The following is a 124,424-nucleotide window of genomic DNA, read 5'->3' on the forward strand; positions in this document are numbered from 1 at the left end:
TATTTAAATTCTTAAATGAGGTAATAAGAAACAGATATGTCTTCTTTTAAATAAGCTATAGTTCTTTTATAATAGATAAATTTTCACAGAAGAGTTGAAAATAAGATGACAGACAATGAAACATCAGGCCAATACTAACCAGTGAAAAGACAGACTGGGCCACCAAGAAAGGAGCTATTAGGATTCCCATCAAAAGAGAACTTACCATTCAGCTCCAAGAAGTGCAGTTAGCTGGTGGTTTTTAATTGCTAAGACCTTCAACCTTCATTTCAGCTTTCAAGCTGAGGCCATACTCTTCCTAACCATTGACTAAGCTTGAAGGCGTATCAGAGTTTGACCATCTCTGCTCATAAAAGACTCCTTTTAGAAGCAGTCCTTGCTCCAGCACTTCTTGTTGGAGTTTGGCCATTATTTTGCCAGTTCTTAGTTGTTATATGAGGCTCCCTGCCTTCCATCCTGCTTTCTCCCTTCTTTCTTCTCACATGTTTTGTTCAGATTAGCATTATAGTCTAAAAACTTGTCCTCCTCCATTTCCAAACCCTTTAAACTTTCAAAAGTATAACCTTTCACCCCTAATTAACTTTTATCTTGACTAATTACATCTTACTACTTCCTGGAAAATCTGACACATTAGGTCTAATTTCTAGGTTCTCTGATTCCACAGATCTAGAGAGGATTTGAGGAATCTATATATTTTTTATTTCCCCACATAATTCTTATTTTCAACTATGTTTAACATCCCTGTAGTAGATTTTAATACATTTATTTTCTATAAAGTGAAATTTGACATTATAAATTATATTGAAGTCTTTACTATGATGTCATTTGATATGACTGTTTTGACATTATTGAGTTAAGGTGTAAAATATTTAAACAGATATTCTTGAATCTAAGAGTGAACCTCATCCCAATAAGGGGATGGATGCAGAGTTAAGAAAATATTAAGGACAGGGTTATATTGTGCACACTTTTTGGTAATATTTATATGCAGAAACTTAACAGACTGTTTTCTTGACCAAGCCAAATTGGTTTGGTTAAAATATTATGTGTCAAGTGTCACATGATATGTATATTAGTTTAGATATGTGTATTAGTTTTACATCCAAAATAGACCAACAATCCTTTTAAGGACAAAGTTCAGAGTAACCAAAATGTCTTCAGGGAGACAAAATAGTAATAAAACTAAATAGCTGTCAAATGTTTCAAATGGCACAATTAAAGAATGAAGGGATATTGTTTAATTTCTACCATGTTAAAAAATTTTCATTTTCAGTATCATTTTTCCTGTGTGTGTGTGTTAGTCGCTCGGTCATGTCTGACTCTTTGCGACCACAGGGACTGTAGCCTGCCAGGCTCCTAAGTCCATGGGATTGTCCAGGCAAGAATACTGGAGTGGGTCACCATTTCCTTCTCCAGGGTCATTTTTCCTGCTATGAAGTAAATAGACTTATTTTTAACAATAAAATGCATTTTTTAATAATATTAAAAATTATTAATATATACACTCCCAATATTTTATTCCACAGAAAAATGGAAAAAAGGGTCATGTCATCCTATGGCTATTCCTTTAGCATATAGATCATACTTAAAAAATATCCCAAGTCCTCAATAATGCATATTTAGCTGATTATATAGTCAATAAACATTTGCTACTTGATAAATACCTCACAATAAAATGTATACCATAAAAATACACATTTCCAATTTATCATATATTATCAGGCATGAGAGAACAATACCTCTATAGAGATATACTAATTTCAGAAGAAGCTAACGTCCTCATATATGTGTCCTCCTCTCTCCTCTTCCCATATACACAAACACACACGAAAGAAAAATATAAATTCAGTTTTATTAAATAGTGAAATTATTATAATCTATATTTGTTAACAGAAGGTTTACATTTTATGGATATTAAAATAACAGAAAAGGCACATTCAAACAGGACTAGAGGGAATGTAAATTGATAAAATTTGACATATCAGTCAATAATAAAGATGCACAAACCCTTTGACCTGGCAATTTCACTCAAGGAAATTATCTTACAAATATGTTCAAACACATACAAAGAGATGAATCCACAAGAAACATTCTATGTAGTATTGTTTATAATAGCAAAACAAACAAAACAATCTAAATGTCCACCACTAGATTTGTGTTTAATCAAATTAAATTCTGTTACATACAATGGAATTGTAGTAATCATTAAGAAGAATGAGGTAGCTCTGCTTGTTTTGTTATGAAAGATCTCCAGGATATATTATATCATTAACTTTCTATAAGTAAAGAATAAAATTATGGTATGTTCCCATTTGTATCTTGACAAGGATATGTGTATGTATATGTAAGTGAACATATAAGTGTACATATATACCATGCACATACAGATAAGGCATATGCATCTAGAAATTTTCTATATTACATAAAAACTGTCAGTAACTGTTCCTTCTGTGTAGTTATTTGAAGTAACTCAGTTTTCATCATCTACTGTACTGAACAATTTGAATATTTAGTCATGAACATACGCTTTCTTTGTAATAATGACAATTCTTCAAAGAACTAGCTCATAACAGCTAAAATTCTAAAATTTCGATTGTATAAAGATATAAATGCATATCCTCTAGAATGTCTCTGTCTTCTAGGAATCTTTGAAAAGCTAATTTCAAAATAGACCTTCCATTCCAGAACTCTAAGAATATCAAAACAGTATCTGTACTGTATCTTGATTCACTTGTCCTGGTGTTACACTCCAGGAACATATATAGTACGGAGATTCATCCCATCAGCTTCACTTTGTAATACCTGAGACGTCTTCACCCTGTTTGTAATATCATAAAGTGGATTGTTCTTCTCTGTGTAGCTGGCATAGGGTTCCATTTCATCCTAAGAAATAACCCAAGGTTAAAATCAGTTCAAAAAAACAGAAATCACTAACTACCTATGGAGAAGAATGAAGTGATACAAGATGTATTTCAGAAGAGAGTTGAAGACTTAATAAACTTTTGGTTATAAGAGATTATAGAGATGGATAGGTTTTAAACTTGATTAAGAGGGAAATAATGATGCTATTGAAAAAAGGAAGTCAAGAATTAGAGATAGTTTAATGGGAGAGGAAATAACAACTCAATTTCTCAAAGGGTACAGTCCCAATGAGGCAAATATTATATCTGTGTAGGATGCAGTTCTTGAAATAAAAATAGGGATTTGGGCTTTGTATAAATAGTACTTGGTAGATAGTTAACAAAATAAGTATACCTGACAGAATTGTAAAATTAGAATTTTTATTTTTCAACTAAAATACTAATACTGGTACAAATTACAAATTATATGGCTAGATTTTTCAGACTACATAGCTTGAAAGTTTGCAAATAATCTTTTTAATCTCATCTTACCTCTTCAACAACTGGAGCATGTTCTGTTTTTTTAAATTTACATTTTCTGTAAAAATAAAAAACAAGCTGCAGTCAAAGTCAAAACATTATTATTCAGATTGAAAATGGAAAAACAAAACAATATACTATTGGCAACTGTTCATTTTGATAGAAGCTATAATAAATCATAAGTGAACTATCAGAAATGAGTGAAGACTACTGCTTGTAGTTAATTTACCTAAATAATTCTGACTTTTGGAAAGGGAAGTAAAATTACGCAAAGAACCTTGATGTAATAGAATATATGTGGCACCACATCTTTGGTACATGACATGAATTACTATAATTCACCTCCCGAATGGAAAATAGCATGCACTGTTTCACCCAAGATCTGGCCCTAAATGGCCTAATTCACTACACTTGCATGTCTTAGTAACCTAGAAAAATCCCCCTCATCATTCAGAGTAGTCCAAGTATATTATTTTCAGGACATGTTTCCTGATGATGGGAGAATTGATATTAACATCTTAATTTTACCCATCAGCCAGTTCAATATTTCTGACTTCTTTCTAACCCAATAAAGCCAACGGATAGAAAACACCCGTCAATACCTGTAGCAACTGCTTTTCAAAAGCCAAATGGATCCCACGATGACCAAGATAATAAAAATAGGGAGAATGATATATAAAATACTTGAAAGTGATAATATATTGGTATCTGTAAATATAGACACAAAAATGTATAACTTAATATTATTCAGCACTAAAAAAAACTGAGCTACCAAGACATGAAAAGATGGAGGAAACTTAAATACATATTACTAAGTGAAAGAAGCCAATCTGAAAAGGCTACATATTCTGTGATTACAACTATATGACATTCTGGTAGAAAGCAAAAGTATGATGTCTGTCTAAAAATTAGGGGCTGTTAGAGGTTAGAGTGGAAGGAGGGATGAATAGGTGGCATATAGAGGATTTTTACCCTTTATGGATCACAGCCTTGTTATGGCAAAGGGGCTTGCATAGCTCAATGAAGCTATGAGCCATGCTATGCAGGGCCACCCAAGATAGATGGGGAATAGTTAAAAGTTCTGACAAAACATGGTCTACTAGAGGAGGAAATGGCAAACCACTCCAGTGTTCTTGCTGCAAGAACCCCAAGAACAGTGCATGGACGCATGCATGCTAAGTCTCTTCAGTTTTGTCGGACTCTTTGCAACCCTAGGGACTGTGTAGACTGCCAGACTCCTCTGTTCATGGGATTCTCCAGGCAAGAATATTGAAGTGGGTTGCCATGCCCTCCTCCAGGAAATCTTCCCAACCCAGGGATCAAACCTGCATCTTTTATGTCTCCAGTGTTATGTCTCCTGTAGCAGGTGGGTTCTTTACCACTAGCACCACCAAGGAAGCCCCCCATGAATAGTATGAGAAGGCAAAAAGATATGACACCTGAAAATGAGCTCCTCAGGTCGTAGGTGTCCAATATGCCACTGGAGAAGAATGGAGGCTCCATAGAGAATGAAGCAACTGGGTCAAAGTGAAAATGACACTCAGTTGTGTATGTGTCCGGTTGTGAAAGTAAAGTCTGATGCTGTAAAGAACAATATTGCATAGGAACCTGGAATGTTAGGTCAATGTATCAAGGTAAATTGGATGTGGTCAAGTAGGATGTGGCAAAAGTGAACATCACATCTTGGAAATCAGTAAACTAAAATGTAAGGGGATGGAAGATTTTAATTCAAATGACCTTTATATCGACAACTGTGGGCAAGAATCTCTTAGAAGAAATGGAGTAGCCCTCACAGTCAACAAAAGAGTCTGAAATAAAATACTTGAGTGCAACATCAAAAACGACGGAATGATCTTGGTTCATTTCCAAGGCAAACCACTCAACATCACAGTAATGCAACCACTGATGCTGAACAAGCTGAAGTTGAATGGTTCTACAAAGATCTATGACACCTTTTAGAACTAACACTGAAAAAAGATGTCTTTTTTCATCATAGGCAATTGGAATACAAAAATAGGAAGTCAGGAGATACCCAGAATAACAGGCAAGTTTGGCCTTGAAATACAAAGTGAAGCAGGGCAAAATCTAACAGAGTTTTGTCAAGAGAACATGCTGGTCATAGCAAACACCCATTTCCAACAACACGAGAGATGACTCTCTATATAGACATCACCACAGATGGTCAATACCAAAATTAGATTGATTTTATTCTTTGTACCTGAAGATGGAGAAGATATATACAGTCAGCAAAAACAACCTGGAGCAGACTGTGGCTCAGATCATGAGCTCCTTATTGCAAAATCCAGGTGAAAATTAAAGAAAGTAGGGAAAACCACTAGGCCATTCAGGTATGACCTAAATCGAATCCCTTATGATTATACAGTGGAGGTTGCAAATAGATTCAAGGGATTAGATCTGGCAGACAGAGTACCTGAAGAACTATGGATGGAGGTTCATAACACTGTACAGGAGGTAGTGACCAAAACTGTCCCAAAGAAAAAGAAATGCAAGAAAGCAAAGTGGTTATCTGAGGAGGCCTTACAAATAGGTAAGGAAAGAAGAGAGATGAAAGTCAAGGGAGAAAGGAAAAGATATACCCAACTGAATGCAGAGTTCCAGAGTATAGCAAGGAGAGATTTAAAAGTCCTCCTTAAGTAAACAATGCACAGAAATAGAGGAAAAGAATAGAACAGAGAAGACTAGAGATCTCTTCAAGAAAATTGGAGATATCAAGGGAGCATTTCATGCAAGGATGGGCACAATAAAGGACAGAAATGGTAAGGACCTAACAAAAGCAGAAGATATTAAGAAAAGGTGGCAAGAATACACAAAACTATACTAAAAAAAAGTCTTAATGATGTGGATACCTACAGTTGTGTGGTCATTCACCTTGAGCCAGACATCCCGGAGTGTGAAGTCAAGTTGGTCTTAGGAAGCATCACTATAAAACAAAGCTATTGAAGGTAATGGAATTTCAGCTGAGCTATTTCAGATCCTAAAAGATGCAGTTAAAGTGCTGCTCTCAACAGGTCAGCCAATTTGGAAAACTCAGCACTGAAAAAGGTCAGTTTTCATTCCAATGCCAAAGAATGGTAGTACCAAAAAATGTTAAATCTACTGTACTATTGCACTTATTTCACATGCTAGCAAGGTTATGCTCCAAATCCTTCAAGCTAGGTATCAGCAGTATGCAAACCAAGAATTCCAGGTGTACAAACTGGATTTAGAAAAGGCAGAGGAACCAAAAATCAAATTGCCAACATTTGTTAGATCATAGAGAAAGTGAGAGAATTTCAGGAAAACATCTACTTCTGCCTCCTTGACTATGCTAAAGCCTTTGACTATGTGGATCACAACAAATTGTGGAATATTCTTAAAAAGATGGACGTAATGGACCACCTTTCTTGTCTCCTGAGAAACCTCTATGCAAGTCAAGAAGCAGCAATTACAAACAGACATGGAACAATAGCATGCTTCAAAATTGGGAAAGGAGTGTGACAAGGTTGTATATTGTCACAATGCTTATTTAACTTATATGCAGAATACATCATGTTGAAATGCTGGGCTGGATGAATCACAATCTGGAATCAAGATTGCCGGGAGAAATATCAATCATTTCAGATACCCAGATGATGTCACTCTAATGGCAGAAAGTGAAGAGGAATTAAAGAGCCTGCTGATGAGGGTGAAAGAGAACAGTGAAAAAACTGGCTTGAAAATCAACATGAAAAAAATTATCATGGCATCCAAGATAAAGACCAATACAGTATACTAATGCATATATATGGGATTTAGGAAGATGGTAACGATAAACCTATGTGCAAAACAGAAAAAGAGACACAGATGTATAGAACAGACTTTGGGACTCTGTGGGAGAAGGCGAGGGTGGGATGTTCTGAGAGAATAGCATTGAAACAAGTATACTATCAAGGGTGAAACAGATCACCATCCCAGGTTGGATGCATGAGACAAGTGCTCAGGGCTGGTGCACTGGGAAGACCCAGAGGGATCGGATGGGGAGGGAGGTGGGAGGGGGGATCGGGATTGGGAATACATGTAAATCCATGGCTGATTCATATCAATGTATGACAAAACCCACTGGAAAAAATAATAATAATAATAATAAATAAATAAATAAATAAAAATAAATAAAATAAAAAAAATTAAAAAAAATATTTTCAAAAAAATATTTTATTTTGAAAAATAAAGTCAGCCACTTGATGTATTACAGTGAAAGTGAAAGTCACTCAGTCATGTCCGACTCTTTGAGACCCCATAGACTGTACAGTCCATGGAATTGTAGCCTTTCCCTTCTTCAGGGGATCTTCCCAACCCAGAGACTGAACCCAGGTCTCTCACACTGCAGGCAGATTCTTTACTAACTGAGCCACAAGGGAAACCCAAGAATATTGGAGTGGGTACCCTGTCCCTTCTCCAGTGGATCTTCCTGACCCAGGAATCAAACCAGGATCTCCTGCATTACAGGCAGATTCTTTACCAACTGAGCTATCAGGGAAGCCCTAATGTGTTAAGATAGGGCCAATGATTATAACAAATGTACCACTGTGAGATGTGGGGAGTGTAGATAGACAGGAAGACCATGTATCTGTAGGGGCAAGGATTTGGGAACTCTCTGGACTTTCCACTCAGTATTGTTGTTATCCTAAAACTGTTCTAAAAAATAAAGTCCATTTTTAAAAAAAGTTTTATATATAAATATATAAAATCAAGTCACATATGTGTATATATATATATATTATATATATATATATAATATATACATATATATAAAATTGGACTTCCCTGTGGTAAAGAATCTGCCTGCCAATGCAGGAAACACAGGTTCAATCCCCAGGTAGAGGAGGAAATGGCAACCTTCTCCACTATTCTTGCCTGGAAAATCCCATGGACAGAGGAGCCTGGCAGGCTACAGTCTGTGGGGTCACAAAGAGTAGACACAACTTAGTGATTGAATACATACACATATATATAGTTAGTGTTACTGAACAATAGATACATGCATTATTAAGGAGATAAAAAAAGAAAAGCTGTTAAGCCCAAGAAGAACAAAAATTTATTCAGAGACAAATATATGAGTTTATTTATTGATTCAGTTCTTAACAAAGCATACACATTCAAAATAATGTAAACACTGTCTAATTTAATCCAAACTTGCTATTTTACTGTATATGAAGAATGAGGGAAGAGAAGAAAGTAAAATCTTTGTCTATCATGAGAAGTGGGTTCAGTATGTCCAAATTTGCTATATTAGGGAACAGCCATATAACCATGTGATTTATATTAATAAAATTTGAGTCAATTACTATAAGAAACACTCAAACATTTGAAATACTTCCCTTGGGAGATCATGTAAGAATGGAGAGGTGGAGGTGGAGAGAGAGGTCTAACGTTTTTTTATCATAAGCTTATAGAACAATGTGAACTTTAACCTATATGAGTTATGTTGATTAAAATAATAGTTTTAATAATAAGAAATAAGAGTAGGATAGGAGCAGAGAGTAGAGAAACTAAACAGCTATGAACTGAATCATAGATGCTAGTATATGACATTTAGGAAATTTTATTGGAGGAAACTGAAAGAGAAAATTCTACCAGACTGAGGATTCACAAAGGTAATTTATGAATAACTTTATTCTTCTAATAAAATTATAATTACTTGTTTAAAATTATACTTTATCTTTCTATTAAAGCCATAAGTATTTATTTTAAAGTATATGATGCAAGTAAATTTAGCAGTACAGAAAGGACCATTAAAAGTAAAATAAAATGCATTCTATATATGACTTTTTACAACAAATTTCTTTAATATTCTTCTAGGCAAATTTCTTTGTTTTGAGGAGAAGAGGAAGATAAAATGGAGATTGGAAAGGACATTCTAGAATGAAGTTTCTCTGCAGACTCCTTTTTCCTTCTTAAGGTAACTCCTCTAAAAGATAGGGAAAATCAAACACATAACTAGAAAAATTACCTACCTCTTTCCAGCTGTATGGACAGACTCTTGTTGCCAGTCAAGTGGGAGACAGAGCAGAACACAGCAGGCACATGGTGGCCCCCCCAGCGGCATGTACTCTGGACGGTCACTGTGCCATCACCCCAGTAAAGCTCTTGCTCAGTGACACAGTCACCCTCTGGGGTCCAGGAGATCTGTGCAGCTGGTTTCCCTGCAGCTGCTTTGCACACTGCAGTTCCATTCTCAGTTTGAATCAGGGTCACCTCAGGGGGCACTGCAGAAATGTAGGGGAAATGCTTCAGTCTTAACATATGAGACATGGAATTTAGAGTGAGATTTGTTTCAGCCCAAAATCTGGTTATGTGAAACACTGCAACATATGATGTTCCTTACCTAACACTTGGAAGTGATATCCATGTTGGAAATTCCCATCAAGTGTTACTATATGACACGTGTAATTCCCATCATGAGTGATGGCCACTGGATAAATCAGAAGAGCAAGATTCTCATCAGGTCTGGAGGCCCAGATTATTCTCTCATCTGTACAGTTTTCTGTTGTGGTCCGATTCATATCACGCCTAAAGGCTCTGAAGCAGGGTGGCTTGTGTCTGAGGACTATTTCCCATGTTGCTACCAGCACATTTGTCCGCAGCACAGGAGGGCAATAGAGCACAGACTTTGTACCCACTAGTACCGATAGTGAAGTGTTAGCTGGACACATACACACAGGCACAAATACAGAGAATAATAAGAGAAAAGCTTGATAAAGAACTTCATGTGTTAAAATTTATTCACTGCATATTACTTGAAATTGTACTTTACATTACTTTGCTGGTGTCTTACTCCAGAAATCTTAAACTTACATAAGAAACTAACATTGATGAAAAGCATATAAAGTATTAAATGCATCCAATGATCCCCTGGAGAAGGACATGACAACCCACTCCAGTATTCCTATCTAGAGAATCCCATGGACAGAAAGCCTGGCAGGCTACAGTCCATATGGTCGCAAACAGTTGGACACAACTGAAGTGACTTAGCACATAGCACAAAGATTAAACAACTTCCTTCTGTGTTATGTATCAATAAGAAAATAACATGAATTATACTTGTGACAAAACTGTTTAAAGTGTTACAAAATTAATTCAGGAGATTTGATACCTATAAGACAAATAGATGAGAATGCAGAATCTAAAATAAAGACAAAGACTGTTTTCTAAATCTAATCTTTTGACCACAGAAACTATTAGATTTATCATACAACTCATGCTCCTCAGGGGAGGAAAAATGGAAGCATTAGTAATACGGTTTTTTCCTCCTAAATTCTGATGAAAGTGAAAAATCAGTAACATCAGAACTAAACACCTATCCTTAAGGGTGGCACTGCAGATAAACATAAATCTGGAAGAATATGATACTTTCATTAAAAATAGCTAAGATGGCATTCAGGTTGAACAAGCTGGAATTTCTTTTGTTTAATTTTTATTTGGAGAATCACAAAATCAGTTAAGTCAACAGATTTTGAAATAATCTGCAATTTCCTTAGTTGGGCTACCTCACAAAAATGAAAAATGATGATGCCAAGTGGTAAGAGATTCTTAGAAGTATTTTTCTAGAAAAAAAAAAAGAGTAGTACTATATATAAATACAAATCAATGCAAAAACAAGGATTATTTTCTTCTGTAAATTTTCTATTAAAAGGATTTTATTGCAAATGTGTAATGGTATCAAATATGGCCTTTCAGTGAGTTCCCCTTCCTTCCTATTCACTCACATATATACTCTCTGACTGTTTGCTGTGAACCTTGCTCACAAATTTTGTTTCCATACATTCAATTATCAGTATAAATATAGCATTGACCTATTTTTCCATATTTTAAAGTAAAAAATTAAGACTGGCAAGCACCTCTCAATATAGAAGCTCACACTTTCCCATAAACTGACATGTGTCCCTGATTGAAAGGGATTTGCTGAGAGGTGATTCTGTTACAAGTCACCTGTAACTAAGGTGAGTGTCGGTGATTTCATCAGTTTAACATGAACAGAACCAACTGTGGCACGGCAAAATTTTTTATGTGGATGAAGCTTATTTGTTTAAAACTTTGCATTTAATAATTTTCTGCTCTTCTTTTGGTATCATCAGCCTCCTCTAAGATGTACTCAAGCCTTTGCATCTCATGGCCAATATAAGATTATATTACTGGATAAAGGAAGAGATGATTTTAAAGCAGATCTAAGAGGGCAGTTAAATCCATGCTCTTTCCATCACTCTAAGTGGCATCCCCTAGGCTTGGAGACAAACAAGAATATGGCTTGTTAGAGAGCTGCTAGAGGTTGGATGTGGGAAGCATCTTTGTGCATAAGGAAATGATGCTTAAGATAAAACCAGAAAAATAAGAGACCGGTGAGAGCAAGTTGTGAATATCCTGTAGTTCTTGGGATTTTGAACTTTAGCTTATAAGCAGCATAAGACTTTAATGTTTTGTCTAATACTTATCCTCAATATCTGACTCTATTTTTAAAAGGAAAGTTCTTGCTAATCAAAAAAACACACATTTGAACAGGGGCACAGTATCCAAAGAAGTAACTCCAATGGTAGGATTCCAAACATTGCAGATATTCTATGTTCTTTCACTTTCTACCGTTCTATAAACTTCAATCACCCTTCACCTTTTGCAGGGTGATGATAGTTCTTTTGTTATTGTTGATTTTAGGCCTTTCTTCAACCTCTTTTTTCCTTTTTCATATCTGTTGTGATAATTTACCAATGACCAGGACCTCCACAACACTCTGTGGGCTTAACACCTAACAAATATATTCTCCATATGCTTCCTGTGATCACCTAGGGTGATTTTACTTCTTGCTTCACTGAGAAGACTGTAGTCTCATCTTTGCTCCCAAAACAGCAACCACAAACCATTCTTCATCTATAAATATCTTCCAGTCTCATCCAGCCTTGTGTACATAGACAAATTCTTGGCTCTGGGCATTTCATTTCTTTTCTCACTACCCTATATTAGATTAAGTCCCCATCGCCATATACTTGGATTGATGCAAAAGCCTCCTAACTTCTGTCTCTGTCTCAAAACTCTTCTCCTCCAGTCCAGACATCCAGACATCATTACACTGCATCCAGACATCATTCTACAACATAGATAAGATTCCCTCAACTCTAAAACCCTCCAGAAATCACTCACTGCCTGAAAAATAAGTTTAAATGTCTTCACATTGGCTTTGAAAGCCCTCATTGTCACATTGACTCTCTTTACAATCTTATTTATCACACACTACATTGTCCGCGTGGTGCAGAAAAACACCAAGCACAATTCCACTTGCGTGTCATTTCTCACATTGTTTTTACAGTCTAGAATGCCCTATATACAAATGCTCTTTTTCTATTAAAATACACTTCCTTTAAGACTTGATCCACACGCTACATCCTCTGTGAGCCCTTTTCTAAGCCTTGGTGCTTAGCCACTCCCTCTCTACAGTCTTGGGACAGATGATGTGAGTGCTCACCTCCTGTGTGATAGCTGTGCTCCTACCCGGGTTCCCCCATGAGACTGAACTCCCCAGGGGCTCTCTGATAGTCTTGCTCATCTTTATGTTCCTCCCAAAGCCCAGCATGGGGCCTGATAGAGAAAACCCCATAACCTTCCAGTGGAATTGAACTGCTTTAAGGGAGGATGGGTGAGGTAATTCACGTCCCTTATCCCACAGCATTCAGATCACCATATTTTTCAACTGGGCCCAAGACCAGCACGGGGGCCAGACCACCATTGACTATGTTTCTGAGGAAGCTCAACATTCCATGCTTCAGTACTGGCCTAAAAAAAAAAAAAAAAAAGGAAAGAAGAAACATACTACCTTCTGTAGGAAGTGTTACAGTGCTCTGCTTTCTGTCCATAGATGAAGTAATTGTTGAATCTAGAAAATACTCAGAGAAAAGTAGATGAAATCAATCTTAGAAATTTAGAGTCAAAACCATTATTTCTTCACCAAAACTTGTATACAACATGATAGAAAATCAATGAACCATAACTAAAATTACACAAAAAACCTTGGAAAACTGAAATTAGAGGATGGCCCATCATTATATGGAAAAACATGTTAACATTTGAAAATTACATTTATGTTATTAGTCAATGATTCCCCATTTATGCAACACCTCATTTTATATTTCAAACTATTTTGCAAAAGATAACCCTGCCTCCACCTTTCCCTACCCATAATGTATTGTTTCATCATGGACACCTCACATGAGCTGGGCTGATTTATGGTCTTTTTTTACAGATGCCACTACCTGATTAAAATTGTTTAGACCAGTGGTGGACACCTCAAACAGTTGGGCAAATCAAGTACTTTCTCAAGAATTTAAGAACCAGGACCGATAAGAATAGTCCATCCCTCTTTCTTCCCCATTTTTCCTACTGTGATGGTTAATTTTATGTCAGCCTAGCTAGTCCATAGTACCCAAATGTTTGGTCAAACATTATTCTAGATGTTTCTGTGAAGGTATTTTTTATCAGTAGACTTTGAGTAAAGTAAATTTACCTCCATAATGTGAGTGGGCCTCATCCAGTCAGTTGAAGGATTTAATAGAAAAGACTGACCTCATGGGAAAGGGAATTCTGCCAGCACATTGCCTTCAGCCTCGAACAGCACCTCTTCCCAGGGTCTCCAGAGACCCTGCAGATTTTGGGCTTGCCAAGCCTCCACAATTACGTGAGTCAATTCCTTAAAGTAAATCAATCTCTCCTCCTCTTTCTCTCTCTCTCCCCGCCTCTTTCTCTTTCTCTCTCTCTACAGGATGTATGTCCAACACACACACACACACACACACACACATCTTTTCCTGTTTTTCTTTCAAACCCTGACTAATAAACCTACTATAGGAAGAATGAAGCAGAAGCGGAAAGAGAGATGGCAGACTTCACCTAGTTCAAGTTCCCAATTCCATAGTTCCTGAGACCTACATGCTTTCCTTCCCTTGAGTTCTGTAGAGTTTCTGACCATCAAAATAGTCCTAATCAACTTCAAATTTGCTTTCTGAAAAATCTATCATAATACTATTTTGTTTAAACAACAACAATGATTTTTTAAATGCTTCTTATGACGTAAGGACCTCAAATTTCTTCCCCTTAGTTTATAAGACCACCATAAGAATTTCAATAATTTATGAGCACTCCTGCTTATAAAAATGTATTTTTGCTCCCCATTCTAATTTTCTACCCAATTCTACCACATAATAAATAGAGAAATTCAATAATATCTTAAAAATGAGCAGTGAACAGACCTCTGAAATAATTTGGCTTTTCTCAGCAACTAAGTGTTATTGAATTGAGCTGGAAAGAAGACAAAGAATGAGATTCCAACTATTAAATTTAGTCATATTGGGGTCAAATATCTATTTCAGAAACAGATAAGAAATCAGAGCTGACCTCAGAGGGATTACTGAGATCAAGTTACATCTTAGGTGTTCTAGACTCTGAAGCTCCATCGTAGCACACAATATAGCTTTGCCAAAGGACTAAAGAGTAGACATCTGAGGCTTTGGGTTCCATATGGTCTCTGTTGCAAGTATTCAATTCTGCTGTTGCAGCAAGAAAGCAGCCATATATAATAAGGGAACAAATGCCCATGGTTTTGTTCAATAAAATTTTAATCTACAAAAATATACAGTTGGCTGGATTTGCCCATGGGCCATAGTTTGCTAACTCTTGACTTAAAGTACAGTATTTTGTTTGTTCTAATTTCTTACATTGACAACATTTATAAATAAAAACAATGAACATCTACTGAATATTCTATTTTCCTTTGTTTACTTTGCCTTTTAAAAATAAATCTCCAGTGATAATTCCAAATTCTCCCTCAAATTACATAAGTTTCATATTCTATTTTTAACATGTGACAATTCCTTCCTTTCTTCCTTCCTTTCTTGCTTCCTTCCTTCCTCCCTTCTTTCCTTGCTCTCCTTACCTTTAGTGAAGTGTGGCAAGTATTGAGGACACCCAATAGGATTCTGATAAGTAAAAAAACTACAATGAACCCTGCCCATTCCCAGCTAAAAGGGAGCTGTCTGGTGGTCAGAAGATGGCAGGCATAATAGATAAAGATTACTGGAACCTATCAAGGCCTTCTCTTGGGGGCATTTTGGCTTTTGCAGCCCTGAGACTTGCTGTTTCTGGAAGTATGTGTTTCACAACCATAATATTCTCTGGTTCTGGTTAAACAGAGTTCTTCTTCAGCATCAGTTCTTCACATGTCTGGCTGTCACCAATCATTCTCCCTATTTAAAAAAAAAATTTTTTTTTGGCCACAGTGCATGGCTATCAGAATCTTATTCCCCCTACCAGGGATCAAACCCATACCCCCTGTCCGTGGAAATGAGGAGTCTTAACCACTGGACTCCCAGGGAAGTTCCATGCTCCTTATTTTAAAGGTATAGGTTGTTTGTTATCAATGGAAAGTTCAAGGAATCCAGCTTTGATTGATATCTTCTAGGAGATATTTTAAGACTTTTCTTCTTATCCTTTGGATTTCACTTCCTATGCCCCATAAAAATTGTTACTTTTGGTAACAGAGCAAATGATTTTCATGCTCTGAACTAAGCTGTTGCCATTTCAGTGAATTCTCATTTTAACCATCTTGTTTGGGAATACTGTCAGTTTGACACGTTAGTTTTTATGAGATATAACTAAATCAGTATGGGTACCAGGGGATTCTGTTGGAAGAGCTTGGTCATATATTAAGTGGTGTCTTCATAATTGACTTTAATTAAATTTCCAACTCTTTGCGACCCCATGTCCGACTCTTTACGACACCCATGGACTGTAGCCTGCCAGGCTCCTCTATCCATGGGATTCTCCAGGCAAGAGTACTGGAGTGGGTAGCCATTCCCTTCTCCAGGGGATCTTCCTGACCCAGGGATCAAACCCAGGTCTCTTGCATTGCAGGCAGATTCTTTACCATCTGTGCTATCAGGAAGCCCATTTTCTGCCAACCTTATGGCAGAAAGAAAAGAAGAACTAAACAGGCTCTTGATGAAACTGAAAGAGGAGAGTGGAAAAGTTGGCTTAAAACTCAACATTCAGAAAACTTAAGATCATGGCACCTGGTCCCATCACTTCATGGCAAATAGATGGGGAAACAACGGAAACAGTGACAGACTTTATTTTGGGGGGCTCCAAAATCAATGCAGATGGTGACTGCAGCCATGAAATTAAAAGACTCTTGCTCCTTGGAAGAAAAGTTATGACCAACCTAGACAGCATATTAAAAAGCAGAGACATCACTTTGCCAACAAAGGTCCATCTAGTCAAAGCTATGGTTTTTCCAGTAGTGATATACGGATGTGAGATTTGGACTATAAAGAAAGCTGAGTGCCAAAGAATTGATGCCTTTGAACTGTGGTGGTGGAGAAGACTCTTGAGAGTCCCTTGGACTGCAAGGAGATCCAACCAGTCCATCCTAAAGGAAATCAGTCCTGAATATTCATTGGAAGGACTGATGCTGAAGCTGAAACTCCAATCCTTTGGCACCTGATGTGAAGAACTGACTCAATTGAAAAGACCCTGATGCTGGGAAAGATTGAAGGCGGGAGGAGAAGGGGACAACAGAAGATGAGATGGTTGAATGGCATCACCAACTCAATGGACATGAGTTTGAGTAAACTCCGGGAGTTTGATAACGGACAGGGAGGCCTGGAGTGCTGCAGTCCATGGGGTTGCAAAGAGTCAGACACAACTGAGTGACTGAACTGAACTAAAAGTCTTCAAGTTTTTGAGTTTCAGTGGACTAGAGTGTAAAAGTGACTTCATGCTTAATAAAGGTATTCCAGTGAGTGGAGGCTCATGGAGAATTCTGCCTCTCAAACCACATACAAAATTCTCCTACAACTGAGCAACATTCACTGTCTAAAGAAAAATACCTTGGGAAGAAAATCAGTAAATTATATCTGCAACTCCTCATACCAGAACTAAAACCCACAAGTTGTAGTGTACTCTTAACTGTGCTAAAATTACATTTTTCAGAAAAGAAAAATATTATGCTTATTTTCAGAAGTAGTCCTCTGATTATTTTTATAATACTAGAGATGTTTTTTAAACTTAGTTAATTGCTAATATGAGTCATCCAGTTTTATTTTCTCCATTTGGTATCTAGTTCCTATAGAATGCCAATTTCACATGAAGTATCATGTCTTCATTGATAAAAGAAGGCATCTTTCTTACTCAGTCTTTCTTGAAGCTTTGTATATACCAATCATTGTTGTATAAACAACAATCATTTAAAGCTTCTGAACAATGGTTCTATGATTTCTGTCTTCAATTTCTTCATATGAAACCAAATTTTCTTTTAAGTTTAGAAAGATTATAGTTTTACATTAACATAAGAAGTCTAATTTAAACTCTTTCAGTTATGTACATATACTGTCAGTGCCCACCTTGGGATGGTATGATTTAGAATTTCTTTTTTTACTCTACAATGGTGCAAAATCGATATGCATTCAGTAGAAACTGTACTTTGAATTTTTGGATTTTGATTGCTTTCCAGGATAGCAATAATGCAGTACAATATTCTCTTGTGATGCTGGGCAGCTGCAGTAAACCACTGCCCCCAGTCAGTTCCCAGTTGTAAGCTGATATACTTAGAACTATTCTGTATTCATACAAACATTTTTTTCACTTTCAAAAGGTAAGTATTCAATAAATTACATGAGATATCCAACGTGTTAGTATAAGATAGGTTTTGTGTTAGATGATTTTGTTCAACTGTTTAAAGAAGGCTCGGCTAAGTTTTGATGTTAGGTTGTTGTTCAGTCGCTAAGTTGTGTTCGACTCTGCAGTCCCATGGACTGCAGCACACAAAGCTTCCCTGTCCTTCACTATCTCCTGGAGTTTGCTCAAACTCATGTCCATTGAGTAAGTGATGCCATCCAACTACCTCATCCTCTGTCACCACCTTTTTCTCCTGTTAGGTAGGTTAGGTGTATTTTGACTTAAGATATTTTCAACTTAGGATGAGTTTATTGAGCCATTATGCCGTCATAAATCAAGGAAGATCTATATATAGACTGAATCATATGTGGACTGTGTTTTTAAAGATATGTTTACAGTAGAAAAGTAACTTAGTTACTCTTTATATTAGTTTCCTAGAGCTGATTTAATATGCATCCTCAAACTCAATGCCGTAAAACAGATATTTATTCTCACACATTTCTGGAAGCCAGAAGTCTGATATCAAAGTGTTAGCAGGACCATATTCTTTCCAAAGCCTCTAGTAAAGAATCCTTTTTTGTTTCTTCCAGGTTTGGGTGGCTGCCAGAAATCCTTGGTGTTCCTTAGCTTGTAGATGTATTACCATCTTCACATTGTATTTTCCCTTGTGTCTTCTTCTTCTAAGCACATTTGTTATTGGATTAGGGCCCATGCTAATCCAGGATGATCTCATCTGAAAGCTTTAACTTAATTACATTTTCAAAGAAGCTTTGTCTAAATATACCCAATTTGTAGTTTCCTGGTGGACATATCTTGATGTGGAGTCACCATTTAACCCCCTAAACTCAAGCACTATTTGCACCCCTCAAATTAATAGTTTACATAGTCATTTTACTTATTTGAGTCTGCAGTTGACCTGAAATCTAATTTTTCTAGATAGTGAATAATTAAATATAATTAGAAAACATATTTATTGAGTCCAAGAATACATTTTGAAATCACTAGAATTATTTTTCCATGAAGTGCTCAATGTAAAATATGTAACAAAAATAGTATTTTAAAATATAAAGAAAGAGTTAAATGATGAGGAATAAAAATTAGGGAGACAGTAGAGCTGGGCAAAGGCATACAGAAAGTAAATTAGTAACAGCTGCTAAGGCCAATTTTTTCAAGTTTTCTAGAGTAAAATTAGTAAACCTATGATTTAAAAATTGAATGAAAAAAATTGGGGTTGTGCTACTGGTTTACTTCATGATCACAGTCTTGAAATAGGTACTAAACAAGCACGGAAGATAATTTCAGAATGAAAAATTTACCAACATTTTAAAACATAAGCAGTATTTCATCTAGACAATTCTAGACAATTCAATCTATAAATGTACTTAAGACAGTTCAAGATCTCAAAGCATAAAAATTGTACAAGCCTCAAGCACTTTTCTACAAGTGCTCAGGGCTGGTGCACTGGGAAGACCCAGAGGGATGGGATGGGGAGGGAGGTGGGAAGGGGGATCGGGATGGGGAACACATGTAAATCCACGGCTGATTCATGTCAATGTATGGCAAAAACCACTACAATATTGTAAAGTAATTAGCCTCCAACTAATAAAAATAAATAAATAAAAGACTGAATAATATTCCACTGTGGAAAAAAAAAAAAGATGAGCATTACCTGAACTGTGATTGCCATTGTCCATCTGCTGCATTGAGTTGTTTGATGTTATACGACCTTTCATTCCTGCACTTAAGCATTCTGAAAAGACACATGGGGTGAAGAGAGAAATACACATAAGCTAACTTACTTATGTGTAAGTAAATACACTAACTAACTTACTCCTGGTGAAAATTACTTTTTTTTCACATTCCTTGGGCCATTTGGGGGTTGCAGTTGCCAATAAACACATGAATTATGACAAGAAGGCAAACATCTCAGAAAAATTTATCCTGGTATGAACTTTTGATTTGATCTTCCTACCTATATGGCATACCCCTATTTTAGGCCCACAGTGCCACTCACCACCCTCCTGTCTTATATTCAAGTCAAAGTATTTCTTCTTCTAGCATAAATGCATTTAATCTATCTCCAGTTGTGAAAAAGTGTTTTACTATCTGTTACAGACACTTCTGTCTATAACACAGAATGAGAGCACAATTGCACTCATCTCACACACTAGTAAAGTGATGCTCAAAATTCTCCAAGCCAGGCTTCAGCAATACATGAACCATGAACTTCCAGATGTTCAAGCCGATTTTAGAAAAGGCAGAGGAACCAGAGATCAAATTGCCAACATCTGCTGGATCATCGAAAAAGTAAGAGTTCCAGAAAAACGTCTTTTTCTGCTTATTGACTATGCCAAAACCTTTGACTGTGTGGATCACAATAAACTGTGGAAAATTCTGAAAGAGATGGGAATACCAGACCATCTGACCTGCCTCTTGAGAAACCTGTATGCAGGTCAGGAAGCAACAGTTAGAACTGGACATGGAACAACAGACTGGTTCCAAATAGGAAAAGGAGTACGTCAAGGCTGTATATTGTCACCCTGCTTATTTAACTTATATGCAGAGTACATCATGACAAACGCTGGGCTGGAAAAGCACAAGCTGGAATCAAGATTGCCGGGAGAAACATCCAATAACCTCAGATATGCAGATGACACCACCCTTATGGCAGAAAGTGAAGAGGAACTAAAAAGCCTTTTGATGAAAGTGAAGGAGGAGAGTGAAAAAGTTGGCTTAAAGCTCAACATTCAGAAAACTAAGATCATGGCATCTGGTCCCATCACTTCATGGGAAATAGATGGGGAAACAGTGGAAACAGTGTCAGACTTTATTTTTGGGGGCTCCAAAATCACTGGAGATTTTTTGGGCTCCAAAATCAGATGGTGATTGCAGCCATGAAATTAAAAGATGCTTACTCCTTGGAAGGAAAGTTATGACCAACCTAGACAGCATGTTATAAAGCAGAGACATTACTTTGCCAACAAAGGTCCATCTAGTCAAGGCTATGGTTTTTCCAGTGGTCATGTATGGATGTGAGAGTTGGACTATAAAGAAAGCTGAGCACTGAAGAATTGATACTTTTGAACTGTGGTGTTGGAGAAGACTCTTGAGAGTCCCTTGGACTGCAAGGAGATCCAACCAGTCCATCCTAAGGAAATAAGTCCTGGGTGTTCATTAGAAGGACTGATGTTGAAGCTGAAATTCCAATACTTTGGCCACCTCATGAGAAGAGTTGATTCATTGGAAAAGACCCTAATGCTGGGAAGGATTGGGGGCAGGAGAAGAAGGGGACGACAAAGGATGAGATGGCTGGATGGCATCACCGACTCGATGGACATGGGCTTGGGCAGACTCCAGGAGTTGGTGATGGACAGGGAGGCCTGGTGTGCTGTGATTCATGGGGTCGCAAAGAGTCAGACACGACTGAGCGACTGAAGTGAACTGAACAGACATTTCAGGCACCAGTGAGAAAGGAGAATTTTAGTACTGATATGTTGATTGGATGCTGATATAGAACAACAAAGGAGTTTCCGAAATACTGTTGAAATCACATCACATAGACAATTGTCTATTAAGTTCAAATTTTACAAGACAAGCTCCAAGTGAAAATTGTTAGTAAGCATTTTTTGAGTAGCAACTCCTGGCAAAGTACTCACTAGGCATAGAAACATCATAATGAGCAATACCCTTTTCTCTCCATAAGCCTGAGGTCCAGGCAAGAAATTAACTGTACAAACAATTATAAAGTTTCAGTGTGATGATAGATGTATACATAATGTCCAGAAGTTTAAAAGAAGAGGTTTTTAACTCTAGGAGAGTAAAACTCTTAGAATTTTTACTCTAAGAGAGTAAAAGATTAGGGAGGACTTCCTACAATAGTTGATATTTGAGGTGGATCTTAGAAGATGGGTTTTTCTAGGAAACTAAAAGGAAAAAGAATATTGCACACAAAGAATGGCATTTAAAAGAAGGCATGAAGCCATTTGAGGGTTTCAAAGAACTACACATGGTTGGGTATTGTCATTATATGAGAAAAACTGTATGTATGATTAGAATTGAGGCTGGATACTGGCAGGCTCTAATTGTGGAAGGCATAAAACTCAAAGTATTCACAAGGAAATGATATACTTCCAGTGCATCTACAGTATCTGACCAACAAAGAGCAACATTTTAGGGTAAAATTCAATGCACAGTGTTTTTTGGAGAACTTTTGAATACACCACTCCTTCCCTTTTAGTTACTATTCACTTTAATAAAATTAAAATAATTTTTGAACACTTACATTAGGAACAGATTTTTGGTAATTTGCATGTTATTCATTTGAGTCTCTGCATGTTGACAAGTGGTATCATCCTCATTTTACAGACAAAGAAATTTAGACTCACAGTGATGAAGCAGATTGGCCAAAGTAACTCAGTTTGGGCTTCCCTGGTGGCTCGGATGGTAAAGAATCTGCCTGCAATGCTGGAGACCTGGGTTCAATCCCTGGATTGGGAAGATCCCCGGGAGAAGGGGACAGCTACCCACTGTCCCCTTGCCTGGAGAATTTCATGGACAGAGGAGCCTGGCGGGCAATAGTCCATGGGGTCACAAAGAGTTGGACACAACTGAGAGGCTTTCACATTCACCCCAGCTTTTAAGCTGCTCCAGTTGCCAAATTATTCTTATGCAAATAGTTCTTACCACAATGAGTAGAAGCCAAGGGTTGGTTCCTAAGAAATACACTACCCATACATGTGTGCTAAGTCGCTTCAGTCATATCCAAATCTTTGCAGTGCTATGGACTGTAGCCTGCCAGGCTCTTCTGTCCATGGGGATTCTCCAGCCAAGAATACTGGAGTGGATTGCCATACCCTCCTCCAGGGGGTCTTCCCAACTGAGTGATCGAACCTGCATCTTTTATGTCTCCTGTATTGGCAGGAGGGTTCTTTACCACTAGTCCCACCTGGGAAGCCCAAAATTAACCCAAAATGAGAGAGTTGGAGAAGCAAATCCCAGCCACGTTTCTGTAGAAACACAGAGAGACAAAGGTCTGAAAGATCACATCAACAGGTAAGTCCATAGAATCAGGATTATTATAAAGGCACATGAACACAAGCATTATGAATTCTGGATCTGAATAGAATAGTTAACCTAAGGAGGAGGATTTGAGACATTTGCCAAAATTCATGGGCCAAAATCACCACTCCCTCACTAGACTGTAAGCTCCAGGCGGGGCAGGGATTTTCATCTAGGTTGCTCATTCTTCATCCTCAGAGCTTAAAAGAGTGGTTTGCACAGCATCCTGGCAGGCAGCTGGCTCAAGCTGGGTTAAAAATTAAGGTCAACACAACCCTATAGTAGTGGACAATTTGCAGAAAAAGAAGTATACATGTCTCCTAGTCATTTAGAAAGAAGGTCAACATCATTTATGATGAAAGAAATGCAAATTAAAACAATGCAGAAATGCTATATCTCACTTATAAGATCGTCAAAACCGAAAAGTTTAACAATATACTCTATTTGCAAAACTGTAGAGAGATAGGCATGACATATATTGCTGGTGGGAATGTAAAATGTTACCATTTCAGTAATGGAAAATTTGACAATAAGTAGCAGTTACATATGCATTTTCCTTTTGACCCAGCCATATCACTTCCCAGAATCTATCCCAAAGCTATATAGGCAACAGTATGAAATACATTAATATATATAACAGAAGGCAGGTCATTACTACATTGTATTAGCAAGACTTTTAGAAATAATCCAAATCATAGGAAAATAGTTGTCTAAATTATAGAACATCCACAAAATGAAGTACCATGAAACCCTTAAAAAGAATGAGGGATATCTTTATAAGCTATTACCAGAGTGATCTCTAGGACATAATGTTACATAAAAGAAGCAGGACAGATAAAAGTGTACATAGTATCAAATTTTGTGATATGCAGCTAGCCTAAAGCAATGCTTACAGAAAAAATAATAGCTTTAAAGACTAATAACAAAATAGGAATTACCTAAAATCCACCCGAAGAAGTTAAAAACAAAAGAGAAAGATGAAAACAATCAAAGGAAGAGCAGAAATCAACAAAACAGAAAACAATAATAAATAAATAAATAAACAAGTAATAATTAACAAAATCAAAAGCTGGTTCTTCAGGAGTTCTCTGGTGGTCCAATGGTTAGAACTCAGCACTTTGACTAGAGAAGTTCAGGTTCAATTCCCAGTCAGAGAACTAATATCCTATAAGCCACAGCACAGCTGAAAAAACAACAATATGTGAAAAACTTTTACAATTCAATAACTTTTTAAATAAATTTTAAAAAAAACAACAGGCAAATGACTTAAACAGACACTTGACCAAAAAAAGAAATTCAGATTACCAATAAATACACAAAAGAGATGTTCAACATTAGTACTCATAGAGGAAATACAGATTTAAACCACAATGAGACAATGATTATGCACCTATAACCATGGCTAAAGTTAAAAAGATTGATAATATATATTGGCGAAAATGTGAAACAACTGAAACTTTCACACATTATTAGGGAGAATATAAAAAAGTATAACTGCACTAGAAAATTTATGGTATTTTTTCCAAAAGTCAAATCCATGCCACATATAACCTTACCATTCCAATCCTAAGTATTTAGCCAAGAGAAATAAAGACATGTCTACACAAAGACTTGTGCATGAATGTTCATAGAAGCTTTATTCACAGTAACCAAAAGCTAGAAACAACCCAAATGCCAGTCGACAGATAGCTAAGTTATCTGTATAATGGAATACTATTCAGCAGTGAAAAGGAACACACACAACATTGATGAATCTCAAAAATCATTCTTTTGAGTGAAATAAGGTAGATACAAAAGAGTACATACTAGATATCACACAAAAGAGTATACTAATATAAAATGCTAACTAATCTATGGGGACAAATGGCAAATCATTCGTTGTCCACAGATCGGAATGAAGACAAGGAAGGACTACTAGTATACATGGAGGAATATTTTGGGATGGAAATGTTTTATATCTTGTTTGTGATGGTAATTACAGAAATATCTGACTTCAAAACCTCATCAAATTGTAACTTTTAAATGTACCCAGTTAATTGTATATAAATTATCCCTCAGTTTAATTAAAAACAATGTCAGAAACATCAGGTTTTAACACACGTAATATTAGAACATGCATCCACACAAACAAACATAAAAGGAAATATGAAAACCCCTTTGCACTGGAAATAATGTTTAAAAAATAAAACCTTTTCCATCTAAGTCAAAATCATCAGTAGAAGTGAGATTGTTTTATGATTTGACTATTAATGAAACCTCTTAGTCACTTTGAGCACTCGCTTTGAGTTTCCTTTCCCAAATCATCATTGTCATTTGCCTGAGCAAGTATATACCACCCACACAGTAGACACTGTATAGGCATGACTGTGCAAACCCACACTCCAAAGACTTCCTCCAGTGAGTGAAAAAGACTCAGAAATAGCACATGGTTTTCTTGTGTGATTTAACAGTTTTTAGCTATGTAAAATCCTGTGCTTTGCTGGGCTGTACTGACTAAAAAAGTTAGAAATAGGCATTTCTGATATTTCACAATTCCCAGTAAAATCCCAGATTCAGTAACTGTTTATTAACCAAGGTAGAACATATATTATGCCATAATTAGTTGATATAGTGGCTTAGATTATTATTTCTAATATATGCTGATGGGAAACAAAAAATTAAAGATTTTCTGCTCTTTCATTAATTTGCAAGGTTTTGGGAGCATACAAACAAGAAGTAAGGAGGCTGAACAGATGAATTTAAGCTGAAAGAATCCTAAAATTGAAGCAAAACTGTAGTCTAAAATATTTGGCTATGCTCTAATAAAATGACCATATAGCTATACAGGAGAATAATGTAGAAGAACTTTACTTTTACATTTCTTTTGATATTTCTTTCCAGAACTTGGGACGTCTATGCTAGTACTGACCTAATTAAAAGTCATTTTTATGGTTTATTGTGATATTTACATCTTTACTTGACATCTTTGTTGATATTTAACATTTAATGAACTTACTATCAATACTTTTTTTTAAAGGAACATAGAATACATTAAAATATATTCAATATATTTCAATGCACTTAAATCTGTGCAAATATTCTGATAATTTACACAAGGAGGACCAAACAATAGAATTATTGCATTTTCCAGTCGGTGTTTCAAGCTTCTGATTTCAAAACTCTGCAAATTATCATAGCAAATACAGAACTGGATCATTTTGAATAAAGCAATGGTGGGAAAATATGAGAGATATGAGTTTTATTTCACTCTGCTTCTTTCCCAAATTACTTAAAATAATTAAATTTATATACTCTAGTTCTCCCCTCTGCAAAATGCAGACTGTCACTCTTAATAAGTAAGGAATAACTAGTGAAAGGTGTCTGAAGAGCATTACAAACTGAGGTTTTAAAGCCAGTAAAAAGGAAACTACATTTCTCCTAAAGATTCAAGCTTCATTTTAAATAAATGCAACTCTGAGACTGAGATCTTAATCACACAGACCCGGAAATTAAAATCACACTGCCAGAACAACCTTATTTAGCTATACTGAGCACATAACTTTTTCTAATCATCAGTATGGTAAAGTCAATACAGTACAAAAAGCTTTATCATAACTCTCTGGCTTCAGAAAGCTTAAAATATCAACCTTAACATTTTAGTTAGTATGTTTGTACTGTGTTTTACAAAACTGCACATTGTGGATGTAGGTTAGACACACAAGTATTATTTCTCAACAGTTTTTAGAGTTATGAATGGATTCAAACAAGAAGAGACCTTGAATTGTCTCCCTTTTTTAGAGGTTCTGAAAATGAGATGAATTGTCAGCCAAATAGTCTACTTATATTTCTTCCTCTAATGCAATAATTTTCACATTGGAAACTAGTGGAAATCCATGATAGTGAGCCAGAAAATCCATAAACTTTGGGGGAAGTTTTACAATAATGTACAATTTTATTTCTGATATATAATTAAAAAGTACTACCACCCTGTAGGAATCATTGAAAGCATAGCCAATTTTCCCCCCGGATTTTGTTATTTGCTAAATAGCAAACAGTAACGGTCAGAATGGCTTCCCAAGTGGCTCAACGGTTAAGAGTCCGCCTGTAGTGCAGGAGACACAAGAGATGTGGGTTTCATCTCTGGGTTGGGAAGGTCTCTTGGAGTAGGAAATCGCAACCCACTCCAGTATTCTTGCCTGGAGAATTCCATAGACCCTGGGAGGCTACATGGAGTCACAAAAGAGTCAGACATGACTTAGAGACTAAACAAAAACAACTGTTGGAATAACAGACTCATGTGATTTTTTTTCTCTACTAAAGCTACCTGAAAAGTAATGCAGTAATTTTATGAGAAATATTGGAAGTAAAGGAAACGAGCTTTTTTTTTTCTGCCTCCTAAGATGATGATCAGTCTTTCACTAGTAGTTTTCACTGAGATGGTATCTGAGTGACCACCTATCACACACATTAGAACTTTCTAACTGGTGGAGGGAAGCTGGAAGCTGCATTAATAATATTATTTATTCAGTTACCATAACTAGGTCTTAATAAATACCTGTATCATGGAGCTCTCAATCTAATAGGAATAATACACAGTAACCAAATAATAAAACAATTATATGAAACTGTAATAGCAATAAGTGAAAAGTATATAAAATGTACCTTGAGCAACTTATCCTAGTACTGAAGTGATAGGCAGCCTCTAAGATGGTCCCTACTTTCCTGGTAATTGTGTCTTTATAAAATCCCCTCCTCTTGCATGTGGGCTGGATTTAGTAACTCACTTCTAACAAATACGATACAGCAGAAATGAATAGAATATCACAGCCAAGATTAAGTTATAGAAAGACTATGGCTTCTACCCTCATGATTTCTCTCTCACTCACTCTTGGGTCACTGTGAGAGAATAAATATTTGTCTGTGGGTAGTTTATTATGCAACAAGAGGTAATTGATACAAGACCCAATGAACAAGAAGCTGATATTAAGAAAAAGAATGAGAAACAGAACAGTCCAAATAGAAGTACTTTTATATGCAGAGAATGTGTATCTGGAGGGAATAGAATCTGAAAAAAGACTGGAGCTAAAAAAGAAAAAAAAAAATCAGCTTTTGCTATTAATCTAATCTTCCATAATGATTTCAGGATCTTTTTCCTGAGACAAGTGTATTTTCCTATGGAAGGAGAACAGAAAAGAAAACCAAATGCTTGCCATTTGGGGAATATAAAATGAAATGTCTTTTAAAATGAAAACTATCTCCTTTATGTGTCTCATAGCTTAATATTTCAATTATCACGATGCTTGCTTCCAAAAAGGAAAGAAACTGAAATGTAAAATAAGAGATTTGGGCTTCCCTTGTGGCTCAGCTGGTAAAGAATCTGCCTGCAATGTGGGAGACCTGGGTTCCATCTCTGGGTTGGGAAGATAGAATAACAATTGGAAAGATAATAACAATGTCAAAAACTGATCCTGGTAACACAATACATCTATTTTGTGTTCTTATACTTTAATTTATGAACATTATTTACATCTTAAAATGCATTAATTTAGTAGCAGACAACACCTAATCAACTGTTCAGGAAACAAAACACTGAGTAGAAACCCAAAGCTTTTGCAGAGACAAAAATAGAAAAAAACACCACAATTAGAGTAACAAAATCAACTAACCTTTTGGCTAATGTTAAAATAAATAAATTTCAATGTATTACCTCTGTAATATTGTGCAGATTACTCTCTGAAACTCAGTTGCTCTATCTACATTTGTGGGAATTTAATATCTGATAGGAATAGGCATTCAAATTCATAAGGGGAAGAATGATTATATCATTGGTAAATGATACTAGGAGAACTAACTAGCCTCTTGGGAAAAAATATGGACAGGAAACAGTGCTAATAAAAACCATATTGCTGGGACTAATTTTTGTGTATGTGACAATAGTCACAGAGTCTGCATCATTTTAGTAGGACACAGTATTAATAAAAGTCATATTGTCGGGCTAACTTTTTTTCAGGCAATTACCATCACATAGTCCAAAACTAGGTAATGAAAACAAATTTGTTCCCTAGCTCATGGTAGTTGTTGTACAAATGTGTATCAGTGATCACAAAGGTCAGTGTGTTTGGTGAACAGATAGTGAATATATACACATATCAGATATACCAAGATACAGGCATACCACATTTTACTGCCCTTCACTTTACTATGTTTTTTACAAATTGCAGGTTTATGGCAACCTTGTGTTGTGAGATGATGGTTAACATTTTTTAGTAATAAAATATTTTTAATTAAGGTGTGTACATTGTTTTTTTTATACATAATGCTATTATACACTTATACACTACAGTACAGTGTTGTTGGGCTCCTCTGTCCATGGGATTTCCCAGGCAAGAATGTTGGAGTAGGGTGCCATTCCCTTCTTTAGGAGATCTTTCTGACCCAGGGACCAAACCCACAATGCTTATGTCTCCTGCATTGCCAGTAGATTCTTTACTGAAGCGCCAGCAGGGAAGTCACAGTATAGTGTAGACATAACTTTTTTCTTTAGACAAAACTTTTACATGCACTGGGAAACCAAAAATTTGTGTGTCTCAGTTTATTGTGATATTCACTTTATTGTGGTGATCTGGAACCAAACACACAATATCTCCAAAATATGCCTTATATTTTAGGATATTAATGCTGGTATATTTTTTAATTCTAAGAAAAAAAATAGAAAAAAACAAAAAGTTGGTATGTAGGTGCCAATAAATAAGTTATGAAATAATATCTATGAAAGAGCTTTAGAAACTGTAAAATGATAATTATGATATAATTTTTTGAATGTTTGTCAAATTCAGACATAGTATTAAGTGCTTCATATATATATCATTTAACTCAATCCTCACAGCAACCCTAAACACCATCTCAGGGGGGTTGGGTAAAATCTCCCAATTTAAAAATATTGGCAGCTAATTCAAAATTTTAAAAATATTACATGAGCCAATCAAAAGTGTCCCTAAGCCAGATCCAGCCCATGGACTGCCACATCACTGTCTTTGATGTGGAACTTAAAGACAAGGCCAAAATGAGAGTCTTGAAACATTTACAATTAGGGATCTAGAGTGTTTGGAAACTAGGAATACGGGGAAAAGGCTTAAATACCAGTGTTTGCATGTGACATGCATTGTATGCTTTGATCTCTCGGGTAATTTTTTTCATCTTTAGATGAAAACTTGGAATCATTTCAGTAATTGGAGTTTTGCTTTTGAGAGGCCTTACAATGGAACTAGGACCCACTGTTCTGACGGAACTCTGGATATTACATCTGTTTGGTCCTTACACAATTTAAACTTGGACAAATTTATTCTAGTTAAGCCATAAGTGTCAACATGTAAACTTGTTTTGATTAAAGAATTTTTCTATCAAAAAAAAAAAATTAGGGATCTAATGAAGGAAGTAAAGTTAGCAGAAACAATGAAGAAAAGTAGAAGGTAAATGTGGGGTCTTGAAGCCAGGGAAAGAGAAGTTTTCAAGACACAAATAATCAAGGTCAAATCATGTATGAAAAATTTTAAAGTAAGGAGTAAGAGGCATTACGATTTGCTAACAAAATCCACAGAGATCATTAAGAGCTGTAAGAGAGTAGTGTTAGTACAGAGGGGCTAGCAGAACAATTGCAAGGGCCCAAGCAGAAGCAATTGTCAACAACTGCAGACTTGCTCTTTCAAGAATTTTGTTAACAATTGTCAAAGTTAGGTGAATGCAAATGTTCATTCTACTATTTGGCAACTATACATTTTATTGAAACTTTTTGAAATAAAAACTTAAGAAAATAAATAAAAGAATTTTGACCCTGAAAGTATCAGAGAATGAGACAGTAACTTTATCCTTTCATGTCAAATCTGAAAGAGAGAGATGGGGCAATGTCTGAAACTAGAAGGACTGAGTGGGTATTTGAGTCGTACCGCGTATTTGTAGACAGAGGGAGCACTAGCAGTTACAAGAACGAAGGAGGCTAACTGGCACGCAGGATCCTAGAGGTTGTGGGAGGGGATGAGACAAATGCAAAATGAAGGTTTGCTTTTGAAGAGACTGACACTTGGTTACTCAGAGAGAAGCATAAAGGGCAAGAGTGGTTACAGATACCAGAGACATTTTGAGGAAGTTTAGGTTGAAAAACATTTTCTGAGTATACCTGGGACTCCCGAGTGGTACAGTGGTAAAGAATCTACCTGCCAATGCAGGAGACACAAGAGATGCAGGTTTGATCCCTGGGTCAGGAAGATCCCCTGGAGGAGGAAATGGCAACCCACTCCAGTATTCTTGCCTGGGAAATCCCATGGACAGAGGAGCCTGGTGGGCTACAGTCCATGGCATAACAAAGAGTTGGACCCGACTGAGAAACTGTGCAGACACAAACACGCAGGTTGACAAACACTTTCTGAGTATACCTACTCAGTGTCAGGTAGCTGTGCAGAACTTTAGGAATCAGTTCAGTTCAGTTCAGTTGCTCAGTTGTGTCTGACTCTTTGCAACCCCGTGAATTGCAGCACGCCAGGCCTCCCTGTCCATCACCAACTCCCGGAGTTTACTCAAACTCATGTCCATCGAGTCAGTGATGCCATCCAGCCATCTCATCCTCTGTCATCCCCTTCTCCTCCTGCCCCCAATCCCTCCCAGCATCAGGGTCTTTTCTAATGAGTCAACTCTTCACATAGGGTGGCCAAAGTATTGGAGTTTCAGCTTCAGCAGCAGTCCTTCTAATGAACACCCAGGACTGATCTCCTTTAGGATGGACTGGTTGGATCTCCTTGCAGTCCAAGGGACTCTCAAGAGTCTTCTCCAACACCACAGTTCAAAAGCATCAATTCTTTGGCACTCAGCTTTCTTCACAGTCCAACTCTCACATCCATACATGACCACTGGAAAAACCATAGCCTTGACTAGAATAAATAAGGCAAGGTGTTGGCTCTCAGAAACTTTAATATTTGGGGAAGTTAAATTCCACATTGGGTGACAGGTCAATCTGAAGGTGAGCAGCCTGTAGAGCTGGGACAACGGGGATAGTTTAAATGATGAAGAAAGACCTGAAATGGTGTTCTTAATCATGGCTCCCATCAGAATCATCTGCAAAGATTTGTTAAAGTCCAGATGCCCTGAAAGTTGTGTTTAAGTAGGCTTGAAATAGCATCACTGCATCTTTAATATTTTAGGCCCTGTGGGTGACTCTCTCTGGAAACTAACTTCAAATTATTGGCTCAGAACAACCTCAGTAACATCTAAGAGACAGTCAGTAAAGGGCAGATACAATGATTTTTTCTGGAGAATGAAAACAACTAGATTTAATTATTTTGAATCTACAAATGTGAACATTTTTTTCCAAAAAAGTGTCAATATCACAAAAATAAATCATAAGACCAGATAGTCTCAAATTATGTAATAGCTCATGTGTGCTCAGTTGTGTTCCACTCTTTTTGACCCCATGGACTGTAGCCTATCAAGCTTCTCTGTCCATGGGATTTTCCAGACAAGAATACTGGAGTGGGTTGCCATTTCCTCCTCCAGGAGATCTTCCCAACCCAGGGATCGAAACTACATTCCCTGAAATGCAGGCAGATTCATAAACCATAGGGAAAGATGGCATAGTATTCCATGGTAAAGTAACAAAATGGCAAGGACAAAGAAAGGAAATCACTAAGCAACTTAAAACTTTATGTGAGAACACCCTTTAAACACACTTAGGCTCCCCTCTGTTGACAGAAAAAAAAATCAGATTCTGCTTTCTCCTTCTAGCTGTGATCCTATCTCCTTTCTTTGCTGCCAAACTTCTAGAAATAGTGGTCTGAACTCACAGCCTCCATTTCCTATCCACCCACACCCTTCTCAAGGTTAGCAATCTTGTGGCTCCTACGTCCTTCCATTCAGGCCACAATTTTGAACGTCACCAGGCCCTTTACAGTCAACCTTTAGGCCTTTCTTCAGTGCTTAAGCTCCTGGACTGCTTGGCATATTTTGATGCTATTAACCATTTTCCTCTCCTGCAGCCATGAAATTAAAAGATGTTTACTCTTTGGAAGAAAAGCTATGACAAATCTAGACAGCATAGTAAAAAGCAGAGACATCACTTTGCCAACAAAGGTATGTATAGTCAAAGCTATGGTTTCTCCAGTAGTCATGTATGGATGTGAGAGTTGGACCATAAAGAAGGCTTAGCACCAAACAATTGATGCTTTTGAACTGTGGTGTTGGAGAAGACTTTTGAGATTCCCTTGGATAGCAGAGATCAAACCAGTCAGTCATAAAGGAAATCAATCCTGAATATTCACCGGAAGGACTAATGCTGAAGCTCCAACACTTTGGCCACCTGATAGGAAGAGCTAACTCATTAGAAAAGACCCTGATGCTGGGAAAGATCAAAGGCAGGAGGAGAAGGGGACAACAGAGGATGAGATGGTTGGATGGCACCACCAACTTGATGGACATGAGTTTGATTAAACTCTGAGAGTTGGTGATAGACAGGGAAGCCTGGCGTGCTGCAGTCCATGGGGTCACAAAGAGCCAGACACAACTGAGTGACTGAACTGAACTGAACTGAATATTAAATTTCAACATCTAAGACAATACAGCCAACCAAATCAACATCAGTTCATAAAAACACAATGATATTTAAAGAATCACAATGATATTAAAAAGACAGACTAAGAAAGTTCCACTTGGTTTATGGCCCTGTAAGCTTCAACACAATAACAACTGGAAATTCTGGACAAAATATAAAAGCTATCTGAAGCCACTGGAAAGTAGAAAAAGCAAGATTTTTGAGGGGTATTAATCCTTGAGAGAAGGAAATGTTCCCATATTTACCACTTCTAGTCCCAGGAAATGCCGCAGCTGGCAGGACACTGGACAGCTAAAACTCTAAGAGGAAAAAAAAAAATTCACGGTTTTCTGAAGAACAAAAAGATAGATTTCAGGGCAACCTTGGTCTCTTGAAATTGAGAGAGGCAGAAAGCAAGAGTTCAAACTCCTTATATAAACTGCATGCACATCTCTGGCTAATCCCAAGCCCCACATGGCAGGACATACTTAAGCCAACCAACTAAAGGTAAAAGCACTGAGGTTTAAAATATTGTCCAAAAGAGAGTTTTTAGTTTGAGTTCCACCAAGTTAAATGTTTTCGGAAAATAAAAATCAACAAAGTAATATAACAAAATATAGTCTCTAAGATGTAATATTCACAATATAAATAAATTTACTCACTGTACAGAGAACCAGGAAATTGTGACCCATTTTTAGGAGGAAAAAAAAAAAAACATTAAAAGGAGATAAACCTCAAATTGACCCAGATATTGCAATTATCAGACAAGTACCATAAAGTAGAGATTAAACTATTCTCAGTGATATAAAAGAAAATAGGTTCACAATGAATGAAGAAACAGAAAAACCTCAACCGAAAGAAAAGAAACAAGTTACAAAATAAATGGAAACTATAAAATAGAAAAATACAAGATGGCCTTAACAGAAGAATAGAAATGAGAGAAGAAATTGTTATCAAACTTAAAAATCAATAGAAGTTATCCAATCTGAAGAGCAGAGAGAAAAAAAAAATAACTGAAAGAAAAAACAAAAACAAAAAACCTATAATAGCCACAAGAGCCTTCAATGAAGTAGCAGAACTTCTAACATAGAAAGCTGATAGATAAATATTTGGAGAAAGTAGTGATTAAAAATTTCCCTAAATTTACCAAGAAGCATAAATTTACAGATTCAACAATTTCAGTAATCCTCAAGTAGGATAAATATAAAAATAACCATACATAGACATATTAAAAGTGGTGAGAACTGACAATGAAAAAAATCTTGAAAGCGGCCAGAAAAAAACATGACACATTAATGTTCTGAGAGTCTGCCAACTTTTCATCAGAAATGGGGAAACAACATTTTTTAAATGGAGAAAGAAAAAAGTCAACCAGAATTCTATATCAAGCAAAAATATGCAAGAGTAAATATGCAAGAATGAAGCATATTCAGAAAAAAGGAAACTAAGAAAACTCCTCGCCAGCAGGACTACACTACTAGTGAGGATAATAGAAGTTATTTAGGTTGAAGGGAAATAGCACCAGACAGAAACTCAGAAATTCAGGAAGGAATGAAGAATATTTGAAACAGCAGCTATGGTGGAGATAGTACATGTACCCAGAATCCTATTTTAGGAATGACTTTTTGCTCCTGCTGTTAGGAGCACTGTCAGCAGACGGCCTTCAGTTCTCACACCTTCAGAAATCATCTGTTATCCCATGCAAAGTCAGACTTTTCCCAGAGCAGTCCATATCTGTTGACTAATTTGGAGGTATAAGGCCCATAAGACATTCTGATTCAATGCAGAGCCTCTCTGGAGCCACTCTAACTCTAGAAATCCACATGCAGTCAGATGAGGGTGTCATGGTTGGGATTGCTGGACTTCTCCCTCTGCTGCCTTGCCCTATTTTCCAGCTGCTGCTTCCAAGAATCCTCATCAATAAACTTTCTCTGCTTAAAACTCAACTTTTAAAGTTTATAACTATTAAAAATGTAATGGTTTGATTCTTAGGAGCAATTAGCATCACACAGACCCAAGTCATTTTGTAGCCACAGATCTGCTCCCTAATCCTATTTAGGAATTTCAAATCTGTGTTGATGACAACAAGGGGAAGAGGCAAAAGTATATCCATGGTTACTGCATCTTAATCACTGTACAGATTGATTTTTCAGAATCAGCAGAAAACCAAATGACAACCGAGTTATTTTATTAACTAGCACCATTAACTGGAGTACTCATGACTTTGTTGGAAGGGAATTTACCTCCTGTGGAATTCTCTGATTTGTTCCCATTTCCTTATTTCTATCCTCAACCTATTAGCATCTCCACATACAACTTCTCATCTTAGTCTGCAATTTCAGAAGAGCTTCTGTCCTCTTATTTAAAGTGAAGCATTCCATCTATACTACAGAGTGTCTCCTTCCCCAACTCTTCTCAGATCTTATTCTCTGTTATAAAGAAGAAGAAATAATTATCATTCCTAGAACCCAAATCCAAAAATCTCTAGAGCTTATTCTGTTATTTTTATCTCAATGTGTACTCTTTTTGTGGGATCCTCCACCATGAATAATTCATGAAGCCTGGAATGTGCTATACTTCCAAGTACCAATAGAGATTTTCATCCTGTGTGTTTGCCATCTCTAGATTGAATTTAACATCTTCCTCTGCAAAGAAAATTCCCTTCTTAGCCGCCAATGACTCTCAGTGATACCATGGGCCTTCCTAAAATGGAAATTCAAGGGTAAGAACCCTTGCTCCTGCTTCAAAATAAAGCTTTGCCAAGTGCCACTCCCACTCAGTGAGATACTGCTGCCACATTTTTTCCAAAATATTATTTTATTATATTATTTCCCCCAAAAGTTACAGTTTCCAAGTTCTTTTGTTTACTGATTAAGGATTCCTGAAATGTAGCCTTATTTCCTGAGATCATATAACAATCTCTGTTATATCAAGCTACAGTTCTTTCTCTCCCTGAACCACCTGCCTTTGATCATGTTGCACACCTGCTCCTCCCAATTCCTCTATTTCCCCATCTATACAAACCTATCATTCAAGACCCTTCTCCTCCAGAAAGCCTTCAATAACTCCAACACCATTTCAAGACTGACTGATTTAAAATGTTCTCCATTTGTTTCATTTTAGCTTGATCTCTCTAATGTAGATGGCAAATAATTTTTAGGCCCTATTCTCTTTCTCTGTCTGTCTCTCTCTCTCTCACACACACACACACACAATATATATGCAATCAATAACCTCTAACCAGACTGACAAAGAGAAGAAACAAATTATCAGTATGAGGGGCAAAATAAGAGATTATGCAGATGCCAAAATCTGCAGATGCCAAAAGGATTTGTTGTTGTTGTTCAGTTGCTCAGTCATTTCCAACTCTTTGCGACACTATGGACTGCAGCATGCCAGTCTTCCCTTCCTTCACTATATCCTGGAGTTTGCTCAAACTCACTCCCATTGAATCAACAATGCCAACCATCTCACCCTCTATCGGCCTCTTCTCCTTCTGCCTTCATTTTTCACAGCCTCAGGTTCTTTTCTAATGAGTCAGCTCTTTGCATCAGGTGGCCAAAGTATCCAGGTTTCTCAGGAGGCAGATAAGGTAGTCTGATATTCCCATCTCTTTAAGAATTTTCCACAGTTTGCTGTCATCCACACAGTCAAAGGCTTTAGCATAGTCAATGAAGCAGATGTTTTTCTGGAATTCCCTTGCTTTCTCTATGGTCCAACAAATATTGACAATTTGATATTTGTTTCCTCTGCCTTTTCTAAACCCAACTTGTCCATCTGGAAGTTCTCAGGTCACATACTACTGAAGCCTAGCTTGAAGGATTTTGAGCATAACCTTATTAAAATGAGAAATGAGCTCAACTGTATGGTAGTTTGAACATTCTTTGGCATTGCCTTACTTTGAGATTGGAATGAAAATTGACCTTTTCCAATCCTGTGGCCACTGCTGAGTTTTCCAAATTTGCTGACATATTGAGAGCAGCACTTTAACAGCATCATCTTTTAGGATTTGAAATAGTTCTACTGGAATTCCATCACCTCCACTATCTTTGTTCATAGTAATGCTTCCTAAGGTCACTTGACTTCTTCACATTCAGGATGTCTGGATCTAGGTAAGCGACCACACGATCGTGGTTATCTGGGTCATTAAGACCTTTTTTGTGCAGTTCTTTTTTGTGTGTATTCTTGCCACCTCTTTTTAATATCTTCTGCTTCTGTTAGGTCCTTACCATTTCTGTCCTTCATTGTGCCCATCACTGCATGAAGTATTCCCTTGATGTCCCCAATCTTCTTGAAGAAATCTCTAGTTTTTTCCATTCTATTGTTTTCCTCTATTTCTTTGCATTGTTCACATAAGAAGGTCTTCTTATCTCTCCCTGCTATTCTCTGGAACTCTGCATTCAGTTGGATATATCTTTCCCTTTCTCCCTTGCTTTTCATTTCTCTTCTTTTCTCAGCTATTTGTAAAGCCTCCTCAGACAACCACTTTGCCTTTTTTGCATTTCTTTTTTCTTTGGAATGCTTTCAGTCACTGACTCCCGTACAATGTTACGAACCTCTGTCCATAGTTCTTCAGGCACTGTCCACCAGACCTAATCCCTTGAATCTATTCATCACCTCCACTGTATAATCATAAGGGATTTGATTTAGGTCATACCTGAATGACCTAGTGGTTTTCCTTACTTTCTTCAATTTAAGCCTGAATTTTGCAATAAGAAGCTGATGTTCTGAGCCATAGTCAGCTCCAGGTCTTTTTTTTGCTGACTGTATAGAGCTTTTCCATCTTTGGCTACAAAGAATACAACCAATCTGATTTCAATATTGACCATTTATTAATTGCTTAAGCATGGATGTTTAGAGGATACCACACCTAAAAATTACTATAATGTGGAAATTCATAGCTATTAAAAATTAGAAAAGGAAGAGAAGACTGAAATCACTGAGGACAAACATCTTTTTCACATTGCTTTTAATCTCTTTTTCCTTCTTTTGCAAACCTGCTGAAGCTGCCACTCAGCCCTGCCTTGATTTTTATCTCCTCTTGTGACTACCTGCCCCCTATTGGAAGATAATAATAAATGGTTAAAATTAGCCCAAAGAAGAAAAAAAATGGAGGATTTCTTTCCAGTAACTCATAATCTCAATATTAGTGAATTTTATCAAAGAAAAGAGTTGTTTGATGGGGACATCAAAATATAATTTGAAAACAAGAAAAAAATCTAGAAGACAATAGTATAAAATAAGAAGAAAGATGTGGCCTGGGGTAAAGGGAGTTTGAGGGAAGGAGACTAGATACAGGGCTAGAGATCTTTTCTCTGCAATGAATGATTAGCATTCTTTTTATTTTTCCCTCTCAGGCACTTTCTTAATAAATCTTATCCATCAACTACCACATTACTTGAATTTACAAGCAAATAAGTAAACAAAAAAGTAAATAATTTTTTTTTTAATGGCATGTCTTACAGTGAAGTCATTAGCTCTCTTTCTCCTTTATGAGTTTGTCTTGTCTAATAAAGTGAGTTATTTCTCTTTGGCAGTATTAATAACAAAGCAGTATTAGTAATAAAGATATAAACTCATGCCCCAAGGGCTTTGCATATCATCATTCTGAATTATTTCATGGTGAACTTATCATGTCAAATCACTGCCCAAAATGTAATTTGCTTTTCCATATCTTTCTCTTAAATATTCTGATAACATTATAATTATAGAAGCACAGATTTCAGAGATTTGATATTGGTAATATTTCCTAGCTGTGGTTAGAAATAGTTTTAAAATCCAAACCTTTAAACTATCAAATTCAAAATTATTGATTATGTTTTAATCATGATTTTTTTTTCTTTTACCCCAAAGTCATATTGCAGCTTAACATAAATAACTCATTGTCTAGCTGACATTCCTTGCCAAGTTGGGTCTTGTACAGGTGTCTATAAAAACTTTCTTCAACAAGATCTCAACTACTGAAAGATTCAGATCATTCGATTTTTTTTAAATGAGTAAATACTCCACTCAGTTTATAACTAAGTATTGACTTAATGGTGCTTGTTAGTAAGAAGCATAAAGACTAAGTATTGAGGAAAACTGCCTACTCAGATGTTTACTGATGCTTACAAACATATATTAGTACTAGGAATGACTGTCATATACTAGTAGTATAAACTTGGACAAATTTCACCTCTCTATACCTCAGTTTCTACCTTTGTAAGGTGGAGAAATGTCTTCTATGCCTACTTCGCTGGGTTGCTGTGCAGATCAAAGGAGAAAAATTATGTGAAAGCACTCCATAGAAAAGTTCAGTAATACAGCATAGTTACTTTACATGTGCTCCCCTAAATGAGGAAAAGCAGATGTTTTGCTGGAAGACAGGCAGTTTTAAAATCATTTATATGAGAAAAAAATACCTTTTTTTCCTTTGAATTACTAAACTATAAAATTTAAAACCAAATGTTTCCCTGCAGCTGCTCCCATCAACTAAAAGTGAAACCTGAAAACTCCCTCCTACGTCAACTCCTACCAACCCTCTGTAGTGAAACCAGGACACCCCCACAACAGCCCCAATTTCTCCACAACTCTTGCAGGAACCTAGATGTTGAAGAGTGTGTCTTCTAATCCAGAAAGAGTCTCTGACAGCCCACACATATTAAAATAAATACGGACCTACATCACAGACACAACATCAAACTTCTGAATGTGTTATATTTTTAAAAGTGCCTGGTCATCGAAAGTGACAAGAAAGCAATAAACTTTCCTAATTTATACTGTTAACAATACAGACATAAATAGATTGGGATTATTAAATTGTTTAAGAAGAGGAGACGAAAATAGTTCCGCTTTCCTCAGGTGACTTGGATTGCTACTAGAAAGTAATTTATTCTGCCTCACCCTAAAAAGGGGTAGGGGGAATGAGGAAGTAGGCAGTGGGGTAAAGTATAGATATATGTAGTAGGATACAAAATAAAATAAGCAAGACAAAGGAGAAAATAAGAATAAAAAAGTGAAGTAAATCTAGGAGGAAACTCTCCCCTCCCCCATAACTCTGACTGTAACTGCTGTGCTCTGCCCCCATAAGAAAGGCAAAGGAAGCTCAGGAAAAGCTGTGACCACGTTTCTCACCTGTCGTTCTCCTGTTACCCTCCCAAAGAAAACTCAAACTCACCTGCAACTAAGAAGAGAGCCAAAATTAGTCGTAGCTGAAGATCAGAAGTTATCCAAGCACAGGGCATTTCTGTTTCCTTATTTTGTGCCCTTCACTCAGCACTGTTCCTCCACACAGGTGTAAAAGGAGCTGTGGACATGGTGAGGCTCTGTCTGATTGACTCTTCCGTACTGGATCTTCTTAGCCCATTAGCAGCACAGCGCTTCTTTCCTCCTAGCCCCTTCCTTCAACTCTATGTGTTTCAGCCAGATTAGTAACTTGGAACAGAAGAAACTTCTCTGGAACTTGACACAGCAATAGATTTCCTGTATGAAGCCTGAAGCAAAGACAGAGGAAGCGGATTGATTGAGTTATCTTTCAGCTCATTGGTCCTCCTCTCACTTCTGCTATACACAGATAAACTCTACAGTAAGGCACTGAATGTGCCCAAGACAAACTGATTTGTCTAAACTTGGTTTAAAGGGTAAAACAAGATATTTATCTATATTTGGCCCATCCCTGTAAATTTCATCGTAACTTTTAAAAGTTATCTCCAGGTTGAAGAGGTGTACAGTCTTAGTAACCAAGCTTGAAATAAAAGATTTTTGCTTGAAAATTCTTGTGTGATTTTGGGAGTCACACACAACTCTAGAAGCATCATAAATGTATTACTTTCCTATTATTACTGTAATAAGTTACCACAAACTGAGTGGCTTAAAACAACACAGATTAATCACTGTACAGTTCTAGAGGTCTGAAGTTCAAAATAGATCCTGTAGAGCTAATATCTAGGTATTGTCAAGGCTGCATTCTTTCTAGGCATCTGAGAGAATCTGTTCTTTGCCTAGGGGACACTTAGACTCTGAGTCTCATGGCTGCATAATTCCCACCACTGTTCTTTGTTACATCTTCTCTGATGGTAACTCTCCTGCCTCCCTCTTATAGAGACCTTTGTGATTATATTGGACCCTCCAAGTAATCCAGGATCACCTCCCCATCTCAAAATCCTTAACTTAACCACATCTGCAAAGTCCCATTTCCTGTGTAAGGCTACACATTTACAAGTTTCAGAGGTTAGGACATGGATATCTTGTAGTGGTGGTTTAGTATGGTGGTGGTTTAGTCGCTAAGTCGTGTCCAGCTCTTGCGACCCCATGGACTGTAGCCCGCCAGGCTCCTCTGTCCATGGGATTTTCCAGGCAAGAATACTGGAGTGGATTGCCATTTCCTTCTCCAGGGGATCTTCCTGACTCAGGAATCGAACCCAGGTCTCCTGCATTGCAGGTAGATTCTTTAGCAACTAAGCTATGAGGGATATCTTGTAGGGGAGCATTATTCTGTCTATCACAATTCGGTACTTATTTCCATTCACTTTCATGTTTGAAGAGCTAGAATGTGTCATATGAATCAAACTACAAATAAATATTCATGCTTAGTTGCCACACATCTGAAATTTAGATTTGCCAAAAAAATAAAAATGAAAACTGTCTTAATGTTACTATTCATATATATTTAGATTATGTTTAGGAGGGAAAAAACTCCTCTCTGTGTGAAGAGTTCCCTACCACAAGGCAAAACTCTCCAGGAAGGGGAAGAAACCATTGCAAACAGGAAAAAATTAAACAACATGCATTTTTTTTTAAGCTAGCAGTTCCATCTTGCCTCTTGCCAAACAGTAATATATGTATTTCCTCTCTTCCCCTTCTCAAGCTTTTCTTCCAGTGAGTCAGTTTGATTAAGGCAATGAAATCAGGTGTTCGCAAACTTGGAATACTAGAAGAGGCATTGGATTGAATCTCTCTGCTGGATGATATGGGGAAGGCAATGGCAACCCACTCCAGTACTCTTTGCCTGGAAAATCCCATGGACGGAGGAGCCTGGTAGGCTGCAGTCCATGGGGTCTCAAAGAGTCAGACAGCACTGAGCAACTTCACTTTCACTTTTCACTTGCATGCATTGGAGAAGGAAATGGTAACCCACTCCAGTGTTCTTGCCTGGAGAATCCCAGGGACGGGGGAGCCTGGTGGGCTGCCGTCTATGGGGTCGTACAGAGTCAGACACGACTGAAGCGACTTAGCAGCAGCAGCTGGATGATACTGGGCAAGTTTCTTAATCAAGTCTATTACCTTCCTTTTCCATTAATATTATATTGACATGACCATTTTCTCAGGTCAGCAAAAATTCTTGATGATCATTCATTTTAATGCCTTTTTGATGACACAGCCAAACCAGAACACAAAAGGATTACATGATCTGCCTGATGACACAGCGGGGAGTAAAACTCATATTTCATATTTGCCAGCCCTCCATTCTTTCCATTCTAACTCCTCTGGCTTGAAATTTCAGGCAACAACTTTAAAGACGCAGTCATCTCAGATCTGACCACAATGTACAATCAGCATTTTAAAAGTCAAGTGAGTGGTGTGAAAACCCATAGAATTCTCAGAATAGATTTGGAGGGAGGAGGCCCTCTCTCCCCACTCTTATATCCCTTCCATCCCAAAATCCCATTCCCCCAACCCCCCAGCTCCCACCTTGACCTCTTATGCAAAGCAATAAAGAGACCAAGAGCTTGTTAGCATAACCATGCACTAAAGATATGCCATGGAAGTCAATAGAATAAGAGAAATATGTGCTTGTCTAGTATATGCACATCTCTGAAAAATATAAAGCACTCAGATTCTCCTTAGGTGTGCCCCTGGGGTCCCCAAAAGCAGAGCAAATGATGGAAAGATCAAGAAAAACATACCTCTCAAGCCAGAAACTCAAACCTTTTGCTCCAGCAGTCTTCCAACTCCTCTTTAATACTATGAATCAGTGCACACAAGAGACAAACAGAACAATGTCATGCTGTTTAACATTGCAGTGGCCAAAACAAAAGGCCTAGTAAACTTTGGCAAGTTAGAGCTGCTTTAAGACATGAAGTGAAGTGAAGTGAAGTCGCTTAGTCGTGCCCGACTCTTTGCAACCCCATGGACTGTAGCCTACCAGGATCCTCAGTCCATGGGATTTTCCAGGCAAGAATACTGGAGTGGGTTGCCATTTCCTTCTCATAATGCCCCCAAATTTGTACTGTTGATTTATTAAAAAAATTTATTTATCTGCCTATAAATACTTTTGAAGTAAACTTCTTCTAGGAAGGTGTATATCTCTTTGTCTCCAATGTCAGAGTCATGCTTAGCCCACAACTGAAACCAGTTAAGATGTTGTCATCTTGCCCTTGGTACCCCTCTCCATTATATAATGGCTTTGCATGGATCTTGAATATTTACTGCACAGATTCTAATAGCCTTTTATTTCTGACACCTGTTCTCCGTTGCCTGCTCTTTTGCCTCTTGGATTTGAGTCTTGTCTGCCTAGAATTGAAGTCCCTGCCTGCCCTTCCTTCCTTAGCTGAATTCTCTGGATGTGCATCCTTGCAGAAATTGGCCAATACCTTCTTGCCTTGTCATTTTTACTCTCTGTGAACATTCTGACTTAGATAGGTGGGCTGATTTGCCCTTCCCTTTGCATGTGGATGGCATCACCTACTTGATGGACATGAGCTTGAGTAAACTCCAGGAGTTGGTGATGGACAGGGAGGCCTGGCGTGCTGCGATTCATGGGGTCACAGAGCCGGACATGACTGAGCAACTGAACTGAACTGAACTGAACTTGCATGTGAATATACACATGTACACACAAACTCACATGTGCTACTAAACACTTAGTCCCAAGTCCCTCAGTTTACCCTGTCCTACCACTACCCAAGTGCTAATATAACTATTTCATGGAGTATAAAGAACAATGCCCAATGTGAAGAATTTAAAATAATTCAAACTCTACAACACTCCACTCCTTATTTTATTTCCTCCCCGCCCTCATGGTTATGACAGAGGCACTATAATTCAATGTATGATTGCATAAAATGGCTGTTCTCCTAGCCACATCCTATTTCCCTATTCTCTAATTCGCTTCTCTGCAATCTTCCCTGATCCTGCTCTGAAGACCTATCTGAAGTCCTAGATCTTCTTCCATGCATAATCACTAAATCATTACTGATGAGTAACTTAAAAGAGCCTAACAAAATATGTATTTCTATTTTTTACATTTGACTATGTCATTGATATTTACCTTGAAAATTTCACTTCCACCATAAAGTTGATGTTATACCTCCATAATTCTCCTTTAAGTTAGACAAAACATAGATAAGAGGTAATTATTATTTTTCAAAATAAGTTTATAAATTGTACAAAAAAATTAAGAAATAATATTTGAAAATAAATTGTATGCAATATCAAACAAGTAAAACCAGAATAGAGAAATTAATAACCATATCTTATATTCTTATATTTTGTTAAAAATATCAATGCTAGACCTCACTGGTCATGTCCACAGTAAATAGTCCTGTTCTAAGCATTTTATAACATGGCCTCATTTAACTGTCTCAACAACCCTGTGAAGTAGAATCATTATTATCCCCATTTTACAGTTGGGGAAACTAGAGCCAGAGAGGTTAAGTAAAATGTCCAGTCACACAGCTAGTAAGTGATGGAAATAGGATTCAAGCCCAAGAAATCTCACTCCAAATCTGTCTTTTAATTATGTAGCAAATTACTTTGCTACCTATTTTTTGACTCTGTCTTAACTCTAATACATCTCCCATACTTGTCACACTTACTAAATCTGTTCATCTGTTCACTCACTCTTTCTTCCATTTGGGCACTCTTACAACATCACAGTTTGTCTGTTTTGGAGAGAGAGAGAAAAGTGAACTTATGGAGCGCGGGAGGGAGGGAGAGAGACAGAGGAGAGAGAAACTGCTGTCTCTAATCACTATTTGCAGTGAGATCACTCTCTGCTGCCCCCTGGTGGTAAAACTGAAACTAATGTTTTTATAAACTTAATAGCAAATTCAGGAATAGATACACTTTGAGGTTTTGATTATGGAGTATATTAACATGCTAACATGTTACTCCACTTCCCAAAGAGAAATTGGACATGGAGGAAGGGGAGAAGTGCTGGCCAGAGAAATATCCCTTTCCTGTGGCATTAGAAAGGGAAGGGACAGCTCAACCCATTTTCCTGTCCTTTTCAACTCCTGACCAGCCCCTTAACCAGTGTTTGCATCTCCTAACTCCCCTCATGCACCCTTTGATGAATCTTTGGTGATGATTTTGGCAACTTCGGTATACCTGACAATTCTCAGAGAAGCAAAAAACCTTTAGGGGAAGTTATATTATTTTCATCTAAAGTGAGTGACAACTGAAAAGGGGAAGTCCAGAAGAATACAGAAATGAACAGAAAAGAATGAAAAGTTGAGTCATACTTTGGCTAAAACCCGATATCCAGGGGCTTCTCTGCTGGCTTAGTGGTAAAGAATCCACCTACCAATGCAGGAGATATGGGTTCGATCCCTGATCAGGGAAGATCTCACATGCCATGGAGTAACTAAGCCTGTGTGCCACAACTATTGAGCTTGTGCTCTAGAGCTTGGGAGCCGCAACTACTGAGCTCATGAGCAGCACCTACTGAAGCCTGTGCATCCTAGATCCCATGCTCTGCAACAAGAGAAGCCACTACAATGAGAAGCCCATGCACCAAAACTAGAGAGTAGCCTCCACTTGCCAAAACTAAAGAAAAGCCCCCACAGCAACAAGCAGCCAAAAGTAAATATATAAATAAACCCAACATCCAGGCAAAGTATTTGAAAAAGAGACACATATTATCTGATCTCCAAAATGCCCTAATTACTAGAGTCAAAAAGGAACAGCAACTTTTTTTCATCCTCAACAATTAACTTCATTTTAACAAGGTTTTGTTTTGTCAAATTATTACCATTACTCAAATTTGCCCCCTTTGATCTAAGACATGCATTCTAACCCTCTTTCCCCTTCTCACAACACATCTGGAACTCTTTCAGAAGTACTGACTTCAAAGTTAGGGATCCTAAAAGAGAATTAGTCTCTTTATCTTATAGCTACCTCGTACAGCTTTGCCATTTACCCTAATTACCAGACTGGAGCATTTTTGAAAACTTAAAATTAACTGTCAGGTCAAGATTTGATCCCTGGAAACAGTCAAAAGTTTTGCTGCAGAAACACCACAGGGTTGGCATAATTAGTCTCTTACGCAGGTGTATTTTACCGGTCAGATCTGAGAGCCCCTGATGCCTGAAGCTGGACCTTTGGTTGGAGGTGGCAGCTGGTCAGACAGGACCAGGAAGACAGAGATTAAGGAGACAGATTTCCTCATCTAATTCTCTGGCTCCCACAGATCTGTTGGCCTCCACACTGGCGGGGCCTGAGGGGGAGTAAAAAAATAATGGACCCCATGGATGTGGTCTCTGGCAGGGCCAAAGGACCAAAAAATGAAGAGAGTGGATCTTCAGGGGGGAACACAATGTTTCTGGTGCAGAGCTATTTGAAATTCTAGGCAGAAGAATTTTAAATTGACTCCTAGAAAAGGAAAAGTGAAAGTGTTAGTCACTCAGTCTTGTCCGACTCTTTGTAATCCATGGACTGTAGCCCACCAGGCTCTTCTGTCCATAGAATTCTCCAGGCACGAATACTTGAGTGGGTAGCCATCCCCTTCTCCAGGGGATCTTCCCAACCCAGGGATCAAACACAGGTTTCCCATGTTGCAGGCAGATTCTTTACCATCTGAGCCATCAGGGAAGCCCCAGAAAAGAAAAATGAAGACAAATTAAAGACTTGGTCAGTTGTTGCTTGAAGCGGGCCTTTGAAATTATTATTTATTGGAAGATATTACAAATGTTATTGTCTCTGTTAATTTGTTGAATAAACAACATATACAGTGAAGTAGATCAAAGGGTCTACAAGTTCTGAGAAGAATCAGGAACTTTAAAAAATAACATCTCTAGACTGAGCCAAATGGGATCACCTTAAATGTTCTAGATAGTATTAAATTAATAAATCATTTCAGGGCAACTTTCTGGTAAAAGTGAAAGTGAAGTCACTCAGTCATATCCGACTCTTTGCGACCCCATGGACTATAGCCTACCAGCCTCCACAGTCCATGGAATTTTCCAGGCAAGAGTACTGGAGTGGGTTGCCACTTCCTTCTCCAGGGGATCTTCCCTACCCAGGGATTGAACCCGGTCTCCCGCATTGCAGGCAGATGCTTTACCATCTGAGCCACCAAGGAAGCTGAACAATATAAAATATAAAAGGTGTATCAATCATAGAAGCTGGTAACTGTCTACAATTTCATTCAATTTTCAATGAAACATTTCTAAGGAAATAACTAATGTTCTGTTGATCATAGTTTATTATATCAGTGGCTTAAAATTTGTATTCCGAAACCACATATTTGACCATATTGTTTTTTATAAGATGATATGTTTTCAATGATTAATCAGAAAGTAGTTTAAGTTAGTTAAACTTTCGTTAAATTTGTACATTTAAGAATGTTAACAACTTTTTCTCCTAATTTTGAGAGTAGTTGCTAAGATTCTTGTCCCTAAAATTGAATTTCCTGGGTTCAGACTTCAGTTCTGCTGCTTAGTTTTTGGTTACTGCCCTTTACTTCATGTTCTGAAATGTCTATTGGATTCTTTTTCTTCAAATCTGCTGTCATTTTTTAAAATTTCTAGTTTTCCACCAAACTTTTGATTTTGTCTTTTGTCTCTTTGAGCCTGAAAAGAATAAAGTATCTGAGAATGCCAATGTTAGAGTGGCTATATGAGTGTGTGCTCAGTCATGTCCACTCTTTGTGACTCTATGGACTCTAACTCAGCAGGCTCCTCTGTCCATGTTATTCTCCAGGCAAGAGTACAAGAGTGGGTTACCATTTCCTACTCCAGATTTTCCCAACCCAGGGAAGGACACTCTAACCCTCATCTCTTGCTTTTCCTTCATTGCAGGCAGATTCTTTAATCACTGAGCCACCTGGGAAGCCCCAGGGTGGCTATGAGTATATCTCTATTATCTATTGCTTCTATTATTTCTTTCTGTGATGTTGGGTTTCCTCATGTGCCAACCACTGAGTTTTGTTTCCCAAACTGTAGAAATAATTTGAGACCCTGTACAATTTTACCTTTCTCTAGAGTAGATTCTCATTTACTTCTCCCAAGAATCTGAACATTAGCAATCTGGCATCATCTTAACCCAATGTTAAGGACAGATTCTCTAGTCCACCAGGTGCCTGAAAGCTGGGTTGCAATCTATGTGAGGAATGGTTTTATTTTCTCCTGTCTCCCTACCTCTCCTTCCCCAAGAAAGCATCACAATACTACTTAACTTTTCAGCCAGCTCTTCAAGATCAACAAACATCACCAAGGTAAAAGTAGTTGGGAGTGTTAGCCTCAACAATCTGTATTTCTTTCTTTTTGGGATCTTGACCAGGTAATTCTTCATCACCTTGTGAGTTCTCTGATGCCTTCCAACAGATGTTATTACTTCTGGCTTTTCTACTTGTCTTCAGTGGCAAGGACAGTCTAAATTTCTGTCTGCCATTACCTGATACAGAAGTCCCAATCCTTTGATTATTAACTTTTCCTTATCTCTCACAATCCATCAGCAAGTCTTTTTGGTTCCTCCTTTAAAATATTTTCTAACTTGGCCATTCCACCAATCTCCACTGCATTGTATCAGAAAAAGAGAGAGAAAGGCTAAAGTTCTTAATTCAAAAATGTGGGTTTTTTGTGTTTTTTTTGCTTTAATTTAACTTGTGGGCAGCAGCAAAAATATAAACAGATACCTGAAGCTGAAGAACCCTTGCATGTGGAAATTACTTCATTTTATTACAACTTTCTGCAATCTGTTCTATTAAAATTTTTGTTTATTTTTGTCACTTGTAGAAATACATTAATGAAACATAAAAGCTCAGATATTCCATACATCAAATTTAAGAATTTTAAGTCATACGTCCTACATTATTTTTCCTTGAAATCATTTATGCTATATTAACATCTGTCTAAATCATGTTTCTGTGATTATTTTCCTACTAGTGACTTTTCTTTCATGTATGCTTTAATTCATCTTATTTAATATGCTGCCAATAATTTTGAAGTAGTTTAATATGATTTGAAAGTATGTCTAGGGGAATTTTCTAGAGATTTTATGATCATCTCACCTTTAGGGTGGAAAAAAGATTATGAGACTGTTTAGATGTTGAATACTCTGTATTCAAAAAAGGAAGTAGATAAGAACTTTTTGGTTTAGTGTTTCTACATTTTACTTAGCTGAATATGATAAAGCAATCAAACCTATAAGAAGTGGTGCCCTGGTTCTAACAAATTTGCCCTAAGCCAATTATGACTGAGTTCCTGCTGGTGATGCACCAGTCTTGAATGAATCAGGAATGAGCTAAACCCTGATTTTTCAAAACAAGAATCTCAGAAACAACGGCAGTAGGAACATAGCAGCCATGCTTCCATCTTCTGAAGTAAATGATCATCACAGTATCTATCCTAAGACACCTCCATTCAGAGGGAGGAAACCCTGACCATTAGAACATCGTGGAGGATATTGATACTCTTGAGAGAAGAGAGGTGGGCAGAGATGTGAAGGGTAGGCTGCTTTTACCTTTGTCCATATTAATCTGTCTTTTAATAATGTATTTTATGACTAATGAAATTTGTTTTGCTGATGTGAGAGGATCAAGAAAAAAAGAGAAGCTATTACTATCGCTGGGCTTCCCAGGTGGAGCTAGTGGTAAAGAACCCGCCTGCCAATACAGGACACATGAGAGACACAGGTTAGATCCCTGGGTGAGGAAGATCCCCTGGAGGAGGGCATGGCAACCCACTCCAGTGATCTTGCCTGGGGAATCCCACGGACAGAGGAGCCTGGCGGGTTGCAGTCCTTAGAGGAGCACAGTGTCAGACATGACTGAAGTGACTTAGCATGTATGTATTACTACTGATAAAAAAGTTAAGCTTTTCCAGAAAAATGTCACCGGGTAATTTGGTGACTGAACAACAACAGTTTACTTAAATTTTAACTTGGATGCATTTGGAAGCAAATATCAACTCCTTGACCCCTGGGATATCAGTGTTATTGAGAATAAGACTCAATACACAGATTGAAACTCATTTGAGGGAAGTGATATGTTGAAAGACATCTTTTAAAAAATCATATGTAGTCTCTTACTCCATTGTTATTATTCTTCCAAAAGATTGTCCCTTTATTCAAGTACAAATATTTAGGTAACTCCATTATGCTTTATGTATACCAGTTTGTATCTCTATTAAATGGGATTAAACACAATGATTTTAAGAGGTCTTTTGAAATAATGCTTCTACAAGTCAAAGAGATACATAATATAAAATATACTTTCTATAAAAAGTAACAAAAAACGGAAGAGGGAGCAAAACATATTTTTAATGGTTATCATTATAAAAGTAATAAGTGAAGTGAAAGTCACTTGGTCTTTGCCACCCCATGGACTTCTCAGTCCATGGAATTCTCCATACCAGAATACTGAAATCGGTAGCCTTTCCCTTCTCCAGAGGATCTTCCCAACCCAGGAATCGAACCCAGTCTCCTGCATTGTGGACAGATTCTTTACCAGCTGAGCCACAAAGGAAACCCAAGAGTGCTGGAGTGGGTAGCCTGTCCCTTCTCCAGCAGATCTTCCCAACCAAGGAATTGAACCAGGGGTCTCCTGCATTGCAGGTGGATTCTTTACCAACTGAGCTATCAGGGAAGCCCATAAGAGTGATATCTTCTTTACTATGCTGTAAAGAGCAATATTGCATAGGAACCTGGAATGTTAGGTCCATGAATCAAGGCAAATTGGAAGTGGTCAAATAGGAGATGGCAAGAGTGAACATCGACATTCTAGGAATCAGTGAACTAAGATGGACTGGCATGGGTGAATTTAACTCAGATGACCATTATATCTACTACTGTGGGCAGGAATCCCTTAGAAGAAATGGAGTAGCCATCATAGTCAACAAAAGAGTACAAAATGCAGTAATTGGATGCAATCTCAAAAATGACAGAATGATCTCTGTTTGTTTCCAAGGCAAACCATTCAATATCATGGTAATCCAAGTCTATACCCCGACCAGTAATGCTGAAAAAGCTGAAGTTTAATGGCTCTATGAAGACCTACAAGACCTGCTAGAACTAACTCCCAAAAAAGATGTCCTCTTCATTATAGGGGACTGGAATGCAAAAGTAGGAAGTCAAGACACACCTGGAGTAATAGGCAAATTTGGCCTTGGAGTACAGAATGAAACAGGGCAAAGGCAAACTGAGTTCTGCCAAGGGAACACACTGGTCATAGCAAACACCCTCTTCCAACAACACAGGAGAAGACTCTACGCATGGACATCACCAGATGGTCAACACCAAAATCAGATATAATCATATCCTTTGCAGCCAAAGATAGAGAAGCTCTATACAGTCAGCAAAAACAAGACCAGGATTGGACTGTGGCTCAGAGCATGAACTCCTTATTGCCAAATTCAGACTTAAATTGAAGAAAGTGGGGAAAACCACTAGACCATTCAGGTATGGCCTAAATCAAATCCCTTATGATACAGTGGAAGTGAGAAATAGATTTAAGGTACTAGATCTGATAGACAGAGCACCTGATGAACTATGGACGGAGGTTCATGACATTGTACAGGAGACAGGGAGCAAGATCATCCCCAAGAAAAAGAAATGCAAACAGCAAAATGGCTGTCTGAGGAGACCTTACAAATAGCTGTGAAAAGAAGAGAAGTGAAAAGCAAAGGAGAAAAGGCAATATATACCCATTTGAATGCAGAGTTCCAAAGAATAGCAAGGAGAGATGAGAAAGCCTTCCTCAGCAATCAATGAAAAGAAGTAGAGGAAAACAATAGAATGGGAAAGACTAGAGATCTCTTCAAGAAAATCAGAGATACCAAGGGAACATTTCATGCAAAGATGGGCTCAATAAAGGACAGAAATGGTAAGGACCTAACAGAAGCAGAAGATAATAAGAAGAGGTGGCAAGAATACACAGAAGAACTGTACAAAAAAGATCCTCACAAGCCAGATAATCACGAAGATATGATCACTCACACTCACCTAGAGCCAGACATCCTGGAATGTGAAGTCAGGTGGGCCTTAGGAAGCATCACTACGAACAAAGCTAGTGGAGGTGATGGAATTCCAGTTGAACTATTTCATATTCTAAAAGATGATGCTGTGAAAGTGCTGCACTCAATATGTCAGCAAATTTGGAAAACTCAGCAGTGGCCACAGGACTGGAAAAGGTCAGTTTTCATTCCAATCCCAAGGAAAGGCAATGCCGAAAAATGCTCAAACTACTGCACAATTGCACTCATCTCACACACTAGTAAAGTAATGCTCAAAATTCTTCAAGCCAGGCTTCAGCAATATGTGAACCGTGAACTTCCAGGTGTTCAATCTGGTTTTAGAAAAGGCAGAGGAACCAGAGATCAAATGGCCAACATCCGCTGGATCATTGAAAAAGCAAGAGCGTTCCAGAAAAATACCTATTTCTGCTTTATTAACTATGCCAAAGCCTTTCACTGTGTGGATCTCAATAAACTGTGGAAAATTCTGAAAGAGACAGGAATACCAGACCACCTGACCTCCTCTTGAGAAACCTGTATGCAGGTCAGGAAGCAACAGTTAGAACTGGATATGGAACAACAGACTGGCTCCAAATAGGAAAAGGAGTACGTCAAGGCTGTATTTTGTCACCCTGCTTATTTAACTTATATGCAGAGTACTTCATGAGAAACGCTGGGCTGGAGGAAGTATAAGCTGAAATCAAGATTTCCAGGAGAAATATCAATAACCTCAGATATGCAGATGACACCACCCTTATGGCAGAAAGTGAAGAAGAACTAAAGAGCCTCTTGATGAAAGTGAAAGAAGAGAGTGAAAAAGTTGGCTTAAAGCTCAACATTCAGAAAACTAAGATCATGGCATCCAGTCCCATCACTTCATGGCAAACAGATGGGGAAACAGTGGAAACAGTGGCTGACTTTTTTTTCTGGGCTCCAAAATCACTGCGGATGGTGATATAAGCCATGAAATTAAAAGATGCTTGCTCCTTGGAAGGAAAGTTATGACCAACCTAGACAGCATATTAAAAAGCAGAGATATTGCTTTGCCAACAAAGGTCCATCTAGTCAAGGCTATGGCTTTTCCAGTAGTCATGTATGGATGTGAGAGTTGGACTATAAAGAAAGCTGAACACAGAAGAATTGATGCTTTTGAACTGTGGTGTTGGAGAAGACTCTTGAGAGTCCCTTGGACTGCAAGGAGATCCAACCAGTCCATCCTAAAGGAGATTAGTCCTGGGTGTTCATTGAAGGGACTGATATTGAAGCTGAAACTCCAATACTTTGGCCACCTGATGCGGAGAGCTGACTCATTGGAAAAGACCCTGATGCTGGGAAAGATTGAAGGCAGGAGGAGAAGGGGACAACAGAGGACAAGATGGTTGGATGGCATCACCGACACAATGGACATAGGTTTGGGTGGACTCTGGGAGTTGGTGATGGACAGGGATTCCTGGCGTGCTGCAGTTCATGGGGTTGCAAAGAGTCAGACACGACTGAGCGACTGAACTGAACTGAACTGAACTTCTTTACTAAAGCAACTTAAACAGTAGTACAAAATTATATAAAGTAAAAAGTGAAACTATTCCTTCAAGTGCTTCAATTCCTACCTATCTTCCCATTTACACTCTTCATTTGTTATAGACAGAGAAATGCACACACACCCTCCCACCCCCCACGCCAACAGGTCCGTCCTAATCCTTAGGACATGTGAATAAGTTTCTTACAGCAAAAAGAACATGGCTAATGTGATTAAGTTAATGAGTTTAAAATGAAGAAATTATTTTGGATTATCTAGTTGGGTTCAATATAATCACAAGTATCCTCATAAGAGAAAGAAGGAGGGAAGCAAGTCAGTGTCAGAGAGATGAAAGATGTTACTCTGCTGGCTTTGAAAATGGAGAAAGGAGATAAAAGCCAAGGACTATAGGTTGCCTCTAGAAACTGGGCAAGACAAAGAGGCAGATTCTCCTCTGGATCTTCTAGAAGGAACACAGCCTTGCTGACACCTTGATTTCAGCCCAGTTGAAGCCATTTCAGATTTCTGACTTTGAGAATTGTAAGGCAATAAATCTGTAAGACAAAAATTGTTTTAAGCCATAAAGTGTGTGGCATTTTGTTACAGCAGGAGTAGAAAATTAATATACCATTTAACCACCACTATGCTTGTATAATCTTCCATAACAGATATTCTTCCTCCTTTATCATGCCCACTCCTAATATCTGTGGGGCTCCTATGACAGTACAGATGGAGGCCCACATAGTACATGTCTAAATATTTTGAAGTTATAAGTTAAGGCAACAAATTTTTAAATAAAGTATGTTTTATCCTCCTACCTTAACAAGTAGGACTTCAAAACAAAAAAAGTTTTTTGGACTTCCCTGGTGGTACAGGGCATGAGTCCACCTGCCAACACAGCGGACACAGGTTCCATCCCTGGTCTGGGAAGATCCTACATGCTGCGGAGTAACTAAGCCCACACACCTCACAACTGAGCCTGTGCTCTAAAGCCCTCATGCTGCAACTACTAAAGTCTGTGCACCTAGAGTCTGTGCTCTGCAACAAGAGAAGCCACTGCAGTAGAAGCCTGGGCACCGCATTGAAGAGTAACCCCGGCTAGCAGAAAGCCTGTGCACAGCAACAAAAAACCAGTGCAACAAAAAATAAATAAATAATAATTTTTAAAAAGTTTAACTCTAAATCTATGATTTGTATAAGGGCAAATGTTAGTAAGATATCAGAGATGGTCAAATTCAATTACTATTATGCAAGTCTGAATCTTCTCTTGCCAGTCTATGTATGTTTGGAAGAGTCAGAAAACCTATGTAACTCACAAGCCATTGTGTAATTATGTCATAAACCCCTTTTCTTATTTCCATACAGTTCAGTTTTCCCCCTCAGTAAGGTCTGTCTAGTCAAAGCTATGGTTTTGCCAGTAGTCATGTATGGATGTGAGAGTTTGACTATAAAGAAAGCTGAGCACCAAAGAATTGATGCTTTTGAAATGTGATGTTGGAGAAGACTCTCGAGAGTCCCTTGGACTGCAAGGAGCTCCAACCAGTCCATCCTAAAGGAAATCAGTTCTAAATATTCATTGGAAGGACTGATGCTGAAGCTGAAGCTCCAATTCTTTGGCCACCTGATGCGAAGAGTTGACTCATTGGAAAAGACCCTGATGTTGGGAAAGATTGAGGGCAGAAGGAGAAGGGGATGACCAAGGATGAGATGGTTGGATGGCATCACCGACTCAATGGACATGAGTTTGAGTAAACTCTGGGGGTTGGTGACGGACAGGGAGGCCTGGTGTGCTACAGTCCATGGGGTCACAAAGAGTCAGACACTACTGAATGACTGAACTGAAAACTGACAGTTTATATGCTTTGCCTCCTTTTCTCTTTCTACTTGAGTTAACTATATTCTTTGTTGATATACCTAAGTTCCTCATATTCAAGATATTAATCACCTTAGCTGCCTCCTGACTTGGCCCCACCCCATCTGTTGCTTCCAATAATTTAAAAGAAGTTAAAATGCTATGTATTTTATTTTAATCTTTGTCTCAAGGACAACATACAGAATTATCTAATAAATTTGAACTTTGCATTTTTATTGCATTTTGTTGTTGTTGTTTACCAATATGAGCATCCTTTATGAACTAGTTTAAACTATTTACATTTATTATGTTGCTGTGATATTAGATCTTATTTCAGCCATCTTATTACCAGTTATCTATTTACTATACCTTTAAATTTTATTTATCTTTTTCTAATACTTCCATTAGAAGAATTCAATTTTCTTAGTCTATTTTGAAAAATCTACATCCTATTTTTATTCCTATAATAGATAACCCAACTTAACAAGATTCATATTTATGTTTATTTTTTCTATAAAGTTTTAAAGTTTATCAACATCTGAAACTTCTCTCCACCACAAAGCCAAGACAAATATCCAAGCTCCTATTCATTTTCCAATGGTCTTGTGTACTTCCACCCCACACCCACCCCATAATATCATCTGCAAGCAGGCTACTCAAAATATGGTCCCTGAACTAGCACTAGTCAACAAACTGTTTGATACCAGTTTTGATATTTTTAAAAAGGAAATTTGTGCCAGAGTGTAAATCATCTGCATTACTAAGCATACAGTTTAGCACAGCTTCCTTTTCTTTTTTTGTCTAACAAGATTTTATTCAAAAAAAAAAGAAGAAGCAATGTATTCATTTACATTCCTGCACAACTTTTTGTCTCATCCAATGGATAACAAACTCTTCTTGGACCTGCACTTCAAGAAGTGATCTAAACTAGAGTTTTAGCTTTGAGTGGTTAAAATATGCTCTTGTGGGTCATTGCTTATTTAGTCAACAGTAAAGTATACTGAGCTTAATGTTAATTTTCTCCAATACTTTTAAAATGCTACTTTATTATTTTCTTAAGAATGCTGCTACTCAGGAAATTTAGTCCCACTCTTATGACTTGGTAGTTGACCTGCATTTATCCTCTGGAAATTTCTTAACATTTGTTTTTTGCACTTAGTGCTCTAAAATATAAACTTAATATGACTAGGTATAGCATTTCTTTCATCTATTCTGTTATTTGAACCCTTTCAAACAAAGGTTTTACATCTTTCATTCCGGAAATTTTTCAACAGTTATTTTTTTAAGTACTAACTTTCCTCCATTTATTTTACAGTCACTCCAATAAAATTGATACCAGCATTTCCCACCTTCTATCCCACCTTAGCTCTTAATTTTTTTATGTTTCATTTTATTTTCTTTTTCCAGTGCTTTGCTAGACTCTTCTTTAACTTGATCATCCAGTTCACCATTTTGGGCGGGAGGGAGAGGTTTATATTCATTCTGCTGTTCATTATCAAGTCTATCCATTGAGGTATTTACTTGAAAATAATAAATTCCTATCCAGTATCTCTTTCTACCTTTTCATACAGTTAATGGGGTTCTCAAAGCAAGAATATTGGAGTGGTTTGCCATTCCTCCTCCAGTGGACCATGTTTTGTCAGAACTCTCCACTATGACTTGTCCGTCTTGGGTGGCCCTACGTGGCATGGCTTATAGCTTCAATTGAGTTATGCAAGCCCCTTCCTGATCCATGAAGGGTGAGGAGCGATCCATGAAGGACAGGGAGGCCTGGCATGCTGCAGTCCATGGGGTTTGCAAAGAGTCAGACACAACTTGGTGACTAAACAGCAACAACATCCAATATCTCCAATTGGTTCTTCTTTGAAACTTCCTGTTTCATATTTTTCATGTTTTCCCTTATCTCTCTGTGAATATTCACTGGTTTTGTTTTAAATTCTTTGTCCACCAGATATGTTCACACTGATTATCTCAAGATAATTTGTTTTTTACTGTTATCTTTTTTTTTTTTTGGCTTGTGGGTTTGTAATGCAAGTTTGTAAGCTCATATTATCATGGTAAAATCAGTTAGTTACATTTGCAAATAACAGATACAGGGGGAGAACAGTAAACTAGGCCCTAGCTGGTAGTAGTTTGGGCAGTAAAGGGGTACCCCACAGTATAAAACCATCTTGCATTACATTCTAGGCTCAGCCATTCCTTCTATGCCCTCCATTCATGAGATCTACCTATCAGGTAACTGCCTCATACCTTTACCCCAAGCATCCTTCTAAAAGTAATCACAAAACTTTGTTTTTTTCAATTTATTGTCCAGCTTATGAAGGAGAGTAAGGAGGTTAGAGGGACTAGTCCAGAACCTAAGCGCACTCAACTGCAGCTAAATACCCCAGGATTCATTCAGTCACCCTAGGCTCTGATGTTCAATCACTAATTCAATTACTAATATTCATTGCACTGCTCTTAGGGTCCCCATACTTCATGACAAGTAGATGGCACAGCAATGTTGATTATAACCTCCTTCAGTATAAAGCTTTCTAGTTTCGCTATGTTTCACTAAATTGACTAGAGTACATTAATCCCACCTTTCTCAAAAATCTCCAGAAAAATAATTTGTATTTAGAGCAGAACCTGGAATATAGCTTTTCTATAAGCATACATTCTCATAAACACAGATAAGAAAATCCTCACTTAAAAAATTTTCTTACCTTTTCATTTATGTGCAGAAAAGAGTTAACATAGGAGGTTATGACTGCTGTCCTTAAAAAGGCTTTATGCTATGGTTGGCATCTGAGAAATTGATTAGGAAAATTTCCCTGAATGATAACAAGAGCTCTCTATACCTAAACTGATTGTAAAAACAATATGGTTTATGCTGAAGATCTGCTTTCCTTCTGTGAGTCTAGAATTTCAGTGACCGCAGTCACATGAGCACTATGTGCCAGTAGGACTGGCCCAGCATAAAACACTGGAGTCCTAGGCTCAGGTGAATGTTCCTGGTGGACATTTCACACATGTTTTATGGCTCACTGCTGGCAGAATTAATTGCATCCTGTGCAACTCCCCTGGGAGAGGACTTGTAGAAACTTATGACTGGTTTCCTCCAGATTTCACCTTGAGTGCCTTCCTCTTTGCCAATTTTGCTTTATATTCTTTCAGTAGGATAAATCATAGCCATGAGTACACCCATATGCTGAGTCCCATGAGCCTATCTAGTGAATAATCAAATTTGGGGAATGGTCTTAGGGACCACTGACACAATCCACCTGAGGGTGAATTAAACTATCTGAATCTCTCTCAACATCTCTGCCTCTTGAAAGTCGTCTTCAGGATGCCAGAGAAAACACCATTCTCTTCCAGTAAGACAAGGAAGATATAAATTAGAGGCATACTACAATGTAAACTTGCCCAACAAAATGATCTTGCCTAATAGGTAATAAGATTTAAAATATAGTCAGTAATCTGTGAGAACAGCAAAATGCTTTTTTCCAACAGGAAAAACTGAATAATATAAAAACACAAGCTGAGTAGAGGTCTAATATATTTTAAAAGCACTAGTATGGCAGAGAGATCAAACACGAAGTTGCAAGTGAGAACAACTGACTACCTAAAATAACTGTTTTTATTGAAAAAAACAACCTTGAAGGAAGTGAAGCTCTATACTCCTCCTCCTCCAAACCCAAGTCATTCTAAGAACTCACCTCCTACACGTGATCATGGTCTGATATTTAATCTACAAATCTCTCTAGAGAAATCTGTGAGTACAGTAGGCAGAACCTTAAAAAAAAAAAAAGCTCAAAAAGCTTCTCTGAAGGAAAAAAATATACCTCTGTTAGAGGCATTCTCTAGAGATATATTAATGAAATATAAACTGAAACTAAATGATTTGATGAGCTGCCAAAGAAAAGGACTATAGGAAGTATGTTTCTTGAATGATGGTCAAATAATAAATTTCAAGAATAACAATCTATAACCTAATTAGGAAATTAGGTTATGCTTTGAGGGATTCCCCAGTGGCTCAGATGGTAAAGCATCTGCCTGCAATGCAGGAGACTTGGGTTTGATCCCTGGGTCAGGAAGATCCCCTGGAGAAGGAAATGGCAGCCCACTCCAGTACTCTTGCCTGGAAAATCCATGGACGAAGGAGCCTGGTAGGCTACAGTCCATGGGGCTGCAAAGAGTCGGACATGACTGAGCAACTTCACTTTCCTTTCCTTTTAGGAAATTAGGTAGGCAAATCATACATCATGTTACATATGTGTGTCATAAATTTTTGTCAACATATTTAATGATATCTAATTTAATTTTTTAATCAGCTGTTACACAGAAATATTTTTTAAATAATTAAATGCATTTTTAACTTATAGCATTCACTCAGACAGTAGTTATTATAATTCAACCAACTTAAGTTACATGTGGAAAGTTCTTCTATGTTATTCTCATTTATATAATGAGAGTATAACATCATAAATTAACATCTTCCTAATACAAGAGTTTGAGATCCAAATTAGATTGTAAGCATGTTTTTCTATTTGATTCCTGCCACCTAGATCAATTCCTGGCAGTCAAACAATAAATGTTAATTACTGTTGTTTAAAACAAGGGGAGAAGTATGGTGGGGAAAGGTCTTGTGTAAATTGGACACTGCAACCTAATCCATTCTCTCTCTGTATGTTTAGAAGTTTTTCTAGAATCACTGCCCTTGCTTCTGCTAGAGCTTTCAAACCATTTCTAGCCTAGAATGAGAGTTAACCTATGTATATATTCTGTGCTTACTAATTCTCTGATGTCACAGATTCTGCCTACAGTGTTTGCCTTCTTCATATCTTAGATGGATTCCCTAAACTTAACACTTACAGGACTTGGACATAAATTGAGATCACTCTGGATCCAAGGAAAAATTGAGATCATCCTGTCTTAATGGTAAGATCCCACCACTGTTCTGCCCATGTTCTTTCCATTCTTATTAGATAAACATGACAGTACAACTATAGCATTTCAGTCAGATTGGTTTTAGTAATAAAGGTTGATGCTAAGGAGTGTGTGTTAAGTATGTAGTATCTTCCCAAGTCATACTAAATAGTAAAATCTTGTTAACTTTGTGGTGAACTACCTCCTAAACTGCCAAACAGAAGGTACTTTTTTCCAGGATGACCATAAACACATCCTGAACTCTGTTAATTTTTACAACATAACCAGATTACTGGCCTTTACCAAAGATCATAAGTAACCACTGGATGAGGAAATACCCTGAGTGGAAGGGAGATTCTTAAGACTCCTAAAGTTCAACTGTTACTTCAAGGGAGGGTAATAGTTTGGCCTGTAGTTTGGCCTGCTTAGGTGCATGGTCACCTCAGGGAGTTGGTGATGGACAGGGAAGCCTGGCGTGCTGCAGTCCTGGGGGTTGCAGAGTTGGACACGACTAAGCGACTGAACTGACTTAACCTGCAGGCAGGCACAGGCACTCTAAGCCCTGGAGCTTCATCATGACTCCTCTATAATAGATTTAAATTTACACAGAGCACCCAAACTATTCTGCATGGTAGTCTGATGGCTCTGGATTTACACAAGGAACCACGTATCATCTTAAAATACTCTGTTAAACAGGACTCATGGCTGCCATCAAATCCAAGTCAAATCAGTTTCAGTAAAAACAAGGAGAGGAACGTATTGACTTGTGTGATTGGAGAGCAGAGGGACAGAGAACATGATATTCAACATAGATCATTGGGAGTCATTCCACCTCCCATCTCCATCTCTCAGTACTGTTTTTCTTTCTGTATCAGCTTCATTCCCTTAAAGTACTATAGGTATCTTTCACATAGCAGTGAAGAGCACCCATCATGAGTATTGGCCTCAATTCCAGCATTATAACATGAGGCTCAATGGCAGAGCCAGCTGCCTGTCCAACTTTAACATAATGACTAGCTCAGGTGGGATTGCTTGCACATTACTCAAATAATCATTATTGTCATAACACACACGGTGTACGTATGGCCAAATCCCACCTCCTGTGATCAGAAGTGTGGAGTTCTGTTAGTGATAGCCCCATTAGAACCACACAGAGTGGATGTGGATGGTTCCTCTCTACACAAGGGATGCCAACCAGCTAAAATTTCTTATGCATACATTCACTTTAACTCTCTGTATCAAAGCCAAAGTTTGAAAGTAATAGCTAGAGTTACTGCCAGCATCATCTTTTCACTACATCCTGGCCACATTGGCCCCCTCGCTGTTCTAAACAAGTCATACACACTCCTGCCTCTGACCCTTCACACTTTCACTTGGCTTCCCCCAAGAAATCACATGGTTATTTCCTTACTTCCTTAACATCAGTGTTCAAATATCACCTTCTCAGTGACGATCACACTAAAATGGCAATATTCTTATGCCTCTACACACATACACCTCTAATCTTCCTACCCAGCTTTAGCTTTTTCCTAAGCATTTATCACTATCTAATATACCCTGTGGGCGTCCCTGATGGCTTAGAGTAAAGAATCCACCTGCAATGCAGAAGACAAGAGTTCAATCCCTGGGTTGGGAAGATGCCCCTGGAAAAGGAAATGGCAACCCACTCCAGTATTCTTCTCTGGGAAATCTCATGGACAGAGGAGCTTGGTGGAACAGTCCATGGGGTTGCAAAAGAGCTGGACATGACTTAGCCACCAAACAACAACAATATACCCTGTATTTACTTATCTTACTATCTCAAGATCATAGCATATGAGAACAGAAACTTTTCTGTTTCGTTACTCCATCATATATCTCTAGCACTTAGTACAGTGCCTAGCATGAATATTTGATGAATGAACAAATGATGGAATTGAGCAAGGGTGCCTTATCAGTCTCAGTATCAAATGATATACACTACAGTATCACACAGGAAAGAGTATAGAACAGTACAGTCCATGGATACAGGCCTCATTTATCAACTTCTCTGGGCTACCATGGACTTGCCTGGTGGCTCAGATGGTAAAGAATCCACACTCAGTGCAGGAGACCTGGGTTCAATCCCTGGGTCAGAAAGATCCCCTGGAGAAGGGAATCACTCCCTACCCCAGTATTCTTGCCTGGAGAACTCCATTGGACAGAGGAACCTGGTAGGCTACAGTCCATGGGATTGCAAAGAGTCAGACATGACTAAGGAACTAACACTTTGACTTCTCTTTTGCTGGGCTACCACAGTTTAGTGAGTATGTCTTGACCTCTGTGCTGTAGAACTAGATCAAGGGTGGGTTTTCCACAGTTCTCTGGGATGCCCCTAGGTCAATTCAAGCCCTTTCTCACATCCTAGTTATGTCTCTGCAATCTGCTGACTAAGTAGCTGCTTGGTTTCTTAATCCACACTCCTTTTCCCCACAAGGACTTAAATCCTCTTCTGAATCATATGACACCCTGCCTAGCCAGGAGGTTTGATTCTGACTCCCAATTCAAAACTGTTAGCCAGGGTACTACTTCAGCCAGACAGACCACCTGGCAAGGTGCTGCCCACAATCAGAGACAGAATATTGTCAGAAAACAGGGAATACTGTTGCAATATCCATCTGCCAGACTGGATCCCCAGCAATATTGATTTGGTCTGACATTCCTGGACTTTGAGAATTCTGTTGCAGGAAGGAGGACCCCTTCTAGAGCCTAAGGGTGGGTGCTTGTCAAATACTCGGAAATGAATTGTCTGAGGAGATATATGTGCTGACAAAGCGAGAGATTTTATTGGGAGAGATTTTATTAGGAAGGTGCACCCAGTGGAGAGCAGAAGCGTAAGTGAACCTAGGAGGACTGTTCTATCACGTGGCTCACAATCTCGGGTTTTGTGGTGATGAGATTAGTTTCTAGATTGTCTCTGGCCAATCATTCTGACTCAGGGTTCTTCCTGGGGGCCCATGCATCACCCAGCCAAGATGGATTTCACTGAGAAGGCTCCTGGAAGGATAGGATATATGGACTGGTGTCTCCTATTGACTTTTGACTTTACCCAAATTCTTCCAGCTGATGGTGGCTTGTTAGTTCCATGTTCCTTATCAGGCCCTCCTATCATAAAATAACTCATGCAAATAGTTACTCTGGTGCCTGGTCAGGCGGCGGTTTCAGTCAGTGTTTCCCCCAACAACTCCTCGTGCACCCTAAGATTCCCATTGCAGTGCCACAATGGGATTATCCCCTACGTCAATTCCTCCTGTTTCCAGCTTCCCCCTCTGACTGCAGGCCTCATAGCGATGAATGCCCCATGCAGGCTTCCCAGAGTTCCTCTCAAACCCTGTAAGAACTAGCAAAAGTCTTTCATGCTTGGGTTTATTTCCACACCTGGGATCCCAAGGTTAAAAAGTAAATGGCACATATGAAAGCACTTTCAAAGTTCAGTGTTGAAAGTGTTAGTTGCTCAGTCATGTACAACTCTTTGTGACCCCATCGACTGTAACCCACCAGGCTCCTCTGTCCATGGAATTCTCTATGCAAGAAGACTGTAATGTGAAGCCATTCCCTTCTCCAAGGGATCTTCCTAACCTAGGGATTGAACTCAGTTCTCCAGCATTGTAGGTGGAGACACCAGGGAAGCCACCAGGGAAGCCCTCAAAGTTCAGAGCTGTCTGCGAATGTACCCACATACATTCAGTGAAAAAAAGGTGGACTATTTCATAAGTATTGTTGAGACAACTGGCTAACCATTCGGAAAAAAATTAAGCTGAATTCCTAGCAGACTCTTTTTATTAAAACAAACTCCAACTGTATGAAACATTTAACTGTAAAAAAAAACTTAAACCACTAGAATGAGAGATAGGTTAATTTGTTTATAATCCTAGAAAAATTTTCTAAACATAACACAAAGCTTAGAATGCTTAAGAGACTATTCAGTTTGGCCACTTACAAATTAAAAATCTACAATCAAAATCCTATGAAAAAGTCCAAAGTAAAAAAGTTGGGGGAAATATTTTTAAAACATGACAGATAAAAGGTCAATGTTCTCAATAACTAAACAGTTATTATAAATCATTTTAAAGTGAATAATATAATATAAAACATGACTTTTACAAAGTATATTTATTCTCTTTAATAATCAGGAATATATGAACTAAAAAAATGTTTTTTTTAATTTGTTCAAATATGTATGGCATGATTACACAACATTATAATAGCCTACTTTTATAATGCCTATTTTGATGCTATAAGATTTTGTTATCAGGAAGTAGTCCAGAGAAGGAAATAGCATCCCACTCCTGTACTCTTGCCTGGAAAATCCCATGGACAGAGGAGCCTGGTAGGCTACAGTTCATGGGATCACAAAGAGTCAGACACGACTGAGCGACTTTACTTCACTTCCATTGCAATTTCTTTAAAAGATAATTTTTCTACAGAAATATGAAAAATAGAAATGCACACAACCTATGCTCCAATCAAGTCCTCTTCTAGGGATGTGTCCTACTTCCACAAGTGTGAAAAAATCTCTCTTTATGAGGGCTCATCGTAGCACTGTTGTAACAACAAAACCTCATTAGTGATCAATAAGACATGGGGGAAATAAATGGAATAATGTGCCTCCATTAAAAACAATCATTTATATCAAGTATGTATTGATACAGAGAGACTTTCAAATACATTGTTTAAAAAATGTTAAGGCTTTAGAACAGTATTTTGAGTTAAATTACAAATATGGTAACATATATCCAAAACGTCTGGATGTTTACAATAAAGTGTTTTCTTACGCCTGGTTGGAGGAAAGCCTTAAGGCCTATCGCAAAGATCAACAAAAAATTAGCCGGCCAACAATTTCAGGCTACTTTGTTGCCTGAAACAACAAAGTCAAAGTTGTTGATCTTGTTCACTAATTTTTGTGTGACATTAACTCAAGAACTGCCCTGAATAGTCAATGAACAACCTGAGGAATCGCTCAAGAGAGCATGAGCTAACGTTGCTATGCTGTTTGCTGCTAAGGTTTTAGAAGACCCATCGTCTTTTAGGTAGAAATATCTTTCAGATACTCATTTTATCACGGTCCCTCTACCTCCCATTCCGCACTGATGAGTTTGAATGGCTTTAAGAAACTTCTGAAATAAAATGTCATTATGTAACTTAAATGAAACAACTATTGAACACCTGTGTAAACTGTTTTTTTTCTTTTACTATGTAAGAAATCTCTAAATTTTAATGACATTTCCTGCAGCTCTAGAGAAGAAGAATGAAGTACGAACTGTCTGAACCCTGAAAACCAGGTGCTGTTTGAACGACATTTCTCACCCGCCCTTTTCATTTCTGCGCAAGTGTTTTTTCAACAACCAGAAAGTGTGAAGAGTAAACCGCCCTGAAATCCACCAGAGCTTCACAAGTCTTCTTCTTCACTTGAGCCTCAGGGCTCACACAGCCAGATATGTTTTTTCAGCTCTGAAAAACGGTTAAACAACCTCCCCAAAGCGACATGCAAGTCAAAGGCACAGTTGTCAGGGCCAGAATGTGAAAAGCACCCAGCCACTTTTTCCCCCGCTGCGGGCAACACCTGTCTCCAGCTCTAGGTATACAAAGAATCTCTGCGGGAACCAAAGAGGCCATTAGAAACTACAATTCCCAGCAGGCTTAGCGGGATCCGGGTCACGCACGCGCATTTCAGATCCTGGGAATGAGGGCCCGAGGTGGGACTTCTGAAAGAGAAAAATGGCAGCTCACCGGCTGCGGCCGGGCGTGAGCAAGCTGTTTGCTATGGGACCAGAGCTGGGGAGCGCAAGACGAGCTTACAGCGCGTTCCAGGCCTTCACGGAGGTTCTACGGCTGCCGAGCAAGCAGCTGACGAAGCTGGTCTTCCCGCTGCAAGAACTCCATGGGCATTTGGTCCCCGGCTCGAGGCCAGACCTTCACCTGAATATCTTCCACCCGAGCTTGGAGGACATCGCGCGGGCGGAGAGCTTCTTTACGGCCTCCGCCCGAAACCGCATCGAGTACCTCACCTCGGCGGTGCGTCTCGACCACGCCCCGGACCTTCGCCACCCGGAGGTGAACGCCGCAGCCGCCTGCGGGTACTGAGGGCTTGGGCTGTGATTTTGCTGTAACCTATTATCAACTAGCGATGTTAGTGGTAAAGAACCCGCCTGCCGATACAGGTAGACATAAAAGACACAGGTTCGATCGCTGGGTCGGGAAGATCCGCTGGCGGAGGGCATGGCAGCCCACTCCAGTATTCATGCCTGGAGAATCCCTTGAACAGAGAAGCCTGACAGGCTGATGTCCATAGGGTCACCCAGAGTCGGACAGGACTGAAGCAACTTAGCATGCCTGCCTGCATTATCAGCAGGCCAGAGATACTAGCTTTGTATGGACGTGGTATCATTATTGTAACAAAATAAGTAGATATGGGTTTAATTATTTTGGTGAGTGAGTGAGAGAAAGTCACTCAGTCGTGTCCGACTCTTTGCGGGACCATGGACTATACAGACCATGGAATTCTCCAGGCCAGAATACTGGAGTGGGTAGCCGGTTCCCTTCTACAGGGGATGTTCCCTTCTCCAGGGGATCTTCTCAACCTAGGGATCGAACCTAGGTCTCCCGCATTGCGGGCGGATTCTTTACCAGCTGAGCCACAAGGGAAGCCCAATTATTTTGGTAGTGAATATGAAAGACTTTAGAAGGCGATTAAAAATTAATCATTTATCTTTTTTGTTTTTAAGTAGGGAAAACATGCCGAGACAAACTGGAAAAAGTGAAGAATACAAAAAATAGAGTAGTTTTACAAATGAAGTGATCCTTATCAATACATAATTTTCACTCAATCTGAATTTCCTGTCATGTGCAAAAAAAATCATATATAGATGGCAATAATCTGTAAGATTTTCAAAACAGCTTCAGTGGAATTCAGTGAGTGTGCATTTTATGCATGTCCTGCAGTTTAATATTTTGTTCTGTCTGTTAAAAGAAGGCTCAGGCCTCCGTTATTTGTGATAACCGCACCATTGCACTGGAACTTTTCCACTCGAACTCTACAATAATTTAAGAAGAATATATAAATCACTTAATGATTTGGAGACAGCATTGCTTTTCCATTTTTAAATTACTGGACTTCTGTGTAATTTCTTTTTAATTTAGTTTTTTAATCTATATTATCTGATTTAATCTGGTAGGACATTTGAAATTTATACAGCATCCAAAGCAATTTATTTTGGAGGACTGACCACAGTTTTGCAAAATATATAGCACTGCTGGCTCCTGCTCACTAAATGCCACCCAATCATATTAATAACCCAAAATGCCCTCCTATTAATAATCAAATATGCCCTTACAAATTTTGAAAACACCCCCAGGGGGCGGTACCACCCTCATTTAGGAGCACTGATTGGTTGTACCCTCTTCAGTACTTTTAGAAAGCAAAGCCATGTGTATTAATGGTTAGTCTCAAAAATACTTTGTTGCTTTCTACACTCACACTGAAGGAGAAAAGCATAAATGGAACAAGAAAGGTCAAGAGAAAGAAATAATTATGATGTCGTAATGGTGTACTTGGAGAGTTTGTGGGAAAATGGGGTTTCAAACAGGAGTGACTTTAGAGCCAGTTTTGTTGAAATGCATGTAATTGTTAACTTCAAAAAGCTTTGAAAATATGATATTCTTAATAAATGTTGCAGATGTTCTTGAGTGGCATGTAATTAAAAGCACGGGTACAGATATAGATGTCTGGATTTCAGTTTCCAGCTTCTTCACTTTCTAACTGTATAATTTGGGGCTGGATATTGAATCTCTCTGCTTCTGGTTTTATCACCTGTAAAATGAGAATACTTTTACAGTTTATGGGACAGATAACTTATAATATTATCTGTCTCATAGGGATATTGTAAAGAGTAAATAAGAAAATAACAAGTGCTTTTAAAACAGTACCTGCCACATTGAAATCATTTAATATATAGTAGCTATATATTAGAATTTGAAGGTTGACTAACCATAAGCTACTTTTTTACGGTTAGTCAAGGCTAAATAGTATTTACAGATTTTTACAGGTAATATGGGTTGGCCAAAAAGTTCATTTGGGTTTTACTGTACCAGCTTACAGAAAAACCCAAATGAACTTTTTGGCCAACCCAATACACTAATACTCAATTATCTTCCTTTTGCCTGTATAAGGTGTGTTTTATAGGCAGAAGCAATGTTGGAAAATCCTCTCTAATAAAGGCTTTGTTTTCACTTGCCCCAGAGGTTGAAGTTAGAGTCTCCAAAAAACCGGTATGTCAAAATTTAAAACATATCTGAACTACCTCTGAATTGACTAAGATGACTAATAAATATGGGGGGGGGGGGGGTGGGCGGTTAGAAACCATAATTGCTAAGTTCCTAGAAAAGTGATTTCTTTCAAACAAGTGCTAATGTAAGACATTTCATTAATGCCTGCATATTTCTCTGAAGAAAATGGAAGTATATCTGGATTTATTTTAGTAACCTGGCCAGTATCTTGAGGAAATTTTCCTTGGTCGACTTTTCTCAAGAGTTGTTCCATTGTCATTCTTTATTTGCTTCTATGAGAATGCTCACCTAGTTCTACATTGATTTTTAAAGGAAACAGCTTTCAAGTGTATTTTTTTTTCCTCCTATAATCTTTAATACCTAGCTAACTCATATATATATACGAATCAGGCACTTCCCAGTTTACCCAGGGCCAAATTTATGTGCCTAATATCCCAGTCAGTCTGCTGTAGTAGCTTTTTGTCATTTTCTCATTTCCTCTGCTTCCTTTTCAATAATACAGACTCTACCAATATTTAAGGTACCCTCTCCTCACCCCAGGTCCCCTCACCTATCTATCCTTGGCAAAATGTTCCTACCAACCCAGTCCTCACTGCCCCCATTTCCTTACATTAGAACCCTTCCCTGAGGCTTCACTAGTCTTTTCTTGCTCCCAGTTTCTTCACATAGTTGATTCCCTGATACTACCTCTGATGACTGTAGTCATTTGTTAACCCTCCTATCCTTACTCCCTTGTGCCCTGCCTCATCAAATGCCATAGTTCAACTCTCACTTCTAGGTAGGGGTGTTCCCTTTCTGCTGTGAGAAGGCAATGGAAGAACTGTATTCTTGACATTTCTAATCTGTAATTCTAAAGTTATTTTCCTATAGACAGACACATAAGCTGCCTGGGAACCTAAGCATCATTTATAAAACCTCTCCTGAGTTCTGAACAGTTGACTTTTAAAGTTTTTTGTCATAATTTTTCTTTTTCTGATTAATAATTGTCCGTGGACAGAAAACCACGTGAATAAACTATTTTTATCATCTTTACATTAGTTGTAGTTGCACAAGTACTTTACAGTTGTACATGCTTTTTTAAAAATGGCTTAATGAAAGCACCAAACCCATCTAATAAAACATTCAAATTGATTTTAGGCAAGTAATAGTCTAGCTACACTATCAAACTTTGCATCTAGTTTTTATGAAAACTTGTATGACTGACAGTAAGCATTTAATTTATCCTGTCTGTGCATTAATTCATTTAAAGTGGAGATAATTCTTTAAAGTGGAAATATATTATCCATCAGAGAATATTGACTAATGCAGTCATACTATTTAGACCAGTATAACTTTTTCACTGGGAGAGAACTAATGAAATAGGAAGACTTGAAAATATTTTGCCTGCGTATTTCTAATATGGAATTTGAAGTTCTTAAATCATATAGATTCTCTTTAAAAAAATGAATTGGAAGGAGGAAGTAGTATCATCGAAGCTTATCTCCAGCCACTTCTCTTCTGTTTCTTTTTCCTGTATCGTCATCTGCATAGGGTTATATACAGAATACTTTTATGTGTTTAATAAGTAATTATTGATTGAACAGAAAATATTTTGAGTCATGAAATATATAAAGGACATATTTTAAGAAACTTATGTTTACATTTACTTTATCAGGGCCATACAAAGAAAATTAATTTTTACAAAGTTGGAAAATACTTTACATTGGTGGACATGCCAGGTTATGGCTATAGAGCACCTGAAGATTTTGTTGACATGGTAGAAACCTACCTAAAAGAACGAAAGAAGTAAGAAGCTTTTTTTCCTTATAATTGTTATATTTAACCCCTAAACATGTTTTTATGAATAGAACATTCTATACATGATGAACTCTTCAGTTTTATCAAATAACTTTTCTAGAAAGTTTACTTTATTCTCATAATATTCTGTACTGTTTCGGAGGAAGGTAAGTACTGTCTGCTTAGTTTTTTTCCTGTAAATTATTTTAAACTTAAATTCAATTGTTTTCCTTTATTGAGACTATAAGTAGTACATCAGCAGACTTTATTAATTTTTTATACCAAACTCTTAGCTGGCTATTTTTAAAAATGAAATTTGTTGGTTAATGGGGTGTTTACCAGATTTAAATAAACTTCAGTAAATTCTGGTTATTCTTAATATACTTCTGACATCACAGCCTCGATAAATACTACCTTTATTTGTCTCCATAGTTAGCCAGGTAGCAGGTCTATGCTTCAAGCATTGCACAATATATGGAAAAATTAATGTTAAACTTTTGAAGTATAAAAAAGTGTTTGTAAGTAATTTGCTTGTTGTATCTTAACATAGAAGCTAAGATAAAATACTTACACAAGAAAATACAAAATATAATGTGTTTGGTTTTGTTATTTGCTAGTCTTAAAGTAATATTTGAAGACTTAGACACTTTTATGATAACTTATAGTTAACTGGGTCCCTGTTTCATTCTCCCACTAGAGTTCAGTCACTTAGAGGAAGGGGCTCATTCATCTTTGTATCCAGTTCTAGGCAGAGTGTCATATGTTCAATATATGCTATTGAAATAATATTAATGAGTCTAGCTATTGAACGTAACCAACACTGAGACCTGTTGGAACTTGGATGGACTTCATGGTAAATTAAGAAGTCCTTTTGCCTAAAGAAATTTTAAAATTTTGATCTGATAATTTTTCAAAAGACAATTTCTTAGTATAGTGAAGGTCGGGGTGGGGAGTGGAAATGAATGAGTATATTTTTCTTTGCTGTTAATCTTCATTTCTGCATTCCTACAGTTTGATGAGAACATTTTTATTAGTGGATAGTGTTGTTGGAATTCAAAAAGCAGACAGTATTGCCATAGAAATGTGTGAAGAATTTGCATTACCTTATGTGGTAAGTGTTTCTTTTGACTCATGGTTTGCACTCAGAAATATGAGTTCCCTGTGTGTCTGTCTTTTTAATAAATGAGTAGGTCTCTCCTCCTCAAAAAATGAAGGAGTACCTTTTAAACTGTCTTTTCAATTATTAGCCATTAATATTAAAATAAGTTCTGTGGTACTTTTATTCCCTTTCCTTCTCCTAGCTTTTAAATTCTCAAAATTATAGTCAAAGTTTTCTAAACTGTTCATCTAGTGATTCTAAATGCTTTTCCTTGTTTTTTTGTTGTTGTTTGTTTTTTCTTTTTTAAATGTCTATAAACATTCGCTAAAACTCCTTAGTTAGTTAAGTCGCTCAGTCGTGTCCGACTCTTTGCGACCCCGTGGACTGTAGCCCACCAAACTCCTCCATCCATGGGATTCTCCAGGCAAGAATACTGGAGTGGGTTGCCAATTCCTTCTCCAGGGGATCTTCCTGACCCTGGGATCGAACCCAGCGCTCCCACATTGCAGGCAGACGCTTTAACCTCTGAGCCACCAGGGAAGCCCTAAAACTACTTACTAGCTCTTTAATAGCAGCTTGGCACTCAGCAGTGGCCACAGGACTGGAGAAGGTCAGTTTTCATTCCAATCCCAAAGAATGCTCAAACTATTGCACAATTGCACTCATCTCACACACTAGTAAAGTAATGTTTAAAAGTCTCCAAACCAGTCTTCAGCAATACGTGAACGGTGATGTTCAAGCTGGATGTAGAAAAGGCAGAGGAAACAGAGAGCAAATTGACAACAACCACTGGATCATCGAAAAAGGAAGAGAGTTCCAGAAAAACATCTATTTCTGCTTTATTGACTATGCCAAAGCCTTTGACTGTGTGGATCACAGTCAACTGTGGAAAATTCTGAAAGAGATAGGAATACCAGACACCTGACCTGCCTCTTAAGAAAACTGTATGCATGTCAGGAAGCAACAGTTAGAACTAGACATGGAACAACAGGCTGGTTACAAATAGGAAAAGGAGTACGTCAAGGCTGCATTCTGTCACCCTGCTTATTTAACTTACATGCAGAGTACATCATGAGAAACGCTGGGCTGGAGGAAGCACAAGCTGGAATCAAGATTGCCGGGAGAAATATCAGTAACCTCAGATATGCAAATGATACAACCCTTACGGCAGAAAGTGGAGAAGAACTAATGAGCCTCTTGATGAAAGTGAAAAAGTTGGCTTAAAACTCAACATTCAGAAAACTAAGATCATGGCATCTGGTCCCATCACTTCATGGGAAATAGATGGGGAAACAGTGGAAACAGTGGCTGACTTTATTTTTCTGGGCTGCAAAATCACTGCAGATGGTGATATCAGTCATGAAATTAAAAGACGCTTGCTCCTTGGAAGGAAAGTTATGACCAACCTAGACAGCATATTAAAAAAGCAGAGACATTACTTTGCCAACAAAGGTCCTTCTAGTTAAGGCTGTGGTTTTTCCAGTGGTCATGTATGGATCTGAGAGTTGGACTGTGAAGAAAGCTGAGCACCGAAGAATTGATGCTTTTGAACTGTGGTGTTGGAGAAGACTCTTGAGAGTCCCTTGGACTGCAAGGAAATCCAACCAGTCCATCCTAAAGAAGATCAGTCCTGGGTGTTCATTGGATGGACTGATGTTGAAGCTGAAGCTTCAATTCTTTGGCCACCTGATGCGAAGAGTTGATTCATTGGAAAAGACCCTGATGCTGGGAAAGATTGAGGCAGGAGGAGAAGGGGACGACAGAGGATGAGATGGTTGGATGGCATCACTGACTCGATGGACATGGGTTTGGGTGGACTCTGGGAGTTGGTGATGGACAGGGAGACCTGGCGTGCTGCTGTTCATGGGGTCATAAAGAGTCAGACACGACTGAGCGACTGAACTGAACTGAACTGGCAGATAGTACTTATCAGAATGTAAATGAAACTGCAACTGAAAAATTTGCTAATTTGGAATTTAAGAACATCACAAAAATTCAGTAGGCTCTGGCACACAAAGGTAGGATGTTTATATTCTTAAGGAAAAGAAAATTTCTTATGAGAATATCTTACCTGTTCTTCCTGTTATTTACCCTAGAATAGAATACAGATTGGTGGTTGGTGTCTGCAATTATTTTGTTTTGTATGTTTTTCAGATTAAATGGCAGTCTTATAACTTGTTTTCAAAAAATGTCAAAAAAACACTAAAATGTAGTGGGTTTGCAGTTTAATGCAAATCAAACCATGTTACCAGTCAAAAAGCTATTTGCATTTGTGGGGTTATGGAATTCTTGGAGTTTGCAAATGCCCTTTGAAACATTAGAGATAATTTATAGTTATGAGGAGCCAAAGGACTGATAAACATAGTCTACATAGTAAAACAAAAAAAAAAAAGAAAAGAAAAGCCCAAATATCCCCCAACCAGTCTTTTTTTTTTTTTTTCATTTATTTTTATTAGTTGGAAGCTAATTACTTACAACATTGTAGTGGGTTTTGTCATACATTGACATGAATCAGCCATGGAGTTACATGTATTCCCCATCCCGATCCCCCCTCCCACCTCCCTCTCCACCCGATTCCTCTGGGTCTTCCCAGTGCACCAGGCCCGAGCACTTGTCTCATGCATCCCACCTGGGCTGGTGATCTGTTTCACCATAGATAGTATGCTGTTCTTTCGAAACATCCCACCCTCGCCTTCTCCCACAGAGTTCAAAAAGTCTGTTCTGTACATCTGTGTCTCTTTTTCTGTTTTGCATATAGGGTTATCGTTACCATCTTTCTAAATTCCATATATATGTGTTAGTATGCTGTAATGTCTTTATCTTTCTGGCTTACTTCACTCTGTATAATGGGCTCCAGTTTCATCTATCTCATTAGAACTGATTCAAATGAATTCTTTTTAACGGCTGAGTAATATTCTATGGTGTATATGTACCACAGCTTCCTTATCCATTCATCTGCTGATGGGCATCTAGGTTGCTTCCATGTCCTGGCTATTATAAACAGTGCTGCGATGAACATTGGGGTGCACGTGTCTCTTTCAGATCTGGTTTCCTCAGTGTGTATGCCCAGAAGTGGATTGCTGGGTCATATGGCAGTTCTATTTCCAGTTTTTTAAGAAATCTCCACACTGTTCTCCATAGTGGCTGTACTAGTTTGCATTCCCACCAACAGTGTAAGAGGGTTCCCTTTTCTCCACACCCTCTCCAGCATTTATTGCTTGTAGACTTTTGGATAGCAGCCATCCTGACTGGCGTGTAATGGTACCTCATTGTGGTTTTGATTTGCATTTCTCTGATAATGAGTGATGTTGAGCATCTTTTCATGTGTTTGTTAGCCATCTGTATGTCTTCTTTGGAGAAATGTCTGTTTAGTTCTTTGGCCCATTTTTTGATTGGGTCATTTATTTTTCTGGAATTGAGCTGCAGAGTTGCTTGTATATTTTTGAGATTAATCCTTTGTCTGTTGCTTCATTTGCTATTATTTTCTCCCAATCTGAGGGCTGTCTTTTCACCTTACTTATAGTTTCCTTTGTTGTGCAAAAGCTTTTAAGTTTCATTAGGTCCCATTTGTTTATTTTTGCTTTTATTTCCAATATTCTGGGAGGTGGGTCATAGAGGATCTTGCTGTGATTTATGTCGGAGAGTGTTTTGCCTATGTTCTCCTCTAGGAGTTTTATAGTTTCTGGTCTTACATTTAGATCTTTAATCCATTTTGAGTTTATTTTTGTGTATGGTGTTAGAAAGTATTCTAGTTTCATTCTTTTACAAGTGGTTGACCAGTTTTCCCAGCACCACTTGTTAAAGAGGTTGTCTTTTTTCCATTGTATATCCTTGCCTCCTTTGTCAAAGATAAGGTGTCCATAGGTTCGTGGATTTATCTCTGGGCTTTCTATTCTGTTCCATTGATCTATATTTCTGTCTTTGTGCCAGTACCATACTGTCTTGATGACTGTGGCTTTGTAGTAGAGTCTGAAGTCAGGCAGGTTGATTCCTCCAGTTCCATTCTTCTTTCTCAAGATTACTTTGGCTATTCGAGGTTTTTTGTATTTCCATACAAATTGTGAAATTCTTTGGTCTAGTTCTGTGAAAAATACCGTTGGTAGCTTGATAGGGATTGCATTGAATCTATAGATTGCTTTGGGTAGAATAGCCATTTTGACAATATTGATTCTTCCAATCCATGAACACGGTATGTTTCTCCATCTGTTTGTGTCCTCTTTGATTTCTTTCATCAGTGTTTTACAGTTTTCTATGTATAGGTCTTTTGTTTCTTTAGGTAGATATACTCCTAAGTATTTTATTCTTTTTGTTGCAATGGTGAATGGTATTGTTTCCTTAATTTCTCTTTCTGTTTTCTCCTTGTTAGTGTATGGGAATGCAAGGGATTTCTGTGTGTTAATTTTATATCCTGCAACTTCACTATATTCATTGATTAGCTCTAGTAATTTTCTGGTAGAGTCTTTATGGTTTTCTATGTAGAGGATCATGTCATCTGCAAACAGAGAGAGTTTCACTTCTTCTTTTCCTATCTGGATTCCTTTTACTTCTTTTTCTGCTCTGATTGCTGTGGCCAAAACTTCCAAAACTGTGTTGAATAGTAGTGGTGAGAGTGGGCACCCTTGTCTTGTTCCTGATTTCAGGGGAAATGCTTTCAATTTTTCACCATTGAGGGTAATGCTTGCTGTGGGTTTGTCATATATAGCTTTTATTATGTTGAGGTATGTTCCTTCTACTCCTGCTTTCTGGAGAGTTTTAATCATAAATGGGTGTTGAATTTTGTCAAAGGCTTTCTCTGCATCTATTGAGATAATCATATGGTTTTTATCTTTCAATTTGTTAATGTGGTGTATTACATTGATTGATTTGTGGATATTAAAGAATCCTTGCATTCCTGGGATAAAGCCCACTTGGTCATGGTGTATGATTTTTTTAATATGTTGTTGGATTCTGTTTGCTAGAATTTTGTTAAGGATTTTTGCATCTATGTTCATCAGTGATATTGGCCTGTAGTTTTCTTTTTTTGTGGCATCTTTGTCTGGTTTTGGAATTAGGGTGATGGTGGCCTCATAGAATGAGTTTGGAAGTTTACCTTCTTCTGCAATTTTCTGGAAGAGTTTGAGTAAGATAGGTGTTAGCTCTTCTCTAAATTTTTGGTAGAATTCAGCTGTGAAGCCATCTGGTCCTGGGCTTTTGTTTGCTGGAAGATTTCTGATTACAGTTTCGATTTCCTTGCTTGTGATGGCTCTGTTAAGATCTTCTATTTCTTCCTGGTTCAATTTTAGAAAGTTATACTTTTCTAAGAACCTGTCCATTTCTTCCAAGTTGTCCATTTTATTGGCATAGAGCTGCTGGTAGTAGTCTCTTATGATCCTTTGTATTTCAGTGTTGTCTGTTGTGATCTCTCCATTTTCATTTCTAATTTTGTTGATTTGGTTCTTCTCCCTTTGTTTCTTAATGAGTGTTGCTAATGGTTTGTCAATTTTGTTTATTTTTTCAAAAAACCAGCTTTTAGCTTTGTTGATTTTTGCTATGGTCTCTTTAGTTTCTTTTGCATTTATTTCTGCCTTAACTTTTAAGATGTCTTTCCTTCTACTAACCCTGGGGTTCTTCATTTCTTCCTTCTCTAGTTGCTTTAGGTGTAGAGTTAGGTTATTTATTTGACTTTTTTCTTGTTTCTTGATGTAGGCCTGTAATGCTATGAATCTTCCCCTTACCACTGCTTTTACAGTGTCCCATAGGTTTTGGGTTGTTGTGTTTTCATTTTCATTCATTTCTATACATATTTTGATTTCTTTTTTTGATTTCTTCTATGATTTGTTGGTTATTCAGAAGCGTGTTATTTAGCCTCCATATGTTTGAATTTTTAATGGTTTTTTTCCTGTAATTGAGATCTAATCCTAATGCACTGTGGTCAGAAAAGATGACTGGAATGATTTCAGTTTTTTTGAATTTTCCAAGACCAGATTTATGGCCCAGGATGTGATCTATTCTGGAGAAGTTTCCGTGTGCACTTGAGAAAAAGGTGAAGTTGATTGTTGTGGGGTGAAACGTCCTATAGATGTCAGTAAGGTCTAGCTGGTCCATTGTGTCATTTAAAGTTTGTGTTTCCTTGTTAATTTTCTGTTTAGTTGATCTATCCATAGGTGTGAGTGGGGTATTAAAGTCTCCCACTATTATTGTATTACTGTTAATTTCCTCTTTCATACTCGTTAGTGTTTGCCATACATATTGCGGTGCTCCTATGTTGGGTGCATATATATTTATAATTGTTATATCTTCTTCTTGGATCATTTGATCATTATGTAGTGTCCTTCTTTGTCTCTTTTCACAGCCTTTATTTGAAAGTCTATTTTATCTGATATGAGTATTGCGACTCCTGCTTTCTTTTGGTCTCCGTTTGTGTGAAATATTTTTTTCCAGCCCTTCACTTTTAGTCTGTATGTGTCTCTTGTTTTGAGGTGGGTCTCCTGTAGACAGCATATATAGGGGTCTTGTTTTTGTATCCATTCAGCCAGTCTTTGTCTTTTGGTTGGGGCATTCAACCCATTTACATTTAAGGTAATTATTGATAGGTGTGGTCCCGTTACCATTTACTTTGTTGTTTTGGGTTCACGTTTATACAGCCTTTCTGTGTTTCCTGTCTAGAGAAGATCCTTTAGCATTTGTTGAAGAGCTGGTTTGGTGGTGCTGAATTCTCTCAGCTTTTGCTTGTCTGTAAAGCTTTTGAATTCTCCTTCATATCTGAATGAGATCCTTGCTGGGTACAGTAATCTAGGTTGTAGGTTATTCTCTTTCATTACTTTAAGTATGTCCTGCCATTCCCTTCTGGCCTGGAGGGTTTCTATTGATAGATCAGCTGTTATCCTTATGGGAATCCCTTTGTGTGTTATTTGTTGTTTCTCCCTTGCTGCTTTTAATATTTGTTCTTTGTGTTTGATCTTTGTTAATTTGATTAATATGTGTCTTGGGGTGTTTCGCCTTGGGTTTATCCTGTTTGGGACTCTCTGGGTTTCTTGGACTTGGGTGGCTATTTCCTTCCCCATTTTAGGGAAGTTTTCAGCTATTATCTCCTCGAGTATTTTCTCATGGCCTTTCTGTTTGTCTTCTTCTTCTGGGACTCCTATGATTCGAATGTTGGGGCGTTTCACATTGTCCCAGAGGTCCCTGAGGTTGTCCTCATTTCTTTTGATCCTTTTTTCTTTTTTCCTCTCTGCTTCATTTATTTCCACCATTTTATCTTCTACCTCACTTATCCTATCTTCTGTCTCCGTTATTCTACGCTTGGTTCCCTCCAGAGTGTTTTTTATCTCATTCATTGCATTATTCATTTTTAATTGACTCTTTTTTATTTCTTCTAGGTGTTTATTAAACATTTCTTGCATCTTTTCAATTTTTGTCTCCAGGGTATTTATCTGTAACTCCATTTTGTTTTCAAGATTTTGGATCATTTTTATTATCATTATTCTAAATTCTTTTTCAGGTAGATTCCCTATCTCCTCCTCTTTTGTTTGACTTGGTGGGCATTTTTCATGTTCCTTTACCTGTTGGGTATTTCTTTGCCTTTTCTTCTTGTTTAGATTGCTGTGTCTGGAGTGGGCTTTCTGTATTCTGGAGGTCTGTGGTTCCTTTTTATTGTGGAGGTTTTACCCAGTGGGTGGGGTTGGACGATTGGCTTGTCAAGGTTTCCTGGTTAGGGAAGCTTGCGTCAGTGTTCTGGTGCATGGAACTAGATTTCTTCTCTCTGGAGTGCAATGGAGTGCCCAGTAATGAGTTTTGAGATGGGTCTGTGTGTTAGGTGTGACCTTGGACAGCCTGTATGTTGACGTTCAGGGCTATGTTCCTGCGTTGCTGGAGAATTCACGTGGTATGTCTTGCTCTGAAACTACTGCCTCTTGGGTGGTGGTTGGTTTTAGTGTAGGTATGGAGGCTTTTGGACGGTCTCTTATTACTTAATGTTCCCTGTAGTCAGGAGTTTTCTGGTGTTCTCAGGTTTTGGACTTAAGTCTCCTGCCTCTGGATTTCAGTTTTATTCTTCCAGTGGTCTCGAGACTTCTCCAACTATACAGCACTGATAATAAAACTTCTAGGTTAACGGTGAAAAGATTCTCCACCGTGAGGGACACCCAGAGAGGTTCACAGAGTTACATGAAAAAGAGGAGAGGGAGGAGGGAGATAGAGATGAGCAGGAGGCGAAAAAGGGGGACTCAAGAGGAGAGAGACAGATCTACGCAGTTGTCTGTTTCCAGAGTGTTCTCCGTAGCCCAGACACCCACAGAGATTCACAGAATTGGATTGGGAAGAGAAGGGGAAAGGAGGAAATAGAGGTGTTCTGAGGTACAAAATGGAGAGTCAGAATTGGGAGAGAGTAATCAACACACTCCAGAATAGAAATGGGAACTGAATATTGGATTCTTAAATGTCCAAAATTTGTATCACATACTGAAAAACAAAGATTAAAAATCTAGCATAGAGGTTAGACTCTTTACAATACATATTAAAAACAAAAACACAAAAAATTTTAGCAATATATATGAAGTTTGGTTTAATAATAGGGCTTCTCTTTTTTTTTTTTTTTTTTGCAAGGTTATAGTGAAATGAAAATGAAAATTAAGGAGTAGTAGAGGAGTAATAGAGGACTTTAGAAGGAAATAAGAGAAAAAGAAAAAAAGAAAAAAGAAAAAAAATTAAAAAAACAAGAAAAAAAATTTTTCCTAATTGAAAAAAATCATAAAAATCTATGAAAATGAAAGTTAAGGAGTAATGGGGTGGTAATAGGGAATTTTAAAAGAAAATAAAAGAGAAAAAATAGAAAAGAAAAGAAAAAAAATTTTTTTATAATTAAAAAAAAAAAAGTAGAAATATATTTAGGAATTTCTCTGGAGCTGTTGCGGTCAGTGTGGGTTCGGTTCAGTTTTAGATAGCTCCTCGTTCCAGCTTACACTTCTCGATATCTACAGGCCCCTTCCGGTGTAGTCAGTGTTCTCTACAGGGGTTTTTAATCTGTTGCACTGGTCCCTTCTGAAGCAGTTCCCTTGGTTTTTTTGGCTTCTGTTTGCTGGTCTCTTCAGGGCCTAATTTCCGCCCTGACATACGCGGGCGGAAGTGGTCTGTTGTTCAGGTTGCTAGTTCCGTCGCGCTTCAGGGAGGGACTGGCGCTGCTTTCCCCGTCTACGCTGCTCAGGCTCCCGGCTGCTCTATATGGAGCGTGCCCTGCGCTGCGCGTGGTTCCAGCCCTCGGGTGTTCCACAAAAGCGTGGACTCAAAAAAAAAAAAAAAAAAGCGTGGACTCAGCTGTGCCTGCGTTTTGTGCCTTCCCCGGCCCAAGCAGCTTAGGCAGCCAGGAGTTTGACGGGCGCACTCTCCCTGGGTGTGGCGTGCCTTCTCCCCACCGTGGTCCCAGCCTCAGTTTCGGCCGACACCAGTTAGGTGCGTGCGCCTTCTCCCCCCCGCGTCCCCAGCTCCAGTCCCTGCCCGTGCTGGTCGGGTGCGTGCGCCCTGTGTCTAGCCGCGACCCTCCCGGATGTCGACCATCCAGAATCTCGGGAAGTCTTTGGTTAGAAACTGGAGGCCTGTTTGCAGTGTGGTAAGGGATGCAGTCCTTGGGGCCGAGCCTGCCCGTTTCCCCTACCCCCTGCCACCTGCGTCCGGCGGGGCTAGCTCCTCTGGACTTGCTCGGTCCCTTTGTTCTGTGAACGGCCAGCAGTGTGTTCAGGCCGGTTAATTTTCTCTCTCTCTTTTGATGTCCCACAGTTTAAGTTGGTAGCTCACAAAAGCTCCCTCCGATTGCCCTCGGGGCACTCAGGCCCAGTCCTTACCAGAAGCAATGCTGCCCGCTCCTCTCCCTTCCGCCCCCACTTGCTGGTGGCGGATGCGGGCGTCTGGGGTACCTTTCTGCTGGGAGTTGCTTTTAGGCACGTAATCTGTGGGTTTTATTTATTTTTCCCCTCACACTTAGGTTGCCCTCTGAGATTCAAAAACTTCCCCCAGACCCGCCAGTGCGAGGGTTTCCTGGTGTTCGGAAACTTCCTCTATTAAGACTCCCTTCCCGGGACGGGTCTCCATCCCTAGCTCTTTTGTCTGTCTTTTTATCTTTTATATTTTGTCCTACCTCCTTTCGAAGACAATGGGCTGCTTTTCTGGGCGCCTGATGACCTCAGCTAGCGATCAGAAGTTGTTTTGTGAAGTTTGCTCTGCATTCAATTGTTCTTTCAATGAATTTGTAGGGGAGAAAGTGGTCTGCCTGTCCCAAGATGGTCTCTGCCATCTTGGCTCCTCCCCCCCCCCAACCAGTTTTATTGATAATGTAATAATTTACTCCTAATTTGATGTCATAGATACATGTTGTGAAATCATATTTTTTCTTCAGTTTTAACTTTTAAGAAAATATAAGCCTTTTTCTTTGTAAAAGAAGTTGTGATAGAGGAATTAGGTATCAGCATATTTATCTTTATGAAGAAAGACTTCTACTTTCTGCTTCTCACTCCTTCTGCCATTAATATTTTTTATTTTGTATAGTTGATTTATGATCATTATATTTTATTTTAATCATTTATATGTTTTTATAACTGAAAAGCATAAATGGTTAGTCAAGAAATTTAATTTTATAGAGATTTCCTAGGAAAACTTCTGAAAAATACATCAAGGTTTTTACCTTTTAATTAATTTTGTAATCATCACACCTTGATATTTCTCTAGTATGTAATTGTCTTTGAGTAAGTAAATTATTTAAAGTATTATATTTGCTGTTAACCGTAGTAAATTCTAGGCTTACTTGGAGTATTATCTTTATTTAAGTTGGAATATAACTACAGTGGCTACAACCTACAAATAACCTGATTTCTAATTTTTCCTTTAAATTTAACATATAAGGTAGAACAATTCAATATTTCAAAAATGATTATAAATTGGTAGTTTTATGTGTATGAAGCTAATAATACTTCTCTGTCTTAGACCACAAAATAAATAGTGATCACATGAAACATTTGGTGTATAGCAATGGCAAATATGGCCCCAGGGTTCTATACACTGGTCTTGAATCCAAGATATTATGGCCCTGTGTGGGTAAAGCATTGGAAACAGCAAACACATAGTGTATGCTTTATATGTTGCATATATTAATTTATTTAATCTTTACAGCAGCTCCTTTAGAAGGTATTGCTTTTATTTTTATAGATGAGGAAACAAGTACAGAGAGATTAAGAAACTTGCATAGGTCACCTAGTTGTTATTGAAATTGTGTAACTAAAATGTATAAACTGTATATTAAGAAATAACAGTTGACCCTTGAACAGTATGGGAATTAGGGGCACCAACCCTCCTTTCAGTCGCAAATCCAAGTTTAACTTACAGTCAGCCCTTCCTATTCAAGGTTCTTCTGTATTGGTGGTTCCTCCATATTGGCAGCGCCATATCCATGGATTTAATCAACCACAGATCATGTAATATTGTGGTATTTACTGTTGAAATTATCTGCATATAAGTGCACCTTTGCATTTTAAGCCCATGTTGCTCAAGGGTCAACTGTACTTTATTTCTAATGCTTAAATATTTGTTTTCCTACAGATGGTATTAACAAAAATTGACAAATCTTCCAAGGGACATCTTTTAAAACAAGTGCTTCAGATCCAGAAATTTGTTGACACTAAAACACAAGGATGTTTTCCTCAGTTGTTCCCTGTAAGGTAAGAGTTGAATTGTCTTTATGTACTAACATATAACTTTATGTGCTAACAACCTTTAGCATTCAATCAGTGTTTCTGAAATTGAGGTATCCTTTTAAGACTAGAGGAGTTTAGAAGACTCTGCACTTAGCCATAACTTATTGGTACAACCCATCAACACTTATTTTTTTCCTTTCCTCTATTCTTTCTTCTGTCTGCAGATTCTTGCTGAATCTTCCCTGTAGTATCTTCATGATCTTTCTACTTCAGCCTGTTTCAACCCTAGACCACATCAAACTGTAAAGGATAAGAATTTTCCTTTTAAAGGACCATATGTAAGGAAGAAATGCTTCATATAAGCTAGAATTAAGCATTGGTAGCAGACAGGATGGTTATTTCCTGAGCCAGCAATTTTTGAGGTATTAGATGTGGTTTAGCAATGAAACATGAGTTTTTACTTTCAGTGTACACTTTGGATACAGTAAGTAATCTGTATTATAGCAGAAATACAGTGCCACTCCTGTGTGATTTTCCGACTCTGACTTCTTTGTGGAAGGCACTATGATAGTTTCTACAAGAAATTACATGAAACTCTCCTCTAAGCAGTTATTCTCGTCCCTACCGATCCAGATCACAATTGTCTGTATGAATATGCAGTTGAAGTCTGTCTTCATTCATTTCTACAAAATGCTTTTCCCCCTTGACTTACATTTAAGTATTTATCCTGTTCGTTTGTCTGTGTCTGATAGATACAGTGGAAACTCCTATGGGCAGGAATGAAATCCTGTTTCTTCTTAGAGCCCTGAGCATTGTCTAAGAAAAATAATTGCTTTCTTTTAAATGTTTAATAAGAAGGAAATGAGACTTCAGCTAAAAAGGTAAAATAAACACAAGATGGGCAATTATGGCCCAACAGCTGCATTTATTATCAGTTGACGGTAGGCTGAGTTAAATAATATAATGAGGCTGGGGAAAAACTGACAAAGTTGTCTTGAGCTATAGTGTTATAATTTTAGTGTTCAAAACAAGGGAGTGATCGAACAGTAATGTCACACTGCTTTAAGCTGTATACCATCAGTTCAGTCAAGTTCTATTGTGGCTTGACATTAAGAACAACTAGAGCTATCTGAAAACAGATGGTCTTGGGGAAGGTTATGTCACTAGATCATTCTAAACACTTAATTGATCCACAAAGTAAGCATCTCTGTTTCACAGATACATTACAGGTCAGAGAAGTGAAGGGAGTTTCAGAGAAGCATTTGCTGATACAGAAAGAGCATGGACCTCAAGGGTCAAGACAGCCATGGTTTTACATGGTTTTTCTACTTCTTGGCAGTAGCTTTTAAAGTAACTTATTTCATTTTTTGAGGAAAAATGTAATGGTTAGAAGGATTAAATAAAATATATTGTGACTGATGTACACATATTAACCACATAATAAAATTAGTTTCTTTCCTTCCCAGAAGTCAGTCAGTCAATGGCAAGGTCAGGCCAACAACCTGAACTAACAGATTCTCAGTACTTTTTAGAGGTGTTCCCTTCTTTAGATAGGCTGGCATTTTCTGCTGCATGACCTTTGAATCACTGTGCCACCATACTGACTAAGTGACTAAGGTACTGCAGAAGCCACACAGTACTCAAAGTCTTACGAATTGAGACATATACAGGAGGTGCTAGCTTTCAAGAACTTCAACGTTCAGGATACCACAGTGACCACATACAGGAAGTTGTCAGGCTGTACTCTGTAGTTTTCAAAACCCAATTCAGATAGTAGAGTTATTTATACTCTTTGCTTTTATTTGCTTGACCAAGCCCCAGTACATCCCTCCAAAAGGGAATTTGACCTAGTCAGAGAATAATTATTATAAAATAAGACAGGTTTTATTTTCTCCTCTTCCTGTATGGTCTTGGTAGGAGAAAGGTGGAAGTGTGCGTAGACATGTAGTCCAGCAAGGTTTGGCCTTTTAAGCCTGTTGGCAAAAGTTTAAGTGCTCACCTTCATCTCTGAACTCTGCCCCAACTGAGTTAGAGAAATAAAACTGACAAAAGGCCCCTAAAGTTTGATGCTGGGATCAAAAGTCTGTTTTTATAACTGGTATGGAAGAAATATATAAGTAGGCACAATATAATTGCTTCTGTGGTTTTCACACAAATGAGAACTGATTCTTAGGACAAAGAAAATCATGAATTGACAAAAATGTTGCAGATAATTTTATGGTGCCATAGTTAGTGTGTAGACTATCCAACTTGTATTTCTTCTTTAAACCATACATGTGTAACTTCAGGTATAATTGAGAATCAGTATGGAGGCAGCTTTATCAAAGAGAATTAGCAATATAGCAGAGAATATTTTACCTGTTTTATATACACATATACACCATACCTACATCCATAAAAGTTATAGTGTCTTCATAAAAGTCTGTGTATCCCAAGAAACCATGTGTTCACTTCCATGATGACAAATGGATGAAAGGATATGGATAGATACAGTAAGACAGATCAATAATAGACACAATAATGGTGACAGTGACTTTTTTTTTTTAATCATGAAAAGTCTGTATTATCATGGTAATTTAATCTTTCTCACAAAAAGAACAAATTAAAGAGATCAGAATTTCAGTCTGGGAAATAAAAAGCAAAATATAAGATATTCCAATGGCATTTTTCACAGAAATTGAATAGTCTGAAAAACTACATGGAACCACAGATGACCCTGGATAGCCAAAGCAATCTTAAGAAAGAACAAAGCTGGAGGTATCACATTTCCTGATTTCAAACTGTGTCACAAAAGCTGTAGTAATGAAACAATATGGTATTGGCATAAAAACAGACATACAGGTCAGTGGAACAGAATAGAAAGCCCAGAAATAATCCCCTGCATATATGAGCAGTTAATTTTCAAAGGAGTCAAGACTATATAATAGGGAAAGGACAGTCTCTTCAATAAATGGTGCTGGAAAAATTGGACAACCACATGCAAAAGAATGAAACTAGGCTACTGTCTTACACTATACATGAAAATTAACTCAAAATGGAAAAGTACTTGAATGTAAGACATGAGACCATAAAATTCCTAGAAGAAAATACGCTGTAAGCTCCTTGACATCACTCTTAAGTGGTGAGTTTTTGGATCTGACTCCAAAAGCAAAGATGAGTGAGTGGGACTATATTAAACTAAAAGTTTCTGCACAGCAAAGAAAATTATCAACAAAATGAAGTCAGCCTAATCAATGGAAGAAGATATTTGTAAGTCATATATCTGATGGGGTTAATATCCAAAATACATAAAGAACTCATACAACTCAATGGTAAAAAAAAAAAAAAAAACAAAAAAAAAAACAGTTTAAAAAATAGATACAGGATCTGAATAGACATTTTTCCAAAGACATACAGATAGCTAACAGGTACATGAAATGATCCTCAACATCACTGATCATCATGGAAGTCCAAATCAAAACCACAGTGAGATATCACCTCACACCTGTTAGAATTGCTGTTATCAAAAAGATAAGACATAAGTATTGGCATGGATATAGAAAAAAGGGAATCCTTGTGTACTGTTGGTAGGAATGTAAATTGGTGTAGTCACTAAAGAAAACAGTATTGATTCCTCAAAAGACTAAAACTAGAACTACAATATGATCCAAGAATTACACTCCTGGATATACATCTAAAGAAAATGAAAACATTAATTTGAAAAGATATGTGTACCCCCATGCTCATTACAGCATTATTTTTAATAGCCAAAATTTGGAAACAACTTAAGTGTCCCTCAGTGGATGAATGGACAGAGAAGATGTGGTACTGTACAGTTGACCCTTGAACAATGTGAGGGGTTAAGGGTTCTGACCCTTAGCCCAGTCAAAAATCCAAGTATAACTTAATAGTTGACCTGCCATAACCATATTTCCTCCTAATCCCTGGATTCAACCAACTGGATGTAACGCTGTGGTATTTACCATTGTAAAACATCCACATATAAGTGGATAAACACAGATTAAATCCATGGTTTTCAAGGGTCATTGTGTATACACAAATGGTATACTATTCAGCCACCAAAAAGGAGGAAATCCTGCCATTTGAGAAGACATGAATGGACCTTGAGAGCATTATGCTAAGTGAAATAAGTCAGAGAAAGACAAATAATGTGTGATTTCACTTACATGTGGAATTTTGAAAAACAAGCTCAGATGAGAAGAGATTCGTGGTTGCCAGAGGTAGAGGTTGGGGGTAAGAAAAATGGGTGAAGGTCAAAAGGTACAAACCCAGTTATAAAATAAACCATGAGGATGGTGTAATATACAATATGGTTACCACAGTTAGTAAAGCTGTATTGCATATTTGAAAGGCTAAGAGAGTAGATCGTAAAAGTCCTCACCACAAGGGAAAAAAAAAATTGTTTACTATAAATGGTGGCAGGTGTAACTAGACTTATTGTGGTGATCATTTTGCAATATATACAAATATCGAATCATTATATCCCTGAAACTAATGTTGTATGTCAGTTATACCACAATAATAATAACTTGGTCTGGAAAATAAAAAGCAAAATAGTAGATGTGAAGTGTTTAGAATCATGAAGGGAATAGATCAGATGATGTGGATCACCAGATTTGGAATATTACAAGAGATGCCGGGGAAGAGAGGAAAGGTAGGACAAATTAAGATACCCTGTTTCACACCCAGAATTCACAAGTGTTTGTAAACAGATTTTAAGCTAGGTGAATTCAGATCTGTTACTACCTCTGAAGTAAGGAAGAAAATGATCTTTTTTTTTTTTCCCCACAGTGCTGTGACCTATTCTGGAATCCATCTGCTGAGATGCTTTATAGCTGATGTAACAGGAAATGTTAAGACTAATGGCTTCCAATTTAGCTGAAGATTCAAAATTGTCTGTGCCAACTGCAGTTAAAGACAGAATTTCAATATTGTTTTAAATGTTGTGTATCTGTAACTTGCAGAAGGATCACTTCAGCATTAAAACCTGCATATTTCCAAAGGAAGAATGAATTTGTGCCTATAGGGGCAGAAAGGTTTATACATGATTGAGTTATGCTGTTCATTAGAAGAGGTACCAGCAGTTTTTAACAAACAAGACCACACAGAAGTCCATAAAATGAAAATTTGTTTCCTACCATGTAGATGATAGTGAGAGTGTTAGTTACTCAGTCGTGTCTGACTCTTTGCAACCCTATGGACTGTAGCCCGCCTGACTCCTCTGTCCATGGCATTCTCCAGGCAAGAATACTGGAGTGGGTAGCCATTCCCTTCTCCAGGGAATCCTGACACAGGGATTGAAGTTGCATCTCCCGCATTGCAGGCAGATTCTTTATTGTCTGAGCATCAGGGTAGCCCCTACTGTGTAGATGACAGTTTGCCATATTATTTATTGGGTTTTTGTCTTTTAAAGGAATATCCATTACTCTATTTTTTTAAATATTACAATGCACTAGGTAAAAATGGGCTACTTTTTTGTTAAGCAGTGATAGATGGGTTGAAGGTAAATTCTTACGTTGTTGTTCAGTCACCAAGTTGTGTCTTGACTGCCATCCCATGAACTGCAGCACACCAGGCTTCCCTCTCTTTCACTACCTCCCAGAATTTGCTCAAATTTATGTTTATTGAGTCATTGGTGCTATCTAACCATCTCATCCTCTGCCACCCTCTTCTTCTTTTACCTTCAATCTTTCCCAGCATCAGGGTCTTTATATGTATGACTATAACTTATCTTTTTTTGGAGACCTCATTTGAATATAACAAAAATTAGTCTTGATAAAATTTCAATCAGTCCATAATGGAAATACCACTTATTTCAGGCCGAGGTCAGTCACTTTCACAGGGTTCAGAATCAGAAGACCAGAATTCAAGTTCCAGTTCTAATATTTATTATAAGTTGGATGTTTCTGAACTTCTTTTGTAACTCTACCTCAGAAGCTATGAAGATTAAAATATGAAAAGAACATCTATTTATTCTACATATTTGTAAAGCAAAACCAATTCAAGTATATAGCAAAACTCATGGGTAGATTTATCATAGAATACATCCTGTCGTGGAGGAAGTAACATTTTATCTAGGTTAAGACCAAAGAAGAAAGTTTTAGGTATGAAAGTTGATTTGCACAGGGCAAGAGAAAAAAGTTGATAGTACAGTTTATAAATGGAATCTTCCCATTAGGATTCAGAATGGAAAGATAAAGCCTTACTTTGGACTAATGTTAGTGGAAAATATTTTTATGAAGGTGTTACTGACCTAGTCATACAAGTGGTTTAGCTTTTAAGAGTGAGGCTGAATATTAAAATGTTATAGCAATAGCATTGGCTAAAAAATTAATGCTATAAAACAACTTTTTGACTTTTAGAAAATTCAGTTCTGAATATGTTTTCAGTTTTACAGTTACTACTACTGGTTTAGTCTAACCAGCAGTGATTTAAACTTTAAGAAGAAAAAAAAAACTTGTAATATGGGCATTCACCAAGTAAAATATATATTGATAAAAACAAAATTATCTTAAAAGTCATCTTTCTGCCTGAGAGTGTTACTTTACAGCTTGTCTTAGCCTTGACTTTGGTTCTCCTAAAAGGAGGGTCCAAGACAAAAGCTTGTCCAATAGTTTATTGGGGATGTGATTCCAGGAAACAGGAATGAACGGAAAATGAAACAGATGGAAGGAAAGCCAATCAAGGATGCATTGAGTTGGAAACAACATAGCACTAGGGCTTGATCTTGATGGATCTGTGGAACCTTATGAAATGTGCCTCTGAATTGTCTTTGAAGGGGGATTAGAGGATAGCCCCCATACCTCTTCCAAGTTGTGTATGCCCAAACGCCAAGCAGTTCCTGTAGCTTGTCAGAGGCCAGGAGGCAAGGTGTAGTTGTCCAGTCCTGCTTGAGACTGGTTATCATAGTAGTGGCTGCAGCAAGAGGCCAAGAAGATTTGAAGTGACACATGAGAGGTCTACCACACTGCTCTTACAAATGGCCAGAGTGTGTTAATGCCACCAGAAGGGATTAAATTGGTATTTACTATGATGATGCTAACAGTTATTTTCTAATCTAATTTACTGGGTAAGTTATGGTTTTTCTATATTTAAGAATTCACTTTTAAAACTTAAAACATTTGAATTTGTTTGGAAAAAAAATATAGAATACTATGTTTCTTATTTTTACCAACTTATGGAGACATGAAACTCTTAACTGTTTTTCCCAGGATTTTAAGGGGCAGATGGGAAAAGGAGATAAACATACTCCAAAGGAACATTAATGAAATAGGAAAAAAATGCTAGGCTTATAGTCTAATCCAGTTTGACCTCCTTATAGACAATTCACTGAACCACTGTATTGTATACAATGAAGGGTGATCTCCAAAGTCTCTTCCAGCTGTACAGGTTTATGATTATTGGACAGTAATACCACTTCAGATGGAAGAACTGAGCCCAGAGAAACCTGCTATTTGTACATGATTAGTGTCACATGCACATAAAAGCAGAAGCAAGATTGGATCTTGAATCTTAGAAGCTGATGTCTATTTCTAGACTTGTCATGAAGGAGACTTCCTCGATATTGTCCATGTCTTAAAGTACTAAGTAGCTGTACCACTTGGTAGGAAACCAGGAGAAAGATGAACTAATAAAAAGTGACTAGAGATTGACTTAGCAAGGCTTCAGGAAAGAAGGGAGCTAAACCAGTGTTTATCTAACTGTATTTTGGGTTACTTGCATCAAAATCACCTGAGCCCCGTACTAAAAATGCAGATTTCTGATCCTGTCCCCTAGCCATGATTATCAGTCTCTGGAAGGGACTCAAAATCGGCATTTTAAACAACCTCACTAAGTGATTCTCAAGACATCCCTACAGTTTGAGAACCACTGGTATAGTAAGTAAGTGGAAAATATATGGAAAACAGACAAGGAAAGAACAAGGCCAGATAAAGAACAAAAAGGAAAACTTAAAAAACAGCAGGATGACTGAGGAAAAGAAGATGCAGTATATACTAGGGCACTGTATAAATTACTATATGTAAACATAAAACTTAAGCCTACAACCTGCTTGAAAAATAGCTTATTAACCTAATTCTAGAAAGTTAGAATATTTGAAAGAAACCTCAAACTTCGCATCATTATTTGAAAATATGTAGGATTTACCTTCTCAGAGCAATTGTATGAGCAACATACAAATATCAGATGATAGCATCAGCACCAAATTATAAATCTATTTTTAACTTTTCTAGGTTGATTGATTTTGTGTTTCCTTAGCTTTTTCATTTAACTTTCTCACCTAGTTCTAATTTGTGTATAACTGCAAGTCACTCTATATCCTTTCTGGAAAAAAATGTATTTGGAATCAATCACTAGCACCCAAATAAACAAGCTCCCCTACAAACTTTTGGACAATTCCAAAAGCATTTTAATATGCCCTCCTATAAGGTTAACAAATTAAGTGAAATAATGGTTGTAATCATTGCCTGCTAATACACTTAGTGGCAAAACTGATGATCAGTTCTAACATACAGAAGACAGACAGTACTGCTGTTAAAAGCTACAAACCTTGGTATTCAGAAGAGCACTTAGCTACAGTGGAGCCATTAAGGTCAAAGTGACCTTCTAGGTGATTCCTTGCTACACCCCACCCCTGCATCCCATTTACCTAAGGCACAATGTAAGTTTTACAAACCTAATTATTCAGGTCTTAAGTAAAAAATTGACTAACAGTCAAATATTTGTCGATTAAATGACACAAAGCTATGGTAAGCATTTATTGAACTAAAATGAACTGCTGTACAGTGTTGTACTAAAGCAGTTCCTCTGAGTCCAAGTGGTACTTCCAGATCTTTCCACATCTCAACCGTTCTACTTAAAGCAGCAGAACACTGGAGCAACTGGTTAAAAGTTTCACATATGAACCTCTAGACTCCCATTAAAGCAAAAATATCATCAATGTCGTCTTTCTCCTTAGTGGTTCCTGATGTGTTATGTTTATTTACTTGCATCATTGTCCAAGAATCCGTCTCATTTTCATTGCTTTCTGTAAGCTTTTCATGAGTTTGTTTCTCCTTAGTTTGTATGACAGGATTTGAAACTCTCCTATTCAACACTTGCTTATTGTTAGGATACAGATCAGTCCTACAATCAGTAGAATCTGAGAGTCTCCCTTTAATGACATCCGTAGCACTCTGAGTCCCTTGAGGGGGCTGCTGGATTTCCTTTAAATGAGTCGACTGCAACTTTCTCTGTTTCCTTCCTTTCAGTGAAAATTTATTCTGTGATCTTCTTTGTCTCAGGTGATGCTTTGAAGTTTTCAGACCTAAGCCATGAAGAAGGCAGTTGCAAATAGATGTTTTTATGCACTGTAGCTTCTTTGGCAAACTTTAATAAAAGACAGAAGAAATTAGATTGTTAAGATGCAGAAAGACATTCTCAAAAATTTTTGTCTCCTTTTTACCAACTTCCAATTAAAATATATGTCCTACGCCTCTGTACAATTTCCAGAATCATAAAGAAAAACATGGATATAGGAGCTTCATATCCAGTCTGTGTTTTCAGAGCACAAATTCCCTCTGATTTATTAAATTGTGGGCAAATGTGTCCCCATTACATTTCCACAGTAAAGTAGCTCCTACAACTAGCAAGGCAGCTAAACTGCCATATTTCAGTGCCAGAGCTACTTCCTGATAATTGCTAATCTATTCATAATGTAATATGATGTAATGTAATGGTGTAATGGAACTGGGGAAAAGATGAATTACAAATAGAAAAGTTATGCATTGTCCCATTTCTGGAGTAATGACTTCATATTCAACATAATAACAGGAAATGAACAAGGAAAAAGGAATAAAAGTGAAGAGGGAGTTTATGTAAAATGAGAAGACAGGGATGCCAGCATAGGCAAAATGACAGCATTCATATTATCTTCAAATCTGGGAATTCAGAACTCAAATGGCTGGTTGTTAGGTGTTTTGCTTCTGAATAGGATATACTGCCACAAGGTGCACTGGTACCCTGCTAACTGCCTCACTGTGATAGTCAGATTGCAAAAGATTAGCATGAGTCTGTACCTCCTACTGTACCCTCTTCCTTTTTAAACCAATATAGAACTTTGAGGAAGCCCATTTTAACACAGTAATCCATGATCTTTTGTTTCCAAGCCATTTTGTGGTAATTTTTAAGTGAGGAGAGGGTAGGTGGACTTCCCAACTGAAATGGAAATAGATGGAAATAACAGAAGAATCAGAGGATCTGCACTGAGTTCAAGATCTCCAGCTCTAATTCCCTGAGTAAAATCCTCTTATTAACTCATCTATAAAATGTGAATACCACCACGTGTCACAGAGTTATTGTGGACATTAAGTAACTTAAAATGTACTACAAATATAACATGTTACTAAAACATCAAAACAGGGCAGAATGAAAGAGCACTGTATTTTTGTGGGGTGCAGAATAACATCTTAATCAAATAGCCACCAGTTTGTTACCGTCTGGATTAACTTTTAATTAGCATCTCTGCCTCATCTACCCCTAAGTTTAAACAGAATCTTGAACAGAACAGCTCCATTTTAGGCTGAGCTTCCACTCTAGAGTGTAATGTAAAAACCCTTAACTTCTCCCACAGCTTTTAGTCAAAACTCGCTATAAAACCTTCAATATATATTTTTTTACTAAAAGAGGTATTGTTTTTCCATAAATTTTTAAAGAAAATTTAACAAGTGACCAAGTGACATCCATGGATACTATTATAAAGCCCTGAACAGATATATGTCCATAAATATAGTAAGAAATTATGGTGGACGCACAGAGTGTTTCTTGAAGGATACGTAAAAATTGGTCAGTGATTGCCCCTGTGAAGGGGCAATGAGGACCTTTATGGCTGTTTGTGTCTCAAACTGTTACCACAGGCATCTATTATTTGTTCAATAAAAACATAAAGCCCTAAAATATCTAACTTCATGTATTGTTTCAAGGAATGTTGGCTCACAAGATAACCACCCTTAGGCAGTGCTATGAATGTAAGACTCACAAAAGGATGAAACAATACATGAGAGTCTGGCTCCTGTGAATGGAAATTACTTGACACTGACTCGAGTCTGGTGTGTGGCCTTGTAGGAGGAAGCATCTTCTGCTCTCACACCCTCATCCCACTGGAGCTGCAGGCAGACTGGCCATCTCTCCTACCAGAGAGGCAGAATTCCATGAGGATTAAATCTGTCTTACACACGGTTGTATCTGCAGGTTAGCATACCATAGACACACCTGATACTGTTTGAATAAAAGGATGGAATGGTGAAGAGTAGAAATGAGTAAATCCAATTGACCAAATTTACTTCCTCCCGATGACATATATATTTAGCTCTGCCCAATAAAAGTAGCTAACAAAACTGCACTTTGAGTATATACCCCAATTTTAGTCCCCAGGATATGGGACGTTAAAAAGGCTGAATACATATACTTTTGCCTTAAAAGATAACAGAAGACGTAAAGGAATATAATTTTTATAATATACCTACCTAGAGCCTTGAGCTTCCACATGTTTAAGCCGGTTACTTTTAAGAAGTTTGTTACCCAGAAAGGTGGTCTGAGCCTTCAGTTTTTTGCTTCTACACCACAGAATTGCCATTTGGATTTCTTCAGAAAGTTGTGTGAAAGTCTCAGCCTCTCGGAATCTTTGCACAAGACTTTTTACACAGGGAGTTCCTATTGTTTTCTGAGAAGAATGTTTGGCTGCCTTTAGTTTGGATTGAGAACATTTAAACTCAGAGCTCTTCTCCTGAAATATGGAATGATGAGAAAAATATATTGGATCTATTATTGACATATAACAAGAGAGAGAAGTTGACACACGCTATCAACATTTGAAAATACATTTTTTTTTAAAGAAGGAAAAAAGTTTTTTCCAGTTCCCTATGCTTTCTGTTTGTCTTTTTAAATTTTTTTGACTGTGCCATCTGGCTTTGGGGATCTTAGTTCCTCAACCCTGGGATCAGACTGGTGCCCCTTTGCAGTGGAAATACAGAGTCCTAATAACTAGACTGCCAGGGAATTCCTTTCCTTTTGCTTAAAAAAATTTTTATTCACTGCTCCTAATACGATTTTTCCCCCTCTGTGCTACAATAGATCCCATCTATAGCGAAATTCAGTTGTACACAAGTAACAATATAAATATTTACATACGTATTTATTTAACCTGTGTTGTTGTTGTATTTAGTCTCTCAGTCATGTCTGATTATTTGTGACCCCATGGACTATAGCCCGCCGGGCTCCTCTGTCCATGGGATTTCCCAGGCAAGAATACCGGAGTGGATCCTTCTCCAGGGATCTTCCCCACCCACAAATCAATCCTGCCTCTCCTGCATTGGCAGGTGGATTCTCAACCACTGAGCCACCAGGGAAGCCCATTTAATCTATACATAAGAATAAAACTCCACATAATTAAGTATTGATCAAAGTCTATCTGGTGAGAGACAAAATCACTGAAAAGCCCTTTTCCTCTAATGCTGGACTACCACAGCTTGTTTTTCATCACCTCCTCAATGATGGGTCATAAATGTTACTGATAAATGTGAAAATGCAGATGACTGCTGAATGTATGTTAAAAATGCTTAACTGAGCAATATTTCCAATTCCAATTCAACCATCTTTTGATGTGGCACTTCTGTCTCTTCAACTTCATTTTTCTGTATGAAGTCAAGTTTGAATTTTATCAACTACTACTGTTTATTGAAATATGCTACCTACTAGGTCTGCTTCCATCTTCTGTTCAAAACTTACTTTCTTGCAAATTTCTCATTCTCAAGAAGAGCAAGTAATAGTAGTAGAAGGTAGAGACCTATCAATATTTGTGTTGGTGATCCATAAAAGCTTGACCTAAAAACACTCCAAGCATATTGGTGCTAAATGCTAAAAATAAAATAGTGATTGGTCATAAATAAGAGGGATGCTGGAACCAGCTCACATAGGAACAAGTGATGGACTGCAGAAAGTTTCAGGAGTCACAGAGAGCTATAGTTATTAAGGGAGAGCTATAGTTATTAAGAGACAGCTGATAAAACTATTTGGAGACTGGTGGGATGATCAACTGTGGGAGATAGTTAAGGACAGGGAAGCCTGGTGTGCTGCAGCCCATGGAGTCGCAGAGAGTCGGACACAACTTAGCAACTGAACAGCAACAAAGAATAATATTAAATGACAAAGACTGAAACCAAACTGCCTGGTTCAAATCCCAGTTCTGCCCCATATTTGCTGTCTGACCTGGACAAATTTCTTGTCCTTTCTTTGCCTTAATTTTCTCATCTGAAACATGGAAAGAACAGCACCTACCTCACAGGACTTTTGCAAGGATTATGAGTTTACACATATAAAGAGTTCTGAACAATGCCTGGCAAAGAGTAAATGCAGTATAAGTATTATGGTGATGATGATGTCTTCCTCCAGAACTTGTAAACTGGACAAAATATAAATGCAAGCTAGAATCCTTGTAAACCTTCAAGAAAGTACTGACTTGCTAGAAAAGAATTCTTGAATAGAATGAAAGAAATAGCCCATGAAGAAAACAACTTTGAAAAGAGAGTAAAAGAACTTCTTATCCGTGTCAGATCCAGAACAAACAAGAGTTTACAGACACTGGCTGAGGAGAGGTCAAATGCTGATGAGAAAAAGAAACAGAAGCCTCATGATAAAAGATGATGATGATGATAATGACGATGGAAGTACCTAACATCTAACATCAAGTAAGTGCTTACCACACTTTAGACTCTGTGCTGAATACTTTACATGTACTAAAACTGGCACAACCCTATGAAGTGCATACTGTTTCTAGAAAATGGAGGTATGGACAGTCAAGAAACTTACATAAGGTCACAAATTAGTACCAACCAAAGCCAGGACACAAACCATCTGTCTGACTTCAAAGCCTATATTCTTAAGCTGCAATATAATCCACTCCTATGATGGTTCCTAGGATCATTTTAAAATTCTAGCAAAACTCTTAGTAAAATGTTTCTGAAGGTATTCTATTAACTGAATTAACTAGATGCACTCAGATCCCTTGGAAATGCCTCTACTCATTCAGAAGCAGACTGAGAACTAAGATGGCACTATGCCTAGAGCTGGGGATAAAACCAGAAGTAAGATTCAGCCTCTGCCCTTGGTAAGTTGCATCTACACTACAAGTTAGCAGAAATCATAAGCTATATTAAAATAAGCCAGACAAACCTGTATAGCTTTGTGTTTCAGCTGTTTGCAGAAAGCTCTCACATCAAATTCTAATGACTTTTCTGTGGAGATAAATCACAGATAAAAAATTAGGCATACTATTTTCAAATCAACAAATTCTTAAGTACATGACAACAAAGGGAGATAAGCAAGCAAAGAACTATGAAGCTACAACAGAAAGAAAGAACTGAATCTGCTCAAGCTCAGAAAACACACATTATTAATACCATACTTCTCTAAAGATAATGTGAGTTAAAATTAAGATAGTTTAAGAGTATGTGCCACATCAAAGCAAATTACCTTTTAAAATTTTCTTACTCTTTACTGGTTGTCCAAGATCCATGTTATTCTGTATATTGATCTTCACTTGTTTAGCTTTTTCAGAAATTCTAAGTAAAGTTTCTTCACCTGACCTCTGTGATTGCTCTTTTGTTAAAAATAGTTTATTTAGCAGTTTAGTTACTCCTTTAGCTACAAAAGCTGTAGGCATTTTTTTCTTAAAGACTTCAAAATAGGGCTCTCCTAAAAATTCAACAATATCAGACGGAAAGGTAAAACCTTTGAAGTAAGGCAATGGTTGAATCCTGGAGACCTCTTGAAGTAATCCAAACAATGGTTCATATAAAGAAACCAGCCTTTTTAAAACATCTTTATACAGAACCCTAGGGAAAGAAGTAGGAGCTCATGAATTAGCCAGTAATTATAATTTGCAGATTACATAATAACTAACAGATTCAAAGCTGAAAATAACACCTATCAGTCTGCCACTATAGATTAAAAAAAAAAAAATGCTACAGTGGATACTTGCAAAGAGCTAGATTTAGTCCAGCTTATACTGAAAAATCCAAGTACAAAATGTTATATAAAGCCAAATGCAGTACTACATGGAGAGATATTTCAAAGGATGTGACCAAGATCTTAAATGTGGTTTTATCTAGATGATAAGATTTTAGGCAAATTTCAGGTTCTTTGAATTTTTTCTATTTTTAAAAGTTTCTTCAAGTAAGCATGTACTATTAAAATTAAAAAATAAAAGCTATTTTCATTGTAGGGAATAATAAGGTTTGACATTGATTAGTAATTCTAACATTACTAACATGATAACCATACTAACATATGATAAGTAATTCTAACATTGTTAGCTCTAAAAACAAGCAGAATAAAAAACAAGATGATTGAAAATAGTACTTGAGATATCCAGGTTAAGATAGAAAATTAGGATTAGAGAGAATTTTTCCTTTTTTTTTCTTTTTTCTTTTTTTATTTCCATTCAAATTATAGCTAATCACAAATGGGCAGATTTTGAATCTGATTATCCATCAGATAAGCTCCATAATATATATTGTAAGATGCAAGGGAAATTCTCTTTGGTTTGCAACTAGTATTACCAGTGTTCTTTACATCAATTAGTTATGGTTCAAAAAGCAATGGTGGTTCATGTGGAAGAAAGGAATTTAGAAAACATAAGGAAGGTCATTGCCATTAAGTATTAGAAATCTAGTGGCAGAAACAAATGATACAGACTGCCTAGGAACACCTTCATTCTAAATGGCTCAGCTGAATGATTAGAGGAAACTTTTTTTTTTTTTTAAATTCCAGGATTCTAGGAATTCATTTGCTTAGTTTAATGTGGAAGTGATCTCATGGATTCATATTCAAAGCCTAGTCTTTTGACATAACTATCAACACTTAGCTTCCCAATCCATCCCAAATAAACTCTGATCAAATGAAGAAACAATTTCTGCACCTTCAACATCCCATGGGAAAGCAAATATGAAGACTACTAATAAGAAACCTAGTCTGAGTTAGAGAAATGAAAAAGAAATGAAGGATTTCAAAGGTATGTACATACATACCATAACCTGCTCACGAGCCCAACCATCACAAGGTTTAAAATAATGAATTCTTGCAAACCTAGATGTTTCACAGTCAAGCTGAAGAATCAAGTTAAAGTTGGAAAACAGAATCAAAGGAATTTAGATTTTGTTGAGTTACATTTATGGGAAAAAAAAATTCCACACAGAATGCAGAATTTTCTTGAAGGAGTTAAAGCCTTAAAACATGTTCTATTAAATCACTGAAGCTTAAAAAAAAAAAGTAATATATGCTAGAGGCTTCATTAATAAATTTGGTTTCTAAGGGTTAGCTTTTAAGATTAAGAATTTCTAACTGTCAATGCCTTTAGGATAATACATATTAAATAGAGGTAGAAATCCCTGGCAATGGCTATTTCAGGCACTTCCCAGGAAGAGGAGACCAAAGAGCAAAATTTTAAGAATTCACATAAATTATAACTCCTACTTTGAAAGTATGAAAAACTACATACTCCCTAGCTTTCAGACAAATACTATTACATTCATCCCTGCATGCGTGCTCAATCATGTCTGACTCTGCAACCCCATGGACTGTAACCCAACAGGCTCCTTTGTCCATGGGATTTCCCAGGCTAGAATACTGGAGTGGGTTGCCACTTCCTCCTCCAGGGGATCTTCCTGACCCAGGGATCAAACTCGCATCTTCTGTAGCTTCTTCATTAGCAGATGGATTCATTACCACTGAGCCACCTGAGAAGCCCATTAAATACATCCAAACAACTGAAGTTCAGAAAAAAGTTTTTTAGATGATTCAAGGATACAGAAATGTCTTGCAGCAACAGTCCAACAGGCGAAGCAGCAACTTGCAGGCTCCCAAAATCTTCATCAACACCAGTTCCACCACCGGTTGGCTGGGGATGACACATGCTTTGGTATTTATAGGCTGATTTTCACTTGAAAAAAATAGAGAAGTATGTTACTTTCATTCTTAAATATAAAACACTTATATAACAAGTACAGAATTGCTTTAAGCTCAATTTGAGGTAGTTATGTTTAATAATGACTCAAAGAAGTTAACTGACACTTATGTTTCAAAACAGTTTATCATCACCCAGGTTTCAGTGTCACACTATTCCTTCCCACAAGCCAACAGAGGGAGATTACCACAAATACCAAGGGCCCTTTATTAAAATAAAATTTGTACAGCTAAGGTATAATTGGTTATATTCAAACAGTAATGAAGGAAGTCTAAAGCGAGGTCATAGCAAGACACCAGGTTTCCAGCCCACCACAAAGCCCATTACAAAGCAACTAGACTACTTACTTAGAAGAAAATGACTCTGAGAGATCTTGAATTAAACCTTCCAAATTCATGTTTTTCAAACGTTTTAAACACTGTTCAACCTGAAAGGGGAAGACCAGCTCAAAGTCACATGTTTATGTGTAACAGAGACAAAGCCACTGATGTGAACACGAAAACAAATTCAAAATTTCAAAGTATAGAAATACACTGAATACAAAGGATAGAAATACACAGAATACCGTATTTAAGGGTAAAGAAACTTGTAGACCAAAGCAGTTGCTTCTGGTTAAAATTTGAAATTTACGCAGCCAAATAAATTTCTCAGATCAGGTTATAACTAAGAGTTTACTATATGCCAGGATGTGCTTGGTGCTATAAAGAGGACCAAAGTAAATGTAAGATTATTCTCAAGATTGTATTAATAAACTTTTCTGAAGTAACATGATTTCTAATAGTGAAACTATTAAAACAAGATAGTAAATTGTTAAGTACTAAATTTCACTGTCTGTAAGTGCTGCAGACATGAGGATCAAGTTATGGAGAGCTTGGGCATTGTAAACGTACAGAACCAGGTAAGCAAAGGTTCAGAGGAGGAAACCAATGTGGTGAGTCAGAAGACTCACGAAGAGTTCAGGCTGCTTATAATACAACATATATGACATTGAAGACCACAGAGAAGCCTGAGCTAAGAAAACTGAAGAGGCCAGATCAGGAAGGATCTGCTAAGTTAAGCTAAGAGGTCTGTTCTTTATTCAGGGGACAATAGAGAACCATTAAAAATTAAGCTGTGTTTTAGAATGATTAACCTAGATTTGGTACACATGAACATGCCACAGTAGAGGAAAGACTGAAGGAGGAAAGATCAGTCAGAAGTACAAGACAACAAAAAATTGACAAGGTTTTAAACTTTAGTTTGGCCATAACTAAAAGGGACTAGAAAGTTTTAATTGATCAGTTGACCGGATGGGAGAGCTACATGAAAGAAGCAAAGAAAACAGAACACCAAATTTTTCTAACTATAATTATTGACAACCTGGTAGCCAGGAGGAGAAATACGTATATTCAATCTGAGATAACAAGTTTGGTCTTGGAGTTAAAGACTCAGAAGGAGATAAAACCTGCTCCAGAGGAGAAAACTTAGGAAAGACTATAACCGCAAATCTTTCTTTGGTGAAAAAATCATCTTTTTTGCTTTAAGTAATGTGACTGGAAAACTAACCAAAGAACATGAATCTGTTTAAGGTTGGAGATTATGTCGGTCTTTTTTACCCCATACACCTCTAGCACAAAGCACAGTGCCTGGCACATACAAAGTTTCAAAAATACTTGGAGAATTAATAAAATGAATGAGCAAATAAATGAGCATATATGGAACTTAACTTAGAAGGCTCTACTCTGTGTATGTAATCCCTGAGCTAGAGGACCCAATTTTGTCTTAAACTTCAAAAGATACACAAAACACTTTACACAACTTGTTTTTGTTTTTTTTTTTTTTTTTGGGTACCAAATTTACTTTATTTGAAGGAATGGTACTAAAGAAAGAACTTAAGTAGATGTTTTGTTACAACTTATAGAAAAGGTGAAGGTAACCCAAATATGCATGCACTGCCTTGGTGACCAGAGGAGTCACCCCTGTGGCTGTGGGAAGCCAGCCGGAGGCTTAGCTCTCACTGTGTCCCAGGGTGTGCTTGTCAAAGAGGTACTCTGCCATGCCAGATCCAGGGGCCCCCATCTTGTGCAGGTTGGTTACATGGTCACCCAATTCTTTGATGGCTTCCACCTGCTCATTCAGGTAATGAGTCTCAATGAAATCACACAGATGGGGATCATTTTTTTCAGTGGCCAGTTTGTGCAGTTCCAGTAGTGATTGATTCACACTTCTTTCCAAGCACAGCGCACATTCCATTGCATTCAGCCCATTCTCCCAGTCATCACGGTCTGGTTTCTTGATATCCTGAAGGAAGATTCGGCCGCCTCGCTGGTTCTGCAGCTTCATTAGTCTCTCAGCATGTTCCCTCTCCTCATGAGATTGGTGAAGAAAGTACTTGGCAAAGTTCTTCAAAGCCACATCATCGCGGTCAAAATAGTAGGACATGGACAGGTACACATAGGAGGCGTAGAGCTCCAGGTTGATCTGGCGGTTGATGGCGGCCTCCGAGTCCTGGTGGTAGTTCTGGCGCACCTGCGAGGGGGATGCGGTCGTCATGGCGGGCGGATGAGAAGGGGCGGTGGCGGCGACGGCGACGGCTGCGCTGCGCTGCGCTGGAGCGGCGGCGGGGACCTTGGGCCGGTCGGAGGGTGTTGTCAAGTGGTGACGAGGGCTGGCTCTGAGTAGCCTACCGGGGCTGGGGGGTGGACGAGCAGCCGGGTTCCGTTCAAGCACTGTTGAAGCAGGAAACCGCGGCGACTCTCCGCGAAGACTGTGGCGCAGGTGGCCGTCGCCCGCCTCTTATAGCCGGAGCGGGCGTCAGCCCCGCCACCTACACAACTTGTTATATACTCATTTACTATATTGCCAGTTAGATTATTTACCACCACAATAAATAAATTGCTACTTTGTTCTTTTTATGATTTGGGGATTTTGATTATGCTCAGGAAAATTGTTTCTTAATCCAACACTTTGTTTTGATTAAATCACTCAATCTTTAAAGTAGACAAAGGCGTGGTAATTTGTTATAGATTGTATATAATGAAGAATATTTTTCATAATTATCTACCTACTAGAAACAAGATTGGGAAAGAATCAAACATAGTTCTTTTCTAATACAGACTGTTTTTTGAAATGCTTTTGGGGGAAAAAAAAATGAAAGCTCACATGTGATTGTGGGCTGAACACTTAAAAATCACAAGTGAAAGTGAAGTGAAAGTCACTCAGTTGTGTCCAACTCTTTGCCACCCCATGGACTGTACAGTCCATGGAATTCTCCAGGCCAGAATGCTGGAGTGGGTAGCCTTGTCTTTTCTCCAGGGGATCTTCCCAACCCAGGGATCAAACCCAGGTCTCCCGCATTGTAAGCAGATACTTTACTAGCTGAGCCACAAAGGAAACCCAAGAATCCTGGAGTGAGTGAGTAGTCTATCCCTTCTCCAGCAGATCTTCCCAACCCAGGAATCAAACCAAGGTCTCCTGCATTGCAGGTGGATTCTTTACCAACTGAGCTATCAGGAAAGCCCAAGTAAATCACAAGTAATTTACTTCAGTTTCCATAAATAACAAAAGTTAAGCGGCAGTGTAATCTCCATCTTCACCAAGTAAAAATGTTTTATCTTAAATACAGGGCTCTCTCCTTACCTGTCTGAGGGCCAAATGGGGCTTATGGCGGCCCATTCTGTTGTGATTGCTGTAAAGGATTGCACATAATACATTTGTCTCTTCATCTAAGGTTTGGCTCTTCAGTGACAATGTAATGCGGTAGCATTCTTTAATTGTAGCTGCAATGCAAAGGTCTAAAGCAGAGATATTTAGTAATAAGACTTAACATGCATTTCTACATTAAGTATATTATACAAAAATACACTGAAAGAAGCATCTTTCCTTATCTGTTTTAAAGAAATCAATAACAAGTTAACACAATCAGCTTCACCTGTAAGAACATAACTAAATGTTTCTAAGTATGTAAGAAATGACATAGAAAGGAAGGAAAATGGTGACTGATGATATCAAGACCATGAAATCATAGAAAACATCTATTAAACTAGAATGTACATCATATCACATTTTATCGTGATTTTAAAAATCTTTCAATGAGTACTTTGCAGAGTCCTTTAAGGTACACCAAACACTTTAAGAAAGTGGGGAAAACCACTAAACCATTCAGGTATTACCTAAATCAAATCCCTTATGATTATACAGTGGAAGTTAGAAATAGATTTAAGGGACCAGATCTGATAGAGTGCCTGAAGAACTACTGATGGGGGTTCGTGACACTGTACAGGAGACAGGGATCAAGACCATCCCCAAGAAAAAGAAATGCAAAAAAGCAAAATGGTTGTCTGAGGAGGCCTTACAAAGAGCTGTGAAAAGAAGAGAAGCGAAAAGCAAAGGAGAAAAGGAAAGATATACCTATTTGAATACAGAGTTCCAAGAACAGCAAGGAGAGATAAAAAAAAGCCTTCCTCAGTGATCAATGCAAAGAAGTAGAGGAAAACAATAGAATAGGAAAGACTAGAGATCTCTTCAAGAAAATTCGAGATACCAAGGGAACATTTCACGCAAAGATGGGCTCAATAAAGGAGAGAAATGGTATGGACCTAACAGAAGCAGAAGATATTAAGAAGAGGTGGCAAGAATACACAGAAGAACTGTACAAAAAAGGTCTTCACGACCCAGATAATCATAATGGTGTGATCACTCACCTAGAGCCAGACATCCTGGAATGTGAAGTCAAGAGGGCCTTAGGAAGTATCACTACGAACAAAGCTAGTGGAGGTGATGGAATTCCAGTTGAGCTATTTCAAATCCTAAAAGATGATGCTGTGAAAGTGCTGCACTCAATATGTCAGCAAATTTGGAAAACTCAGCTGTGGCCACAGGACTGGAAAAGGTCAGTTTTCATTCCAATCCCAAAGAAAGGCAATGCCAAAGAATGCTCAAACTACTGCACAATTGCACTCATCTCACTAGTAAAGTAGTGCTCAAAATTCTCCAAGCCAGGCTCCAGCAATACGTGAACCGTGAACTTCCAGATGTTCAAGCTAGTTTTAGAAAAGGTAGAAGAACCAGAAATCAAATTGCCAACATTTGGTGGATCATTGAAAAAACAAGAGAGTTCCAGAAAAATATCTATTTCTGCTTTATTGACTATGCCAGAGTCTTTCACTGTGTGGATCACAATAAACTGTGGAAAATTCTGAAAGAGATGGGAATACCAGACCACCTGACCTGCCTCTTGAGAAATCTGTATGCAGGTCAGGAAGCAACAGTTAGAACTGGACATGGAACAACAGACTGGTTCCAAATAGGAAAAGGAGTACGTCATGGCTGTATATTGTCACCCTACTTATGTAACTTATATATGCAGAGTACATCATGAGAAACGCTGGGCTGGAGGAAGCACAAGCTGGAATTAAGACTGCTAGGAGAAATATCAATAACCTCAGATATGCAGATAACACCACCCTTATGGCAGAAAGTGAAGAGGAACTAAAAAGCCTCTTGATGAAAGTGAAAGAGGAGAGTGAAAATGTTGGCTTAAAGCTCAACATTCAGAAAACTAAGATCATGGCATCTGGTCCCATCACCTTATGGATAATAGATGGGGAGACAGTGGAAACAGTGTCAGACTTTATTTTGGGGGGCTCCAAAATCACTGCAGATGGTGACTGCAGCCATGAAATTAAAAGACGCTTACTCCTTGGAAGGAAAGTTATGACCAACCTAAATAGCATGTTAAAAAGCAGAGACATTACTTTGTCAACAAAGGTCTATCTAGTCAAGGGTATGGTTTTTCCAGTGGTCATGTACAGATGTTGAGAGTTGGACTGTGAAGAAAGCTGAGTGCCGAAAAATTGATGCTTTTGAACTGTGGTGTTGGAGAAGACTCTTGAGAGTCCCTTGGACTGCAAGGAGATCCAACCAGTCCATCCTGAAGTAGATCGGTCCTAGGTGTTCATTGGAAGGACTGATGCTGAAGCTGAAACTCCAGTACTTTGGTCACCTCATGCGAAGAGTTGACTCACTGGAAAAGACCCTGATGCTGGGAGGGATTGGGGGCAGGAGGAGAAGGGGACGACAGAGGATGAGATGGCTGGATGGCATCACTGACTCGATGGGCATGAGTTGGAGTAAACTCGGGGAGTTGGTGATGGACAGGGAGGCCTGGCGGGCTGCAATTCATGGGGCCGCAAAGAGTCAGACACGACTGAGCAACTGAACTGAACTAATTATCTGCAAGGAGATCCAATCAGTCCATCCTAAAGAAAATCAGTCCTGAATATTCATTGGAAAGACTGATGCTGAAGCTGAAACTCCAATACTTTGGCCACCTGATATGAAGAACTGACTCATTTGAAAAGACCCTGATTCTGGGAATGATTGAAGACAGGAGGAGAAGGGGAGGACAGAGGATGAGATGGTTGGGTGGCATCACCGATTCAAAGGACATGAGTTTGAGTAATCTCCAGGAGCTGGTGATGGACAGGGAAGCCTGGCTTACTGCATTCCATGGGGTCACAAAGAGTCGGACACAACTGAGCAACTGGACTGGACTGAACTGATCATTACTTACTATATCAGGCACTGTTCCAAATACTCACTTTACTTTATATTAATAATACTTTATATTATTACCCTATAATACTTTCAGCAGAACTGCTCTATGAATAAATTACTATTTTTTTTCCCATTTGAAAATAAGCTGAGGCCCAGAAATGTTAAGACATTCCCCACTGCTCACCCCAGTTCCAGCAGAGGGAAGAGCCAGGATTCAATCCCGCAACCCAGTTCTTACTGACCTGTGTGCGTCCTAAGTCGCTTCAGTCGTGTCCGACTCTGTGTGACCCTATGGACTGCGGCCTGCCAGGCTCCTCTGCCCATGGGATTTTCCAGGCAAGAATACTGGAGTGGGTTGCCTTGCCCTCCTCCAGGGGATCTTCCTGACCCAGGGATCGAACCTGTGCCTCTTACTTCTACCTAAAGAAAGGTGGGTTCTTTCCCACTAGGCGCCACCTTACTGCCCTACTGCCTAATAATCGCAGTGCCATTCAAACATTGTTAGAGCACGCTCTCCTAAAGGACATCATTAGATCCTCCCAAAGACCTGGTGATAGCCAGGGAAAACTAACCCCATTTTACAGATAAGGAACGGGCGACCCAGGATAATTGCGGGTTAATTGCAAAGTGCTTGAGTGACGACCACCCGCAGCCCTTCAGAGGCAGAGCGCGGCAGAGACGGAGGGCTAACCACGCCTCTTGGTAGCTGAGTGAACGCAGAGTTCCCAGGCAGCACTTTTCCCTGACACCAGTTGTGTACGCCCCTCTCCCCCATTTCGGTGCGGTGCTGGGTCGTGAGCATTCGGTGCCCCTGCCAGACCCTGCGATAGACACGGTGGATCTAGCGAAGAACTGTAAAGCCAAGGGCCCCCACGAGACTCCTTGGCAAATTCCCCAGCCCCGGACCCTTCGGCCCTTCCCAGTGTCCCGCGGGCTCCGGAAGTCCCGCCCACCGCGCACGTGCGCCAGCCCCACGCCTCCTCCGGAAAAGCCTGCGCCCCTAGCCGGGCGCCTCACTTACCTAGCGCCGTATCCGGGTCCTGTACGGTCACTGCGCTGCGGCTCCCTGCCTTAGGGATCCTCACCCGGTTCCACGGCTCCGGGCCCGGCAACGGCGTAGCCATCTTGGGAGGCAGGCGAGGCAGTGGGAGGGGCGGAGCTGGGCGAGACCAAGTGGAGGGACCGAAGGAGGGGAGATGAGCCGACGTCACGGGGAGGTGGAGGGCAAAGGGTGGGGCAGGGGCGGGGTCTTTAACGGAACCGTGGACTAAGTATGGTGAACCTGAAACACCTGGTAGTGTATCAGAATCACCTGGGAGATTTTGGGGGCGCCCTATCCTAGTACTACACAAACAGAATCTCGAAATGGGTTGAGGCTTTGTCCTTGTGTTTATGCTTCTCCATGGGCTTCTGAGGCGCAGCCAGTTTGGGAATTACTTCAAGGCCTTTTACAGACGTGAAAAGTAAGACCTGTAGTTGAGTAGCATACACCCCCATCTCCACCTCAGCCATTAGGAGAAAAGGAAGAAATGGAATAAAGAGGCTTATGCAGAATGTACGTTTGCAACACAGAAAACTTAGAGTTAGTCAAGGATGGGTGTGTGTGTGTGTGTGTGTGTGTATTTAGTCGCTCAGTCATGTCCCTCTCTTTGTGTCCCCATGGACTGCAACCAGCCAGGCCCCTCTCCATGGAATTTTCCAGGTAAGAATACTGGAGTGGGTTGCCATTTTCTTCTCCAGGGGATCTTTCCAACCCAGTGATGGAACCCACATCTCTTGGGTCTCCTGCCTGAGTAGGCAGATTCTTTACCACTAGAGCCACCTTGGAATTGACGTTAGTCAAGGAAGCAGCAGCAAAACTGTAATAGAGTGGAGCCCTTAGCACATGGGGTTGCTGTGTGCCATTACACTATGCAGTGGTCCTGCTCAGTGATTGGTTAGTGCCATAGTGGGCCATCCCGTAAATAACTGTCACTGAGTGACGGTTAGTGATGGTTGGTGTTGCAGTGAGCCCCACCCACAAATAACCATCAATGAGTGACCCTTAGTGAGGGGATTTAGCCAAGGGTCAGTGGAGTGTGGTCCTCAGAAAGTGAGTTAAGAGGCGGATCCTGTTCTTCCAGGGGACTGGTCCAGCTCACCCTGCTTTGGGCCAGTGGGTGAGCTGGGGGGCGGGGGGCAGGCAGGGAACAGTTTGGGGATTGTGTCCCCCAGGGCTCCAGAGCCCTCACTACACCCAGTGGCTGGGCCCAGGCCTCAGGGTGGTAGTGAACCTCTGCCGTTTCTTCCTCTCTGAGATACAATAGCAGCAGCCATTTGCATGGGCTGCATTCTGCAGGATTTGGGCCCCCTAACTGACGTTTGGGTGGCTTGAGGAGTCTGAGGGCCAGTTGTATCCTGGGCACCTGGCTCCCTCAGTGATGACCACTGTTCAGGATCTGGGGACCTGGCCCTGAGGGAGCCACAGCTGAGAGCTACCTCTTCAGCACTGGTGGGAAGACCCAGACTGGGTGCTGGAGGAATACTGCTTGGCAGAGTAACCAGCAGGTGCAGGAACCCCCTTCTCTTAGCCAGGGTCTGGACCTCGGGTGAAGGTTGAGTCTTGAGACTTTGCCCCTTATTGTCAGAACAGAGAGTAACGTTTGTTTGGTGGAGGTTTACAAGAGACTCCTTACCTGACCGTGACTGACCTCCAGAATAAAGGATCTGACATCAAGAAGTTTGAAACTAACTGTGCCCCTCCTTGTCCTTTTCTATAAAAGGGTTTTGCTGAAAGCTTTTGGAGAGTTTGGGATTTTACGGCATGAACCACCATCTCCTTGCATGGCCCTGCAATAAACCTTTCTCTACTCCAAACTGCAATGTTTTTGTATTGTTTGACCTCACTGTGCATTGGTCACATGAATTTGCATTTCAGTAACAAAACCACGGTCACGGAAAATTGGAGGCTGCCTGACTCTCCATCAACCCAATCTTCTGTCAGTGTCCAAAACAAGATGATATTCCAAGCTCTGCTGAACCTCACCTCAATATCTTTCTAATACTTGACTTACTTCAGCTATGCTGTTGCATGATAGCTCAGTTGGTAAAGAATCCGCCTGCAATGTGGGAGACCCCAGTTCAATCCCTGGGTCGGGAAGATCTGCTGGAGAAGGGATAGGTTACCTACTCCAATATTCTTGGGCTTCCCTTATGGCTCAGCTGGTAAAGAATCCACCTGCAATGCAGGAGACCCGGATTCGATCCCTGGGTTGGGAAGATTCCCTGGAGAAGGGAAAGGCAACCTACTCCAGTATTCTGGCCTGGAGAATTCCATGGACTGTATAGACCTTGGGGTCGCAGAGTTGGACACTACTGAGCGACTTTCACTTCACTTCACCCTGTTGTCACCTTACTTAAGGACCCCACTACAATGTATTAGAGAGGCAGTTAGTGGGTTTTGAAGACAGACCAACAAGTTTCTGATTTAGATTTGCCCTTTACTAGCGCTATGATCTTAGGATAGTTAAACTAACCCCTCCAAATCTTAGTATTCCTGTAGGTAAAATGAAGATAAATACAAACTTGTAAAGTACTCACAGTTAAAAAGTGCTTTAGAAGAGTGCCTGGCATGCAAACGGTATTTACTCTTAGAAAAATTAATATTATTTTTACTGTTTAAATAGCCTTGCAAAATTGAAACACTTTGCATGCTCTCTGTACTTATTACTCTATGTCATTTCCTTGAAACACTATCTCCCTCAGGTCTTATGTCATTATCTCTGGGTAATTCTTCCTGAACATCCCATTCTCACTCCATAACTTGACGTAGAGACTGTCTTTATGTACTCCTTTATGTACATATGCCCTGTGTTGGCCTCTGTATTAGCCTCCTATAGCTGCTGTAACAAATGACTACAAATATGATCACTTAAAACAACACAGTTACATTTCTGGAGGCCAGAAGTCCAAAATGGATCTCACTGGACTAAAGGTGGCAGGGCTGGATCCTTCTGGAGTCTCTACTGGAGAATTCATTTTCTTTTTTCACCTTCTAGAGGCCACATGCATTCCTTGACTCATGTTTCCATCCTCCATTTTCAAAATTGGTAGCATAGCATCTTCCAATCTCCTTTCACCTTCCACCTGCCTTCATCTTAAAAGGACTCTAGTGATCACATTGAGCCCACCAAAATAACCCAGGATATTCTCTTCATCTCGGAATCTTTAACTTAATATCTACACAATATTTTGCAATGTAAACAAACATATTCATGAATCTGGGGGCTTAGGATGTGGATATCTTGTTGGGGCATTACTTAGCCTACCATAGACTCACAGAATTTCCCTCACTGCATTATATTGTATATTTGTACGTCTCCTCCAATGACATGTGAGCTTACTGAAGGCAGTTATACCATTGTAGCTTATCACAATGCTTAGGTCAGAGTGTGGTGTTTAGTAGGAACTCAGTAAGTTCTTAAGGGCTTTATTGAGGAAAATTTATATACAGAGAACTGTGCATACTTAGCGTAAACAATTTTGCTAGTTTGTTGATATTTACTGGCTAAGACACTAGATGATGCTTGAGTAGAGTTTTTGAAGGACAAGTAGAACCTTCCCAAGCAGATAAGAGAAGAAGACATTCTTAACAGAGAGATGGTAAACAACATGGGTTGGAAGAATCATTAGTCCTTGCTGAATCACTATTGCTGGAACATGATGCATTCCGAGGAATGAAGCTGGGAGTAGGGTTGTCAGATCACAGACAGAATTTGGATTTACCCTGGAGGCAGGTGATTCCCAAACCTGGCTGATTGTAATAACCTGGGTAGTCTTTTAAAAATAGAAAATTTTCAGGCCCCACTTTGGAAATTCTTATTCATTAGGTCTGAGTAAGATTCTAATCTATGCTTTTTAAAAGGTCCTTGTGAAGGTGGTCTGCATTGGGGATCCCTTGTTGAAAGTGCAAAGGAGCCACTAAGTCGTAGTGGCTTGGCAATTTTGGTCACTTTGCATCAGATGAGCAGCACTCGGGAAAACAGATTTGAAAATGAGACTAGAGGAAGGGACATAATAACGTGATCTATTACAAAAGCTGAAGCAAGATGTGATTAAGGCCTGAATTCAAACATTGGGACTGAAGATGGACAGGACGACTTATTTAGATATCTAGTATTTAGGTATTTAAACATCTAGTATGACTTCCAGACTCCTTGAGTTTGAGATGTGGAACCCAAAAGAAACATTTTAGGTAGGTGGCAGGAATCTTACTTGTGATGTACTGAGTTTGAGATTGCCCATTGGGCTGCCCACAGGGTATGTCCAATTCACCAGTTAAATAAATAGGACTGTAGCTCAAAGGGTAATTTCTAAGGGAGGGAGTAGAGATGATGAATATAGGATAACATTTTTAGAAGCTTAGAAGGGAAGACAGAGTACGCAATAAAAGAGAGATGCAGGATCAAGCAATGTACTCAGTTCAGTTCAGTCACTCAGTCATGTCCGACACTTTGTGACCCCATGGACTGCAGCATGCCAGGCTTCCCTGTCCTTCACCAACTCCTGAAGCTTGCTCAAACTCATGTCCATCAAGTTGGTGATGCCTCTATCATCCCCTTTTCCCAGCTTCAATCCCTCCCAGCATCAGGGTCTTTTCAAATGAGTCAGTTATTTGCATCAGGTGGCCAAAGTATTGGAGCTTCAGCTTCAGCTGTAGTCCATCCAGTGAATATTCAGGGTCCGTTTCCTTTATTCGGGGTTCATTTCCTTTAGGATTAAATGGCTGGATCTCCTTGCAGTCCAAGGGACTCTCAAAAGTATTCTACAATATCGCAGGTAAAAAGCATCAATTCTTTGGTGCTCAGTTTTCTTTATAGTCCAACTCTCACATCCATACATGACTACTGGAAAAAACATAGTTTGACTAGACAGACCTTTGTTGACAAAGTAATGTCTCTGCTTTTTAATATGCTGTCTAGGTTGGTCATAGCTTTTCTTCCAAGGAGTAAGTGTCTTTTAATGTCATGGCTGTGGCCACTGTCTGCAGGGATTTTGGAGCCCCCTCACAAAAATAAAGTCTCTCACTGTTTCCATCTATTTCCCCATCTATTTGCCATGAAGTGATAGGACTGGATGCCATAATCTTAGTTTTCTGAATGTTGAGTTTTAAACCAACTTTTTCACTCTCCTCTTTCACTTTCATCAGGAGGCTCTTTAGTTCTTCTTCACTTTCTGCCATAAGGGTGGTGTCATCTGCATATCTGAGGTTATTGATATTTCTCTCAGCAATCTTGAGTCCAGCTTGTGCTTCCTCCAGCCCAGCGTTTCTTATGATGTACTCTGCATATAAGTTAAATAAGCAGGGTGACAATATATAGCCTTGACGTACTCCTTTTCCTATTTGGAACCAGTGTGTTGTTCCATGTCCAGTTCTAACTGTTCCTTCTTGACCTGCATACAGATTTCTCAGAAAGCAGGTCAGGTGGTCTGGTATTCCCATCTCTTTCAGAATTTTCCACAGTTTGTTGTGATCCACACAGCCAAAGGCTTTGGCATAGTCAATAAAGCAGAAATAGATGTTTTTCTGGAACCCTTTTGCTTTTTTGATGATCCAATTGATGTTGGCAGTTTGATTTATGGTTCCTCTGCCTTTTCTAAATACATCTTGAATGTCTGGAAGTTCACGGTTCATGTACTGTTGAAGCCTGGCTTGGAGAATTTTGAGCATTACTTTGCTAGTCTGTGAGATGAATGCAATTGTGGGATAGTTTGAACATTCTTTGGCATTGCCTTTCTTTGGGATTGGAATGAAAAGTGACCTTTTCCAGTCCTGTGGCCACTGCTGAGTTTTCCAAATTTGCTGACATATTGAGTGCAGCACTTTCACAGCATCATCTTTTAGGATTTGAAATAGCTCAACTGGAATGTCATCACCTCCACTCGCTTTGCTCATAGTGATGCTTCCTGAGGCTCACTTGACTTTGCATTACAGGATGTCCGGCTCTAGGTGGGTGATCACACCATCATGGTTATCTGGGTCATGAAGAATATTTTTGTATAGTTCTGTGTAATCTTGCCACCTCTTCTTAATATCTTCTGCTTCTATTAGGTCCATACCATTTCTGTCCTTTATTATGCCCATCTTTGCCTGAAATGTTTCCTTGATATCTCAAATTTTCTTGAAGAGATCTCTAGTCTTTCCCTTTCTATTGTTTTCCTCTATTTTTTTGCATTGATCACTGAAGGAGGCTTTCTTATCTCTCCTTGCTATTCTTTGGAACTCTGCATTCAAATGGTATATCTTTCCTTTTCTCCTTTGCTTTTCGCTTCTCTTCTTTTCACAGCTATTTGTAAGGCCTCCTTGGACAGCCATTTTGCTTTTTTGCATTTCTTTTTCTTGGGGATGGTCTTGATCCCTGCCTCCTGTACAATGTCATGAACCTCTGTCCATAGTTCTTCAGGCACTCTATCAGATCTAATCCCTTGAATCTATTTGTCACTTCCACTGTACAATTGTAAGGGATTTGATTTAGGTCATCCCTGAATGGTCTAGTGGTTTTCCCTACTTTCTTCAATTTAAGCCTGAATTTGGCAATAAAGAGTTCATGATCTGAGCCACAGTCAGCTCCCAGTCTTGTTTTTGCTAACTGTATAGAGTTTCTCCATCTTTGGCTGCAAAGAATGTAATCAATCTGATTTCAGTATTGACCATCTGTGTAGAGTCTTCTCTTATGTTGTTGGAAGAGGGTGTTTGCTACGACCAGTGCGTTAGTTGGCAAAGCTCTAGTTGGCCTTTTCCCTACTTCATTTTGTACTCCTAGGGCCAAATTTGCCTGTTACTCCAGGTATCTCTTGACTTCCTACTTTTGCATTCCAGTCTGCTATGATGAAAAGGACATCTTTTTTGGGTGATAGTTCTAGAAGGTCTTATATGTTTTCTAGAACCATTCAACTTTAGCTTCTTCAGCATTACTGGTTGGGGCATAGACTTGGATTACTATGATATTGAATGGTTTGCCTTGGACAGGAACCGAAATCGTTCTGCTGTTTTTGAGACTGCATCCAAGAACTGTATTTCAGACTCTTTTGTTGACTATGACGGCTACTCCTTTTCTTCTAAGGGATTCTTGCCCAGAGTAGTAGATATAATGGTCATCTGATTTAAATTCGCCCATTCCAGTCCATCTTAGTTCACTGATTCCTAAAATGTCAATGTTCACTCTTGCCATCTCCTGTTTGACCACTTCGAATTTACCTTGATTCAGGGACCTAACATTCCAGGTACCTATGCAATATTGTTCTTTACAGCATAAGACTTTATTTCCATCACCAGTCACATCAACAACTGGTCATTGTTTTTGCTCTGGGTCTGTCTCTTCCTTCTTTCTGGAGTTATTTCTCCACAGATCTCCAGTAGCATATTGGGCACCTACCGACTGGGGAGTTCATCTTTCAGTGTCATATCTTTTTGCCTTTTCATACTGTTCATGGGGTTCTCAAGGTGAGAATACACAAGCAGTGTATTGTTTTGTTCTAATTTTAAGGATAGTGTATCAGTCAGGGTCCCACCAGTCCAAAAAAAAAGAAAAAAAAAGGCAATAGGAAAGAAATTGGCTGTGGGGATTGGATTCAGTTCAGTTTAGTTGCTCAGTCATGTCTGACTCTTTGCAACCCAATGAACTGCAGCACGCCATGCCTCCCTGTCCATCACCAATTCCTGGAGTTCACCCAAACCCATGTCCATTGAGTCAGTGATGCCATCCAACCATCTCATCCTTTGTCGCCCCCTTCTCCTTCTGCCCTCAATCTTTCCCAACATCAGGGTCTTTTCAGATGAGTCAACTCTTCGCATCAGATGGCCAAAGTATTGGAGTTTCAGCTTCAACATCAGTCCTACCAATGGGTTGGATAGTCAAATCTAAAATCCATAAGGCAGGCCATAACTAAGGGCAGACTAGAAACTCAGGCAGGAGCTGAAGCTGCAGTCTACAGATGGAATTTCTTCTTTTTTTTTTTTTTGTCCTCAGGGAAACAGTTCTCTTCTCAAGGCCTTTTAAACTGATGGGATTAGGTTTGTCCAGATTACCCAGGATAATCTCCTTTACAAAAAGTCAACTGATTGCATCTGATAATCACATAAACAGAATACCTTCATAGCAGCACCTAATCTAGTGTGATTGAATAACTGGGTACTCTAGCCTAGCCAAGTTGACACATAAAACTGACCATCACAGACAGGAAATGACCTCATCACCTGACTAGGCTAAGGGAAATGAGGCCAAAAGAGTGAGAGAATTTGGACCTACTAAAGGAATGAAGGGGAGAGAACTGATGAAGGAAGACCCATTAAGTATTCATTCAACAGTATTTGAGCATCAGCTGTTTGCCAGACACCACACTAATTCCCAGAGGAGACAAGCAAGGGTGGGATCAAGTGCTCAGGTAGAGGGGTTGTCTTAAAGATCAAGAAATCTTGATTCTCTGATCCAGGAAGATAAAGATAGCTTTAGACATGGTATTTTTGAGTTTTGGCAGGAAGATTCCCCTGGAGGAGGGCATGGCAATCCACTCCAGTATTCTAACCTGGAGAATCCCCATGGACAGAAGAGCCTGAAGGGCTATAGTCCATAGGGTTGCAAAGACTGAACTGAAGCAACTTAGCATGCAACAGAAAGATGAGGGAGCCCCAGAATGAGAGCTCCTATGGTGTCAGTGAAGAAGAATTTGCAATCATTACCAAGAGTGGAGGGCAGGGAGATGCATTCTGGATGAGCAGTGGATATTTAAAATTGGAGCTTCCTTAAAATGGGGGATGGGCTCTGTATATTAGGGAGAGACATGGGCTCTGTATATTAGGGAGAGGCATGGGCTCTGTATTTTAGGGAGAGGCATGAGCTCTGTATACTAGGGAGAAAGTAAGTATTTGGGGCCATGCTTTTAAAATTTTGAGTTTGCAAAGAAAGACTGCCACAGACACACACTACATTGAAATAGATAGAAACTTATTCATCTCATTAGCAATTCAAGAAATACAGGTTAAAATAATTTCAAGGTATTGCCAAATAGATAAGAGTAAAATGCATTGTGTCCCACTAGGACTTCAGAAAAAAATTTCGATAAGTTATACTTTTTTGTTATAATCATAAAAATGAAAAATAATATATTCACATGAGTCAGTGGTTTTCTACTATTTTGGCAGTGGAGTTGTTTTCCCCACAAAAATCTTAACATAGAAATCAAATGTATAAAACAATAAAAGCAGAATTGCAGTGGTTTAGGGTGCAAGAGAGAACTCAGCACCCTCGCATAAAGTCCTCCTGCCCAGACTCCTAGAAGTACCTCATAAGAAACTTCCTAGGAACAGTTTGGATTCTACTGTTGTAAATAAAATATGTATTAATGTGAGCAACTTTTTATGATACATTGAAATATTTTAAAGCAGTTTAGAAAACTATGTACAATGTGATCTCATGAAAAAAATATACATCCACATTGAGAAAGAGGTCTGGAAGGATCTAAATCAAGGTGTTAACAATGATTATCTTCTCAGCAGTAAGATGGATATTTTTTTTTCTTCTATGAGCTTATTTGTATTTTCTAGTTAAAGGAAATAAATGTGTTGCTATTGTAATGAGAAAAAAATATTTTTAATGTTAAATAGAATGTATCGAACTCTTAGGATATGTGTGCACATGTGTGTGTGTGTGTGTGTGTGTATGCCAGTATATTCAGACACATACTTTTTGGCCCATCCAGCTATGGTTTCTCAGCTCCAATCCCATGCATTGCTGTGGGATGCTGGGGCTGGGATTCTGCAAGACCACGTGGTCTTTACCAGCTGGTAGTTATAACAATAACTGACCACTAGAGGGAGATTGGAAGGCAGGAAGAGGAGAAAAGGGACTTGTTCCTTCCTGTCTTTTTATTCCTGACAATGTTGCCTAGCAGCAACTCTTCATCCCCAATAATGGCAGTTGCTTCTAGTCCCTGACTCATTTTTACACACTTGCAGAATTGACACTTCGGAGGTACTAGCAGCACCTGGATGATGCTCTCTTGTCAAAGATCTGGGTCCCAATTCTGCAGATCCCTTCCTCCAAAAGTCTAAATTCTGGTAACCCCAAACTGGTAATCCCTTTTTTACTCCAGCTCCAGGGGTTGTAACTGCTTTCAGCAGTTATCTCTGTGTTACCTCAGTGTTACACGTGCGCTTTTCAGTTCTTAAACATTTAACCAATTCATTGTATTCTCTGGTGAATAGTATGATTCTGTTTTATTAGCAGGATTCTTGGAACAAAAAGTGGTCCTAGGAAACAGCCCCTCAAAATGGGATGCTGAGGTTGATTTGAGCATGCCCTTAGCTTTGAACAAGGTAGTGGTCTCTTTACCAAGAGGAAATAGGGCTTGAGTATCTATGATATGTTCTGACATCATACTTAACATCTGTGGTTGATTGTGATGAAATGCTTTCTGTGGCCCTAAGGGGACCAGATGACTGTTATGGTAGCAAAGATGCTTCTATAAGAAATGACAGCCTCAGATCATTAACTCTCAGCTCAAGTCACAGAGAATCAGAGAGTTTCCCATGGTTACTCTACACTGGATTAAACCAAATGTATCGATATGGGTCATTTTTTCAGTTACTAAAGCTCTTACAGTTAGAAGTGTGTCTAATGATTTTTTTGGTTGCCAGAAACTTAAACTCAACTATACCCTATGCCCCATGAAGATAAAATGCCAGATTTTTCCTGGCACAATGTAGAAGGAATCCAAAGACTCAGAAAGATTGGACTGGTGGAGCAGATATTTAATCATCAACTTGCACATCCACCTAACCTCAACTACGTCCTCTGAGAGGTCACTCCCTCCACTGAGGCATTGAGAAAGGCATTAATGACAGGCTCTCAATGCCCTCACAAAGTTCTGTGATGACTGTCTTCTGTAGGCTATGGTGATGGTAAAAGATACCATCATTGAAACTGGCTTCCTGATTTCAGTGAAGATGATGGAATCCCAGAATGACAAAGACCAAGTGGCAATAATTAACTACAAGAGACAAGGTTAGGGCAATTACTATAATGGGCAATAGAGACAAAATGTTAACCAAATTGTTTTGACTAGCAGGAATCTTTAGTAGTAGCTAACTGATCATGGTATCTATAGGAATTTAACAGATTGCAGCCTATTAAAATAGTACTTCATTCAGAGAAGGAGAAATATCGTATGACATCCCTTACATAAGGAATCTAAAAAGAAATGATACAAATGAATTTACTTATGAAAGAGAAATAGACTCACAGACTTAGAGAATGGACTTGTGGTTGTGGGGCAGAAGGAAGGGGGAAGGGATAGTTCAGGAGTTTGGGATATTTAAAACAGATAACCAACAAGAACCTACTGTATAGCACAGGGAACTCTGCTCAGTGTTATGTGGCAGCCTGGATGGGAGAGGAGTTTGAGGGAGAATGGATACATGTATATGTAATGCTGAGTCTCTTTGCTATTCACCTCAAATTGTCACGTCATTGTTAATCAGCTGTGCTGCTGCTGCTAAGTCGCTTCAGTTGTGTCCGACTCTGTGCGACCCCATAGATGGCAGCCCACCAGGTTCCTCCGTCCCTGGGATTCTCCAGGCAAGAATACTGGAGTGGGTTGCTATTTCCTTCTCCAGTTAATCAGCTATACCCCAATACAAAATAAAAAGTAAAAAAAATATAGTACTTCATTTATGTCGCAGTGGCCAGAAACCTAATTTGAGCACCCAAATGGAGAGGAGACATGACTCCTTACTTAGTTTCCAGACATAAACAAGTTCAACACCATAGAATCTCTTGATAAACAAGGAAGCTGGTACAAAGATGCTCCTGAGAGTCATTTACAGTAACAAAACTTTAGAAAGATATAATCGTCATGTATCAGTTATCTATTGATGCTTAGCAGTCAACATATTCGTGACTTAATTATTTTATTTATTTATTAAAATCAATCATTTTATTGCTTACAGTTCTGTGGGGTCAGGAGTTTTGGCAGGGCTCTGAATGGATGTCTTGTCTATCATCCACATAGTGTTGGCTGGGGGCTTTACTAGGTTTGGAGGACCCCAAAGGCCTCACAAGTCTGGCACTTCCACTGGCATGGCTAAAATGGCTGAGGGTGAGCTGGGATGGCTGGGTCTCCCTTTTTCCATGGTATTAGCAGGGCTTACAATATATATGGGTCCTTGTTTCTCCTCCATGTGGTTTCTCTATCCACATGGCATCTCATCCTCTAGGACCCATCTCCCTGTATAGACTCTCTCTAAAGGATAACCTGAACTTCTTTACATGGCAGCTGGATCCATGAGGAGCAAAAGTAGATGCTGTCAGGCCTCTTAGAGTCTGAACTCAGAAGTCCCCAGATGCCACTTCCATCACACTTTGTTGGTCAAAACAAGTCAGAAGGGCAGCATAAATTCAAGGAATGAGGAAACAGACACCAGCTTTTGTTAGAAAAAGCAGTAAAGGCATATTTCAAAGAGGTGTGGTCCCAGAGAGACCCAATTCAGTCACTGGGTTCATTTTCAACAACCTAATACATTTTAATAAACATTTCTATTGAGAAATTAAGGTACATCCATACAGTGAGAAATGGAGTAGGCAAAATTGCTATAACAAAAAGACTCACAAATATATAATGGTCCAAACACAATAGATGTTTATTCTCACTCATATTGTATTCAACACATGATTATTCAAAATTGTAGTCTCCCTCCATCTCTTGACTTTGAATTCCCCTCAGGCCTTATCATCTTCTGCATCTAGCTATAAGAAGAGATAACCTAAAGGAGACACACTCACCTTTTAAAAGCATTGGCCCAGGAATAGCACACATTACATTCATTCATATTCTTGTCAATTCAGTTCAGTTGCTCAGTCATGTCTGACTCTTAGGGACCCCACGGACTGCAGCACGCCAGGCTGTTCTTACTAACTCCTGGAGCTTGCTCAAACTCATGTCCATTGAGTCGGTGATGCCATCTAGCCATCTCATCCTCTGTTGTCCCCTTGGGTGGATGGCATCACCAACTACACCTAACTGCAAAGAAGCCTGGAAATGTAGCCTAGCTGCATGCCCAAGGAGAAGGAAATAGACTTTGATGAGCAGCTAGGAGAATCTGCCACAATCACTTTTTAAGGATAGGCAATGACCCAGGGAAATGTTCACATATTAAATGAGTGAAAGAAATGATAAAACTTTGTATACAACATGACTCCAAGTCAGGGAAGGAGCAAAGGGAAATGTATATCTGGAGTGAAAATGATGCCATGATATTAATAATTTTTATTTCTGGTTGGTGAAAGTACAAGTTTTCTATTCTTTTTATTTTCAGAATTATGTTCAGTGAACACAAATCTTTTCCATAACATGATAATATGTTTAAATGTTAAAGTATCTAAATTATAAAATCAAAGCACTCTTTTATCATTATGACTGACAATCAAGCTCTCTCAACTCCTAGAAGCTCATAGAAATGTAAGGGAAAAAATGCCCATTGACAGATAGCATTATATTTGCCACTCTGTTTTCTGAAGTATTTAGGGACCAGCATACAATTTCAACACAGATAATTCCTAATTTAGAAAAATCATTCCTAAGTCCATCCTTTGAAACTGAATGTATTTTCCCATAAAGTGAAGGTAAAGCATGATGATTAGGACGGAGAGCCAGCCCACCAAAGCCAGTTTCCTCCAACCAATCATGATGTCCCAGCCATTGGTTTTCTAGAGGACAATTCTGGATTCCAGGATTGTTACAGAAAAGTGCATTCCACAACCAAGTTCAAAATAGCAGGAACACACCTTCCCTCAGCTTGTGTTACCCTCGCCCCCCTCTGGCAGCCAGAGTCAGAGCTTGTACCCTTCCCTATCCCTAGAAACATTTTCTGCACCAGGTGGGAAGTGGAAACTGGGATCTGTCAGCAGTGGAGCCCCTGGCGTGATGGGAGCAAGAAAGTGGAGGGAAAGCGGGGCTCTGGGCGTCAGCAAGGGTACCCATATGACATGATCACATGAGACCCAGGATTCTGAGGGAGACATGCTGGTGGGATGTCAGATTAGGATGATGGGGGAAATGCTACAGACTTCTAGAGTGGGGAGGAGATGCTTTCACCATTCACTTTCCCTTTCTTAGATGAGTGATCTTGAATACTTTAGTTCTCCATCCCAGGTCATCTTCATCCCAGTTCCTTCATTGTCCTCATCTCTGGTAACCTTTACATCCACTTCACTTCAGTCACATGCTCTCAAGTCATATCCCAAATCTTGCTGCCATCCAGAATTATTCCATATCTGATGTCACAAATTCAGACATTTCTTTCTGATGATAATGTCTTATCTTTTCAACCTTCTCACTCAAGTCACTCCTTACAAGTCTGATCTTAAGCCTCACTGGATAACCAGTCCTTATTCTCTTACTCTCTTCTCATCAGTACTCTTCCACCTTCACCCTTCTTTATACATAGTTTAGATGCTCCCAGCCCATTGCACACCAGTGTTATCAATCCCTTCTCCCTATTACACTTCCATCACACTTGCCTGGCCAATGTCCAACCCTTTATTAGTTCTATTCTCTGAATTTTCTGTAATTATGGGGAAGAAACACTAAAGTCCTCAGATAAGAGCTCTCTCAACTTAATAATGTCAAACCTACAATTTTACTTGTCCCTCCAACCATCCTATCTTCCATCCCTCCAGTTACAATGGATAAGGTGATCCTCTTCTCACATAAGGTGAATCCCTTCATTGTCTGTCTCCATCTAGTAAAAGCTTTTTCAGAAGAAGGATCAAGTGTGCTTGTTAAGTGCTGCCTTCCAGGACTTGGCAGATGTAGGCATAAAAACAAGTGTACAGTATTTATCAAATGAATAGCTTTGATGAGTTAAGGAAAAGGTAGGGACAGAGGGAAGGAAATAAAACAGTTATTCCTCCTCTCTCATTTTACTGTTTTTGGTTAGAAGAGAGAATAGCATTCTGAGGAAGAGAGCAGAATTTTCTCATACATAAAGGACAGAGGTTGATCAAGAATTGACAGTATCTGAACTGTTAATAATTCTTACATTGTAAAAGTCACTTGAATGGCACGTATTAGCTTTGTATAATTAATTTTCCTGAGAAAAATTCTTCCTTTAGAATAAATTTCTGTCATCTAGAGTAATTTTATGTACAAATTCTATTCATCCTTTAATTCCTAGTTCAGAGGCCCCTTGTTTCTCCTCCCCTCAAAGCTGGAACTTACCTCTTCCATTTCTGAACTTCCATCTTACCTTCTCTCTACCTCCCTCTCTTATGATACTGACTTCAGTCTGCCTTGTTTTTCAGACGTTTGTCGTGAGTTCTCTAAGCAACTTCATGCAGGGATTGTATATCCTCCCTCCTGCTGGCACATGGATTCTCAGTAAATATTGTAGAATAAATACTGAATGAATTAAGTAATGAATAAAAAGCCTTTCAATAAGAACCAAGTACTAGCCTGACATTAAGAATTTCTCAACTCAAGAAACATGATAGCTCTAGAAGTCACTGGAACACATTTGAAAGGCCATGCATACATATTCATATTGTGTTAATGAGCCACACTATAGGCTCCAAAAATTTTCCTTGATTATAAAAGGCATCCTAGAGGAGGAGCCAAGATGGCAGAGGAGTAGGACGGGGAGACCACTTTCTCCCCTACAAATTCATCGAAAGAACAATTGAACGCTGAGCAAATTTCACAAAACAACTTCTGATCGCTAGCAGAGGACATCAGGCGCCCAGAAAAGCAACCCATTGTCTTCGAAAGGAGGTAGGACAAAATATAAAAGATAAAAAGAGAGACAAAAGAGCTAGGGACGGAGACCCATCCCGGGAAGGGAGTCTTAATAGAGGAAGTTTCCAAACACTAGGAAATCCTCGCACTGGCGGATCTGGGGGAAGTTTTCAAATCTCGGAG

The 124,424-nt window shown here is 38.5% G+C and overlaps 4 protein-coding genes across 16 annotated transcripts; 1 reads left to right on the plus strand and 3 right to left on the minus strand.

Moving 5' to 3' along the window:
• Positions 1 to 1,834: 1,834 nt before the first annotated feature.
• CD200R1 (CD200 receptor 1) lies at positions 1,835 to 67,047 on the minus strand. Of its 7 annotated transcripts, XM_043474842.1 has the most exons (10): positions 44,927 to 44,972; positions 43,563 to 43,620; positions 40,835 to 41,150; positions 19,738 to 19,818; positions 13,219 to 13,278; positions 9,745 to 10,062; positions 9,374 to 9,625; positions 3,983 to 3,991; positions 3,393 to 3,438; positions 1,835 to 2,883 (listed from the first exon to the last, which is right to left on the minus strand). In XM_043474842.1, exons 3-10 carry the CDS (start codon positions 40,899 to 40,901, stop codon positions 2,814 to 2,816), a joined length of 903 nt encoding a protein of 300 aa, XP_043330777.1. In that variant the 5' UTR covers positions 40,902 to 41,150; positions 43,563 to 43,620; positions 44,927 to 44,972; the 3' UTR covers positions 1,835 to 2,813. The 7 variants fall into 7 exon arrangements, with proteins under 7 accessions (XP_043330777.1, XP_043330772.1, XP_043330774.1 ...); XM_043474837.1 differs by lacking the exons at positions 43,563 to 43,620; positions 44,927 to 44,972 and adding an exon at positions 66,923 to 67,047 and having other exon boundaries at positions 3,983 to 4,088; XM_043474839.1 differs by lacking the exon at positions 43,563 to 43,620 and having other exon boundaries at positions 3,983 to 4,088; positions 44,927 to 44,978.
• Positions 66,788 to 98,456, plus strand: GTPBP8 (GTP binding protein 8 (putative)). Of its 3 annotated transcripts, XM_043474846.1 has the most exons (7): positions 66,788 to 67,177; positions 69,293 to 69,391; positions 71,064 to 71,194; positions 72,197 to 72,296; positions 83,847 to 83,965; positions 84,166 to 84,279; positions 88,733 to 88,882. In XM_043474846.1, exons 1-6 carry the CDS (start codon positions 66,842 to 66,844, stop codon positions 84,245 to 84,247), a joined length of 867 nt encoding a protein of 288 aa, XP_043330781.1. In that variant the 5' UTR covers positions 66,788 to 66,841; the 3' UTR covers positions 84,248 to 84,279; positions 88,733 to 88,882. The 3 variants fall into 3 exon arrangements, with proteins under 3 accessions (XP_043330781.1, XP_043330780.1, XP_043330779.1); XM_043474845.1 differs by lacking the exons at positions 84,166 to 84,279; positions 88,733 to 88,882 and adding an exon at positions 97,528 to 98,456; XM_043474844.1 differs by lacking the exon at positions 84,166 to 84,279.
• On the minus strand, positions 92,674 to 108,672 carry NEPRO (nucleolus and neural progenitor protein). Of its 5 annotated transcripts, none has more exons than XM_043474832.1 (9): positions 108,496 to 108,672; positions 104,556 to 104,710; positions 101,285 to 101,364; positions 100,782 to 100,913; positions 100,003 to 100,080; positions 98,465 to 98,808; positions 98,147 to 98,208; positions 95,443 to 95,702; positions 92,674 to 93,307 (listed from the first exon to the last, which is right to left on the minus strand). In XM_043474832.1, the coding sequence occupies exons 1-9, from the start codon at positions 108,596 to 108,598 to the stop codon at positions 92,848 to 92,850; spliced, it is 1,674 nt and encodes a 557-aa protein (XP_043330767.1). In that variant the 5' UTR covers positions 108,599 to 108,672; the 3' UTR covers positions 92,674 to 92,847. The 5 variants fall into 5 exon arrangements, with proteins under 5 accessions (XP_043330767.1, XP_043330766.1, XP_043330768.1 ...); XM_043474831.1 differs by having other exon boundaries at positions 98,447 to 98,808; XM_043474833.1 differs by having other exon boundaries at positions 98,447 to 98,808; positions 104,556 to 104,604; positions 108,496 to 108,621.
• On the minus strand, positions 102,736 to 103,723 carry LOC122445545 (ferritin heavy chain-like). The gene has a single exon (XM_043474847.1). It carries the CDS (start codon positions 103,467 to 103,469, stop codon positions 102,924 to 102,926), a length of 546 nt encoding a protein of 181 aa, XP_043330782.1. The 5' UTR covers positions 103,470 to 103,723; the 3' UTR covers positions 102,736 to 102,923.
• Positions 108,673 to 124,424: the final 15,752 nt, after the last annotated feature.

This window comes from Cervus canadensis, chromosome 7, assembly GCF_019320065.1.
Source record: "Cervus canadensis isolate Bull #8, Minnesota chromosome 7, ASM1932006v1, whole genome shotgun sequence".
Lineage (NCBI taxonomy): Eukaryota > Metazoa > Chordata > Mammalia > Artiodactyla > Cervidae > Cervus > Cervus canadensis.

What these genes read in the sequence shown, in the direction of transcription:
- CD200R1 (XM_043474837.1), bottom strand. Translation starts at nt 40,901, where the DNA reads ATGCCCTGTGCTTGGATAACTTCTGATCTTCAGCTACGACTAATTTTG. An exon ending in CAATGGCAATCACAGTTCAG is followed by an intron (nt 13,279 to 19,737) that starts GTAATGCTCATC and finishes AGTATTTTCTAG; the next exon opens with ATTCAACAATTACTTCATCT. An exon ending in ATGCTCCAGTTGTTGAAGAG is followed by an intron (nt 2,884 to 3,392) that starts GTAAGATGAGAT and finishes GTTATTTCTTAG; the next exon opens with GATGAAATGGAACCCTATGC.
- GTPBP8 (XM_043474845.1), top strand. Translation starts at nt 66,842, where the DNA reads ATGGCAGCTCACCGGCTGCGGCCGGGCGTGAGCAAGCTGTTTGCTATG. An exon ending in TACCTAAAAGAACGAAAGAA is followed by an intron (nt 71,195 to 72,196) that starts GTAAGAAGCTTT and finishes GCATTCCTACAG; the next exon opens with TTTGATGAGAACATTTTTAT. An exon ending in AATTTGCATTACCTTATGTG is followed by an intron (nt 72,297 to 83,846) that starts GTAAGTGTTTCT and finishes GTTTTCCTACAG; the next exon opens with ATGGTATTAACAAAAATTGA.
- LOC122445545 (XM_043474847.1), bottom strand. Translation starts at nt 103,469, where the DNA reads ATGACGACCGCATCCCCCTCGCAGGTGCGCCAGAACTACCACCAGGAC.
- NEPRO (XM_043474831.1), bottom strand. Translation starts at nt 108,598, where the DNA reads ATGGCTACGCCGTTGCCGGGCCCGGAGCCGTGGAACCGGGTGAGGATC. An exon ending in TGTTGCTGCAAGACATTTCT is followed by an intron (nt 100,081 to 100,781) that starts GTATCCTTGAAT and finishes TTGATTCTTCAG; the next exon opens with CTTGACTGTGAAACATCTAG. An exon ending in GAGTAAGAAAATTTTAAAAG is followed by an intron (nt 98,209 to 98,446) that starts GTAATTTGCTTT and finishes TTATCTCCACAG; the next exon opens with AAAAGTCATTAGAATTTGAT.